This window comes from Kogia breviceps, chromosome 7 (genome assembly GCF_026419965.1).
Source record: "Kogia breviceps isolate mKogBre1 chromosome 7, mKogBre1 haplotype 1, whole genome shotgun sequence".
Lineage (NCBI taxonomy): Eukaryota > Metazoa > Chordata > Mammalia > Artiodactyla > Physeteridae > Kogia > Kogia breviceps.
Genome location: NC_081316.1, coordinates 57,602,255 through 57,728,890, shown reverse-complemented (window position 1 = coordinate 57,728,890; position 126,636 = coordinate 57,602,255). Strand labels below are relative to the sequence as shown.

General features: G+C 39.4%; 2 protein-coding genes and 1 long non-coding RNA gene across 14 annotated transcripts; 1 reads left to right on the top strand and 2 right to left on the bottom strand.

Moving 5' to 3' along the window:
• Window positions 1-8,113: 8,113 nt before the first annotated feature.
• LOC136794582 (uncharacterized) lies at window positions 8,114-10,043 on the bottom strand. Its single transcript, XR_010841566.1, has 3 exons — window positions 9,650-10,043; window positions 9,225-9,287; window positions 8,114-8,378 (listed from the first exon to the last, which is right to left on the bottom strand). It is a non-coding gene; the product is annotated as an uncharacterized lncRNA (long non-coding RNA).
• Window positions 10,044-10,145: 102 nt separating this feature from the next.
• On the top strand, window positions 10,146-96,697 carry ANKRD42 (ankyrin repeat domain 42). Of its 7 annotated transcripts, none has more exons than XM_067038395.1 (13): window positions 10,146-11,195; window positions 14,731-14,894; window positions 23,124-23,231; window positions 26,188-26,307; window positions 27,382-27,517; window positions 31,589-31,789; window positions 42,663-42,788; window positions 44,083-44,188; window positions 48,410-48,585; window positions 54,742-54,868; window positions 58,608-58,752; window positions 65,783-65,865; window positions 84,921-85,063. In XM_067038395.1, exons 1-13 carry the CDS (start codon window positions 11,138-11,140, stop codon window positions 84,970-84,972), a joined length of 1,602 nt encoding a protein of 533 aa, XP_066894496.1. In that variant the 5' UTR covers window positions 10,146-11,137; the 3' UTR covers window positions 84,973-85,063. The 7 variants fall into 7 exon arrangements, 3 of the variants coding, with proteins under 3 accessions (XP_066894496.1, XP_066894495.1, XP_066894494.1); XM_067038394.1 differs by lacking the exon at window positions 84,921-85,063 and adding an exon at window positions 95,997-96,697 and having other exon boundaries at window positions 10,168-11,195; window positions 14,728-14,894; XM_067038393.1 differs by lacking the exon at window positions 84,921-85,063 and adding an exon at window positions 88,109-88,710 and having other exon boundaries at window positions 10,182-11,195; window positions 14,728-14,894.
• CCDC90B (coiled-coil domain containing 90B) lies at window positions 73,911-123,131 on the bottom strand. 6 transcript variants are annotated; one of them, XM_059070598.2, is made up of 9 exons: window positions 122,611-123,131; window positions 95,412-95,531; window positions 92,891-92,994; window positions 88,707-88,808; window positions 87,416-87,457; window positions 87,248-87,319; window positions 87,099-87,152; window positions 85,135-85,249; window positions 73,911-74,587 (listed from the first exon to the last, which is right to left on the bottom strand). In XM_059070598.2, the coding sequence occupies exons 1-9, from the start codon at window positions 122,708-122,710 to the stop codon at window positions 74,532-74,534; spliced, it is 765 nt and encodes a 254-aa protein (XP_058926581.1). In that variant the 5' UTR covers window positions 122,711-123,131; the 3' UTR covers window positions 73,911-74,531. The 6 variants fall into 6 exon arrangements, with proteins under 6 accessions (XP_058926581.1, XP_066894502.1, XP_066894501.1 ...); XM_067038401.1 differs by having other exon boundaries at window positions 95,492-95,531; window positions 122,611-122,738; XM_067038399.1 differs by lacking the exon at window positions 73,911-74,587 and adding an exon at window positions 79,596-79,659 and having other exon boundaries at window positions 122,611-123,103.
• Window positions 123,132-126,636: the final 3,505 nt, after the last annotated feature.

Sequence of the window (126,636 nt, the reverse complement as noted above, 5' to 3'; positions counted from 1 at the left end):
TATTTCTATTTTAAGTTACAGGGGGATCTGTAAGAATGTTAATTTGAAACATGGTTAACCTTTTTTCCTTTGTTGGTTTTGACTGAATTAGATGGATGCCATGAGATGTTAATATCATACATGTAATAAATAGAATGATGAAGAAACTCCAGTTTGTATCTCTTTTATTTCTTAAGTGCCTTTAGAAAGTGACTTCTTTTTCCCTATGTCTTTCATCACTCTGTTCTTGAAAACATGAATGAGGCACCTGCTATGAGCCAGGCACTCTGAGATGCAAGATTAATCTTTTCTGCCATTTGTTGGAGGAGATAGGCATATAAAACAAATGTGTTGAGCACTTACTATATGGTAGGCATTGGCAAACTCTACATATATTTCATCTGATACTTACAAATAATTCTAAATGGTAGATGGTATCTCCAGTTTACAGATGAAATTGAATCATTCATTTATAAAATTGTAGAACAAGAATGAGAACCTGGCTTTGCTTCATTTCATTCCATAGTATTTCTGCAATTTACAAAAATACCCTAAGATAATAGGCACACCAAACTACCTGGAGGTTGGTTAAGGAAGACTTTATAGAGGTGGTGGTATTTGAGTCTTGGAGGATAAAGTGGAGTGGAGTCCACATTGGTAGGAGGCAAGGGTGTATCTATGAAGAATGAGCAGCAAAATTGAAGGCTCGAAAACACTTCATGTGTTTTTGTATGGTTAAAACCCAGTAATGTTGAATAGAATCAGTCGTCTTGGTCATGCTAAGGAGTGTGTATTATACTGATGACCACAGCAGCCACTAGAAATTTTAAATAGGTGATACCCTATATGCATCTAAGGTTGGCCTTTGTTTTTAAAGAATCAAGTGAATAAAAATTTAAAGAGATTAGCAGATGCTACAGAGAGGTCAAGTGAGAAAACGTGTCCACTGAATTTGAGAGAAACACATTATGTGATACCCCAACATATGAATATACATGAACAATATGGAAGAAATGCTGAGGTCTGAATCTAAAAATGTGGCAAAACTTCCTGTTGTGCCTTTTTTGGGGAAGACCATCCATAGCTTTTACTAGCTGCTTAAAAGTATGTCACAATCGAGAGGAAGGCAACATTGAAACCTAAAGTGTACCAAGGGTGTTTGGGAAACAAACATTTAAAGACTCATAGGTGGGGAGGTGAGAAATAAGCACAATTAAAGAAGTAAAAATAAAACCAGCAATGGGAAAAAATTTTTTTTTCAAATAGGTAGTCAACAAAGTTACGAAATACGGAAAAATTGAGACGTATCCCCTATTGACTGAAGAACAGTTGAGTGTGGGTGAGAGGTGACAAAATAATAAAAGCTGCTCATCTATGAAATTTAACTGGAGAGATTTAATTATAGTTGGACAAATAGAGATGTTAGCACTTACCGTTTAAAAGGAACTCGGAGAAACAGATTGAAGACAGAGATGACTGATAGGTCAGTCTCAGGAGATACTATCAATAGCACAAAAAGAGAGTGGTGGAGGGACAGTATTTCTCTGAGATGTTCATAGGTATTTGCAGTTGAAATTGAGAATTCCTAGTTTTCGTTTGATGTAGATGTTGGGTATTGATTTAGAAGTGTGCCCCCCAATTTGGCTGTGCATTAGAATCACGGTGAATGCTAAGAAGAGATTGCTTATCTCGAGTCTTATTTAGTAGAGTCTCATTCAGAGACACCTCTAATATTTAAGAAGCGCCATAGCTTTTTAAACACCAAAGCTAATGTTTTATGTCAATTATATCCCAATTTTAAAAAGCTCCATAGTTAATTCTATTATAATAAACAGCCAGATCTGACAACTGACCTAGAAATCATCAACACCTAATTTTAGCCCCCTAAAAAAACCGGAAAAGTAGTAAACACATACCATTAGGAACTAGAACCATTATTCTACACAAGAGAGTATAGCAAAGAAAGCTAAGGGAAGCCTCAGGGAAGCTGGAATATTGGTATTTTTAGCCGCACCGTGCAGCATGTGGATGTTAGTTCCCTGACCAGGGATCAAACTCATGTCCCCTGCAGTGGAAATACGGAGTCTTAACCACTGGATCGCCAGGGAAGTCCCTGGAATACTGTCTTTTGAAATAAGAGTTGAAGTTTGTGAGAAGAAATAAAAGGAATATTGTATTAAAACCTACAGGACTTCCCTGGTGGTCCAGTGGCTAAGACTCTGTGCTCCCAATGCAGGGGGCCCGGGTTCGATCCCTGGTTGGGGAACTAGATCCCACATGCCTCAACTAAGACCTGGCGCAGCCAAATAAATATTAAAAAAAACAATAAAAATAAATAAAATTACAAATTTCGTTCATACCCTCTTTACAATGTTCTCTGATTTCAACATAATTTACCTACTTTTAAACATCCAATTTTTAGGTTCCATTAAATACTACAAAGTAATTTGTTATTCAGCTCAAAATAAAATAAGCTTTGGGGAGAAAAATAAGGACCTAATTATTATATATATTAAAAATTTAATAAGTACTATATGATATCCCTATATGTGGAATCTAAAAAATAAACTAGTGGGCATTTCTCATCTTCTGAGATGGCCCACACTGTCTGCGGAGTGTGTTTCTCTCTAAATAAATCACTTCTTAACTATCAAAAAAAAATTAATTAAATAAATAAATAAAAAATAAACTAGTGAATATAACAAAAAAGAAAACGACTCATAAATATAGAGAACAAACTAGCAGTTACCAGAGAGTGAAGAGGGAGGGGCAAGATAGGAGTAGGGGATCAAGAGGTACAAACTACTATGTAGAAAATAAATAAGCTACAAGGATATATTGTACAGCACAGGGAATCTAGCCCATATTTTATAATAACTATAAATGGAATATAGCCCTTAAAAATTGTGAATCACTGTGGTACACCTGAGACATATATTTCACTATTTTAAAAAGAAAAAAAAGATTCTCACAGAATAGTTTAACCTAAAATAGACTATTTTAGATTCTAGTTATATTTTCCTGGTTGTCTTTCTTTACAGCCTATTCAACATCTAACGAATGCTTCGAGGGGTTTATACAAAACATTCAGGAAGATATAAGGAGGCATCTAAGCATGTCTACAAATGGAAAGATTTAGCTGACTTAAGAGGTAATCTGGTGGTAGAAATGGAAAATCAGACTAGTGTCAAGAAAGGCCTGAACTTCTGTAGGAGTAGGAAGTTTCCTCCTACTCCTATATGGGGTCAGCTCTCTGAAATAATGAACACTTTGTTGGGCAGGTGGGGAAGAGCAAGTTAAAGAATAAGAGCAAAAATGCACCCATGGGGTGCCCCAGTGAGGGATTAGAGGTGCGCACCAAAGGGAAAGAAAGAATGCTTGGGAAGCAAGAGGGTATATAGGCAGAAAAGAGTAGAGACGGTTACCAAAATCCACTTAATTCTTGTCCTGGAGTTGGTCCTACTCCCTCCTCTAGAACTAGATGGAAAGAGCTGGTTTACAACCTGACTTATCACCCCACTTTGGGAAAATTGAGGTAGACATGGAGGACTAGCCAATTTTACTCATTGTAACCATAAGTTTCCTACTTAAAAGGGTTTTGAGTCTCTGGAATGCTGAGATGCCCACTTCAGTGTGTTCTGAAACCTGTTTCACTTGAGAAACTTCCTTCATAGTCGGTCCCTCACTTACCTTGAAAGCCTGTGCAATCTGGTTTTTACATCTTGCCTATTTCATTAAAATTGCTCTCCTGAATATTATCAATGACTCCTTGCCAAAACCAGTGTGCTTTTCTTAGCCTCTTAATCGCTCTTGGCCCATATACTTCTACTTCTTCTTCTTTTTTCAATTGAATTTTCTTTTTTTTAAATTTTATTTATTTTTGGCTGCGTTGGGTCTTTGCTGCTCACGGGCTTTCTCTAGTTGCTGCGAGTGGGGGCTACTCTTCGTTGCGGTGCACGAGCTTCTCATTGTGGCTTCTCTCATTGCGGAGCATGGGCTCTAGGGCTTCAGTAGTTGTGGCACATGGGCTCAGTAGTTGTGGCTCACGGGCTCTAGAGCACAGGATCAGTAGTTGTGATGCACGGGCTTAGTTGCTCCGCGGCATGTGGTATCTTCGAGGACCAGGGCTCAAACCCGTGTCCCCTGCATTGGCACAAGGATTCTTAACAACTGCACCACCAGGGAAGCCCTATACTTCGTAAAGTTATCTTTTCTTGCTTTATGTGACAGTGCATGTTTTCCTGTGCTTTTATAGTTTTACTTAGGAATTTTTTAAAAATTAAAAAATACCAGAAGTATAGAAAATAGTCTCCTTTCATATCTTTCTTTTTCTATAAAGTAACCAGAGTTAACAATTTAGTATAGATCTTTACCAAATTTTGAAAAAAAATTCTTTTAAAACGTAGTTTTTTGAAATCAGATGACATCACATGTGTATTCTTCTGCCTCTTTTTTCATTTACTCTATCTTACAACTCTTTCCATTTTGATTAACGCATGTAGATCTGCATTTCTCCCCGTGTAATAGTTCATCATATGAATATAGCATAATTTATTTAGCTATTCTTTCCCTGTTGTATATTCAAGTTCCTAATTATTTACAAAGTGGTGCAATGACTATCCTAGTACATACAGCTGAGCAAGTTATTTTTGGATTTTACAACTGAATAGTTCCTGGTTGGAGGTTAATGTGTACTTAGAATTCTGACAGATACTGCCAAATTGTCCTTCATGGGTCACTCCAATTTAGCCTTTCACCAGCACGATCTTCAGAGTGCTTTGTTTAGGCAATCTCTTCCAAAACTCATTATCCATAATGAGTTTTGTGATGTTTTTATCATTGTGATGCACAAACAGCAGTCTCTCTCTATTGAGTGTGAATATCTTTTCTTTTGTAATATGCTCTTGGTATTTTTATGTTTCTTGCTCGTTAATTTTTCCATCGACTTACCCTTTTCAAAAAAAAGAAATTTATGGGCTTCCCTGGTGGCGCAGTGGTTGAGAGTCCGCCTGCCGATGCAGGGGACACAGGTTCGTGCCCCGGTCCGGGAGGATCCCACATGCCGCGGAGCGGCTGGGTTCGTGAGCCATGGTCGCTGAGCCTGTGCTCCGCAACGGGAGAGGCCACAGCGGTGAGAGGCCCGTGTACCACAAAAAAAAAAAAAAAAAAAAAAAAAGAAATTTATTTTTGGCTGCATTGGGTCTTCGTTGTTGCGCACGGGCTTTCTCTAATTGTGGTGAGTGGGGGCTACTCTTCGTTGAGGCGTGCAGGCTTCTCATCCTGGTGGCTTCTCTTGTTGCGGAGCATGGGCTCTAGGTGCATGGGCTTCAGTAGTTGTGGCACGCAGGCTCAGCAGTTGTGGCTCGCAGGCTCCAGAGCGCAGGCTCAGTAGTTGTGGCACACAGGTTTAGTTGCTCCGCAGCATGTGGGATCTTCCTGTATCAGGGCTCAAACCCACATCCCCTGCATTGGCAGGTGGATTCTTAACCACTGCACCACCAGGGAAGCCCCTATTGACTTACTCTCTATCATTGAGTTAAATTGTTAGAAGATAATAAACATTAAGCTTATCTCTGGTCTCAACTTTATGGTAATGTATCTTGTAGTGTAAACATTTAATTTTATATAGTAAACTTTTTTTCTGTGGGGCTTGTTTTGCTTAAGAAGGCCTTCCTATGATTTATAAAACAAATTTTCTATTTCCTTCTAACACTTTAATATCTTTAATTCTTCTAAAATTTTTGTATATGGAAATTCTGAAGAGCCCTCATTTCTCTATTTGAAATGCCACCTCTATAATAAACATAAACAGGGGGTTATTTCAGGATTTTTGTTTGTTCCACTAATCTATTTGTCCAGTCCTGTTCCAATACTATTGTGTTCTAAATACTCTAGCCTTACAGTTCTGATATGTATTTGGGTAAGTCCTCAGTAGTTCTTTTTCAAAAATGTTTTGGTTAATACTGAACATTTATTCTTCCAAATATATTTTAAAATCATCTTGCCAATCTCCACTAGAAATTACATTAGAATTTTAACTTGAAATGCATCAAATTTACATTTTGAAGAGAATCGTTATCTTTACAGTACTGAGTCTACTCATGTAGGGAACACAGGTTATCTTTCCATTTATTCGGATCTTCTGTAACATCCATAAATGAAGTTTTATGGTTTTTTTCACATAGGTTTTGTTCATTTTAAAAATAGATTTATTTATTTATTTTAAAAATATTTATTTGGCTGCTTCGGGTCTTTAGTTGCGGCATGTGGGATCTTTTGTCATGGTGCGCAGCCTTCTTTCTAGTTGTGGTGTGGGCTACAAAGTGCGCGGGCTCAGCAGCTGTGACACGTGGGCTCTCTAGTTGTGGTGCGCAGGCTCTAGGGTGCACAGGCTTAGTTGCCCCGTGGCATGTGGGATCTTAGTTCCCTGACCAGGGCTCAAACCCGCATCCCCTGCATCGGAAGATGGATTCTTAACCACTGGACCACCAGGGAAGTCCCCTTGTTCACTTCTTGATAGGTTAATTTCTAGGATATTTTACCATCATTGCTGTTATTGTGAACAAGATCTTCCTTTACATTTAAAATGTAATTATATCTAGTATACAGGTAATCTTAATTCTGTAGGTTGCTCTGATAGCTTATTTTAATAAACTCTTTATTCTAATATTTAATGGTATTTTACAGTTGTCTTAGATTTTCCAGGCATACAATTATCATTTGTCTTAATTTCTTCCTTTCCAATTTCATACTTTATCCTGCTTATTATACTGTGTCCAAAATTCTCAAACAATGCTGAATTATAGGAATGATAGCAGATAACCTGGACTATGACATTAGCATGCTGTTTATTTCTGGTTGCTACCTTTCATCCAGTTAAGCAAACTTCTCTTTATTACTTGCTTAATATGAATTTTATTTTCTTTTTGAATCAGTAATAGATGCTAATTTTTCAAGTGCTTTTTCAGTATCAATTAAGATCAGTTTTTCTTTTATCTATTAATGTAGGAAATTTTCATTACTATATTGTCTAATGTTGCCCCATCCTGTACTAGTAGGATAAACCCAGCTTGGTTATGACATTATTCTCTAAATGCACTGCTGGCTTCCTAGTTTCCTTAGGATTTTTGCATGTATATTCATAAGTGAGACTGAGGTGTAAGTTTTTATTCACTATCCTCGTTTAGATTGTTAGGTTTATGCTACCTTCAAAGCTGGAAAGTACTCCATTTTCCTCTATGCCTTGTTCCTAGTGACTTTTGTCTGGGATTCATAAGGCATTCTTATTTTTTTTACATTTTAAATTTATTTTATTTAATTTTTGGCTGTGTGTGTCTTTGTTGCTGTGTGCGGGCTTTCTCTAGTTGCAGTGAGTGGGGGCTACTCTTTGCTGCGGTGCATGAGCTTCTCATTGCAGTGGCTTCTCCTGTTGTGGAGCACGGGCTCTAAGGCATGCAGGCTTCAGTAGTTGTGGCGCATGGGCTTAGTTGCTCTGCTGCATGTGGGATCTTCCCGGACCAGGGCTTGAACCCGTGTCCCCTGCACTGGCACGCAGATTCTTAACCACTGCACCACCAGGGAAGCCCAGGCATTCTTTTATAATTATCAGTTTATTAACATTTTCTAACTCTTGAGACAATTTTTTAAAATTTATGTTTTCCTAAAAAAAATTGTCCAAGTCGGGCTTCCCTGGTGGCACAGTGGTTGAGAGTCCGCCTGCCGATGCAGGGGACACGGGCTCGTGCCCTGGTCCGGGAAGATCCCACATGCTGCAGAGCGGCTGGGCCCGTGAGCCATGGCCACTGAGCCTGCGCGTCCAGAGCCTGTGCTCCGCAACGGGAGAGGCCACAACAGTGAGAGGCCCGCATACCGCAAAAAAAAAAAAAAATTAAAAAAATTAAAAAAAAAAATTGTCCAAGTCAATTTTCAAGATTATAAGTTTACACTAAATAATTCACTTGTTTTCAAAGTCCCTCATATCTGTAATGTGTTCCCTTTGCTTCTGATATTGTTTTCTCTCCTCTTCTTCCTCAGATTTGCTGTCTATTTATTGTTCTTTTTGAACACCAGCTACTATTATGATCAATTTTATTTCTATTTCATTAACTGCTGCTTTTATTTTTAATTCCTTTCAAGTTTATTTTGGGAGATTTTACTTTTTCTGCTTCTCTATGTTTCCTTTTCTGATCCTTTCCACCAAGTGTGTATCCTTTAAGAGTGTGCTGCCTTATTCCCTCAGCCTCAGTGTGTTTATCCATACAACAGAGCAAAAAAGTAATGCCTTTACAATTATTATATAAGTGGCTACAAACACTGTATTAATTTGGAGTTCAGTCATAGTGGGTTCCAACTCCCCACCACCTAGTTATGGGATGTTGGCCAAATCTTGATTTCTTCACCTGTAAAAATAGAAATAATAATACAGATTAAGACTATTTGCAAATCATTTAGCATAAAAACTGGCTCATATTAATAACTCAATAGATGTCTGGTAAGACAATAGGCCTCAGTTGCCCCATTTCCAAAAATGAGGGGATTGGGTTGACTAATCCCAAATTCCTTTCCAATTTTACTTTTTTTTCTTACTTTTCTTTTGGCCATGCCAAGCAGCATGCAGCCATCTTAGTTTCCCGACCAGGGATCAAACCCATGCCCCCTGCAATGGAAGTAGAGTCTTAACCATTGGACCACCAGCAAAGTCCCTGAAAAATTTTACTTTCTATCTATCAGTTCATCCACCAGACAATCAACCAACCATCAACCCACTTACTCACCTACACAACAGTTAGTAAACCCTTTAACTAAGTATTCTAGATGTTAGGAATGCCATGATGAATAATGATACAGTTTCTACCTTCCAGAAGGTCAGAGTCACTGGGGGGGGTAGGAGTGAGCACCAACTGTTAAACAGGTAATTGTAATACAGTATGATAAGTGGTCTAATAAAGGCTGTGGGAATTCAGAGACTTCGAGGAGTATGCACAGAAAAATCAAAGATCTAGGTTGGAAACCTAATGCGGGTACTTAATACTTACTAGCTGTGTACCCTCAGGCAATTAACTTTGGTGCTATACTTCTCTAACTGTAGAAAGGAACAGTAATACTATCCTGGTAGGTTATGTTAAGGATTAAACAGAAAAACTAATATAAAGTCCTTAGTACAGTGCCAGACTCATCATAAGAACTCAACAAATGGAAGTTATTAATGTTACAAGAGGCCATGGAAGTTAAAGAAAGGCACTTACTATATTTCAAGAGAGAAAAGGTAGGGTCAGGTGAATTTGCCAGCTGTGTTCACTAAACAAAACCTGTGGCAAAAGGATGGGAAAAAACAGGGTAAGAGGAAAATCAAGGTGGGTGATGCACTTGGAGGGCAGAGAATTCTAATTTCTGTTTTCAGCTGCTAGCACAAGACCTGACCCATATATTTGCTATAAATATGAAAGGAAGAATACAGGTTATGCGGTATGGTTGCAGAAAAAGATCTGGGCCAAACTGTTGAAAGTAAACATTTTACAGTGAAAGGAACCTTGGAGTCAGGAGACCTGGTGCAATCTTTTGACTGATGACCTGTGTTTTTATACTGGCTTCACAACTTACCTGCTGTTGGATCTTAGCAAATTACTGATACCTTGAATCTCCTCACCTGTAAAATGCGGATAACACCTACCTTACAAAATTAGCGTGAGAATTAGTACCAAGCGATTATCAAAGAGCCTGGCAGTAGTAACACACAACAATGATAGCGCTGCAGCTGCTAACTCCTCCGTTAGGTCTTTTGTCCATACTTATGAAATGATAGGGTAAGAATATATTTTCTCCAATGCTCCAATCAGCACTTAAAAATGACACTCGGTTTGCCGAGGATAAAAGGCCCTGCCCGGCCCGAGGCACACACACGTCACCTACGCCGACACTGCAGTCCTGGAGTCTCCACGTGCGTCGCCGAGCCACGGCGGGCGCGACCTTTGCCAGGCCGTTATAGACGCGGGGCCTAGGCAGGCTGAATGTGAGACCGAGCGGAATTTCACCGAAAACCGGTCCATTCCACCATCTCTAGAGGAGAAGCCTTGGGGGAAGAAAAAAAAGAAAAAAAAAAAAAAAAAAAAAAAGGCAAAGCAGGGAAGCAGGAAGTGACGCACGACCGCGAGGAATCGGAAATGACCGCAGCACGCCGGAAATTTACTCATATCCAAGGTGACGGCTCTACCACGGCTGCAACCAGTTGGCTGGAGTCGGGACGCTGGAAAGCGACTCAGAGGAGAGGGTACTCGCCAACGGCGGCCGCCGCCACAGCGAATCGCGGGGAGTAGCAACCGAAGACGGCGGCCGCCGCACCAGCCATCGCGTGTGGAGGATAAACGGCCGGCACGGCCATCGCGGCGACCAATCCAGGGAAAGAGTTAGCAAAGGCCAGGGCTTTAGTCGTAGCGAAGACTGGGAAAGAATCCGTGAAGGCAGCGACCACCGCTGCAGGGTACCGACGGGAAGAGCAAGTGAAGACGTCGGCTTCTTCCGCAATGACTCGAGAAGGGTCAGTGAAGACCTGGGCCACCGTCGCAGTGTCTCTCAGGAGACAGTCAGGGGGGACGATTGCCACCGTCCCAGCAACTCTTGGGAGAGAGTAAGGGGAGACCGCAGCAGCGACGTGAGTTTAAGTGAAGTCGGAAGCCACCCCACTAGTGACTCCGTGGGAACGGTCAGAGAAGACCGAGGCCTCCGTCTCAGTGGGACTTGGGAGGTAGTCAGGGAGGTCCGGGGTCCCGGAACCAGTGACTCCGGGGAGAGAGGCAGTGACGACTACAGCCGCCGGCTCAGTGGCTCTTGGGAGGGCGGAAGTGTGGATGGCGGCCGCAGCCTCAGCAGTTCCTGGGAGGAGGGGGTGAGTGAAGACCGCGGCTACGTGGCCAGCGACTCCTCCGTGGTGAGCGTCAGCGAATACGCCAGGCGCCGCCGCTTCTGGGAGAGAGAAAGCGAAGACGAAGGTTCCCGCTGCTGGGGCTCCTGGGAGAGAACGACGGAGGACGGCGTCCCCGGGCCTAGCGACGACGAGGAAGACAGCCGCTGCTGCACTGGCTCGTGGGTGACAGCGAGCGAAGACCGCCGCAGCAGCAGGGGCCTGGACTCGACTCCTCTCCGGAGTCCGAGGGGTCGCACCATGCCCGGGGTGTCCGGTTCAGGCCCCTCCACCTTCTCCACGGAGACTGCGACCCCGTGTGAGTCAGATTACTTCGCTGGCCCTCGTCTCTCCCACACCCCTTTTCTCACTTCAGCTCACAGGAGCTTCGCCCCTTCTGGCAGTTCCCTTTCTCACCTGTCACTCCTCATTTCCCTTAATTGACCTTTCAGTAGGTCCCAAAGCTGCTCACCTGGCCCCCATCCTGCCTCATTTCAGCTTTACTTCCTTTTTTATTTTTCTATCTGCTCTCATTCCTGAGACTTCGTTCCCAGCTGACATCAACTCTTGTTAAAATGTATGGACCCTTTTAAGTTCTTACCGTCTCTGCAGCATTTGACTCTGGAGATATTATTAGACTTACCTCATTTTCTTCCTTCCACTCTACTGACTCTATCTATCTATCTACCTACCTACCTATCCTTCCACTCTACTGACTCTACCTACCTACCTACCTATCTACTTATCTCCCCTGAATTTTCTTCTATCCTCTTCTTAAAACGTTGCTTTTTTCCTTGGATAGTGCCATCATTAGTGCTTTTTTCTTTGTCATGTACTATGGCTTCAACCCTACCAACGACCCCGGAATCTGTTATTCATTCAGTCATCCAGTAAATATTTATTGAGTGCCTATTATGTGCTTTGTCTTAAGGATATGTAAGCAGAGAAGACAGGCACATTCCTTCCTTCTAGTGGGGAAAATGAATACTCAGCAAGTAATTACTGGTGTGATGAATGCTGTAAAGAAGAGTAGAGAGCCATTGGCTGCAGTGTAGGTTGAGGTTGGGGATCAGAAAAAGCTGCCTAATACTGAGACACAGCTAACACTGAGAACTCAACTCCAGACCTCTCACTGGAGCTGCAGACTCATATGTACAACTCCTTTCTGGAACTCTTCCATGGGCACCTCAAGATCAACACATTCAGAATATAATTTTGTATTCATATGCCCTCTCTGTCCTTTAGTGTTCACTGTCTCTGGCAGTACACCACTTATGTAATGAAGCCAGACACCTTGGAGTTGTCCTGTTACTTTTCCCTTATTTCACCCACTGTATCCATCCAAGTTCAATTCATCCTGTTTCCTTAATACATGTTGAATCTGTGTCCTTTTCTGTTTCTACTGCCATTCACTTGGTTGAGGGTGGCAACCTCTCTGGTGTAGACTAGTGTAGATATCTTCCTACATGGTGTCCCTGAGTCTCTACTCTTTCCCTTTGCTCAATGAATTCACCTCACTGCAGCCAGCCATATAAACTCAGCATTACAAATCTGATCATTCTGTTTTTCTGCTTAAAATCCCTCAATGACTCCCCACTCTCTGCTCAAGTTCAACAAGTTCCAGAAGAGCCTGCCTCTTGTCTAATTCTAACCTCTTTTCCTTCCACGTTATGCTTCAACAATAGGGTGGGTATTTTTATAGTTTCTTGACCTGTCCAGGATGCCTTTCCCCGCATCCTTTTCACCTGGCAAATTCCTGCTAATCCTTGAAGGTTCATCTTAGGTGTTACCTTCTCTAGGAATCTTTTTCTGCTCTCCTTCCCTCCTACCCTAACTGAGTGAGAAGTCTTCTGTGTTTTCATAACTTCTTATGAATATTTCTGTCATTGCTCTTACTACATTGTTTTGTAATTTGTGTTTGTATATCTCTGTTAGTTCCTTGAGGATAGAGACCATGTCTTCATCTTTTTATCCTTATGGTAGATACCAGATTAATGTTGAGTGGATGGATGAGTGGATGAATGAATAAATTGGAATGGAATGTGGTGAGAAAAAAGGCTGTCAAATTAGATGGAGCCAGATTATGGGAGGGCATAGACTGTCGTACTGAGGGCTTGGATTTGGTTCTCTAGACTAGCAGTGGATAACCAGAAGCAGTTCAGAGTGGAGGAATGAAGTGATCAGAATAGTGTCCTTGTATACGATGGATTAGAGCATCCCTGTATAAAATGTATTAGAGTGGGTAGAACTTCATTTGTAGATCTTGCAGTACTAGTTTAAAGGAGAATAATGGAAGTCCCTGGAGGTCCAGGTTAAGACTCTGTGCTTCCACTGCATGGGGCACGGGTTCGATCCCTGGTCGAGGAACTAAGAACCCACATGCCTTACGGCATGGCCAAAATATTTAAAAAAAACAAACATAAAGGAGAGTAATGAAGGTCTGACCTAGGGGATTAGCATCATTAAACATTTACCAAGTGGTCTGGTTTTCTCGGGGTGCTTCCTTACTCTCTTTCCCGAATGCATAGATCTTAATTGTTCTTCAAAGTCTTGCTTGAGTGTTTCCTTCTCCTCCTTTATTTTACCTGTAATCTCTTAGGATGTTACGGTCAGGTTTTCGATTTCATCGAATTTATCCCAATAGATTTTAAAGTGTCAGTGGAAAGAAAATGTCTTAAATCCATGTATATTCATTGTGTTATCGTAGTGCCTGGCATATGGTACATGGTCAAAGGACTTTTGAGTAAAATGCATAGCATTTTGCTAAGGGTTGGTATAAGATATGATTTCAACCGTCAAGAAATTAACATGCTAATTGTGGAGAGAGGACATATACATATAAAAATAGTAATACAAGGCTGCATAGATTATCTTCCAGAGGTGTTGGTGAGTTCTTTTCAAAACAATTTGAGGTCAGGAATTGTGCCTGTTTGTTTGGTTTAGGAAATGCTTTGATTGAACTATTTACTTCTTCCTTCTCCAATAACTGTCTGTTTGTGCTTAGATACTTGTGTTATTTCTGGTTCACAATGCACATTAAAATATTTCACGGTACAGTAAGGCTGACAATCCAGTCTTGATGTTTGGAACATTATATTATAAAATATAAGACACTAGAATGTATGAAGTAAAAATTGTGACCTGCCATTCCTTTCTTAGTGTAGGACATATGAGAAAGATATGAAAAATATTAGTAAAATATATCTGCCTATGTGAGATAAGGTTCTGGTAAAGTCTTTTTCACTGGAGAGTAGGCCTTTGTTACAGAGAATAGCTGGGCAGATTTCAAAATGGTTACCTCTCTCCTCCTTTACCAAAGACATGAGGTGATTTTTCTTGGTTTTTCACAGTGATAACCTAGTGGAGTTTGGAAGGTAAAATCTATGAAAATGAGGGGACCTCCTAAGACTGTGGCCCTGAGGAGTTTCTCACTGTTAGGCTACTACATACCCAGCCCCCAGCAATTTGTCAAAATTACTATTTAAGTGCTTTTAGAAGCTTATGGTTCTAGTGGCTTCTGCTTCAGGTAAGCTGAACTTGACCGTGTTTCTCTGTATTTGCCTGTCTCTCCAAATTCAGGGTGGCCGTTTGTCCTGAGACCTCAACTCTTTGATGAGTGCAAGAAAAGTTGTTGACTTTATTTGTTCTGCTTTTTTCCTGTATGGATGCAGGTGACAACGTCCGTGCTCTTTACATATTAGAGCTGAAATTGAAGTCAGATTAAGATGTTAAGCACAAACATCTTTGTAGTAAATTATTTGGAAAGCCAAAGTGATTTTGTACTTTCAGTTCAATCGTTGCTTTAGTCTGTTTTTAGTTTTGTAATATATTTTAAGCAATTTTGTTTTCAGTAGGTGCCAGGAAGAAAGTGCATTTTGGTAGCATACATGATGCAGTACGTGCTGGAGATGTAAAGCAGCTTTCAGAAATGGTAGAACGTGGTGCCAGCATTAATGAAGTTGACGTTCTCCATAAATTTACCCCTTTACATTGGGCAGCACATTCTGGCAGTTTGGAGGTAAGAAACTATAAAATTATTAAACTGAGGTGAGTTTAATGCTGTTGACAGTTTTGTAAATTTAGCAAACAGGACTGAGGCCTTATGCTAGGCACTGAAAATATTTTTCTTTTCTTTTTTAAAAAAAATTTATTTTATTGACGTATAGTTGATTTACAATGTGTTAATTTCTGCTGTACAGCAGAGTGATTCAGTTATACACTTATATACAAATATTTTTCTTTTCAGTTCAGTCTAACATTTGGGTGTTCTGGTTACCTTTGTAATAAGTTATCCTAAAACTTGGTGGTATAAAATAACCATTTATTTATGCTCAGGAGTGAACCAGGAATTTGGATTTCAGGGACAGCGTCTCTACTCCATGATGTTTGGGGCTCCACCTAGAAGATTTAAAAGCCAGGGCTGGAATCTTCTGAAGGCTTGTTCACGCAGACATCTGGTAGTAGATGCTGGCTGTAGGCTGGGCCCCTTGATCCCTCTCCATGGGGGTCTTTTTGTGAGGTACCCACACGTGGGTTAGTCTGTGCTTCTTCACAGGGTGGTGGCTGGGTTCCTAAGGCAAGCATAGAGGGTAACTTGCAGAGGATAATGTAATGCATACCTGGCTCTATCAAATCCTAATATTTTTGCTGTAGTTGCTTCAGATTTTTGGAAAAGAAATGGAATATCACAGATATATTTGAAGCCCCTGAGCACCCCTCCCAGGTGTCATTTCTCTCCTTCCAACTCCAGAGATAACTATTACCCTGAATTTGGTGTTTATTATTACCATATATGTTTTATGCTGTTCTTATATATGATTATATCACTGTTTTAAAGGACATCTTTTATTTTTTAAATTTTTTATTATTATTATTATTTTTGCGGTATGCGGGCCTCTCACCACTGTGGCCTCTCCCGTTGGCTCTGGAAGCGCAGGCCCAGCGGCCATGGCTCACGGGCCCAGCTGCTCCACGGCATGTGGGATCCTCCCGGACCGGGGCACGAACCCCTGTCCCCTGCATTGGCAGGCGGACTCTCAACCACTGCGCCACCAGGGAAGCCAGGACATGTTTTATACAAATGTCATCATATTATTTGTATTATTCTGCAGCTTGCTTTTTTTTTCAACAATGTGTTTTTGAATTTTAATGACGTGGTTACATATATGTACTCTAGTTTATTCCTTTCAGCCATGTTGTAATAGTCTATTCTTATATGAATATCAGAACTTATTGATTTTTTTGATTGATGGATATTTCATTGGTTTCAATTTTTCACTAGTACAAGCGGTGCTTAGTGAATATTTTTATGCACAACTTCTTTTTTTTTTTTTCGCGGTACGCGGGCCTCTCACTGTTGTGGCTTCTCCCGTTGCGGAGCACAGGCTCTGGACGCGCAGGCTCAGCGGCCATGGCTCACGGGCCCAGCCGCTCCGCGGCATGTGGGATCTTCCCAGACCGGGGCACGAACCCTTGTCCCCTGCTTCGGCAGACGGACTCTCAACCACTGCACCACCAGGGAAGCCCACAACTTCTTTTTTTATTTTATTTTTTAAATTTTTTAAAAAAATTAATTTATTTTATTGAAGTATAGTTGATTTACAGTGTTGTCTTAATTTCTGCTGGATGGCAAAGTGATTCAGTTATACATATGTATATACATTCTTTTTCATATTCTTTTCCATTATAGTGTATTACAGTATATTGAATATAGTTCCCTGTGCCGTACAGTAGGACCTTGTTAATTATCCATTCTGTATTTAATAGCTTGCATCTGCTAATCCCAAACTACCAATCCACCCTCTCCCACCCCCCTCCCCCTTGGCAACCACAAGTCTGTTCTCTATGTCTGTGAGTCTGTTTCTGTTTCATAGATAAGTTCATTTGTATGCACAACTTCTTATTTTTGGGCTGTGTGCAAAGCCAACTGGAATTTTTCTCATGATTCATGGTTGTGTGTGGGGAGCTTATTTTAGCTATTACATTTCTCCAGTCTGTAGGCTGCAGTGGTTCTATTCACTATACAACTCTCTTTTTTCGCTGCCACACAGAGTCTGCTTTCCATGAATATGGCTTCTCTGTGTGATTTCTTTGTTTGGGCTTTTCTGCTTTTTGGAACCAAATCTGGTCCAAAGACTCTCTCTCCACCAGTTTGTGTGACCCTTGAACTGTAGGGGTTTTTGCTTTGGCCTTTTAGTGGCTTCCTCTCACCTGGGAGAAATGTTCCTTGACAGGTCTTTCTGTGCTTGCAGCCCTGAGTGGGGATTTTCTCTGCTGTTGGCTCCCACATCCCTGTTTGATCTATTCTTGGGCAGCTTTCCCATCTGTTTTGTGGTTTCAGATATCTCCTAGCTTCACCAAAGATGGGGTTTTCTTGCTCTTTAAAAATTTTTTTAAATGATTTTGAAGAGAGGAGGAAATACTGATTTTACTTTGCTATATTTCAAATAGCATAGGACTTGTTGCTATACCATTTATTTCATCTCTTTCCTGGGATCTTTTCAGCTTCTCTGATTAACCTACCCTGCCTTCTCTAAAATTAGTGGTTTTCTTTATGCTCTTGCCAATGGGTGTCTCTCTTCAACTTTACACTCTGTCTCCAGGCCATTTTTAGATTTCCTTGGCTTAATCACTTCTACATAATAATTCATTGATTTGCTTTCTCTCCAGAATTTGAATTCTGGTTTCTGCATCCAGCGCTTATCAACAGCTCATGCATATCTGACTGGCATCTTAAACTTAGTTGGTCTAAAACTAAACTGTTATTCTTTTCCCTCCCTCTCTTAGTTTTCCAGGCTAATGTCATTTGCATCATATTGAGTTGTCTTGGGATTTTACAGAAGCAAAACACAGTATCAGCATTTGTCTAGGTCAAGCGCTTCATGATGCACATTGATGTAGTGAGAACTGATCCCTAAGTCAGTTGATTCTGTTCCGTCTTTGTCTCTCAAATTTGTCCTTTCCACCTTCATAGTCACTGCCTTAGAGCTACTTGATTTCATTCTTTCCTGTCTTGTCTACTTCTAGTTCATAACTGGCATACAAAATTATTGCTCTAAAACAAAAATCTGCTATTACTTAAAACCTTCCTTAAGTCCCTGTAGAGACTCTCTATACCCTGTAGGATAAAGTTTAAGCTATTTAATATGGTTGACTTACCTCTCCAACCTCATCTCCCATCAGACTTGTTTTATGATGCAGTACTGGTGACTACTGTCATTTCCCAAACTAGTCCACTGTTTCATATTATCATAGACTGTGTACATGCCATTACATCTGCCTGGTCTCACCTCTTTCCAGTGGTTAGCTTGTTGAAATCCAGGTCAGGTAGCACCCACTTGGCAGGGCCTTCTGTGTTTCCCCCCTCACTATCCTCCAACTAGCAACTTTTCCCTCAATTTTACACACATTAAAAAAATTGTATTTATCACATTAAATTGCATTCTCTGTTAGATATTTTTAAATATTCTTTTTAAAAAATATTTATTTATTTATTTGGCTGTGCTGGGTCTTAGTTGCAGCATGCGGGATATAGTTCCCTGACCAGGGATCGAACCCGGGCCCCCTGAATTGGGAGCACGGAGTCTTAACCACTGGACCACCAGGGAAGTCCCTCTCTGTTAGATTTTGAGCTCTTTGAAGGTACCATTTGGGTTTTATTTATCTTTTTTTCCACAGCATCTAGCATAGTGTCTGGCATATTGGAGTCACATTGAGGGTTCCCAATAAATGTTTGTTGTATTGATGAATTTGTTGAATTAAATTTATATTTTTACTGTCTAGCATAGTGCATAGCAGCTGTTCAAAAAATGTTTGTTAAATTTTAACAAAACTAAATCTAGATCAAAAGGTTTTGGCGCCTTTCTACTTTCTCATTTGAGGATCATCTCCTAATTCTCTACTTGAGTACTGCATTAATACCTTTACTTTTTTTTTTTTTTTTGGTACGCGGGCCTCTCGCTGTTGTGGCCTCTCCTGTTGCGGAGCACAGGCTCCAGATGCACAGGCTCAGTGGCCATGGCTCACGGGCCCAGCTGCTCCGCAGCACGTGTGATCTTCCCAGACTGGGGCACGAACCCATGTCCCCTGCATCGGCAGGCAGACTCTCAACCACTGCGCCACCAGGGAAGCCCAATACCTTTACATTTTGTTATCCTTTCTGAAATTTCTTAAGACTCATGGTACTTATGTTGGTAGTATAAAATGATCACTAAATTAACAGCTGGTGAAAACTGTGCTTTGTTAGACTTCATTTTTTTTCTCCTGTCAGATGAAATCAGCCTTTGAGCCCCTGTAGTAAACTTTTATTTCAGATATACTTTGCACCTTCAGAATTTTCTTTTAAAAAAAAAATTTCTGTCTCTTTATTTTCTATTTGATGAATCATTGTCATATTTTTGTTTAATTCATTAAAAATAAATTTTAGGGCTTCCCTAGCGGCACGGTGGTTGAGAGTCCGCCTGCCGATGCACGGATGCGGGTTCGTGCCCCGGTCCAGGAAGATCCCACGTGCCTCGGAGCGGCTGGGCCATGAGCCATGGCCGCTGAGCCTGTGCGTCTGGAGCCGGTGCTCCGCAACGGGAGAGGCCACAACAGTGAGAGGCCCGTATACCGCAAAAAAAAAAAAAAATTTTTTTTTAAATTAATTTATTTGGCTACATTGGGTCTTCATTGCTGCGTGTGGGCTTTCTCTAGTTGCAGCGAGCGGGAGCTACTCTTCGTTGTGGTGCACGGGCTTCTCATTGTAGTGGCTTCCCTTGTTGCGGAGCCCAGGCTCTAGGCGTGCAGGCTTCAGTAGTTGTGGCACATGGGCTCAGTAGTTGTGGTGCACAGGCTTAGTTGCTCTGGGAGTTTTTAACCACTGCTAATAGGGAAGTCCCAACATAAATTCTTTAAAAAATAATTTATTTTAGTTCTCTAAAGCTATATTTAGTAGCTGCTTTGCAGTATTTCTGAGTTGAGCATCTGGGCCCTCTCAGAGATCATTTCTTTTTTTTTCTTTTTTTTTGTCCACACCTCATGGCATGTGGGATCTTAGTTCCCTGACCAGGGATGGGACCTGTGCCCACTGCATTTGAAGTGGGGAGTCTTAACCACTGGACCGCCAGGGAAGTACCTCAGAGATGGTTTCTATCAATTCCTTTTTTTTTCCTGTGTATGTGTTATACATTCTTGTTTTCTTTGTATGTCTCACAGTTTTTTAGTTTGGGCATTTTGAAAACTGGACATTTTATTTTTATTTTTTGCAGTGCTTAGTATTTATTAGGTGCCTTGAGTTTTAGTATGTATTGACAAAGTGTATTGTCTATTCCTCACGATAACTTTGATATTAGCATCCTTTTTAAAAAAATTTTATTGAAGTATAGTTGATCTACAATGTTGTGTTAATTTGTGCTGTACAGCAAAGTGACTCAGTTATATATATATATATCCTTTTAATTTATTATTTATTTATTTATTCTAGGCTGCGTTGGGTCTTTGTTGCTGCTCACAGGCTTTCTCTAGTTGTGGCGAGTGGGGCTATTCTTTGTTGTTGTGTGCGGGCTTCTCATTGCGGTGGCTTCTCTTGTTGTGGAGCATGGGCTCTAGGCATGGAGGCTTCAGTAGTTGTGGCACACGGGCTTAGTTGCTCCACGGCATGTGGGATCTTCCCAGACCAGGAATCGAACCCTTGCCCCCTGCAGTGGGAGTGTGGCATCCTAACCACTGGACTGCCAGGGAATTCCCCTCTTGTTTTTATTTTTAAGCCTGGCTTCATAGGGGTCACCCCTGGGTCAGCATAGCTTAGTGATCAGCCAGTGATTAATCAGAGGTTGTGCCTAAATACCTTGAGCTAGTAAGGAGTCCATCTTTTGCTGATAGATCTGTTTGGGGTTTGGGGAATGTTTTCAAAGTTCAAGCAGTTTACAGGTCAGCCTGGCTTTTTTTTTTTCCCCTGTGTTTTCAAGGCCTTATGTCTAGCCAAGAATGTCTAGCCAACTTGGGACCTCTTCAGTCTTTCCTGAGTATAAGTGACTTTGTACATGTACACAGCTTTTTAGATCACAAGGGATAAGTGGAATCTTAGCAAGGCCCACTTTGGCTGTCTCATTTCTTGTATTTTTCTGTTAATTTTCTAGGTGGTTTTTAGTTTTGTTGTTTGCCCCAACAAGTGTCATGACTTCAGGCTAGCTCTGATGTTGGCTTTCCTAAATTGTTGACACTGAGGATTAGAATTGTTTTTGAAAATGTGCCTGGGCATGGACTTTTCAGTCCCTCCAGCAGGGCAGTGGAGCTGTCCACCTGGGTAGAACTTATGCATCATGACGCTGGGGGTAAGAATCCTTGTAGTCCCAGGCTTCTATGCCACGGGCTCTCCGTGTTCTGAGAATCAGTAGATTTTTCTTGAATAAATGCTTCTCATTTTGTTGTATGCCTTCCAGAGTCTTTAAATGGTTTTTTTTTGGCTGCACCACGTAGCATGTGTGATCTTAGTTCCCCAACCAGGGATCAAACCCGTGCCCCCTGCAGTGGAAGCTCAGAGGCCTAACCACTGGACTGCCAAGGAATTCCCTAAATGGTTGTTTTTGACAACTTTGTCTAGCTTTGTCATTGCTTCTTGGGGAGGATTTACTAAGCTCCTCACTTAGCCATTTCTGAAGTCCTGCTGATTGGTCAGTTGATTTTTGACAAAGATGCAAAGGCAATCTAATGGAGAACAGATAGTATTTTATTAAATGGTGCTGGCACAGTTGGACAGTCAATACATAAGAAAGTGAGCCTCAACTCATACTTGCTACCATATGTGAAAATGTACTGAAAGCAGATGATAAACAAATGTAAAACTTAACCTTATAAAACTTCTGGAAGAAAACATAGGAGAAAATCTTTGCAAATCATAAATATGACTAAGAACTTGTAGCCAGAATATATGAGACTCTCACAATTCAATAGTAAGAAAACAACCCAATTAAAAACGGGCAAGTGACTTCAGTAGACACTTCCTCAAAGAGGACATGTGGATGGTAATGAGCACATGAAAAAAGTGTTCAACATCATTAGCCATTAGGGAAGTGCAAATTAAAACCACAATTAGGTGTCACTACACACCGGTTAGTATGGCAAAACAAAAACAAAAGCATAACCTAGAGAAATGATAATACCAAATATTGACAAGAATATGGAGCAACTAGAACTCTCATACACTGCTGGTAGAAATGTAAAATGGTACAGTCACTTTGGAAGACAGTTTGGCAATTTCTTATAAAGTTAAACAACATATACTTACCTGTGTCCCAGAAATCTCACTTCTGCATATTTATCCTGGAGAGAGAAATAACTTGTACATGAATGTTTACAGTGGTTTTATTCTCTAGTACCTGTACAGTGTTAGCATATAGTTGGTTCTCCATAAATATTTGTTGAGTAAATGAATGACTTACTGTGATTATTAGTGAGGTTCAGCTCCACCCCCCCATATTTTATTGGCCATTAATCTCCATGACAGGCAAATGATACCTAAATGATTTGCCTTTTCAAAAAATGATATCGCAGTGATTGATGTGACAGTGTATCCCAATGATACAATCAATTCTTTTATAAAGAAAGAAAGTTCTTTAAGGTGGAATCTACAAACTTGAACATATAAAGAGAGTAACACTATATGTGGCACAGACCTCTAGTACTGAATTATATTGAGACTTAAGTTAATTTAAAAAAATCTTAAATGAAGATGTATTTTACTCCCTCACTTTGTTTAATATGCCACTTATTTTCTTAGAAAGTATCATCAGAATTACAGTGTCTTCTCTGATACAGAAGTTTCTGAATCCATTTAAAGATCTATGGCAGAGATTGTAAATTGGCAGCCATTGAGTGAATTTGACCACAGATGTGTTTTGTTTGGCTTGCAGAGTATTGGTCAAACGTAAGATTTGGACCAGCATTTCACTCATGGCAAAAACTGGCTGGGAATGAGTAGTATTTCAAGTAGTAGTATGGACAAGGAATATGGTCTCCAGTTTGCCACAGCTCCTACCACTCCATATGGTTTACCCAACAGTAAGGCCAAATGTGGGTTACCATTATCATTGTGCTTGTGCTTTTGTTTTTCTTATACCTGGCCCCCTCATTCATTTATGATGCTTCTCAGGCTGTAATATTTCATGATGATAGACTAACTTTAAAGATATAAAAATGTTAAAAAATATATATAAAAATGTTAAAAATATCTGCTAACATGGTTAACGTGGGTATTTTCTTAATGTAGTGTCTTCATTGGCTCCTCTGGCATGGAGCTGATCTCTCACAAGCAACCGTGAGAGGTTGGACAGCAGCTCACATAGCTGCCATCAGGGGACAGGATGCTTGCATGCAGGTAATAATAACTTTGGTTACTTTTTAAAAAAATTCAATAAGTTTAATTACTTTAGCATAGTTCTGTTGGGCTGTTGCCTTTATTCTAATAATTTGATCCCATAGACTTAGTAGTTCTATGTTCTAAACAAAAACTTACTGGATTCCAGGACTCAGATATTTTGGTACCAACTGTCACTCAAACAGATTGTATAAGATTGGAAATTATATTATTTCTAAAGCAGTTGGCTATCTGTTTGGGTTGTTTTAAGGGATGTCATAGTCATGCCCAGATTATATTCTTTATAGCTTGCCATGCCTAAAATTCCTCATTTAACGTATTTCCTGGCCAGAGTTATGTATTAATATGTGGCAGGATCTAGTTTATTAGAGTAAATAGATTTAATCAATGTCGTGAAATGGACTGGAACTTCGAGGAATACAAAATCATATGAGCAAACAACAGTCCCTGCCTATAAGAAGCCTGAGATTCTATTGGGAATGACAGTAGCTTTACTCAGTGAGTTACAAAACAGTACAAATCACAGTCTCTGAGTAAGGTTCTCATGAAAAGTATAGATGAGAAGAACTGTAGAACTTAAGAGAAGATAGGGGAATCATAAATGGAGGAAATGAAACTTCAGCTAATCCTAAAAGAATGGGTTGATCTTAAAAAGATAAGTAGAGAAGAAGCATTGTAGGTAGGGACCATGTCAGGTGCAAATAAAAATGATTTTTATTTATTGAACACTTTGTATGTGTCAATCACCGTCTCCCATGCATCACTTCATTTAATACAATAATCTTATGAGTTTCCCTTCATGTAGATTAGGAAACAGATTCAGAGTTAAGTTTGTTGCTTAAGTTAGTGACAAAGCCAGGGTTTGAACCTACACTTTGTCCCATTAACCTCTATGCTATAATTCTGTGTGAAATCTTTGAATTGGAAAAATGAGGTGTGTTCAAGGAATGTACCATTATATGAGTTTGACTGAGTGTAGATGATTTGTTCTGAACTAAGTTTAGATAAAGCCAGGTTTGTAAAATGTCTTAGGAGTAGAATAAAGATTCATTTGTATAGGAAAGAGAATTTTATATGTATACTATACACATGTATATATGTGTATATATATGTATATACACACACATACATACATACACACACATGCACATAGACATTAACAGGGGAATGTGGTAATGAAAACAGTATTTCAGGAAATTATTCTAGCAAGATGTATCCAGGGTTATGTAGGATGAAGAGAGAGTTTGGAAGCAAGATAATCAGAGACTTTTGGTATTATCACTAACCGTAGAGGGTGAGGTTAGTTGGTGGCAGCGGGAAACAAAGAAAATTATTTAAAACATCTTGCATAGCAGGCATTGGCAAAGTGTAGTGAGACTGTAAGGTTTTGAGTCAGAACGACATAATTATGGCACTATAGATAGGGACGTCCGAAAGGCAGGGGAGGTTTGGGAGGAAGGATGTTGAGTTCAACTTTGGCCCATGTTGAGTTTAAGGTGCCTATAGGTCATTCGGGTACAGAAGGACAGGGCAGTTGAAAAGGACACTGGTGACAAAGATTTCAGGAGTAATAAAGCTTAGAGAAGAGTACAGAGTACTGAGGATTGAATGTTGAAGAATGTTACTAGTAGCAATGGGAGGAAGCAGCAAAATGAGTAAGGAATTCAGAGGAGAAAGAGAGATGGAGAGCCAGGACCCATTAGTGCTGTGCAAGTGAAGGAAGAAGTTGAAGTCAGGCAGATTATCAATTACAGAATAAAATTAAGGGGATTAGCACTTAAGGAAATGCCATTGAACTAGAGAACTCTCTATAGGGGGAGGTTGGCTATATTTCTATGCATTGATAGGGACAGCACCCAATTTGCAGGTGGATTTGAAGTTGAGGCATTGAGGTATTTGAAAAGTAGCCAGTGAAAGGAAGGAGCAAATACAGTAGTAACTTAAGGGCATATCAGGGTCAAATGAAGCTTTACTTGATGCTTTCCTTCCTCTAAGTATTAGTTTAACCCACTCCCTCTCCCTTGATTGTCCTTCTGTTCCCCAAAGTGATCTCTTCATTCTTAGAGCTTTTTTGATGCTTTGGGGTACTATACTGTGTAGTTGTTACTTACCAAGGACTGCTTTGTATAGTTGATTGTCTTTGTCTCTACATGTGTCCTAATTCCCTAAGTTGATATCGCTTCATATTCTTTGTAGTGACATAGTAAGCACTCAATATGTGGTTTGTGATGATTATTGACTAGTTTGTTAATGGGAGTCAGGCAAAATCATGGATACTGTTCTTCCTAAAACTCTTGGTAGGAATTATGACTAAGTAAACTTTTGCTGAGATGCTGGTAAATATAGGCTGGTTAAAGGAAAAAAAGTCTGAGGGAGATAAAACTGAAAAATATTTGCTAATAATTTTTTAAACCAATTACTCTGTATATTATATAAATGGGTGTGTTGTGTATATGATATAACCCATATACAGAAACTGGGCCAATTGTAAATTCAGATGGAATCTCCTCAGATGCCGTTAGAATTTTGATTTGGAGCTTGGAACTAGTTACTTTGGTAATGAAATCCTTTTATTGTATTCAAAACCCAGTTAATAAAAGATTTTGAAATAGAGGAAGTTTAAATTTCAATTTTATTAGCTTAGCATTAAATTATTTAAGTTAGTGGTTGTTAATCTGTGTTCATGAAAAGTTTGTTTTATAAATTGTATGTACATGCTCAAATCAGAATGTGAAATCGGGTATACATGTCTCATAGGCAATGTTAAAAAGGATCTCAAGCATTTTCTTAGGACTAGCTAAGAATTTCTCACACTTTGTGTGTAACACACATGTAAGAACTTACATAATAGCTTAGCTATTGGTTAACAAATTCCTTGCCTTTAAATAATCTGCATCTGCATTTATGATTTAACATCTATATTCATATAAACTCATTCTTATTTCTCTACTTTCAGGCTCTTATAATTAATGGAGCCAATCTGGCAGCTCAAGATGATCGTGGATGCACTCCTTTACACCTTGCTACAACACACGGACATTCTTTCACTTTACAAATAATGCTCCGAAGTGGAGTGGTGAGGGATTCCTGTTAATAAGTGAGAATGTATAATGATATGGACTATAATCCATACAGTCCATATCATACGGACTAACATTTGGTAGTCTGGTTATCTCTTCCTGACTTCGTAAATCCCTTATGTGACTTTGAGGAAGTAATTTGATCTCTCTCTTTAGCTTTTCTATCTTTAAACATGGGAGCAGTAATTTAGATAAATCATCAACAACAACAAAAAGCTTAGTGGTACAAAATATTTCAGAGGCTATGGATTCTTCATGTCAGTTCAGAGTTTAACAGGGAAGATACTGAAGCTTCCAGACATATCTTAACCAGGGATTGTAAATATTTCTGAATTGCTGTGTTTACCTGTTTCTTTTGTAACTCTTATTTCATACACTAATTTAGAAAGTGATATATATCTGCAGAAATTTCATTTATTGTGATATTTATTTTTAATATTACCCAGTGGTTGTAAAAAATAACTTCTTATAAGAGTTAAATATTTTTTCATTAACTCTTTGGTTATGCTCCCAAGGATAAGATTTGATCATTTGTTTTTTGTTTTGTTTTGTTTTGCGGTACGCGGGCCTCTCACTGTTGTGGCCTCTTCTGTTGCGGAGCACAGGCTCCGGACGCGCAGGCTCAGCGGCTGTGACTCATGGGCCCAGCCGCTCTGCGGCATGTGGGATCTTCCCGGACCGGGGCACGAACCCATGTCCCCTGCATTGGGAGGCGGACTCTCAACCACTGCGCCACCAGGGAAGCCCAGATTTGATCATTTGAATCCATCTCTTTCATTTTACTGTTCAGGAACTTGTGACCAGTAAAATGACTAGTTAAGGTCCTTTTCAGAAACGATTTTTATGTGGCTAGTTATGTTCTTTTTTAAAAGAGTGTATAATTTCATTTGTATATTACTAGCTCATATGTTCAAATCAGTGGTTGCAGTAAATATTTCTATGATATTTAGTGTTTGCCTTATAGTTTTAAGAACAGCCTCCAATTCTCATTTGCAGAATTAAGCTGCTAGACTTAGTGTTTCCCCTACAAAACATAAAAAAAACAGAGTCCTTATGAATGTTCCCTTTAGGATCCCAGCGTGACTGATAAGAGAGAGTGGAAACCTGTGCATTATGCAGCTTTTCATGGGCGGCTTGGCTGTTTGCAACTTCTCATTAAATGGGGATGTAGCATAGAAGATGTGGACTACAATGGAAACCTTCCAGGTATTCGCAAAAGCAAATATTTTGTTTTTCTATTAATGAAAACTTTAACAATGTTTGATCATGTTTAAGAAATTTGAACTGTCTTCATTCTAATATTTCCTAACAAAACTAAAGTAGTAAATATGTTGACATGAACATTTTTTATCTTATGTCTATGTTATGTATCCATCATGTGACTGATTTTTTTTTTCTGGAACCATATTAGCAAAAGAGAAATATCCAAAATTAAACTTGGTTTTACACTTGGTTTTACACTTCCCACCAGCTGTTTCCCTCATCTACTCTCTAGTGTTATTGTTTTTTAACTTCATATGTCTCTTCCCCACAAACTACTTAAAAAAAATAATAGTACAGATGGTGGACACTAGCGTATTTGAGTTAATTTGCTAATTGCAGTTGTCTAGTTTGCAGTCAACTAGCCAGTTGAGACCTATGCTCTTAAGTACCCTGTCTTCTTCTAAGAGGTGCTGTAGAAGTTCAGAAGAGAATTAGACCACAGTGAGATTGGTTACTGAAACAATACTTGAACTATGTCTTAAAGGAATCTTAGGTAGCAAACAAATGAAGGGGAAATCCAGGCAAAATAATCACTTTGATTATTAAAAACTCCCTAGATCCCAGTGGATCTCTGATTCCTTAGCTTGGCATGCTGGGCCTTCATAATTTGGCTCTAACCTTCCTCCCTGCCTTCATCTTCCATCCCTTGACACTGCTATCTTGGATCATTTTGCTTCTTTCCGAAGGACATCCTTTAGTGTTCATTTAGTGAAGGTTTGTTGGTATGAACTCTCTCAATTTTTGTGTATCTGGAAGTAACTATTTTACTCAGTCTTTTTTTTTTTTTTTTTTTGCGGTAGGCGGGCCTCTCACTGTTGTGGCCTCTCCCATTGCGGAGCACAGGCTCCGGACACGCAGGCTCGGTGGCCATGGCTCACGGGCCCAGCCGCTCTGCGGCATGTGGGATCTTCCCAGACCAGGGCACAAACCCGCATGCATCCCCTGCATCGGCAGGCGGACTCTCAACCACTGCGCCACCAGGGAAGCCCACTCTCAGTCTTTTAAAAAAAATTTTTATATTTGACGTATAACATACATACAGAAAAACGCTCAATTCAAATGCACAGCTCACTAAATTATCACAAGTGAACACTTCTCTGTGACCATCAGCTAAATCAAGAAACAGGACAGTCTCCTTCGCGTCCTCTTTCTAGTTACTGCCAACTTCCAAAGTTAATCAGTACCTTGACTTCCAACATAAAAATTAGTATTGTTTTTTTTCTGAACTCCATGGAATAAAATAATACACTGGTGTCCTTTTGTGTGTGGCTTCTTTTGACTTTCCAAAGTGGTTGTTATCAATTTATACACCCACAAGCAGTGTTTAAGGCATTCAGTTACTCCACTTTCTCATCAGCACTTGACACTATCAGTTTTCGTAGTTTTAGTCATTCTTTTGAGTGTATAGTAATATCTCATTGTGGTTTTAATTTGAATTTTCCCTGATGACTAGAGGTGTAGAACATGATTAATGGCTGTTTAGTTATTTTTTTTCTGTGACATACCAGTTTGAAGCTTCTGCATTTTTTTTAATTGAATTGTCCCTCTTTTTTTCTAATTGAATTTTAGGGGTTCTTTATATATTCTAGCTACAAACTCTTTGTCACTTACATATATTGCAAATATCTTTTCCATTTAAGTGTCTTTTCCATTCTATTGTCTTGCCTTTTCATTCTTTTAAGATATCTTTTGATGAATAGAAGTTTTCATTTTACTGTAGTCCAGTTTAATAAGCTCTTCCTTTATGGTTAGTACTTTCTGAATCCTTTTAAAAAAAAGTAAGGAAAGACTTTTTTTAACAAGATTCAGAAAGTCTTCATTTCATGAAGACACTCTTTTATATTATCTTCTAGGAATTTTATTATTTTACTTTCACATTTCCACCTGGAATTGACTTTTCTTTAATACAGGTAGGGGGAATTTCATTTTTATTTAGTTCTTTATTGAATTTGCCTGATCACTTTGTTAGTCTCTTGTTGCCCGCTCATTGAAAAAAAATTCAACTTTTATTTCCTTAAACATGTATAATTATTTTATAACCATGTGTAGTATATTTTTAATAGTATAAGGTAGAGGTTAAGAATGTGGCCTCAGGACTAGACTGCTTATATTCAGATCTCTCTCTTAAAAACTATTAATTCAAAATTTATTAAGCATCTGTGTGTCAGTCCCTAGGTGCTGGGGATATCACTGCAAATAAAACAGACAAAAGTCTCTGCCTTTGTGTGTGGTGAGGGGGGAGACAGACAATAATAAAAATGAATGAACAGAATATATATTATATTAAATAGGGATATGTGTTTGGATTAAATGGCAAAGGGGAGTAGAGTGTTACAGGGGATGAAGTTTGAAATAGGGTAGTCAGGGAAGCCTTCACCGAAGAGGTGACAGTTGGGTGAAGACTTGGAGTTGAGGGAGCAAGTCTTGATATCCTGGGGGAAGAACATTTTAGGAAGATGTAACAGCAATGTGTAAAGCTACTGAGGCAGGGTTGTGCCTTGCGTATTTGAGTAACAGCAAGTCAGTGTGGTTGGAGCAGAAGTGAGGGGGTAATAGATGATGAGGTCAGAGAGGTAACAAGAGCCATTGAAGGATTTTGAGCTTGGGAGTGACATGATCTATGTTTAAAACCATCATTTTGGCTATTGTGTTTATAATACTAGATTGTAGTGAGGGTGTGGGCATGAGCCGTTAGGAGCTTGATGCAATAATTTAGGTTACTGTTTGGTTGGACTAGATAGTGAGAAGTAATTGGGGTCTGTGTATCTTTTACAGATAGAGCCAGTAAGATTTGTTAATTGATTAGATGTGGGGAATGACAGAAATGGGAGTCAAGGATGGCTCCAGGGTTTTTGCCCTGACCTTCATGGAAAGGAGAGCATTTCCATTAACTGAGATGGGGAAAGCTGTGTAAGGAATATGTATGCAAAAGGGTAAGGAGTTCAGTTTTTGACCTGTTACGTTCAAAATGCTTATGATACATTTCATGTATGTGATGAGTAAGCAGTTAGAGGAGTCTGAACTTTCAGGGGGAGTATTTTAGTGGAAGGTTCAGCTGAGAAAGTGTACAGTGGCATGTGCCAACTACTTATCTTGTGGACATTGTTACTTAATTGATTCTCCTGAGTTTTACTGGTCACTTGGGTACTGCCCTGCTTCTCCAGAGCCAAGATTTGTATACAAATTGGAGTCTTTCCCAAATAGTCACTTCTCAAGAGGTGTAAAGGCTCTCTTGTTCTTTGTAATCATTGCCTCTAAGCTTGTAATACCCCAGGACCATTCCTGTTTTTTGCAGCTTTTGGGTTATGGCTGTCCCTCAATCTGATTCATTATATTGATATTTTCTTTCAGGGATTCCTTAACATTTCTTGTCTGTTCATGATGTTCTTGTATGTTTTTCTTGTCCTTTATGGCTTTAAAAAATATCTTTCTATTATTTTCAAGAATTTAAGAGAAGAAATGGTGAGATAGTGTGTGTGCTTAGTCTGCAATTTTGATCTAGTCTTCTTGTTTATAATAAAAATAATGTTTATGAAAAAGTGACAAAATACATAATGATAAAAATAACATCACCCCTATTTGCATAGTGACTATTTTGGTTTATTTGTGCCACTTTTTTCCAAAATATTAAGATAAATTTATCTATCTAGCACCTATATTACATAGAAGGCATTTTTTTCATATAATTATAAGCTGCACAGTTGGGATTTCACTTTCCAAGAAAATTTTCTGAGACTTGCTCTTTGGTGACTCTCACTTGGCCTCCCTACATTCACAGTAAGTATAGCTATTCAACCATTTAATCTACTGCTGTGGCTTGACTAGAAGGCTGACTAAGGACATGTAAGCTGGAAAAATGGTCTGTTATCCTTGCATCCAGAGTACATCCCTGTTATATAGGATAGGTATAGTTGTCTCCCTAGGAGGATTAGAGTTAATGTGTTGTTTCTTTTTTCAAGATATTTTATTGTCAATTTAAAATTCAATTATTATTATTTTTTCTCTCACCTATAGTTCACTTAGCAGCCATGGAAGGCCACCTTCACTGTTTTAAATACCTACTCAGTAGAATGAGCAGTGCCTCCCAAGCTTTGAAAGCCTTCAATGATAATGGAGAAAATGTGTTGGACCTAGCCCAGAGGTTCTTTAAGCAGAACATTTTACAGTTTATCCAGGGGGCTGAGTATGAAGGAAATGATCCAAAAGATCAAGAAAGTAAGTAATAAACCTGAAGTGTTTTAGCATTTAATAAGTAGAATAAATGGAGGAGGAAAAGAAAGGAGTTATAAGACAAATGTTATATTAAAATGTTACGTATCATTGTCCACACATTCATCCAGATTCTCTTCTTTATATGAAATATTTTAAGCAGAAATATAGAGATTAATGTAATATAATGAACACTTCTTTTTTTTAACATCTTTATTGGAGTAAAATTGCTTTACAATGGTGTGTTAGTTTCTGCATTATAACAAATTGAATCAGCTATACATATACATATATCCCCATATCCCCTCCCTTTTGCGTCTCCCTCCCACCCTCTCTATCCCACCCCTCTAGGTGGTCACAGAGCACCCAGCTGATCTCCCTGTGCTATGTGGCTGATTCCCACTAGCTATCTGTTTTACATTTGGTAGTGTATATATGTCCATGCCACTCTCTCACTTTGTCCCAGCTTACCCTTACCCCTCCCCGTGTCCTCAAGGCCATTCTCTATGTCTGCATCTTTATTCCTGTACTGCCCCTAGATTCTTCAGAACCATTTTTTTTTTTTAGATTCCATATATATGTGTCAGCATACGTTATTTGTTTTTCTCTTTCTGACTTCACTCTGCATGACAGTCTCTAGGTCCATCCACCTCACTACAAATATCTCAATTTCGTTTCTTTTTATGGCTGAGTAATATTCCATTGTATATATGTGCCACATCTTCTTTATCCATTCATCTGTCAGTGGACACTTAGGTTGCTTCCATGTCCTGGCTATTGTAAATAGTGCTGCGATGAACATTGTGGTACATGACACTTTTTGAATTATGGTTTTCTCAAGGCATATGCCCAGTAGTGGGATTGCTGGGTTGTATGGTAGTTCTATTTGTAGTTTTTTAAGGAACCTCCATAGTGGCTGTATCAATTTACATTCCCACCAACAGTGCAAGAGTGTTCCCTTTTCTCCACACCCTCTCCAGCATTTATTGTTTGTAGATTTTGTTATGATGGCCATTCTGACTGGTGTGAGGTGATACCTCATTGTAGTTTTGATTTGCATTTCTCTAATGATTAGTGATGTTGAGCATCCTTTCATGTGTTTGTTGGCAATCTGTATATCTTTGGAGAAATGTCTATTTAGGTCTTCTGCCCATTTTTGGATTGAGTTGTTTGGGTTTTTGATATTGAACTGCATGAGCTGCTTGTAAATTTTGGAGATTAGTCCTTTGTCAGTTGCTTCATTTGCAAATATTTTCTCCCATTCTGAGGGTTGTCTTTTGTCTTGTTTATGGTTTCCTTTGCTGTGCAAAAGCTTTTAAGTTTCATTAGGTCCCATTTGTTTATTTTTGTTTTTATTTCTATTTCTCTAGGAGGTGGGTCAAAAAGGATCTTGCTATGATTTACGTCATAGAGTATTCTGCCTATGTTTTATTCTAAGAGTTTTATAGTGCCTGGACTTATATATAGGTCTTTAATCCATTTTGAGTTTATTTTTGTGTATGGTGTTAGGGAGTATTCTAATATCATTCTTTTGCATGTAGCTGTCGAGTTTTCCCAGCACCACTTATTGAAGAGGCTGTCTTTTCTCCACTGTATATTTTTGCCTCTTTTATCAAAGATAAGGTGACCATATGTGTGTGGATTTATCTCTGGGCTTTCTATCCTGTTCCACTGATATATATTTTTCTTTTTGTGCCAGTACCATGCTGTCTTGATTACTGTAGCTTTGTAGTATAGACTGAAGTCTGGGAGCCTGATTCCTCCAGCTCCATTTTTCTTTCTCAAGATTGCTTTGCTCTTCGGGGTCTTTTGTATTTCCATATAAATTGTGAAATTTTTTGTTCTAGTTGTGTGAAAAATGCCATTGATAGTTTGATAGGGATTACACTGAATCTGTAGATTGCTTTGGGTAGTATAGTCATTTTCACATTGTTGATTCTTCCAATCCAAGAACATGGTATATCTCTCCAACTGTTTGTATCATCTTTAATTTCTTTCATCGTCTTATAGTTTTCTGCATACAGGTCTTTTATCTCATTAGGTAGGTTTATTCCTAGGTATTTCATTCTTTTTGTTGTAGTGGTAAATGGGAGTGTTTCCTTAATTTCTCTTTCAGATTTTTTGTTGTTAGTGTGTAGGAATGCAAGAGATTTCTGTGCTTTAATTTTGTATCCTGCTACTTTACCAAATTCATTGATTAGCTCTAGTAGTTTTCTGGTAGCATCTTTAGGATTCTGTACATATAGTATCATGTCATCTGCAAACAGTGACAGTTTTACTTCTTTTCCGATTTGGATTCCTTTTATTTCTTTTCTTCTCTGATTGCTGTGGCTAAAAGTTCCAAAACTATGTTGAATAATAGTGGTGAGAGTGGGCAACCTTGTCTTGTTACTGATCTTAGAGGTAGTGGTTTCAGTTCTTCACCATTGAGAATGATGTTGACTGTGGATTTGTCATATATGGCCTTTATTATGTTGAGGTAGGTTCCCTCTATGCCTACTTTCTGGAGAGTTTTTATCATAAATGGGTATTGAATTTTGTCGAAAGCTTTTTCTGCATCTGTTGAGACTATGATATGGTTTTTCTCCTTCAATTTGTTAATATGGTGTATCACATTGATTGCTTTGCATGTACTGTAGAATCCTTGCATTCCTGGGATAAACCCCACTTGATCATGGTGTATGATCCTTTTAATGTGTTGTTGGATTCTGTTGGCTAGTATTTTGTTGAGAATTTTTGTATCTTATGTTCATCAGTGATATTGGCTTGTAGTTTTCTTTCTTTGTGACATCTTTGTCTGGTTTTGGTATCAGTGTGATGGTCTTGTAGAATGAGTTTGGGAGTGTTCCTCCCTCTGGTATATTTTGGAAGAGTTTGAGAAGGATAGGTGTTAGCTCTAAATGTTTGATAAAATTCTCCTGTGAAGTCATCTGGTCCTGGGCTTTAATCACAGTTTCAATTTTAGTACTTATGATTGGTCTGTTTATATTTTCTGCTTCTTCCTGGTTCAGTGTCAGAGGGTTGTGCTTTTCTAAGAATTTGTCCATTTCTTCCAGGTTGTCCATTTTATTGGCATAGAGTTGCTTGTAGTAATCTCTCATGGTCCTTTGTATTTCTGCAGTGTCAGTTGTTACTTCTCCTTTTTCATTTCTAATTCTATTGATTTGAATCTTCTCCCTTTTTTTCTTGATGAGTCTGGCTAATGGTTTATCAATTTTGTTTATCTTCTCAAAGAACCAGCTTTTAATTTTATTGATCTTTGTTATTGTTTCCTTCATTTCTTTTTCATTTATTTCTGATCTGATCTTTATGGTTTCTTTCCTTCTGCTAACTTTGCAGTTTTTTTGTTCTTCTTTCTCTAATTGCTTTAGGTGTAAGGAAGGTTAGGTTGTTTATTTGAGATGTTTCCTGTTTCTTGAGGTAGGATTGTATTGCATAAACTTCCCTCTTAGAACTGCTTTTGCTACATCCCATAGGTTTTGGGTCGTGGTGTTTTCATTGTCATTTGTTTCTAGGTATTTTTTGATTTCCTCTTTGATTTCTTCAGTGATCTCTTGGTTTTTAAGTAGTGTATTGTTTAGCCTCCATGTGTTTGTATTTTTTACTGACTTTTTCCTGTAATTGATATCTGGTCTCATAGCATTGTGGTCAAAAAAGATAGTTGTTACAATTTCAATTTTCTTAAATTTACCAAGGCTTAATTTGTGACCCAAGATATGACCTATCCTGGAGAATGTGCCATGAGCACTTGAGAAGAAAGTGTAATCTGTTATTTTTGGTTGAAATGTCCTGTAAATATCAATTAAGTCCATCTCGTTTAATGTATCATTTAAAGCTTGTGTTTCCTTATTTATTTTCATTTTGGATGATCTGTCCATTGGTGAAAGTGGGGTGTTAAAGTCCCCTATTATGATTATGTTACTGTCAATTTCCCCTGTTATGGCTGGTAGCATTTCTCTTATGTATTGAGGTGCTCCTATGTTGGGTGCATAAATATTCACAGTTGTTATATCTTCTTCTTGGATTGATTCCTTGATCATTATGAAGTGTCCTTCTTTGTCTCTTGTAATGGTCTTTATTTTAAAGTCTATTCTGTCTGATATGAGAATTGCTACTCCAGCTTTCTTTTGATTTCTATTTGCATGGAATATCTTTTTCCATCCCCTCACTTTCAGTCTGTATGTGTCCCTAGGTCTGAAGTGGGTCTCTTGTAGACACCATATATATGGGTCTTGTTTTTGTATCCATTCAGCCAGTCTGTGTCTTTTGGTTGGAGCATTTAATCCATTTACATTTATGGTAGTTATCGATATGTATGTTCCTGTTACCATTTTCTTAATTGTTTTGGGTTTGTTATTGTAAGTCTTTTCCTTCTCTTGTGTTTCCTGCCTAGAGAAGTTCCTTTAGCATTTGTTGTAAAGCTGGTTTGGTGGTAATGAATTCTCTTAGATTTTGCTTGTCTATAAAGGTTTTAATTTCTTTGTTGGATCTGAATGAGATTCTTGCTGGGAATTTTTCCCTTTCATCACTTCAGGTATGTCCTGCCACTCCCTTCTGGCTTGCAGAGTTTCTGCTGAAAGATCAGCTGTTAACCTTCTGGGGATTCCCTTGTAATTTGTTGCTTTTCCCTTGCTGCTTTTAATATTTTTTCTTTGTATTTAATTTCTGATAGTTTGATTAATATGTGTCTTAGCGATACGTGTCTTGGCATGTTCCTCCTTGGATTTATCCTGTATGGGACTCTGCGCTTCCTGGACTTCATTCACTATTTCCTTTCCCATATTAGGGAAGTTTTCAACTATACAACTATAATCTCCTCAAATATTTTCTCAGTCCTTTTTTTTTCTCTCCTTCTTCTGGGATGCCTGTAATTAGAATGTTGATGCATTTAATGTTGTTTCAGAGGTCTCTGAGACTGTCTTCAATTCTTTTCTTTCTTTTTTCTTTGTTCTGCTCTGCAGTAGTTATTTCCACTATTTTATCTTCCAGGTCACTTATCTGTTCTTCTGCCTCAGTTATTCTGCTATTGATTCCTTCTAGAGAATTTTAAATTTCATTTATTGTGTTCATCACTGTTTGTTTGCTCTTTAGTTCTTCTAGGTCCTTGTTAAACGTTTCTTATATTTTCTCCATTCTATTTCCAAGATTTTGGATCATCTTTACTATCATTACTCTGAATTCTTTTTCAGGTAGACTGCCTATTTCCTCTTCATTTGTTTGGTCTGGTGGGTTTTTACCTTGCTCCTTCATCTGCTGCATATTTCTCTGTCTTCTCATTTTGTTTAACTTACTGTGTTTGGGGTCTCCTTTTCACAGGCTGCAGGTTTGTAGTTCCTGTTGTTTTTGGTGTCTGCCCTCAGTGGGTGAGGTTGGTTCAGTGGGTTGTGTAGGCTTTCTGGTGGAGGGGACTCATACCTGTGTTCTGGTGTTTCAGACTGGGTCTTGTCTTTCTTGTGGATAGGACCGCTTCTGGTGGTGTGTTTTGGGGTGTCTGTGACCTTATTATGATTTTAGGCAGCCTCTCTGCTTATGGGTGGGGTTATGTTCCTGTCTTGCTAGTTTTTTGACATAAGGTGTCCACCGCTGTAGCTTGCTGGTTGTTGAATGGAGCTGGGTCTTAGTGTTCAGCTGGAGATCTCTGGGAGAGCTTTTGCTGTTTGATATAATTTGGGGCTGGGAGGTCTCTGGTGGACCAATGTCCTGAACTCGGCTCTCCCACCTCAGAGGCTCAGGCCTGACACCTGGCCGGAGCACCAAGACCCTGTCAGCCACACAGCTCAGAAGAAAAGGGAGAAAAAGAAAAAAAGCAAGGAAGAAAAGTAAATAAATAAATAAATTTATTAAAATACAATATAAAATATTATTAATAATAAAAAATTTAAGAATAAATAAAAAAGAAAGGAAGAAAGAAAGAAGAGAGCAACCAAACCAAAAAACAAATCCACCAATGATAAGAAGTGCTAAAAACTATACAAAATTTAAAAAAAAGGTACAGACAGAACCCTAGGACAAATGGCAGAAGCAAAGCTATACAGACAAAATCACATGAAGAAGCATACACACACACACTCACAAAAAGAGAAAAAGGAAAAATAAAAAAAAATATTAAAAAAAAGAAGAGAGCAACCAGATCAATAAACATATCTACCAATAATAATAAGCTCTAACTACTAAACTAAGATTAACATTAAACCAGAAAGAAATTAGTTGCAGAAAGCACACCCCAAGTCTACAGTTGCTCCCAAAGTCCACCGTCTCAATTTTGGGATAATTTGTTGTTTATTCAGGTGTTCCACAGATGCAGGGTACATGAAGTTGATTGTGGAGATTTAATCCTCTGCTCCTGAGGCTGCTGGGAGAAATTTCGCTTTCTCTTCTTTGTTGGCACAGCTCCTGGGGTTCAGCTTTGGATTTGGCCCTGCTTCTGTGTGGAGGTCGCCTGAGGCATTCCCCACCCAGACAGGAGGGGGTTAAAGGCGCCACTGATTACGGGGCTCTGACTCACTCAGGCCAGGGGGAGGGAGGGGAATGCAGGGCGAGCCTGCTGCGACAGAGGCCGGTGTGATGTTGCAGCAGCCTGAGGCGCGCCATGTGTTCTCCCAGGGAAGTTGGCCCTGGATCAGAGGACACTGTCAGTAGTGGGCTGCTCAGGCTCCCTGGAGGGGAGCTGTGGATAGTGACCTGTGCTTGCACACAGGCTTCTTGGTGGTGGCAGCAGCAGTGTTAGCGTTTCATGCCCATCTCTGGTGTCCGCTCTGATAGGCACGGCTTGTGCCCATCTCTGGAGCTCATTTTGGTGGTGCTCTGAATCCCGTCTCCTCACGCACCCCAAAACAGTGGTCTCTTGCCTCTTAGGCAGGTCCAGGCTTTTTCCTGGACTCCCTCCTGGCTAGCTGTGGCGCTTAGCCCCCCTCAGGCTGTGTTCATGCAGCCAACCCCAGTCCTCTCCCTAGGACCTGACCGAAGCCCAAGCCTCAGCTCCCAGCCCTGCCCGCCCCGGCGGGTGAGCAGACAAGCCTCTCGGGCTGGTGAGTGCTGGTCAGCACTGATCCTCTGTGCAGGAATCTCTCCGCTTTGCCCTCTGCATCCCTGTTGCTGTGCTCTCCTCTTTGCCCTCTGCATCCCTGTTGCTGTGCTCTCCTCTGTGGCTCTGAAGCTTCCCCTGCACCCCACCCACCCCTTGTCGCCACCAGTGAAGGGGCTTCCTAATGTGTGGAAACTTTTCCTCCTTTACAGCTCCCTCCCACTGGTGCAGGTCCCGTCCCTATTCTTCTGTCTCTGTTTTTTCCTTTTGCCCTACCCAGGTACGTGGGGAGTTTCTTGCCTTTTGGGAAGTCTGAGGTCTTCTGCCAGTGTTCAGTAGGTGTTCTGTAGGAGTTGTTCCACATGTAGATGTATTTTTGATGTATTTGTGGGGAGGAAGGTGATCTCCACATCTTACGCCTCTGCCATCTTGAGGGTCTTCAATGAACATTCTTTTTTTTTTTTTTTTTTTTTTTTTTTTTTTTTTTTTTTTGCGATACGTGGGCCTCTCACTGTTGTGGCCTCTCCCGTTGCAGAGCACAGGCTCCGGACATGCAGGCTCAGCGGCCATGGCTCATGGGCCCAGCCGCTCCGAGGCACGTGGGATCTTCCCGGACCGGGGCACGAACCCGTGTCCCCTGCATCGGCAGGCGGACTCTCAACCACTGCGCCACCAGGGAAGCCCCAATGAACACTCTTTATACCATGAGATTTAAGAGTAAAATATTATAGATAAGATACACTTGAAGCTTCCTGGTTCTCTCTCCTTAATACCATTCCCCTTTTCTCCCTCCTCAGAGGTAACCGTTATTTTGGATTTATAATTGCATTCTATGATTTTATATTTAGTATATATGTACTCACAAAAATATGCAGTATCATTTTGTGTATTTTTAGGTTAAGAGACTGTTATATCTCATAAGAAATCCTAAAATTCAGCAGCTTAAATTATATAGAAGTTTATTTCTTTTATATGATAGCCCTGGTTGGAGAGTGCATCTGTTCTATGTAGCCATTCAGGGACTTGTTATTTTCCTAACTAGCTCTCTCTAGTTGTTGCTAATCCAGCAGGAGGTAGGGAGAGAACAAGAGTATAAGCTAGGATTTTCAAAGTCTAATTTGCAGTCATCACTTTTGTTACCATTCTTTTGGCAAGAGTTTAGTCACATGGCCACACCCAGCTGCAAGGAAGCCTGGATAATTCAGTACCCAGCTGAGAGGCCTCAGCTCAAAGGCAACTCTCATTACTGTGGAAGGAAGGGGATTTTAGTGGACAACTAGAAGTCTTTGAAACTTCTTTTAAAACTTTATAAAAATGGCATGAAACAGTAATGTATCCTTCTCTCAAACTTTCTTTTTTCACAAAATGTTATGATTTTTGAGGTTTATTAGACAGATAGATGTATTCTAGTTTATTCTTTTAAATTGTTTGTGGTATTGCATCTAATAAAAAACACTGTTTATCCATTCTCCAATTTGACATTTAGATTGATTACAGTTTTCAGAATTACAGTCAAGGTGGTGATGGATATTCTCATATGTGTCCTTGTTTACATGCACAAGATGTTCTTTAGAGTAGTGCTTCCCTACCCTTTTCACACTTTGCCCACATAGAAAATGATATTTGTATGGCACACTGGTACTGTTGGATGAGGCTTCTTGAGGTATTGCCTATCTTCTCTGAAGATTGAGAGTTAAAAGTTCTGCCTTGGTAAATAGTTGGTAAACTCTACTTTAGGTTTTGCTTGGTGGGATATGGCCATTTTCAGTATAAATAGTTATAAATGCTGCATTCTTTATCAGAGTGGTTGTAGTAATTTACACTCTCATCAGCAATGTTGGGTGAGAATTTAGAGTAACAATATTCAGTATTGTCAGACGTAAAAATTTTTGCCACTTAGTTGGGTATGAAGAGGTTTAACCTGTGTTTTGATTTGCATTTTTTTGATTACTAATGAGGCTGAACATTGTTTAGTAAAGTTATTGGCTATTCTGGTTTTCTCTTCTATTGAATTGCCTGTAGAATTGTGTTCTTTGTCCTTTTCTAAATAATTTGAGCTCTTTTATATAGTTCTGATACCAATCATTTATTAATTTTATCTGATATAGATATTTTCTCTCGCACTGTGGCTTGTTTTTTCACAAATGATATCCTTATTTTAAAAATGCAACTTTATTAAAGTATGATTTACATAAAATAAACTGTATTTATTTAAAGTATGCAGTTCATCTCAAATGTTTTTTCATACCCTCTTGCAGTTCATCCCTCTTTTCACCCTGGCCGCACATAGCCACTGATTTGTTTTCTGTCACTATAGATTAATTTGGGTTTTCTAATGGAAATGGATTTCTAATGGGTTTCTCTAATCTTTTGAGATTCATTTGTGTTGTGTATATTAGTAGTTCGTTACTCTTTATTGCTGAATAGTATTCCATTGTATGGATGCATGTTTTGTTTATGCATTCTGTCTTATTGGTATGTCTGTTTATTTGCCAGTACTACAGAGTGGTTTTTGTTTTTTGAAAGAGAGGAAGCAAGCTCTCTTGTGTCTCTCTTTTTAAAAAAAAAAAAAAATTATTTATTTTATTTTTGGTTGCATTGGGTCTTCGTTGCTGCACGTGGGCTTTCTCTGGTTGTGGTGAGCGGGGGCTACTCTACTGTTCGTTGCTGTGCGCGGGCTTCTCATTGCAGTGGCTTCTCTTGTTGTGGAGCACAGGTTCTAGGTGCACAGGCTTCAGTAGTTGTGGTTCATGGGTTCTAGAGCACAAGCTCAGTAGTTGTGGCGCAGGAGCTTAGTTGCTCCGCGGAGTGTGGGATCTTCCCGGACCAGGGCTTGAACCCATGTCCCCTGCATTGGCAGGCGGATTCTTAACCACTATGCCACCAGGGAAGCCTAGTACTACACAGTATTTTTTTTAAAATTATGGTACGTGGGCCTCTCACTGTTGTGGCCTCTCCTGTCGCAGAGCACAGGCTCCAGACGCACAGGCTCAGCGGCCATGGCTCACAGGCCCAGCCGCTCTGCGGCATGTGGAATCTTCCCGGACTGGGGCACGAACCTGTGTCCCCTGCATCAGCAGGCGGATTCTCAACCACTGCGCCACCAGGGAAGCCCTACACAGTTTTGATTACTGTAGCTTTATAGTAAGACTTACAGTCAGGTATTATAAGTCTTCAACTTTGTTCTTGTTAAAATACTCCTTGGGTATTCTAGGCTGTTTCCTTTCCATATATAAAAATGAGAATAGCTACCTCACGGTCGTTGAGAGGGTTAAATGAGGCAATCCTTACAGGTGCTAACTACCATGCTTGGCATTCAGTAAGGGCTCAGTATATGTAGTTGTTATCATTAAAAACATTTTATTAAGTATTTACTATGTGCTAGGCACTAGGTCAGGTGCATTCACACCTATGTCTATGTTTATGTATAGATACACACATATACTTTATCTCCTTCCAGTTTCTTTTGCTTTCTTCACTTGTAAACAGGGAGGGAGTGGTCTGTGCAAATGTAGGACTTGAGACCAAGTATGTCTTTATACAAAGGGTTGAAAATGACCATCTCCTTGTGTTTTGTGGTGGCCTGAGAGAAACAGGGAAGATGGCAAGAATAGTTCTGGTACCATATATTCCTGGCATGTTTGAGATCCTGAGGGATGAAAAGGCTACACAATTAATAATAATCTTATTTTATGATTCTCTTTTTATTACTTGTCATTGCATCAACTGAACTAATTCCAATATAACATTCTCATATTTGAGTTAATACTGAAACCTGAAATGTGTGACTGATTAAGGCAGGGAAAAGGAATGAATTCCTGTGTTTTCCTGAAATGCTGAATTTTTTATTCATAGCTTTAGCATTTCCAGGTCATGTGGCTGCCTTTAAGGGTGATTTGGAAATGCTTAAGAAATTAATAGAAGATGGAGTAATCAATATTAATGAACGTGATAATAATGGATCAACTCTTATGCATAAAGGTAAGTTATGATTCCTGCTTCATCTCCAGTTCTGACACAATTGCTGTTGAGTTATTTAGCTTTTATTTTTTATTTTTTAAAAAATTCACAATGTATTTTTGGCTGTGTTGGGTCTTTGCTGCTGCGCACTGGCTTTCTCTAGTTGGGGCGAGCAGGAGCTACTCTTTGTTGTGGTGCGCGGGCTTCTCATTGCAGTGGCTTCTCTTGTTGCGGAGCACGGGCTCTAAGCACATGGGCTTCAGTAGTTGTGGCACATGGGCTCAGTAGTTATGGGTTGTGGGCTCTAGAGCGCAGGCTCAGTAGTTGTGGCACATGGGCTTAGTTGCTTCATGGCATGTGGGATATTCCTGGACCAGGGCTTGGACCCATGTCCCCTGCATTGGCAGGCGGATTCTTAACCACTGTGCCACCAGGGAAGTCCCCCCTCAGGTTTCTTGACTGAGGTTACACAGCTAGTTAGAGCAAAGCTGAGATTTCATTCATTTTTTCCATTCATTTATTCATCAACTCTATAGACATTTATTGAGTGTCTATATACGCCAGTCACTTGCTAAGTTTTGTCCTGTCCTCCAGTCTGTTGTTTAGTGGACCTAAACTCAGATCTTTTTAGACTGAGTTTCCCCCCAATAGTTTCCCTGCATTTTGAGATGGACCTAGAAGGAGGGGAGAAATTAGATGATCGTATGATTGAGTGATGGGCACTAGGTGAGAAGACACATAAGCAGAGTTGTGGAGGTGAAAATTAATATTGAGTGCGTGTGTTTTAAGGAAAGGTGGTGAACAGTTTAGGTAATCAGTGAGGGGCCCTGAACATTTTGAGTTATGAGGGCCAGAGGAATAAGCTATTTATACAAGATGGCAAAAGATTTTCAAAGTCTTTCACATTCACACAGATTGCACTAACATTTGGCCTGACACAAGATTGGTCAGGAGCTATGAATACAGTAGATGAGCACTGGATAAGGATTAGAAAAAACCTAGATTATAGTTTCAAATCCATTACTTACTGGCTGTGTGATGTTAAATAGCCTCTTTGAGCTTCAACATCTATATCTGTATGTAAAGCTCTCTGCATAGGGGCTGAGTACAGTAGATACTTGATTATTGATTAAATATTTGTCTAATGAATGAATAAATGAAATAGAGAAAATAACATCTGGCCAACCTACTTCTGTTGGTTATTGTAAGGATTAGTATTTACAAAAGTACTCTGCAGTGGTACTGTCCAAAATTTTAGAAAATTGTTCTAATAACAATAACTTTTTTGTGTGTACACTTTGTTTTGTTTTTACAGCTGCTGGGCAAGGCCACATAGAGTGTTTGCAGTGGCTAATTAAAATGGGAGCAGACAGTAATATTACCAACAAAGCAAGGGAGAAACCCAGTGATGTGGCTAAGAGGTATCCCTATCTGCTTTGCTTCTTTCTTTTGTTTTTAAAGTTTTGCATTTACTCTCCTATACTCAGAAATCTCTGAAGATTTCTGGATTATAGGACTCAGTCAAATGCTGATGGAATGATAATTTTCAAGTTGAATTGACATTTGACAGCATATCAGCTCTTCTCTCTAAAGCAGTGATTCTCAGCTGGGAGGTAGTAGTCCCCCTTCTCAGGGCGTGTGCATTTGGAAATGTGGGGAGGGGGTTGTCACAGTGCTGGAGACCCTCACTAATGTTTCATGAGGTCAGGTCCAGGAATGCCAGACATTCTACAGTGCTCAAAACAGTAGTGTACAACAAAGAATTGTCCCACCCAAATGCTGGTACCCATTGAGAAATGCTGTGTGATAAAAAGGAGTAATCAAAAGGAGTCACATGGATTTTGAAACAAATTTTAATATTTATATTTGAATTAAGTATAACACCTATTATTGAACACCTCCAGCCCATTCAGGTCAGGCCCTCACGGAATATTTAGTTCATCCATTTGTTCATTTGATTGTTTTTTCATTCAACTTCCTGTATACTTACCATGCTCCAAGTGCTATGGTTAGTATTAAGTTTACCAAGATGAAAAAAAATAGTCCTTGCCCTCAAGAAACTTACAGTCTCATGGACAGACAAATGTGCAAACATAACTTTTATTGATTATAATCAGTATGTCATATTACATGTCATGTATAAGGTTCAGTAAGAGCACAGAAGAAAAAGTGCCTAAGTATTCCTATTCTAAAGTTGTGGGGTAGAAATGTTAATACAGATGATGGTAAGAGTTATGAAGGCAACTGCGGGGAACAGAATTTATATAGAAGTCTGGGAAAACTTTTTTTTTGGAGAAAGCAACATTTATGCTGACACTCGAAGGAGGAAGAGTTGTAAGATAACACCTTGTGTGTCTGAGGAACGCATGTGGTTCAGAACTGCTTGAATCTAAAGTAGGAGTGTGGGCTAAAAGTTGCACATGAGGCTTGATGGGATGCAAGGGCCTACTTATTCATTAAATTGCCTTGCAGTTTTTGTTTATGAGTTAATGTTCCTTAAAATTTTGTCTGTGGGATCTCTTTGAAGCCATGGAATATGGTTTTGTTTTACCACATAGTAGCATCATTATCAACTCAGGCCTACTATTTTTTATTTTTTTAAATAGCTTTATCAAGGTATAATTGGCATATAGTAAAGTACACATATTTGTACAGCACAAACTGATGAATTCTGATCTATGTATACACCTGTGAAATCATCACCACAATCAAGATAGTGAACATATCCATCACCCCCTAAAATCTCCTTCTGCACCTTTGTAATCTCTCTCCCTCCTACTGCTTTCCACTGTCCCATCCCCAAGCAGACACTAATTTGCTTTCTGTCAATATAGATTAGTTTGCATTTGCTAGAATTTTATATAAATGGAATCATACAGTATGTACTCATATATCTGGCTTTTTTCACTCAGCATAATTATTTTGAAAATCATTCATGTGTATTAGTGGTTCATCTCTTATTGCTGAGTAGTATTCCATTGACTGTGGAATTCCTTAGTATTCCATAGTTTGCTTATCCCCTAACCTGTTGAAGGATATCTTGTTTGTATCTACTTTTTGGTGATTATGAATAAAGCTGCTATAAACATTCACATACAGTTTTCATGTGAACATAAGTTTTCAATTCACTTGAGTAATACTTAGGAGTAGGATTGCTGAATCAGATGCTAAGGGTGTGTTTATCTTTATTAGAAACTGCCACAGTGCCTTCCAAAGTGACCGTACCAATTTGCATTCCATCAGCAGTGGATGAGTGTTTCTGTTGCTTCTTATCTTGCCAGCATTTGATATTGTCAGATTTTTTGATTTTTGTAATTCCAGTAGGTGTGTAGTGATGTCTCATTGTGTTTTTTGTTTTTTCCTAATGGAAAGCGATTTGGGGTATCTTTTCATATACATATTTGCCATTTGTATGTTTTCCTTTGGTGAAGTGACTGTTCAGCTCTTTTATCCACTTTTAAAACTTGGGTGGTTTTCTTATTGTTGAGTTTTAAGAGCTCTTTCTATATTCTGGATACTAGTTCTTTCTCAAATTTTTGTTTTGTGAAGATTTTCTCCCAGTTGTGGTTTGTTTTTTCATTCTCTTAACAATGAAGAGCAAAAATTTTTTATCAGTTTGCTCTTTTATGTGTTATGCTTTTGGTATCATATCTAAGAAATCTTTGATTTACACCAAGTCACAAAGATTTTCTATGTTTTCTTTTAGCCATTGTTATAGATACAGTTTTAGGTTTTACATTAAGATCTATGATCAATTTTGAGTTAATTTTTGTATGTGGTATGAGGTATGTATCCAAGTTCTTTTTTTTGCATATGGATATCTAATTGTTCTAGCACCATTTGTTGAAAAAGCTGTCCTTTTTCTTCTTTTGCCTTTGTGTCTTTGTCCAAGTCAGATGTCCATGTATGCGTGGGCTTATTTCTGTAGTCCGTATTTTATCCATTGATCTATTTGTCTTTATATCAGTATCACATGGGTGATTTAGTACTGTATCTGAAGATATTCATAATTTCTGGCCCACATTTCTTTGTCATTCATGCACCAAAGTGCTAGTGTGAGTGTAGTGTTATAGAAATAACCTTGAATCTGGCATAAAGTAAATGATAGCTGTGAAGTGACAATCTAGTAATAGAGATAATGAATTCTATTAACCTTACAACTTCCTATGTTTATTACTATATTGTTAATGATTTGCAGTACCTGGTGAAAGGTAAAGATATATCTGTGCATGTGCACATGGTTATGGAAGTGTGTGAACAAAATAAAATTTGAGGTTTTTATATTTAGCGAGTAATTCTCCATGTCCTAAGAGAAAGCACTGAACATTTTTTAAAATTAATTAATTTATTTATGTTTGGTTAGGTTGGGTTTTTGTTGCTGCGTGTGGGCTTTCTCTAGTTGCAGTATGCGGGCTTCTCATTGCGGTGGCTTCTCTTGCTGCAGAGCATGGCCTCTAGGCGCATGGGCTTCAGCGGTTGTGGCACATGGGCTCAGTAGTTGTGGCTTGCGGGCTCTAGAGCGCAGGCTCAGTAGCTGTGGTGCATGGGTTTAGTTGCTCCGTGGCCTGTGGGATCTTCCCAGACCAGGGCTTGAACCCATGTCCCCTGCATTGGCAGGCGGACTCCCAACCACTGCACCACCAGGGAAGTCCCAGCATTGAATTTTTTTTTTTTTTTTTTTTGCGGTACGTGGGCCTCTCACTGTTGTGGCCTCTCCCGTTGTGGAGCACAGGCTCCAGACGCGCAGGCTCAGCAGCCATGGCTCACGGGCCTAGCCGCTCCGCGGCATGTGGGATCTTCCCGGACTGGGGCACGAACCCGTGTCCCCTGCATCGGCAGGCGGACTCTCAACCACTGCGCCACCAGGGAAGCCCGCATTTAACATTTTAATTAGCAAAACTGTGGGGAAAATATGCAGATTACATACAATCACAACAACAACTTGAAAACGAAGGGTATATTATTCGAAGCTTCATAGAGGTGTGGGAAAGATCAAAGAAAATAAGTAATGTGGATATCAAAGTCAATATTTTTCCATTAAATTTCAAAGCCATGCTGAGTGCTTTGAGGGTTGAGGAAGGATGAAGATTAAGGGGTCTAGAGTTATAGTTTTCCCTAAAACTGGAACCAGAACTAATTCTATGATCTAAATTAGGCCATCAGGAAAAGGTAGTAAATACACGTAAATCAAGTAGGGTGGTTCCGGGCTTTCTACTCTGTTGAGCAGCTCCGTTTGGGGGCACACCAAATATTCTTTTGATATTGGGTCACTTCTTTCAGTTGGATTTTTGCCACTAAAAAATGGAATCTGAGAATTCCCAGGCAGTCCAGTAGTTAGGACTCCTCACTTTCACTGCTGAGGGCCCGGGTTCAGTCCCTGGTCAGGCAGCTAAGATCCCACAAACCCCGTGGCGTGGCCAAAAAAAAAAATTCTGGAATCAGTCTTTAATATGACTGCTTGTCCTTCCCCACATTGCTGGATATGCATCAAATTGTCACTGACCTTCAGATACAGTTTTCGTTCTTCACTGGTGCGTGAGTTGGTGGGATAATGTAGAGTGTAATTCCCTAAATTAAATGCAAACTGCTATTTCAATTTGAAAAAGATTGTGGATCTTGTAATTACTGATTCTTTTCTACAGGTTTGCCCATTTAGCAGCAGTAAAGCTATTGGAAGGACTACAGAAATATGATATAGATGATGAGAGTGAAATTGATGAAAATGATATTAAGTTTTTCATAAGACATGGTGTTGAGGGAAGCACTGATGCCAAGGATGATATAGGTCTCAGTGAGTCAGATAAAACAGATGCCAGAGGTAAGTGTGCCAACTCTTCCATGATTTTTCCTTTAAAAAATACCACAGATTTGGGAATTATTTTAAAGACAACTACCATCTACAAAGTAAAATACTTTGATATTTTTTGGGGAACCAGAACTAGTACAAATTTTTGTACTAGGGGTTGTTGAACATATAAAGAATGTGAGACATGATCTTTGTCCCTCAAAGAGGAAAGGTATTTTCCTGCCATATAACCCAGATTTCACTTCTCATGATATTTGTCAGAGAGCCATGGTTCATATGAATGGATGAGAAGAACTGTTTCAATGGCACTCTTTCATAGAAGAAAGATGAGAAGGATCTTTTTGAATGGAGGCTAACCAAAGCAAAGGCAGCTGTAGTAAAGTGAGCAGAGCTTGGGCACTGGATTCAGACATCTGAGCTTCACCTCTTTCTAGCTGTGTTACTCTCTGAACCTCGGTTTCCTCATCTGTAAAAATGAGAATATTAACGTAATGTCATCCCACAGACTGCACTAGAGAATGGGAAGTGCCTAGAGGCTTAGTAAATGTCAGTTCCCTTCCTCATGATCTCTGGAAAGTATTTTCAGTTATTCTGGCAGGAAAATCTGGTTGTACCAAAACTGTATTGTCTGAGAAAAACTTCTAATTCATGTCTAAATATTAAAAAATAATTTTTTTTAAGAGCTCCCAGAACATTGTCAGGCAGAACCTCACTCTCCAGGTGATGGTAGAAGCCTCTTCCCTGGTGAATGCAACCTAAAAGATGCTGATATTAGGGGCTCCCAACAAGCAGCCCACCTGGATCACCCCACAGTGAGGCTCAGAGTCAATGATCCCTTCAGAATTTCCTGACAGCTTTATTTTAAATAGCTTCACTGAGATATAATTCACATACCATTCAATTTACCCATTTAAGGTGTACAGTGGTTTTTAGTATATTCAGATTTGTGCAACCATTATTACAATAAAATTTGTAACATTTCCATCACCCCCCAAAAGAAACCTCATACCCATTAGTAGTCAATCCCCCTAACCTCTACCTTCTTCTCCCTTCCCCTCAAACCACCCCCCAATTAGGCAACTACTAATCTACTGTCTGTCTCTATAGGTTTGCCTATTTGGGGCCTTTCATATGAATGGAATGATACCATATGTGGTGTTTTGTGACTGGCTTCTTTCACTTAGCACAATGTCTTCAGGGTTTATGCACATTGTAACGTGGATCATTACTTCATACTTTATTCCTTTTTATTGCCAAATAATATTTTTGTATGGATATACCACATTTTATTTTTAATTTTTATTTATTTATTTTTTCCTAAATTTATTTGGCTGCACTGGGTCTTAGTTGCGGCATTCAAGATCTTTGTTGCGGCATGCGAGCTCTTAGTTGCAGCATGTGGGATCTAGTTCCTTAACCAGAGATCACACCCGGCCCCGCTGCATTGGGAATGTGGAGTCTTAGCCACTGGACCACCAGGGAAGTCCCTATACCACATTTTATATATCTGTTTGTCAGTTGTTGGACATTTGAGTTGTTTCCACATTTTGGCTATTAAGAATAATGCTGCTGGGACTTCCCTGGTGGTCCAGTGGGTAAGACTCCATGATCCCAGTGCAGGCGGCCCGGGTTCGATCCCTGGTTGGGGAACTAGATCCTGCATGCCGCAACTGAGAAGTCCGCATGTTGCAACTAAAGATCCTGCATGCCACAATGAAGATCCTGCGTGCCACAACTAAGACAGCCTAAATAAATATTTAAAAAAAGAATAATGCTGCTATGAAAATTTGTATACATGCTCTTTTGAAAATGGAAATGTATTTTCATTTCTCTTGAGTATACACCTAGCAGTTGGAATTGCTGCATCATCTGGTAAAAATATGTCTAACATTTTGAGGAACTTTCAAACTGTTATGCAAAGTAGCTGCACCATTTTATATTCCCACCAACAATGCCTGAGGGTTCCAGTTTCTCCCCATCCTTGCCAATACTCGTGATTGTTTGTCTTGTTGATAACTAAAACTGTTTTAGTGAGTGTGTAGTGGTATCTCATTGTAGATTTGGTTGGTGTTTCCCTAATGAATAATGATGTTGAGTATCTTTTCATGTGCCCATTGATCATTTGTATATCTTTTGGGGAAATGTCTATTCAAATCCTTTGCCTATTTTTCAACTGAGTTATCTTTTTACTATTGAGTTGTAAGAGTACTTGCAGATATAAGTCCCTTATATCTGCAAGTATACGTATTTGCAGATACTTTCTCCTATTCTGTGGGTTATCTTTTAACTTTTTTTTTTAACATCTTTATTGGAGTATAATTGCTTTACAATGGTATGTTAGTTTCTGCTTTATAACAAAGTGAATCAGTTATACATATACGTATGTTCCCATATCTCTTCCCTCTTGCATCTCCCTCCCTCCCACACTCCCTATCCCACCCCTCTAGGTGGTCACAAACCACCGAGCTGATCTCCCTGTGCTATGCGGCTGCTTCCCACTAGCTAGCTATTTTATGTTTGGTAGTGTATATATGTCCATGCCACTCTCTCACTTTGTCACAGCTTACCCTTCCCCCTCCCCATATCCTCAAGTCCATTCTCTAGTAGGTCTGTGTCTTTATTCCCGTGTTACCCCTAGGTTCTTCATGACCTTGTTTTTTTTTTTTTCTTAGATTCTATATATATATGTTAGCATACGGTATTTGTTTTTCTCTTTTTGACTTACTTCACTCTGTATGACAGACTCTAGGTCCATCCACCTCACTACAAATATCTCAATTTCGTTTCTTTTTATGGCTGAGTAGTATTCCATTGTATGTATGTGCCACATATTCTTTATCCATTCATCTGATGATGGACACTTAGGTTGCTTCCATGTCCTGGCTATTGTAAATAGAGCTGCAATGAACATTTTGGTACATGACTCTTCTTGAATTATGGTTTTCTCAGGGTATATGCCCAGTAGTGGGATTGGTGGGTCTTATGGTAGTTCTATTTGTAGTTTTTTAAGGAACCTCCATACTGTTCTCCGTAGTGACTGTATCAATTTACATTCCCACCAACAGTGCAAGAAGGTTCCGTTTTCTCCACACCCTCTCCAGCATTTATTGTTTGTAGATTTTTTTATGATGGCCATTCTGACTGGTGTGAGGTGATACCTCACTGTAGTTTTGATTTGCATTTCTCTAATGATTAGTGATGTTGAGCATCCTTTCATGTGTTCGTTGGCAATCTGTATATCTTCTTTGGAGAAATGTCTATTTAGGTCTTCTGCCCATTTTTGGATTGGGTTGTTTGTTTTTTTGTTATTGAGCTACATGAGCTGCTTGTAAATCTTGGAGATTAATCCTTTGTCAGTTGCTTTGTTTGCAACTATTTTCTCCCATTCTGAGGGTTGTCTTTTGGTCTTTTTAATGGTTTCCCTTGCTGTGCAAAAGCTTTTAAGTTTCATTAGGTCCCATTTGTTTATTTTTGTTTTTATTTCCATATTTCTAGGAGGTGGGTCAAAAAGGATCTTGCTGTGATTTATGTCATAGAGTGTTCTGCCTATGTTTTCCTCAAAGAGTTTGATAGTGTCTGGCCTTACATTTAGGTCTTTAATCCATTTTGAGTTTATTTTTGTGTATGGTGTTAGGCAGTGTTCTAATTTCATACTTTTACATGTACCTGTCGAGTTTTCCCAGTACCACTTATTGAAGAGGCTGTCTTTTTTCCTAACTTTCTTAATGATATCCTTGCCAGTGCAAGTTTTTTGTATTGATGAAATTCATTTTATCTATTTTAAAATTTTGTTTGTGCTTAAATTTCTTTTTTGTTGATTGTACTGAGAATTAGCAAGGACTTATTGGAACTGCAGAAGATGAAGAGTTGATTTGTAGAATTTCAGTGTCTTCTGAAATTAGTTGAGTAGGAGATTTTTGTGAAGTGATCATTGTCAGTGAATCACAAAAATTTTAAAAGATGTTTCAGGAAAGACCAAGAACGAGGCTACAACAGTTTCCTTCTGTGGTGTGTTTGACACAAATGCACTCTTACACCCTTGCCGTATAGTGAGGCTCTGGCTGGTGCCCAGCTGAGGTGCTTGCAGCTAGTGAAGGTACTATATATGAAGTCATGTGCTATTTTCTTGTCCCTATTTAATTTTTTTCCAGGGCAAAATCCAAAGGACTGGCCAGTCTCTTCTTGGAGCACTAGGTTTTGCCAGAGTGCCTACAGGGGACTGATTGGATTTCTTGTCATCGCAAACTTCTTGGAACTGAGCCTCAATTCAGAGCATTCTTTAGTGAATTAGGTTTAGGGTCATGGCATCATAGAACCCCATTTGAGGTTTGACTCCTGGCTCAACATTCCTGTCACATGTCATCCAGCATCCAATCACTTTCAGTGACAAGGCCCCCACTATCACCCATGTGGCCCATTTCTACCTTTTGACAGGGGTAAATGTATAAGGCACTTAGCGTAGTGTCCTTCCCATCACAGGCACTCCACAAATACATGATAGCTCTGAACTATTTTTTTTTAACATCTTTATTGGAGTATAATTGCTTACAATGGTGTGTTAGTTTCTGCTTTATAACAAAGTGAATCAGTTATATGTATACATATGTTCCCATGTCTCTTCCCTCTTGCATCTCCCTCCCTCCCACCCTCTTAACTGTTTTTGTTGAAAAGTTTCGCCTTTGTTAAGATCTTTCTTCCTGGAACTAATCCCAATTAATCCTAGCTCTTACCTCTGATGATCCCATAGAACAGCTCTTTCAAAACATAGCCTTCAAATGTTAAAGAATTAAATAAACCATCACAATTCTTTCCATTTTATGTAACATTAAAAAAAAATCCCCTCTACTTGTTTGCTGTTAGTTATGGTGGATCCCAAACCTGTTTGCCCATCAGAATTGTCTGAGGAGCTTCTACTAACTACTGATACCTGAATTTGTAGAACTGCTATGGGGCTCAAATATATACATTTTTAAAAAGTACCCCAGTTGTTTCTGATGTATGTAGTTTGGAACCTGCAGCTCTAACCTATTGAGAGATAAATCAGAGTGGTGAGTGTCGGGGAGAAGAGGCTTTGATTTGCTAACCTGGTTGTAAAGCAGAGTTTCTCAGCTTCTGTGTTATTGACATTTTGGGCCAGATACTTATTTGTTGAGGGGGGCCCACCTGTGCATTTTAAGATATTTAGTAGCATCCTGAGCCTCTACATGCCAGTAGTCTGTTTCCCTTCATCCCCTGAAGTTTAACAAGTAAAAGGTCTCCAGATATTGCCAAGTGTTCCTTGGAGGAGAAAATCACCCCAGGTTGAGAACTTGTACCACAAAGGATAGAAAAAATCATGTTTGTTTTTTTGTTTTTTGTTTTTTGCAGTACGCGGGCCTCTCACTGTTGTGGCCTCTCCCGTTGTGGAGCACAGGCTCCGCACGCGCAGGCTCAGCGGCCATGGCTCAGCGGCCATGGCTCATGGGCCCAGCCGCTCGGTGGCATGTGGAATCTTCCCGGACCGGGGCACGAACCCGTGTTCGTGTTGAGAGTGGTCGTGTTGAGACCACTCAACACGAGTGGTTCGTGTTGAGAGTCAGGTGGACTCTCAACCACTGTGCCACCAGGGAAGCCCCAAATCATGGTTTTGATAGCTGGAGAATAGTTCAAGGTAGCTCTCAACACACTTCCTTCTCAATATCCTCTTGCCTAGATATTACAAGTGACTAATTATAAAATTTGGGGGCTGGATTAGTTCTGATTTATCACAAATACATCAAGCATATTTCAGTTTTTCTAATTTTCTGACATAAATAGATTGTGCATGGTCCTGTAATATACAACTAGTCCTAAAACACTGCTAGCCAGCCTCCCTCCTCTCCCCTCCCGTCCCCTCCCCTTCCTTTCCCTTCCCTGGTATTAATAGTCATAACAATGATATATTCTCCAACAGCAGGGACAGAATCCTCCATTTAGATATTTCACTGCTTGTTCACCCTGATGCTCTGCTACTGATATGTATCCTTCTATGTAGACACCACCGTCCCTCCATCTCCTTCACCGAACCACACAGACACTGACCATACAGACACTGGCTTTAGAGGAAGAGCGTGCTCCAGGACCAGCATCCTGTGAGCACATGAGCTGTTATCTGTCTAAACTAGGTTCCTGTTCAACTCTGTCTTGCAGTGAGAGCTTATAAGAAAACTGTAGAATTGAGACACCTCCTGGAAATTGCTGAGAGCAACTATAAACAGTTGGGAGGCATAACAGAAGAAGATCTAAAGCAGAAGAAAGAACAGCTTGAGTCTGAAAAGTAATGTCCTCAAAACTTTGATAGTTTGTTTTTACTTACCTTTCTAAATGCAGTGTAAGGGTTTGTTGATCAACAACTTACTTTTTCATCCCCACCAAAGGGTGTGAGTTTCCAACCTGTTTTCCTCCTAAGCCCCCAGATGGAGAAGGTGTTAAGATTTAAAAAAAATTGTGGTAAGGGACTTTCCTGGTGGCACAGTGGTTAAGAATTCATCTGCTAGTGCAGGGGACACGGGTTCGAGCCCTGGGACGGGAAGATCCCACATGCCGCGGAGCAACTAAGCCCATGTGCCACAACTGCTGAAGCCCGTGTGCCTAGAGCCTGTGCTCTGCAACAAGAGAAGCCACCGCAGTGAGAAGCCTGTGCACCGCAACAAAGAGTAGCCCCCGCTCGCTGCAACTAGACAAAGCCTGCGCGCAGCAACAAAGACCCAACACAGGTCTTAGTTGTGGTGCAAAATTGTGCACTAATTTAAAAAAAAATTGTGGTAAAATATACATAGCATAAAGTATATTTTAACCACTTTTAAGGCAGAATTCAGTAGTGTTAAGTACATTCCACATTTTTGTACAACCATCCTTCAGAACTTCTTGTCTCGCAAAACTAAAACGCTAAGAAGAGTTCCTGTTTTTTGTTTTCGTTTTTTTGAGACCACAACTACTTTGAGCTTTTCAACCAATACAGTCTCTAGACATCCCTATCGAATTGGACTTGCTCACAAGTCACCAACCTAGTCCTATGTTCACAGACAGTGGCATCCCTCAGAACACTTGCATATTCCCTCACCTTTCACTTCCTGCACCTGAAATTGGCATATGGTACCTCTCTAGTTAATTAATGGCTGCTGGGATAGAGGATGCCAAGTGCTTATTTCCTCCCACTGCCTCTTTGCTTGTCTCTCTGCTTTCCACAGTGGACAGGGAACACAGGGAGACAGGAGGGGAGACTTCTAGTTTAATCAAAACACGGGTCTGTAAAGAGCAGTGCACATGGATTCTCCGCTTCCCCTGCCCTTTCCTTTGGTTGAGTCTCTTTCCCTCATATTCTTAGAACCTCCTGTTTCTCTTGCATTCACCCTCTTCTGAATTTAATCTCAGTAAGAGGTCTGGTAAATGTATTTAGAGTAACATCTAAATCTTTGATAAGATGGGTACTTGGGAGTTTGAACAGAAGACAAAATCTTAAGCCAAAATATTCTGTCTCTTAATGGGATTTTGGGCACTAGGAAGTTGTGGTAGACCAAAAAGAAATTTTCTTTTTTTTAATCGGGGCCTTCTTGGTATCTCATAAATCACATCACATAAGTAGCTGTCCACTGCCTCTCTCTCTCTCTCTCTCTCTCTCTCTCTCTCTCTCTCTATATATATATATATATATATATATATATATATATATATATATATATATATATATATATATATGTATGTAGGTATGTATATTTCGGCTGCATCGCACAGCATGCAGGATCTTAGTTCCTTGATCAGGGATTGAACCCATGCCCACTGCAATGGAAGCATGGAGTCCTAACCACTGGACCGCCAGGGAATTCCTGACTGCCTCTGTATTGATTAAAGTGTTTGAGATGTAGAATATTTTTAGTATTGGCCTCTGCCTAAGAACCTAGCCGAAAGTTCTTAGCTCCCTTGTAGTCTAGAAAAGTACTTCACAGTAGAGCAATTATTTCCTAGATAATGAGCTTTAAATTTTGTTCCCTTTACTTCTGTTCCAAGGCATATTACTGTACTACTGCTAGGGATGCTTGTAGTACTTCTGAGCGCTACTGTATGGTAGGCACTATATAAGCCTCTTGTATATATTGTTTCATGCAATCTTCATAGCTCCATTAGCTATTATCTCACTACGTGGATTAGGAAACCAAGACTGAACTTACAAGTTAAGTAACTCTCATGAAGTCACAAAGGGAGGACTAAGGGTGGGGGGTGGAGCCAGGATTTGTGTCTGAGTCTATATGACTCCAAACCTGTTATCGAAGGTCATTACAATTTTAATAATAGTCTTTAATGGAACTTTTAATTCTAATGTTCACATTTCAGTGTGAAATGGTTATGTAAGTCATTTGAGCAGGATTTTTTAAATATAAAGATTGCTTTAGCCTTTGTGCCAGATTGTAGTTTCTTATTAGCTGACACTGCAATGTTTCCTCTGAGTAAGCTTTACTTCTCTCGTATATGTTTCTCACTTTGTGTTGAGTACATCTGAAGACATTTATTCTTTGGGTACAAACTCCTGATCTTATATCTAATTGTAAAGGAAACCTGCATAAGTATTAGTTTGAGGGATGTCCTTTTGCCTTTGTTGTTATTGATTGGTTAGATGAAACTCAGAATACAGCAAAACGTGGTTGTGTTATTCTGTCCTGGGGCTGATTTTCTTTTCTCATTTGCTGAATTCTAGGTTTCCACAGTTAATGTTCTTTCCTATCTCCAACCTCAACCCCACTCACTTCCATACCAGAGCTACTACCTGTATACTCTTAGATTGCCCTCCTTCAGACCTGACATCCAACTCAACATGCCTTGGGAGTTCTGGTGCCCTCACTATCCAGCAATAAGGCAGAAAGAAACCCTGGTTCCAGTCCTAGCATCACTTGTCTGGGTACATTTTAACATCTTCCTGATATGTGTCTGCCAACCTCCTGTCCCTGCTCCCTCACCCCCCACCCGCATCCCTTGCAGTCTGTCCATCATGTTAAAACCTAAGTCAGATAAATCTCACATATTGCTGACTGAAAGAAGCCAGGCACACAAATGAATATAATGTACAATTTCATTTACAAGCAGAGACAAAACTAATCTAACACGATAGGTATTCAGAAGTGTGGTTATTACCTCTGCGAAGTGAGGGTTGCCTGGGAAGGGCATGAGGGAACTTTCTGAGATGATGGAAGTATTTTGTATCTTGGTAGTCATGGTGGATGCATTAGTGGAAACTCATTGAATTGTTTACTTGATATTTGTGTAATTCACTCAAAGTAAATTTTACATCATTAAAAAAAACAAAGCTAAACAAAGCAAAAGACATTTAAGTTAGAGCATGCCGTTTCTCTGTTGAGATCCTCTAATGGCTTCCCATTTCATTCAGAGTAAAAGCCGAGTCCTTGATGCAACTTAACAGGCCCTACTTGTTCTGGCTCCCTTTTACCTCTCTGACTCTACTCCAGCCACATTGGCTTCTTTCTTCGAGTTCACCAGGTGTTCTTCTGCCTTAGGGCCTTTGCACTTGCTATTCTCTCTGTCTGGGATGCTTGTCCCCCAGATGTCTACTTGATTATCTCTTATTTCCTTTGGGACTTTGCTCACAAGCCCCCTTCTCAGTAAGGCCTTCCCTGGTCATTGTGTATGAGGTATTAACCCCCTCCTCAACAACATTTCTATTACTTTCTTGCTTTATTTTTTTCTCCCTTAGCATTTATCACATTCCAACATACTTATATTTACTTACTTATATTTACTTATTTATTTTCTTTACTGTCTTCCACCACTGCTGCCAAGGTAGGCCCCACAAGGGCAGATTTGGCCTGTTTTGTTCACTACTTTTATCTCCAGTATGTATAGATCAGTGCTGGCTCATAGTACACTCTCAATATATATTTGTTGAAAAAATGCTTTCTTTATTTGCCTTAAATATAATGTATATAATGTATGGATACTTCTCACTATTACCAAAAATAATTGCTAGTTGATATTGGAGATTGATTGAAACCAAATTTTCTTGACAGAACTATCAAAGAGCTGCAGGGCCACCTGGAGTATGAACGACTATGCAGAGAAAAATTAGAATGTCAGCTGGATGAGTATCGAGCAGAGATGGATCAACTCAGGGAGATGCTGGAAAAAACTCAGGTTCCCAACTTTGCTGCTGTGGTTGGTATCCTTCTTAACACATTTATCTTTCTCAAGAAGTAGTATACAAGAGTAGCTAAGAGTACCAGCTTTGGAGGGGGCTATTTGGGTTTGAATCCTGGCTGCAGCCCTTTTTGGTTTGGACAAGTCATTTAACCTCTCTTTGCTTTATTTGTCAATTGGAGGTAATAACATATTTTCTAAAGTGTTGTAAGGAGTAAAGGAATATACATATACACATACATATATATATACACACACACATTACTCTATAAAACTATATATACATACACATACATATGTGTCTGTCTATCTACCTGTCAGTTGGAATAGCAACCTGGTTGATATGTGTGCAGTAAGTTTTATTCTTATTATTGTATCATGTAAGGAAAAATATTTTATAAGCAGAGTAATCAATAAGAATTCTGAGACAGCTATGGAGTATTTATGTTTTTAATTCTAAATATCCAAAAGAAACTACTATAAAAAGAAACTGACATGAGAAACAGATAACAAAGAACAAATGAAGAAATGCAGGTGAAAAGTGATAGCAAGAAACCCCCAGCGGTGCTTGTATTTCAGGCCATCTAGTCTCAGTAGAGCAGGCAGAAACCTCACCAGGGAAACTTTGACCCTCACTCTCCTCTGCTCTGAAGATGTGGCCTTTGTGGACAGTTCATGTGACATAGTGTAGGGATTCAGGTACGTTTCATAGTTTCCTTCCATAGGGAATTTTTTTCTTCAGTCCTCGTGGGTAAGTTAATTTTGTTCCAGATCTACATCACCTCAAATATGATATATAATAAAAACTTCCTGGCTTCTTTTTATTTTGTACAAATGAATCATTAGTCTCTTTAATAACCACTTAAAAAATATTAATATATTTGCTTGTTGTAAAATGTTAAAAACAGGGCAGACGCTCCTCCCCATACCAAGTTCCACTATCCAGAGGAAGCCGCTGTTAATGGTTTGGTCTCATATTAGACAATATTCTGTTCATCTGCAAATGTGTGTATTTCTGTATACAAATTCACTTTCTCTGGGTTTTGGTATCTCACCAGTGCTTAATTTTCCAAGGGATAGAAATAATCATCATAATTAATCCATTATCTTCATTTTTGCAGTGACCATCTTATACCACTTTTAGCCTCTGGGGACACTTTAGTATGGAGACACTGGCTGGGGCAGTCATGTGGTGTTGGCTAGCGGACACGCACCTTTTATAAACTACCACTTAAACTCCAGATCCGCTCCCTCTCCACCTTGTGGCAGGAACTCTGCCTATTCTAGTCTCCTCAGAGACAAGAACATACATTGTTCTTCGCTGGCTAGCTGCCTAGATCTTTTGGAGATCACCCAAGCTGCACACCTTTTGAGTCAGTCCAGATTGATAGTCTACATAGAAAATTTTGGGTTTTTAGCTATTTAAAATTATTCTTTTCTTGCCCAGAAATGTCTGTTCCCAGGGTGGTCTGATGTCACACACTAATAGAGCACATCCTTCCTAAGACCTTGCTCTCTACCAACAATGTGTAGCTTTCAGGAGCACTGACTTGAGGTCCCTGTACTCTGGGCCCATCGTTTTTTGCGGTCCTGCTGTAGGTTACACGAGTGTTTGTAAATGAGCACATGTCAGTGACCTCTCATGGCAGCTGCTTACTTTCTGTTCTGCAAAAGCTTCTGGGTCTCAATTTCCTCATCTTTAAAATGAGGATAACACCTACCTCATGGGATGGTATTGATGTTAGATGAAATACTGTGTAGAACTCCTGAGGTATTTTCTGTCTACTAGTATTCATGGTATTATATTCTCCCTTCCTCATATCCTTTTCTCTTTTTTCCTTTCTTTCAATTTTCTACATTTGAGTTGTATAAACAGTCAGTGGATAAATGTGTGTAGCCCTATGCATCTGAAAGGAGGAGGAATTAGTTTATTGTGGAGTCTAAATATGTGAAGTATAAATAAAGTGAACTTTTGATTCAGTGCTCATTTATATAGAGGCTTCAAGAAGCTCTGACTAAATCTCTCCTGCCACCTTCTGGTAAGGACCTATGATTGCATATGACTTTTTCCCCTGTAAAAGAATCTGCAAGAGCATAATTTTTAGCCAGAAAAAAAATTCCTAGGATAGTCTGACATAATGCACTTAAATAGGTTTTTTATAATAATAATAACTGGTTTTGATAATAATAAATTTTTATAGTGCTTTCTCACATATTGTCTCAGCCTGCATTAACCCACCTCACCAGCCTTATTGTTTTCTATTCTCCTACACGTCACCTGCCTTTTCTGAACTTGCCCCACACTTTCCCACCCCCAAGCCTTTGCTCGTTTTGTCCATATACCTTGAAGCCTTTCTGTCAACTCTGCCTCTCAAAATCCCCTTTAGGAACCATCTTGTTCGTCAACCTTGTCCTAACCCCCCGACCACAAATGATCTCTCCTCCTTTCAGCAAGCACTTTGTACTGTTCTGAGGGCACTTCATCACTTGTATTATAGTTTAATTGGCTCCTTTACACACAGCACTGAAAATTTGAGTTCTGTGAGATCATCTAACTTGCCTTGATTAATAGCATCATCATCATCAACAGTTACTGAGTACTTGCTATGTGCTGCGCTCAGTGCCAGGAACTTTGTATCTGGCAGATGTTATTATCTTCATCTTACAAATAAGAAACCAAATCTCGGAGAAAATAAGGAATTCGTGTAAAGTCACACAGCAGCCATGATTTGAACCTAACTGCCTAACCCCCTTTTAATGACACTTGTTACTGCCAGTATAGCCCCCTTGCCCTTCCAGCTCACTCACTGTGCTTATGAGAAAATTTAGTTTGCAAAATTGGTCTTTAAAATTTTTGATGTTAGGTCTTCAAATAAGTGAATTTATTTATGAAAATTTAAATATAAAATTTATAGTAATTTGATAAAATGTTACTTATACTGGAATTATACACGGTAATTCAAACATCTATTTCAAGATATGTCTTAAATACAAAGTTGAGGCGATGAAGCTTCCAAAAGATAACACAGTGGGATATCTTTGTGACCTTGGGGTAGAAAAAAAGTTGATAGATTCAACTTTATTAAAGTAAGACTTCACTTTATCAAGCACAACATTAATAGATTGAAAAGGCAAGCCAAAGAGTAGGAAAATATATCTCCTTCCTTCTTGTTTTCCTTCCTTGTATCCAAAAGCACAAAGGACTTACACAAACCAGTATGAAAAAGACAGACAACCCAGTAAAAAACGGGGCAAGACATGATCAGGCACTTCACAAAAGAAGATATCCAAGTGGCCAATAAGCATGAAAATGTACTCAGAAGTGTTACCAGAATTATTAGTTATCACAAATATAAATTAACACCCAACAAGATGTCAATATACCACCAAAATGGCTAAAATTAAAACAATACAAAACAGACATTACCAAGTATTGATGGGGATGTGGAGGAAGTGGAACTCTTATACACCACTGGTGGAGTGTAAATTGATTTTAATCACTTTGGACAATTGTTTGGCCATATTGAGTAAAGCTGAACATATAGACATCTGTGACTCAGTTCCCAGTGCAATGAATACATGTCTCTTGATGTACACAGATGGGCACCAAAAGACACGAACAAGAATATTCATATTAGCATTATTATAAATATCCCCCAAACTAGATAAAAAATTCCATCAACAGTAAATAAATACATTTTGGTATAATCATACAATGGAATATTATAAAGCAATGAAAATGTATGAATTACTGCTCTATACATCACTGTGGGTCAGTTTCACAAACATAATGCTGAGCAAAAGAAAACTACAGTATGATGCCATGCAGTCCCAAAATATGTAAAATAAATCAAGTTAATAGTGCCCGGGAGGAGGCAAACGGATGCTTCTGGGATACAGGTAATGTTCAGTTTCTTGTTCAATTTCTTGATTTCAGTTGTGGTCACATTGGGTGTTTTCACTTTGTAAAAATTCATCACACTGTACACTTTTTGGGGTGCTCTTTGATATGTGTATTGTACTTAAATTAAAATGTTTACTTAAAAAATTTAAACTAGATGGGAACTATAATAGCTTTGGTAGAGATGTCTGTCTACAGATTGATGCAGCACTGAACTCAAAGCTTCCATCTCCAAAACCAATATCATTCGAGAAGTCGTTGGTCTAAAGCTTTGGGCCATGCTTGCTAATCAAGAACGGCCAACCCGGAACTGGCAATATTCTATGAATACTTCTGTGTTTAACTTACCCTTGTTTTCTGCCTACAAGGATGTGGAACTGGGTTGGGCTTTGATATGGTCTCTGCTGGGCTTCTCCCTGTCCTCTGACATCCTAGCCTGTGAGCCTAAGGGTCCTTGGAGCAATCTGAGGGCTTAAGTGAGTTTATCCAAGCTGAGCTGTTAGTCTAAGGAAGTTCTAGAAGTTTGTGATTTCTCTCTCTCTTTATTGGTTATACTGTTTTGACACTGATAAGAGACTGTTCTGGTAATCAAAGTGGGATTTATCTCCTTTTAGTTGTGTATGCCTCCCAAAACTTATCAGATTGCATGAAATTGTTTTAAAAACAAGAATTCCATATACCGAGGCAATAATTTGTAGACACATAACCTGTCAACAGTTTCACGCAGTATTATTAATCTCTTCAACAAACCTGTAAATTCTTTCAGATGGAAACTGGTTAATATTTAAAATATATACATTTTCACACAGGGGTGGTTATTTAATTTACACTTAGAATTGCTTTAGGTGCCTAAGCACCATGATTCATGTGTTTAATATCTCAGTATTGCAGTTCTCTTTTCCTGAGTTTGGGAGAAAACACATATTAGGGAGAAATACGTTTCTGGCTATAATTTATGACGAGGAAATGAGTAATCTTGGTGAAGAATGTTCCCCAAATGCGGAAACTTCTGGAATTTGAAAGTTTGGAACTTTAAACGAACACTTACTGGAGGCCTGTTGAGTGCCAAGCACGTATTTTCTTTTGAACTAGTTTACAGTAAGGCTTGCTTGGTTTGATAGAACAACTTACATATTTGATGTTAGTAGATGCTTTGGTATTTGACCACTATTTCTAGAGTATTTGGGATTGTTTAAACTCCTTTAGGAGTTAGCATATATGAAAAGTAAAGGAAAATAAATATTAACTGTTTCTGAAAGTCTGGTAACTCTATTAAGCACTAGAAAATTGGCTACCTCTGACAAGTAGCTTCCTCTCCTTTCCTACATTTTCTATATTCTTTTTCTAATTCCATCTAGTTGGATGAGGTTAAACTCCTGCCCTACCTGTGCTTTTTTCTTTCATTGACATTTCTGCATTCATCCCCTAATGATCTTGAGGACCTCTTGAAAGCTGGGGAGTGAACTGAGCACCTCTTTTTAAAAAAAAATTTATTTATTTTTGGTTGCGTTGGGTCTTCATAGCTGCGCGTGGGCTTTCTCTAGTTGCGGTGAGCGGGGGCTACTCTTCGTTGCAGTGCATGGGCTTCTCATTGCGATGGCTTCTGTTGTTGCAGAGCTCTAGGCATGCGGGCTTCAGTAGTCGTGGCACATGGGCTTCATTAGTTGTGGCTCACGGGCTCTAGAGCGCAGGCTCAGTAGTTGTGGCACACGGGCTTAGTTGCTCCGTGGCATGTGGGATCTTCCCGGACCAGGGCTCGAACCCGTGTCCCCTGCATTGGCAGGTGGATTCTTAACCACTGCACCACCAGGGAAGCCCAAGCACCTCTTTTATATCTGCTATTCCACCACAGACTCCTGAGTGGGTACCAGATCTCATTCCTTTTTGTATACCTGTAGCACAGTATACACAGTATACAGTGCCGTTTTAGGAACTGAATGAGCAAATTTTTTGCTGGAAGACAGGATGGAGGAATGGTTACAACATGAACTTCAGTGTTGGACAAAATTTGGATTTGAATCCTGCCATTTAGTTTTGTGACTTTGAGAAAAGTTGATTAGCCTCTTTGACTTCTGTCCTTGTATCTGTAAAATGTTGGTAATACAACCTACTTCACCTTGTTATATATGTAAAGTATGAAATACAGTGGGTACCATATGCTAAGCCCCAGTAAAAAGTTTGTTGTTACTGGTCTTCAGACTGGTTGGCAAGCTTTTTCAAGAGAAGGGACCATCATATTGCCCTATGCCCACCAGTGCCTGGCCCCTATAAGGGAGGGCCAGCAGATTCCCCATCTATTCCCCTCTCAAGGGGGAGGGAACATGTGTGGTTCTGTTTTCCTGGGTGGTGTTGGAAAAACAGCAGTTTGCTTCTATGTTTACACACCTACTATGAGTTAAGCTGACTGACCTCATTAGCAAAGGTGTAGGTGGGAACACCTTGGGGAATCCTACCTCCAGCCGAGGGCTCTCCTGGTGGACACCTGGCCTTGTGATGTTCCTGAAACTCCTGCATTCAGATCTGTCCTGCCCAACTGGGTGCAGAGCACTTTTCTGACTAGAAGAATTATTCAAAGATGACTGACATCTAGTGAGTATCCACTGTGTTTCTAGTCCTCTCTTACTCCTTCCCAGAGCATTTATTAAGAATCTTCTGTGCTAGGAGAGTACCACAACGGATGAGATATATTCAGAAACAGTGTGTGGCAGGGCAAAGTGGAAGAGACGAGCAGTTGAGGGATGTTTTGTGAACAGAGAAGGAAATACAGGATCCAGGAAATGTGATTCCTAACAGAATGGGGCTTGCAAAGAATCCAGAGGATGCCATGCTAATGCTTTGTGTTATTTTGTTTAGTAATATGTTGTAAAATGTTGGTCTAAAATAGAAGCAGAAACAAGGTGTTCTGTGTGGGGGATGTATGAGGTAAAGGTAGGACTGGATGACTTCCCAAGGTGCCTCCCAGTCTGATGAATCAGCACAATATGAACTGGTGCTTCCGATGTAAGTATTTACACAAAATTCTAAAAGAAATGTAAACCAGAGTTGAAAATATTGTCATGGTTAAATTTTTTCTTTTGGAACAGTAACGTAGAAACACAAAAATGTGTCTAGCATAGAAATCTTATTTGGCTCTCTTTTCCTTTGCAGGAAGACGACCCTTCCTGTGAGTCAAGCAAAGAGAAGAGGCAAATGAAGAAAAAGGTGTCTTCTGGAGGAGTTTTTGTGAAAAGGTACTAATCAGTGAAATAACTTTAAATAAACTTGCTTGATTTTTCTTTTATTTTTAAATTGATATAAATGTAAATCTATAAATTCTTCTCAGAATTACTGACATGCTGTTATTCAAATTCTGAAGGCAGAAATGTATAATGTCAAAGGGATTAAAATTACACGGACTCAGTTGTTTTCCCCCTCTCAATATACTTTTTATATATTTATGTAGGCAAGTCAAAACTCTAGATTTGAGTAATTTTGCAAGTATTGACATAAACTTTAAAATATAAGATAACAGTAATCAAAAGGTCTAGTTATAAAGATTAGAAGTTCTATGATGGCTTCATAATAGAATTATATTTTTTACTTTCTCTAGAGAGTATCATTTTACTAGTGTAGGTATAGCTTTTCTCCCAACTTTTCAAATGACTTGATTTTTTTTAAAAAGTTTTATTTTATTGAAGTATAGATATCTAATGTTAATTTCTGCTGTACAGCAAAGTGATTCAGCTATACACACACACACATTCTTTTCCATTATGGTTTATCACAGGATATTGAAAATAGTTCCCTGTGCTATACACTAGTATCTTGTTTCTCCATTCTATATATAATAGTTTGCATCTGCTAATCCCAAACTCCCAATCCATCCCTCCTCCACTTCTCTTCTCCCTTGGCAACCACAAGTTTGTTCTGTGTTAGTGAGTCTGTATCTGCTTGGGAGATAAGTTCATTTGTGTCATATTTTAGATTCCACATATAAGTGGTATCATATATGTCTTTCTCTAATTTACTTCATTTAGTATGAAGTAAATGTTGCTGTGAATGGCATTATTTCATTCTTTTTTATGGCCAAGTAGTATTCCATTGTGTATCTATACCACATCTTCTTTATCCATTCAGTTCTTGATGGACCCTTAGGTTGTTTCCATGTCTTGGCTATTGTGAATAGTGCTATGAACATAGGGGTACATGTATCTTTTTGAATTATAGTTTTGTCTGGGAATATGCCCAGGAGTGGAACTGCTGGATCATATGGTAGTTCTATTTGTAGTTTTTTTTTTTTTTTTTTTTTTTTGGTGTTACACAGACCTCTCACTGTTGTGGCCTCTCCTGTTGCGGAGCACAGGCTCCAGATGCGCAGCCTCAGCGGCCATGGCTCATGGGCCCAGCTGCTCCACGGCATGTGGGACCTTCTCGGACTGGGCCACGAACCCGTGTCCCCTGCATTGGCAGGTGGATTCTCAACCACTGTGCCACCAGGGTAGCCCCTGTAGTTTTTTGAAGGCACCTCCATACTGTTTTCCACAGTGGCTGCACCAATTTACGTTCCAACTAACAGTATAGGACAGTTCACTTTTCTCCAGACCCTCTCCAGCATTTGTTATTCGTAGATTTTTTTTATTGTGTTTACATTTTTTTAACATCTTTATTGGAGTGTAATTGCTTTACAGTGTTGTGTTAGTTTCTGCTGTATAACAAAGTGAATCAGCTATACATATACATCCATTCCCATATCTCCTCCCTCTTGGGTCTCCTTCCCACCCTCCCTATCCCACCCCTCTAGGTGGTCACAAAGCACCAAGCTGATCTCCCTGTGCTATGTGGCTGCTTCCCACTAGCTATCTATTTTATGTTTGGTAGTGTTTATATGTCCATGCCACTCTCTCACTTTGTCACAGCTTACCCTTCCTCCTCCCTGTGTCCTCAAGTCCATTCTCTAGTAGGTCTGCATCTTTATTCCTGTCCTGCCTCTGGGTTCTTCATGACCATTTTTTTTTTTTTTAGATTCCATATATATGTGTTAGCATTGGTTATTTGTTTTTTCTCTTTCTGACTGACTTTACTCTGTGACAGTCTCTAGGTCCATCCACCTCACTACAAATGTTGCCATTCTGACTAGTGTGAGGTGGTACCTCATTGCAGTGTTGATTTGCATTTCTCTAATGATTAGCAATGTTGAGCATCTTTTCATGTGCCTATTGGCCATGTGTATGTCAAATGACTTGAGTTTTAAGAAGCATCTGAACTTAGGAGAAAACGACAAGTTTTAGAAAAGGACAACTTTTACAATAACAACCAAATATCTCCAGGGAAGTTTACATAAAACGGAAATCAGCTCTTGTAAAAAGAAAAAAAACCATAACGCACGTTTACCAAAAATATACATTTAAATAATCTGCTTTAGAATTCAACCACTGTTTTGTCTTGCAAGCCTTATAAGAAAGGAATAACAGAGACAAGGTTGACTGGACAGGATGAAAAATATGTGGCTTTATTATTCTTTCTTCTCTTTTCCCTTGACTTTGCTGACCAAAAAACCACCATGGCATTTCATTTCAGTTCTGACTCAATTCCCTCACTTTTCCTACCCCACCCTTTTCTTCCTTGAGCTAGCAAAGATGTGTGACTCTCTTGGGGCACTTGTCTAGTTTCTGCCTCCCTCTGAAGATCTGATTGCTGGCTTTGAGCTTGCTTCACTAGCATCAGCCTTCCCACCATACCCCAGACTGCCCACCTCTTAGGCCCTGGCAAGTACCTTACATGGATGGGCCATTTTGGCCCAGTATCATCAGGACCAGTTTGCCCTGACACGAGTACATTTGATTGCTAAGACCAGTTTAGGCTGGTCAAAGGCCTGTAAGCAAGTGTTCAAAAATGGCTTACCTATCCTTTTCATAACCTTTATAGTCATTATTGTTGGTTTCTCTGTGGTTTCCAAAAGGCTTTCAATCTGTAGTAAAAACAGTTGTCAACATTTATTGGGCACTTACTATGTGTGTGATCTGTACCAAGTCCTTTACATGTATTACCGCTTAATTCTCACCACAGCTGTATGAAGAGAGGTACAGCATTTCATACATAGAGATTAAGAAGTCACCCAGAGTCACACAGCAATGTGGAGCTGGGATTTTAACCTTAGGAGGGGAATTTCAGAGTCTGCATTCTGGAATCCCCAAAGCCAACATTTCTCTCACCTTCTGGGACTACACACAGCCTTACTTTTTCCTTCTAGCCTGATGACTCTAAAGTAATCCCAACCCTGGAAATAGTTTGTTACACTTCCTCCTGTTTTCTCAAGGGGGCCACATCTCTAGTCTCTGTACAAGTGAGGTAGCAAATACCAGAAGAGTGTTGTAATAGAAGCATGCACCCTTGTGGCAGAGGTTCCCTGGATGTCTCCCAATACCTCTTCTCCCCTTTTTCTATAGTATTAGGATTTACCTGGGCTTGTGGCTGCTCAGGATAAGGACTTCCCAGTCTTCTTTGCAGCTAAGATACCAAGTGTGGCCAATAGTGTGTGAAAATGGTGTGTAAAACCTTAGGGGTCATGTCCCTAAAGGGAAAGGGCTTTCCCACACCTTCCCCTTTCTTATTCTAGAATGTGGGGTGGTAGTGAGTCACTGAACTTTGCAAATGAGAGCACTACAGGGGTGATGGAGCATAAGACAAAAAGGAGCCAGGACACATGGAAAGAAGAGCCTGGACAGCATTGCTAAGTATTAGCAAAATGCAAATCACAACTACAGTTGAGTTCTCAGTTACTCTTACTATTGAGTAAGAGCATAAAATTTTGAGTTAAAGTCTTATGACTTATCTGCTGTGTGATCTTGGCAACTTCAACTGTGTGAAGTTACAACTGTGTGACCTTCACTTAGCTGGTTTGCTTAGCTGTAAAATGAGGATAATACTACCTACCTAAGAGGACGGTGATGAAAAATAGGTGAGTTGATATATATAATTTAGTATATTCACTGTTATATAGTCAATGTAGCTATTCTACAAAATGACAATCACTAATTTTAGTGTTGGTGATGATCATAGTGTTTTCCACTGCTTCATTTTTTTCCCCTTTCTAAGTAGAGAGATGTGGAGCTCACCTCCTCCCACAATACATCAAAAAATCCATCCACATATGGAATAGTTCTCACAGAACACCCACTGAATGCTTTTAGATCTCATACAACCAAAGCTTCAAGAAAGATCCCCATGTAACTGGGTAGGATGAAGGGAAAAGGAAGAAGAGGAGGAATTGGGATGGGACCTGCACCCCTGGGAGGGAGCTGTGAAGGAAGAATGCTAACCTCACCCTGGGAACCTCCTTCACCAGCTGGGAGGTATGCCAGGACAGATAGATAGGGAGCTTCAGAGGCTGGAGAGGAGGATATGGGAGTTGGCCTGAGGCACTTCAGGGTACGGAGAGACCAACACAGAAGGTCCTGACCACGTCACCACACTTCCCAGCCCACGATGTGTGCCTGCTGGTGTGCACGGCGACTGGGTGCTGAAACTCAGGCTTCAGCAGACAGACCCGAGGAGAGGACTCGGTTTGGTTGCATGGAGACAGACAAAGGGTCTGGAGCATGGTCTGGACCATAACTGGGGGGGTGTGCATGTGGAGGTGGGGCTGAAAGCTGAACTGATAGCTGGGATGGTTGCTGGGATGCAGCTTTGGCAGGTTCCTGCTCTGGCAGACTTTTCACTGGAACCATGCACGTGTGCCTGAGGGTGCCCTGGGTCAACTGTCTGTGGGTTCAGGGGATGCAGCTCCAGTGGGTTTATGCACTGGTGGCTTGGTGAGCGCGTATGCTCTGAACTTATTACCAGGGCCCCCAAGAGGAGGTGGGCCCAAAGGGCAGTGCCAGCAACACTGACCTTTGTGGGTGCACACACCGGGTGGCAGGTGGCATCACAGAATCCCACGTCCTGGCAGGCAGCTCCTGGGAAGGAACATGCAGTGGCTCCTCTCCCAGAGGGAGCGCTCCAGTCCCGCCTACTTCACACCACAGCTTAGAACCAGATCTGGGGATTTGCACTACAACTGGGGAGCAGACCCTGCCCCTGACAGGGCTGTGACACCCACAGAGCAAAGAGGAGGCCCTGCCCAACATCCAGTGTGGGCTCTGGTCACCATGACACTAATCACACTCCCCTATCAAGGGGATAATGGCCAGCACACACATGAAATATGTGGAAAGCATCAATACCAAAAAGCCCTTGCACCAAAGATATTGGACTAAAGCAGGCTACACTGGGATGCTCCCACATAAAAACAGCCCTTCCAGACCACAGTAGATACCTGCTTCTCCTAAATTCGTAGTCAGAGAAATATAAGAAAAAAGAAGCAAAGGAATTACTCCCAATTAAAAGAACAAGAGGAATCCCCTGAAAGGACAAACAGTGAAACAAACGTCTACAGTCTACCAGACCCTGAGTTCAAAAAGGAGGTAAGGAGGTAATAAAAATGCTGAAGGAATTAAATGCTATTGATAGAAATGTAGATCACTGTACAAGGAACTAGAAACTGTAAAGAGGAGCCAATCAAAATTAGACAACTCAATTGCCGAGATGAAAACCAAAGCTAAAGGCAATAAACAGCAAAGTAAATAATACAGAAGAACAAATAAGTGATCTGCAAGAGAGAATAATGGAGATCACCCAGTCAAAACAGCAGACAGAACATACACTATCTATGGGATAATATAAAGCACACCAATCTACTACGTCTAATAGGATTCCCAGAAGAAGAAGAAAGAGAAAAGGGGATTGAAAATGTATTCAAATAAATTATGGCTGAAAAGTTCCCAAACCTAAAGAAGATATTAGATATCCAGGTCCAGGAAGCACAGAGGGTCCCAAACAAGATGAATTCAAACAGATCTACTCCAAGATGTATCATAATTAAAATGGTAAAAGTTAAAGAGAAGATTCTGAAGGAGCAAGAGAAAAACAGTTATAAGGGAACCCCCATAAGGCTATCAGCTGATTTCTCTACAGAAACTTTGCTGGCCAGGAGGAAATGGCAAGATATATCCAAAGTCCTAAAAGGGAAAAACCTGCAACCTAGGCTATTCTACCCAGCAAGATTATCATTTAGAATAGGAGACAAAAAGAATTTCTCAGACAAGCAAAAACTAAGAGTAAACAGCAATACTAAACCTATCTTAGGAGAAATATTGAAAGCTCTTCTTTAAATTGAAAAGAAGCAATAATCTATAGGAAAGGGAAAATCACAACAGAAAAGGTAAATATATAAAAGGATTGAAGATCATTTAAATAAGACAGTACAGTTAAAAAACAATCCAAAAAGTTCTGTGAAAATGATCGAACAGAAAAGGATAAACATGAAGATGTGAAATAGGACATGAAAATCACAAAATGTAGGGAAGGGGAGTACGAAATGCAGATCTTTTAGAATGTGTTTGAGCTCATTTGACTACCGGTCTAAAGCAAGTAGATACAGTGCCAGTTTAACATAGTTGAAAACCAGGGTAACCACAAATCAAAAAAACAAACAGTAGATTCCCAAAAGAAAGGTACTCAGGCATAATACAAAAGAAAACTAACAAACCACAAAAGGAAACACAAAAAGAAGAAAGGAACAAAGAAGAAATACAAAATCAACTGGAAAACAAGGTTTAAAATGGCAATAAATATATACTTATCAATAATTACTTTAAATGTCAATGCATTAAATGCTCTGATCAAAAGACACAGAATGGCAGATTGGATAATAAAACAAGAACCTACAATATACTGCCCTACAGGAGACCCACTTTAGGGTGAAGGACACACATTGATTGAAAATCAGGGTATGGAAAAAGATATTTCATGCAAATGGCAATGACAAGTGGGGGTAGCAATACTCATATAAGACAAACTTTAAAAAACAAAGGCCATAAAGAAAGATAAAGAAGGACACTGTATAATGATAAAAGAATCAATACAAGAAGAGGGTAGTACACTCATTAACATATGAATTCAATATAGGAGCACCTAAATACATAAAACAAATGCTACCAAACATAAAGGGAGAAATTGACAGGAATATGATAAGAGTAGGAGACTTTAACACTGCACGGTCATCAATGGACAGATCTTCCAGACAGAAAATCAATAAGGCAACAGAGATCCTAAATGGCACAATAGAACAGTTAGACTTAATTGATATTTTCAGGACATAACACCCTCAAAAACCAGTATACACATTCTTTGCAAGTGCACATGGGGCATTCTCTAGGATAGACCACATACTAGGACACAAAACAAGCCTCAATAAATTTCAGAGGATAGAAATTATTTCAAGCATCTTTTCTGACCACAACCCATGACATTTTTCACAGAACTAGAACAAATAATCCTAAAATGTATATGGAACCACAAAAAACCCAGAATTGCCAAAGCAATTCTGAGGAAAAAGAACAAAGCTAGAGACATAACCCTCCCAGACTTCAGACAATACTACAAAACTACAGTAACCAATACAGTGTTGTATTAGCACAAAAACAGACATCTGGATCAATGGGACAGAATAGAGACCTGAGAAACTCACACCTACGGCCAATTAATCTTTGGCAAAGGAGGCAAGAATATACCATGGAGAAAAGACAATCTCTTCAATAAGTGGTGCTGGGAAAACTGGACAGCTACATGTAAAAGAATGAAATGAGAACATTCTCTAACCCCATATACAAAAATAAACTCAAAAAAATGAACTGATATAAGGACCTAAATAATACATTTATTTACTGATCAAACTGATACTGGAGAATGTGGTTAATATCTTCAGTCCAGTAAACTTAACACTGACCCCCGAATCGGAAAGACTTACCTTGTCCCAAGTATCACTGTACTAGAGCAGGCCTCACCCTGCAGAGGTGAACTTGATCCTACAGGAGCAGAACAGAATGAATGCTCTCTGTAGACAGGCTGGTCCCAAACAGGAATGGGGAGAAGTGGCTGGGCTACGTGGGCCTTGTTTCTCCTTTCACCTTACTTAATCACCTAGCACAGGGTGGCTGAAGGAAGAGTGATTACAATGTTATGCTATTGGAACTTCCTTCACATGGAGGAAAGAAATACTCTCTCAGTATTTTAGCACATTTTAAATTGTAACAAATGAATAATTTACCTTTTACTGTTTACTGTCTGTCTTCTCCAACTAAGATTGTCAGTTCCATGATAAGGAAGCCATGTTCAGCTCTGTGCACATGTGTACCAGCATGTAGTCTGGCCCATACCAGGCATTCTTATTTACTGAGTGAGCAAATGTACTGTAGAGTTTATTACAATAGAACCTACATGGTCTTTATTTATTAATCCAACACAAATTTATCTACAGTGTGCCAAGAATTTTCTTAGGCAAGAGGATTCTGAGATATTTTGAATCAAATTACAGAAAGTTTTGTTTTGAAAACAACCCAGCTGGTTAGCTCTTTGAAAAAAACTTAGTTGGAGAGCCTCTGATTCTCACTCACTGGACCATACAAGTTCAGTCTTTTGACTGCTCTATACTTTAGATTCCCTATTTATAACTAAAAAAATCTGCAACACATACCAGAGAAATCCTGTATGATTTACAGTTGTTCAAGCAAACAAGAAAACTCTGGTTCAGTTTCTATGAGCTATCAAAAGGATAAAGACAAAAGGCCTGTCTATCTCAAATCAATCAGGTTTTGAATGGCATCTTTTCAACATAATGAAATAAAGACATATAAAAAACAAAGACAAAATATACCTTCCCATTCTAAAACATTTCCTTTAGTCCATATGTACTTTAAATAATCTTGTATTAAGTTTCTACTGCAACTTTCAATGTTCAGAGTAAATCCATCCTGGCACAGTGTTTGTTCTAAGAAGTCAACAGCAGCAGGAGTAAGAGCATAATATAGTAGTTTCACTGTTATTTCCAGAGTCTATAAAATCCCAATGCTATTGCCAGGCAAGTAAACACTGAGGCTGTGAAAAGAAGAAAACATGTTGTAGGTCATGCATTTGTGATTATCTTGCAGAGACAAAGAGAATAATGTCATCTTCAATTTAAATTGAAAGCAAAATCAGGTAATCCAACCAGTTTTCTTTTTTTTTCTTTGCCTGCATTGCACAGCATGTGGGATCTTAGTTTCCCAAAGAGGGATCAAACCCATGCCTCCTGCATTGGAAGCATGGAGTCTTAACCACTGGACCACCAAGGAATTCCCAGTCCAACCAATTTTCTATTTTAGGTTTTCCATTTCCTATAAAATTAAGTTAATGATAAAGGATATCCATTACGGCTGGATTAATACCAATTCTTCTTAAAAGCTTCCTGTATTTTAAACCAGAATAAGGATTTAAAAGTGTAGATTATGTCAGAATCTATAAAGTGTTTAAAGTCATTATTAACATTAGCATTATTAATAATGACTACTTTAAATAATTACAAACTCTCATTTTATTTTATTTTATTTTTATTTTTTTTTTTTTGCGGTATGCGGGCCTCTCACTGCTGTGGCCTCTCCTGTTGCGGAGCACAGGCTCCGGACGCGCAGGCCTAGCGGCCATGGCTCACGGGCTTACTTGCTCCACGGCATGTGGGATCTTCCCGGACCAGGGCACGAACCCGTGTCCCCTGCATCGGCAGGTGGATTCTTAACCACTGCGCCACCAGGGAAGCCCGACAAACTCTCATTTTAGAAATAATTTATAAGTGAAAAACCACCTTTCTTATATGTACTAAAAAATTACGTAGTTAAGCCAGTAAAATAGACATCCATATCATCCATAAGAAAATTTTAATTGCCTTTTCAGTACATTTCAAAATGATTTCATGCCTGCTGAGCTCCCAGGCTAGTCCCCTGCCCTCCAAGGCTCCCCCTCCCCCCACCACCCAGCTGCATTGGTACTGGGGGCATAGGAGGGAGGCTGGGGAGATCAGGAGTGGCAGGCAGGAGGGGCCCTCCCAGACCCCAAACTGGAGGAGCAGGAGAGGAGAGGAGGGCACTTGCCCTGCCCACTCGAGCCCAGGAAGCCTGCTGGGCTCCAAGGTGAGGTCCCCTGCCCTCTGATACGAGGGGTAGGGGGCACACCTGGGTCCCTTCTGTTCCTTTAGCCTAAGCCCCAACCCCCAGAGCCCCCAGGGCCTTTTCCAGCCCTGTGGGTCCTGAGCATTGGCCCTGCCCACCGCCCAAACCTCACCCTTGCTTAGGTCCCACTCTCCACAGCCAACGCTCCCATCTTTTTTTTTTTTTTTCCCCTCCTTCTCTTTTTTACTATTGTGGTGCTGATGTCCCTTCCGGTTGTTGATTCATCTATATTTTTATTTTTACATTATTTCTAACATATCTGTTAGTTTCCTAGTCTAATTTTAATTTTTACTTTGTTATCGTTCTTTTTTTTTTGCCACCCCATGCAGCTTGCAGGATCTTGATTTGTGAGCCCAGGGTTAGGAGGAAGCTCCTGTGGTGGGAGCTCCGAGTCCAAACCACTGGACTAACAGAGAACCTCAGACCTCAGGGAATATTAATCGGAGTGAGGTCTCACAGAGTTTCTCATCTCAGCACCAAGCCTCAGCTCTACCCAATAGCCTACAAACTCGTGTTGGAAGCCTCAGGCCAAACAACCAGTAAAACAGGAACACAATCCCACTCATAAAAGAAAAAAAAAAAATGAGATGGCAAAAAAATATGTCACAGATGAAGGAGCAAGGTAAAAACCTACAGGACCAAATAAACGAAGAGTAAATAAGCAATCAACCTGAAAAAGAATTCAGAGTAAAGATGATCCAGAATCTCAGAAACAGAATGGACACACAGATTGAGAAAATACAAGAAATGTTTAACAAAGATCTAGAAGAACTAAAAAACAAACAAACAGAGATGAACAACACAATAACTGAAATGAAAAATACACTAGAAGGAATCAATAACAGAATAATGGAAGCAGAAGAACAAATAAGTGAGCTGGAAGACAGAATGGTGGAAATAACTGCTGAGGAGCAGAATGAAGAAAAAAGAATGAAAAGAATTGAAGACAATCTCAGAGATCTCTGGGACAATACTAAATGCACCAACATTTGAATTACAGGGGTCCCAGAAGAAGAAGAGAAAAAGAAAGGGTCTGAGAAAATTAATGTGAAGAGATTATAGTGGAAAACTTCCTTAATGTGGGAAAGGAAATAGTCATCCAAGTCCAGGAAGCACAGAGAGTCCCATACAGGATAAACCCTAGGAAAAACACACCAAGACACATATTAATCAAACTAACAAAAAATAAATTCAAAGGAAAAATATTAAAAGCAGCAACGGAAAACAAAAAATAACATACAAAGGAATCCCCATAAGGTTATCAGCTGATTTTTCAGTGGAAACTCTGCAGGCCAGAAGGCAGTGGCAGGATATACTTAAAAGTGATGAAAGAGAAAAACCTACAACCAAGATTACTGTACCGGGCTTCCCTGGTGGCGCAGTGGTTGAGGATCTGCCTGCCGATGCAGGGGACGTGGGTTTGTGCCCTGGTCCGGGAGGATCCCACGTGCCGCGGAGCAGCTGGGCCCGTGAGCCATGGCCGCTGAGCCTGTGCGTCCGGAGCCTGTGCTCCACAATGGGAGAGGCCACAACAGTGAGAGGTCCGTGTACCAAAATAAAAATTACTGTACCCAGCAAGGATCTCATTCAGATTCGATGGAGAAGTCAAAAGCTTTTCAGACAAACAAAAGCTAAGAGAATTCAGTAACACCAGATGCTAAAGAAACTTCTCTAAGTGGGAAACACAAGAGGAGAAAAAGACCCACAGAAACAAACCCCAAACAATTAAGAAAATGGTAATAGGAACATACATATCAATAATAACCTTGAATGTAAATGGATTAAATGCTCCAATCAAAAGACACAGACTGGCTGAATGGATACAAAAACAGGACCCATATATATATATGCTCTCTACAGGAGACCCACTTCAGATCTAGGAACACATACAGACTGAAAGTGAAGGGGTGGAAAAAGATAGTCCATGCAAAAGGAAATCAAAAGAAAGCTGGAGTACCAATACTTAGATAAAACAGACTTTAAAATAAAGACTGTTACAAGAGATAAGGAGGGACACTACATAATGATCAAAGGATCAGTCCAAGAAGAAGATATAACAATTATAAATCTTTATGCACCCAACATAGGAGTACCTCAATACATAAGGCAAATGCTAACAACCAAGAAAGGAGAAATCAACAGTAACAGTAGGGTACTTTAACACCCCACTTACACCAAAGGACAGATAATCCAAACAGAAAATAAAGAAATGCAAGCTTTAAATGACACAATAGACTAGATAGATCTAATTGATATTTACAGAACATTCCACCCCAAAGTGGCAGAATACACTTTCTCCTCAGGTTCACATGGAACATTCTCCAGAATAGATCACAACTTGGGTTGCAAATCAAGCCTCAGAAAATTTAAGAAAACTGAAATCATATCAAGCATCTTTTCTGACCACAGTGCTGTGAGATTGGAAATCAATTAGAGGAAAAAAAACTGTGAAAAACACAAATACATGGAGGCTAAACTGTGCACTACTAAATAACCAAGAGATCACTGAAGAAATCAAAGAAGAAATAAAAAAATACACAGAAACAAATGACAACGAAAACATGATGACCCAAAACCTATGGGACACAGCAAAAGCAGTTCTAAGAGGGACGTTTACAGCAATTCAATCTCACGTCAAGAAACAAGAAAAATCTCAAACAATCTAACCCTAAACTTAAAACAACTAGAGAAAGATGAACAAAGAAAATCCAAATTCATTAGAAGGAAAGAAATCATAAAGATCAAAGCAGAAATAAATGAAATAGAAATGAAGAAAACAATAGCAAGGATCAATAAAACTAAAAGCTGGTTCTTTGAGAAGATAAACAAAATTGATAAACTCTTAGCCAGACTCATCAAGATAAAGAGGGAAAGGATGCAAATCAATAAAATTAGAAATGAAAAAGGAGAAATCACAACGGATACTGCAGAAATACAAAGGATTATAAGAGACAAACAACAATATGCCAATAAAATGGACAACCATGAAGAAATGGACAAAGTCTTGGAAAGGTACAATTTTACAAGACTGAACCAGGAAGAATTAGAAAATATAAACAGACGTATCACAAGTAATGAAATTGATACCATAATTAAAAATCTTCCAACAAAAAGAAGTCCAGGACCAGATAGCTTCTCAGGCGAATTCTATCAAACATTTAGAGAAGAGCTAAAACCAATCCTTCTCAAACTCTTCCAAAAAGCTGCAGAGGGAGAAACACTCCCAAATTCATTCTATGAAACCACCATTACCCTGATACCAAAACTAGAAAAAGATATCACAAAAAAAGAAAATTGCAGACCAATATCACTGTTGAACATACATGCAAAAATCCTGAACAAAATACTAGCAAACAGAATCCAACAGCACATTAAAAGGATCATACACCATGATCAAGTGAGATTTATCCTGGGGATGCAAGGATTCTTCAATATACGCAAATCAATCAATGTGATATATACCACATTAACAAATTAAGGAATGAAAACCATATGAGCATCTCAATAGATGCAGAAAAAGCTTTTGACAAAATTCAACACCCATTTTTTTTGTGGTTTTTTTTTTTTTTTTTTTTGCGTTACGTGGCCCTCTCACTGTTGCGGCCTCTCCCGTTGCGGAGCACAGGCTCCGGACGCGCAGGCTCAGCGGCCACGGCTCACGGGCCCAGCCGCTTCGCAGCACGTGGGATCTTCCCGGACCGGGGCGCGAACCCGTGTCCCCTGCATCGGCAGGCGGACTCTCAACCACTGCGCCACCAGGGAAGCCCTCAACACCCATTTATGATAAAAACTCTCCAGAAAATGGGCATAGAGGGAACCTACCTCAACATAATAAAGGCCATATATGACAAACCCACAGCAAGCATCATATTCAATGCTGAAAAACTGAAAGCATTTCCTCTAAGATCAGGAACAAGACAAGGATGTCCACTCTCGCCACTCTTATTCAACGCAGTTTTGGAAGTCCTAGCCACAGCAATCAGAGAAGAAAAAGAAATAAAAGGAATATAAATTGGAAAAGAAGAAGTAAAACTGTCACTATTTGCCAATGACATGATACTATACATAGAAAATCCTAAAGATGCCACCAGAAAACTACTAGAACTTATCCATGAATTTGGTAAGGTCGCAGAATACAAAATGCACAGACATCTCTGGCATTCCTATACACCAACAACAAAAAATCAGAAAGAGAAATTAAGGAAACACTCCCATTTACCATTGCAACAAAAAGAATAAAATGCCTAGGAATAAATCTGCCTAAGGGGGTGAAAAACTTATACTGAAAAAACTATAAAACGCTGATGAAAGAAATTAAAGATGACATAAACAGATGGGGAAATATACCATGTTCTCTGATTGGAAGAATCTATATTGTGAAAATGACTATACTACCCAAAGCAATCTACAGATTCAGTACAATCCCTATCAAACTACCAATGACATTCTTAACAAAATTAGAACAAAAAAATCTTACAATTTGTATGGAAACACAAAAGACCCCGAATAGCCAAAGCTATCTTGAGAAAGAAAAACAGAGTTGGAGGAATCAGGCTCCCTGACTTCAAACTATTCACAAAGCTACAGTAATCAAGACAGTACAGATGGCCAAGAGGCACATGAAAAGATGCTCAACATCACTAATTATTAGAGAAATGAAAATTAAAACTACAGTGAGGTATATCACCTCATGCCAGTCAGAATGGCCAGTATCAAAAAAGTTAGAAAAAATTAATGCTGGAAAGGGTGTGGTGAAAAGGGAACCCTCCTACACTGTTGGTGGGAATGTAAATTGATACAACCACTACGGAAAACAGTATGGAGTTTCCTTAGAAAACTAAAAATAGAACTACCATACGACCCAGCAATCCCACTACTGGGCATACACCCTGAGGAGACAATAATTCAAAAAGAGACAAGCACCACAAAGTTCACTGCAGCACTAATTACAATAGCCAGGACATGGAACCAACCTAAATGCCCATCAACAGATGAATGGATAAAGATGATGTGGCACATATATACAATGGAATATTACTCAGCCATAAAAAGAAATGAAACTGAGTTATTTGTAGTGAGGTGGATGGACCTAGAGTCTGTCATACAGAGTGAAGTAAGTCAGCAAGAGAAAAACAAATACCGTTATGCTAACGCATATATATGGAATCTTAATAAAAAATGGTACTGATGAACCTAGTTGCAGGGCAGGAATAAAGAGGTAGGCATAGAGAATGGATTTGAGGACATGGGATGGGAGGGCAAAGCTGGGACGAAGTGAGTAGCATCGACATATATACACTACTGAATGTAAAATAGTTGGCTGGTGGGAAGCAGCAGCATAGTACAGGGAGATTGGCTTGGTGCTTTGTGATGACCTAGAGGGGTGGGATAGGGAGGATGGAAGGAAGGCTCAAGAGGGAGGGGATATGGGGACATGTGTATGCATATGGCTGATTCACTTTGTTGTGCAACAGAAACTAACACAGTATGGTGAAGCAATTATTAAAAAAAAAATAATGGAAAAAAGAAAAAATGATTTCATAATTATTAAAAATTTATAAATAAAAAATGAAATTTTAGGGCTTCCCTGGTGGCTCAGTAGTTGAGAGTCCGCCTGCCGATGCAGGGAACACAGGTTCGTGCCCCAGTCCAGGAAGATCCCACATGCCGCGGAGCGGCTGGGCCCGTGAGCCATGGCCACTGGGCCTGCACGTCCGGAGGCTGTGCTCCGCAATGGGAAAGGACACAACAGTGAGAGGCCCGCGTACCACAAAAAAAAAAAAAAAAAAAAAAAAAAAAAAAAAAAAAAAAAAAAAAAGAAATTTTAATGGAAACCCTTTAAAAACACTCAATGAGGTAGAAGAAAAGGCAGAGAAAACATCAGGCTTTTTATTTTTTTAAATTAATTTATTTATTAATTTATTTGTGTTTGGCTGTATTGGGTCTTCATTGCTGCCTGTGGGCTTTCTCTGGTTGTGGCAAGCGGGGGGCTACTCTTTGTTGTGGTGCATGGGATTCTCACTGTGGTGGCTTCTCATTGCAGAGCATGGGCTCTAGGAGCACAGGCTTCACTAGTTGTGGCACGTGGGCTCAGTAGTTGTGGCTCGCGGGCTTAGTTGCTCCGTGGCATGTGGTATCTTCCCGGACCAGGGCTAGAACCTGTGTCTCCCGCATTGGCAGGTGGATTCTTAACCACTGTGCCACCAGGGAAGGCCTGCACCAGGCTTTTTCAACAGTTAATATACCACCGGCTCTCTATGTTACATCATTCTGGATAGAAAACCTTTCTGTTCTCCTTAAGAAGGTGAATTTGGGTGAGGCTTTTAGGGACTCCCTAGATTCTAGTCTGTTTAAACAGCCATGATTTTAAAATAGAGACTCTGAGATGAAGAGCAAATTTCTATGATTAAAGATACAAGAGGTACTTCCCTAGTGGCACAGTGGTTAAGAATCTGCCTGCCAATGCAGGGGACACGGGTTTGAGCCCTGGTCCGGCAAGATCCCACATGCCGTGGAGCAACTAAGCCCATGAGCCACAACTACTGAGCCTGTGCTCTAGAGCCCCCGTGCCACAACTACTGAGCCCGTGCTCTAGAGCCCCCGTGCCACAACTACTGAGCCCGTGCACCTAGAGCCCGTGCTCTGCAACAAGACAAGCTACTGCAATGAGGAGCCTGCGCACTGCAACGATGAGTAGCCCCCACTCGCCGCAACTGAGAAAGCCCACACACAGCCAAACAATTAAAAAAAAAGACATGAGAAACAAACAGCCTTTCATAGTTAAGGCTATCCTATTTTTAATGTGTAAATCTAATTATACATTATCCCATTTGATCACACTACTTACTGAAACTTGATTAATGACAAGATCATTTCCTTAATTTTAAGAAATGGGATTAGGTCTCTCTGAGACACCTGGGGAAGCTGGACAATTGAGGAGAAAGAATAACACTTAAACAGTTTCCTGTCTTGTTGCCACTGGTCAATTATACATTCTCTCATTTGATCCTGCTACTACTTACCATGTTCCAGATAGTGTGCTAAAGAATTTCATGTATCACCTTATTTATCCATAATCAAAACCCTATGAGGTTGGTGATACTATTCCCATCATACAGATGAGGCAACAAGCCCGAAGTTTTACTGCTAGCAAGTGGTGGAAGCAGGACTCAACACTATGTGTTACCTGTCTCCAAGGTAGTTGCTGTTACTCTTAAAAATAAAGGGTGGTGGGCTTCCCTGGTGGCGCAGTGGTTGAGAATCCGCCTGCCGATGCAGGAAACACGGGTTCGTGCCCTGGTCTGGGAAGATCCCACATGCCGCGGAGCAACTAAGCCCGTGAGCCATGGCCGCTAGGCTTGCGCGTCCGGAGCCTGTGCTCCGCAACGGGAGAGGCCACAACAGTGAGAGGCCCGCATAACGCAAAAAAAAAAAAAAAAAAAGGGTGGTGCCTTCAGAACAGTTAGTTGTAAATCCTCAGTGAAAAAAAGGAAAGGAAGATAACTCCTTAGGTAAATACACTAGAAGAAGCTGAGTGGAATACAAAGCTCTTCCTAACCTGGGGTGCTTTGAGGTCTATTTTGAAAGTGGCAATAAACACTGCAAACTGCGCTGATTTGGCATTTCCCATTAGCATTCCTATTGGACAGAAGATCTCTGGTTCCAGAGACTTTGCTAGAATAGGGGTTTTCAAAACTTGTTTTAGTCTTAGAACCCTTTCTTCAAATGGATCTTAGAAGCTAAGTCATTCAAGCTGAAGAGAGGAAGGGGAAGTCGGGCTGTGCATCAGCTGAGGGCTAGGGGCTCCGTCTCTCCTCCTGCTGCCGCTTCAACATAATTAGTGCCTACCCAGAAAATCACTGATGGTATAAAGCAGCAATTTTATTTTGGACAATTCAATAACATAAAATTTTTAAATGTGCCTATCTTTTTGACCCCAATTTTTAGATGTGCATAAGCAATTTATTATATAGAAATACTAGCATGAGGGCATAAAGGTGTGTGTGTGTATTTACTCACACATATATATGGCTATTCGGTCCAATACGTTTTTTAAATAAATTTATTTATTTTATTTATTTTTGGCTGCATTGGGTCTTCGTTGCTGCACGTGGGCTTCCTCTAGTTGTGGCCAGCAGGGGCTTCTCTTGTTGTGGAGCACGGGCTCTAGGCAAACGGGCTTCAGTAGTTGTAGCACGGGTTCTGGAGTGCAGGATCAGTAGTTATGGCGCACGGGCTTCATTGCTCCGCGGCATGTGGGATCTTCCTGGACCAGGGCTCAAACCCGTGTCCCCCGCATTGGCAGGTGGATTCTTAACCACTGGCACCAACAGGGAAGCCCGCAATATTGTTTTTAATAAAAACAGTTGGGAGCAGAATGTCTGTTAATAGAGGTTTGGATAAATAAATTATGGTATTTTCATACAATGGAATAGTATGTTTTCTAGGGGAAAAAAAGTCTATATGTATTCATGTGGAAAGATAATCAAGACATTTGGTTAAATTTTTAGAAGTTGTACTCTGTACAGTATCATCTAATTACTATTTTAAAAATATGGGCTTCCCTGGTGGTGCAGTGGTTGAGAGTCCGCCTGCCGATGCAGGGGACACGGGTCTGTGCCCTGGTCCAGGAAAATCCCACATGCCATGGAGCGGCTGGACCTGTGAGCTATGGCCGCTGAGCCTGCGCATCCGGAGCCTGTGCTCCGCAACAGGAGAGGCCACAACAGTGAGAGGCCTGCATACCGCAAAAAAAAAAAAATCTGCAATGTTCACATAATAGAAGGAAAAGCCTAGAAAGATATATACTACTAATAGTAAATACATATGGGGAGGGAGAAGGCTTTCACTTTTACTTTATTGCTTTCGAATTATATGAACAATTTAGGATGAAAATATATTACTTTTTTATACAAAGAAAAATGTACTACTCGACTAGGGCATTATTTCTAACTCCTTGAGGCTCTGTAAATTGGTCAGGTCACATGGTACTTGAGGAACTCAGTATGTGACAAATAATCTAATTTTGGGTAGTATCCCTGCTCTGTCAGTTGGATTCAAGATAGGAGGTAGTTTTTGCCCCTTTGTTTGCTGTGGTCTATATCAATAATGGTCTATATCAATATCTATTTTGGTGATCTTTATCTAAAAATACCCAGTGTATCGTTGCATCATTTTGTACTTGTGTTTATGTTTATCTTTGACATCCATATGCTTTTTCCTATTAGGAGGATGCAGAGTTTCCCATTAAACTTATATCCTAAATTTATTGCCTATTAAACTTACATTTTCCAAGTACTCCAGGGAACCAAACAATAAAGGAGATCTGTTACAGCTCCTCCATTTTTTCTTCTGTGCCCCATGGCTACCTTGGGAGGTAGGAGCTAATAAGTCCGAAAATCAAATGACATTAATTCCTTTCTCTGAGAAACACAGCCTTACCTGCAAGGTAACGAATTGTCTCAAGCTTGTTAGACTCCATTAGGGTTTTTAAAGAAGCAATTTCAGTGTCAATTTTGTTACCGGTCTCTGAAATAATACCTCTGGTTTTGGTATCCTGTAGTAATTAAGAATAAGACAATTAAATTTTGTCCCTGTGTATCATGGAGAAAAATGTTTACTTAGAAATCCTCACTTATGGGCTAATTTTGTGTAACAAAAGTTTTAAGTGGGGAAACACAGTAAAAAAGCACAGTGATATTAAAAAGAAAAAATAACACTACATGAATATTACAAATTGACAAAAAGTATTCCTTCTACTTTGATATTTGGAGACTATTTCTTAGGATTATCACATTCTGGGCACATTCTACTAAAAACCTCACAGGAAGATACAGGCATACCTCATTTTATTGTGCTTTGAAGATGCTGCATGTTTTTTTTAAACAAATTGAAGCTTTGTGGCAACCCTGAGTCAAACAAGTGTATCAGTGCCACTTTTCCATGAGCATTTGCTCACTTCATGTGTCACATTTTGGTGATTCTTGCAATACTTCCAAACTTTTTCATTATTACTATATTTATTATGGTGATCTGTGATCAGTGACCTCTGATGTTACTATTGCAAAAGATTACCACACACTGACAGCTCAGAAGATGGTTAGCATCTTTGTAGCAGTTCTTATTTTTAAATTAAGGTATGGATATTGTTTATTTAGACATAGTGCTACTGCACACTTAATAAACTACAGTATATTGTAAACATAACTTTTATATGCACTGGGAAACCAAAAAATTTGTGTGACTCACTTTATTTCAGTATTTGCTTTATTGCTGTTGTCTGGAAATGGACCTGCAATACCTCTGAGGTATGCCTGTATTTGAGACCTAAATATATGAGGATAAACTAAGAAGCAAAAATGTTAGTCACAGAACTATCACCTTATGTGTATAAAGTCCTTAGGATATCATAGTAAAACTTTAAATATATTTTGCAAAAGGAAAAACCAACTGGGTTTATAATATGAACTGGCACCAGTATTAAAGGAGATGGCAGAAATGCTTGTTGGGTAACACTGAATGGCAGAAATGCTTGTTGGGTAATAGTGAATGCTATATGCATAGGGACTAAGGGGTAGAAAGAGAAATAAGATATTTAGAGCTCAGAAATTAGCTGGGAGAGAATTTGTTATTTCCTTGTTTATCTCCTTTATCTGGCCAAGAAGTTAGAGAAGGGAATATAGGCTGCTTAGAACGGCAAATGGGACCTTTGCGTCTACTGAATTATAATCAAGAGTGATGTCTCTTATGTTAGACTGTAGACCGAGTGACTTTTAACTTTTAAGAAAAGGACTAGGCTGAGTAAGAAAGCTAGGTTTTACTCAGCCACAGAGATTGAATAATGATTACAATTTAGGATTACTGAGAGGTAAACAGTAGTTACGAGTATGGAGTTTAGAATCCAGGTTGACATCTGGCTCTACCACTTTTTAGTTGTGTGACCTTAACTTCCTTCTGCCTCACTTTCCAAATTGGTAGAATGGGAATAGAGTGCCTACCTCACACAGAGGCTGATATGAGGATTAAATAAATTAATAGACAAAAAAGGTAAGTAAAACAGTATCTAACTAAAATTTTTTTATTTGACTGAACCTAGGCATTCATTGAAATATTAATTGTGAATCCTTGTCTTTTTAAAAAAATAGTTCTCTTCCATATAAAAATAATTTAGTTAAAGTATGCTACCTGGAAAGCTTGATTCTGACTCAGAAGTCACAGCTCAGGTACTACCAACCACCTGGTAGCAGCTTCCCCCAAAGTACTGGTTAAGTATAATAGCTATGAGGAAATCATGGACTCTATAGGGCTAGCTTGTTGAAGTCCAAACTTATAAAATGATATACATAAAGGCAGTTACATAAGGCATGAGAGCTATACAGAAGAGAAACTTTTACATAGCAGCTTACATTTTTGGTAAATTCTGTGGTTGCCTCCATAAGTTTCTTTTCTTGATCTGTAAACTAAACGATATGGTTTATCAAGAGGTTAAAAAAAGGAAGACTAAAAGGAATTAAAAAGAAGTAAGCACAAAAAAGTACATTTAAAAGCACATTACCATATCTGTTACTCTGCTCCTTTCTAGGTTGATGTCCAGTTTATTATCTGCTCTGATTCGACTGGTTTCATTCTTTAAAGAAAATAAAAATATTAAAGTGATCTTGTAATGAGTATTTGTTCTGAAATTAATGAACTATTCTGAAGTGTGGAAAAAAGTTTCACTTACTATCAGTTGTTGCTTAACTTGTTCTAATTCAATTTTCATTTTCTAGGTATAAAGAAAGATCACACACAATTGGTGTTAAACCAAAAGTCCATATTCTGATTTATTTAAAAAAATCTGAAACCCTGCATAAGCAAAAATTGGACATTCTGTGGATTTCTGATACATTATCTGATTAAGAATAAAGACAAAAAAAGAACTAATAGTTCACCGTATTCAGAAAATAATTATGAACATAACATTAGACAATGTATTTATGTTTCAATATAGTAGTCCCCCCTGATCCACTGGGGATATGTTCCAAGAACCCAAGTGGATGAAACCTCGAATAGTACTGAACACTATACGTACTATGTTTTTTCTTATACTAATGGGTAGGTAGCATATACAGTGTGGATACACTGGACAAAGAGATGATTCATGTCCTGGGGGGAATAGAGTGGGATGGTGAAACATTTCATCATGCTACTCAGAACAGTGTGACATAAACATATGAATTATTTATTTCTGGAATTTTCCACTTAATATTTTCAGACTGCAGTTGACCACAAGTAACTAAAACTGTGGAAAGCGAAAATGCAGATAAGGGGGGACCTACTGTATTCTACTTAAAAAAAAAAACGATTGATATTCTTTTTTTTTTTTTTTTTTTTGCGGGCCTCTCACTATTGTGGCCTCTCCCGTTGCGGAGCACAGGCTCCGGACACGCAGGCTCAGCGGCCATGGCTCATGGGCCTAGCCGCTCCGCGGCATGTGGGATCTTCCCAGACCAGGGCACGAACCCATGTCCCCTGCATCGGCAGGCGGACTCTCAACCACTGCACCACCAGGGAAGCCCAAGATTGATATTATAAATTTTAAAATATTTTAAGCTAGTGGGTAACAACAAAGTTCTGACTGAATTACAGAAACATTTTTCTCTTAAGTGACAAAATAATTATTACAGAACCAAAAAAATGGAAAATGCCACATTACTGTCAGTTCTGAGAACATTATTCTGAACTACAGAATAAAATAAAATAAAATATATGTAGCTCAAAGATTTAATAAAATATATGTAGCTCAAAGATTTCCTCTTTTATGTGACCTGTATAAGATACAACTGTTGTTCTTCAGTATGCAAGAAACTATGATGTATACATAGATTAGGTATGGTTAAACATGTATACTTTTATCTAAAAACTTGCTAATAATTATTTAATAACCACATGAAACTGTTTTGGGATCCTATTCTTCACCAAGTAGGATACTTATGAAATCAGTTATTTTATTAATAAATTGAGACTCATATCACCTGGTTCTCTGCTCGCAGATTTGCAAATTCACTTTTCTCTAGGATGACCATGTCTTTCCTGATGGAGTCCAAATGAGCCATTAACTGTTGTACTGTTATTTCCTAAAATGCAAAATTAAAATAACCGAGTGATGCCATCCCCTTGCATGGAATTGTTCAGGAAACTTTAAAAAAATTATTGTCTTGCTACAAGGTATAATGTTGCTTGGCTAAAGTAAAAAACAAAACAAAACATATGAAACCTATGTATCTACTTAACCTCCAAGAGTTCCTCAGCAAATACTCTTTTTGTTTATTTATTTCAAATTTTATTTATTTATTTATTTATTTTTGGCTGCGTTGGGTCTTCGTTGCTGTGCACAGGCTTTCTCTAGTTGCATCAAGCTGGGGCTACTCTTAATTGTGGCATGTGGGCTTCTCATTGTGGTGGCTTCTCTTGTTGCGGAGCACGGGCTGCAGGCGTGTGGGCTTCAGTAGTTGCAGCATGTGGGCTCAGCAGTTGTGGCTCACAGGCTCCAGAGCACAGGCTCAGTAGTTGTGGCACACGGGCTTAGGTGCTCTGCGGCATGTGGGATCTTCCCAGACCAGGGCTCGAACCTGTGTCCCCTGCCTTGGCAGGTGGACTCTTAACAACCACTGTGCCACCAGGGAAGCCCTGTTTATTTATTTTTAAAATATCTACATGGGAAAGTTTTTATCTTTCATTGTTTTTTTTTTTTAATTTTTATTTTTTGCTGCACGACATGTGGGATCTTGGTTCCTGACCAGGGATCGAACCTGCACCCCAGGCAGCGGAAGCACAGAGTCTTAGCCACTGGACTGCCAGGGAAGTTGATTTTGAAAGATCTACCATCAGCAATTTCTAGGATACTGAATAAAACTTAGAAGTCAGGTAATAAAATAGAAGTATGGTTTAAATAATTGTCAGTATAACATAGTTTGGTTTAAATTCCTGAGTATCTTTCCTATGTTTGGCACTACAAAGAATTTGTGAAAGAGAAGGTGGCCCCTGATAGATGGTTTTTCTTTTAAGTTTTTAGTTAACACCTCCGTCACCACACAAGTTCTTTCTTCTTTTTTTAAAATTTATTTTATTTATTTATTTTTGGCTGTGTTGGGTCTTCATTGCTGTGTGTGGGCTTTCTCTAGTTGCAGTGAGCGGGGGCTACTCTTTGTTGTGGTGCACGGGCTTCTCATTGCAGTGGCTTCTCTTGTTGTGGAGCACGGGCTCTAGGTGCGTAGGCTTCAGGAGTCGTGGTGAGCGGGTTTCAGGAGTTAGTGGGCTCTAGAGCACAGGCTCAGTAGCTGTGGTGCACGGGCTTAGTTGCTCTGTGGCATGTGGGATCTTCCCAGACTAGGGATTGAACCTGGTCCCATGCATTGGCAGGTGGATTCTTAACCACTGCACCAGCAGGGAAGCCCTATCTGATAGACTTAAAAACTTTTACTTTGCTAGGGAGGGACATTTTTGTAGAAATGATTTAAAGCAGTCTTACAAGGCAAATATAACTTTCACTACTAAACTTCTCAAAATCATGTAGCTTGCCGACTCATCTTTTATCCCTTTTTAATCAAAAGAAAAAGTAGATGAAGGTGTAACCTTGAAAAAGACCCTCTATAACAGGGTTTATAAACAAAACAGAAAAACCCAAACAAGAACAGAATGACTAGTGGAACTCCCATTTTGTCATAGTTTGTGGCTAGGAGTGCATTGTTGGCGTTACAGTCCTCCACTGACCACAATATGGGTGAGAAAGGCTATTTCAAAACTGCCTTGACGTCTAGAAAACAGAGGCTACAGTAGTTCCAGATGCATGGCTATGGAATGACTCAGTCTTCAAAGGGTCTGGAATGCACATATCTTCTCCAAAAACAGCTCTCAGATGGCACAGCCACATCGACTGGAGGTTAATAATGTGAGTTCTGGAGTCAGGCTGCCTGGGTTTGAATCCAAACGCTGCCATTTACTATGACCCTTTGGGCACGTTATTTAGCTTCTTTGATCTCCTCTTTGCTGAAATGGGAATAATAACTACCTATACCTTATAGAGTTGTTTTGAGGATTAAATGATATAATGCATGTAAAATGCTTACAGTAATACTTGGTGCACAGTTAGCATTCGATGAATGTGATGAGACAGGTGTCTAATGGCTGAAGCAGGACAGTGTGACTCCAGTGTTCTGATGTGGAGGGAGTTTTGCTTTAAATATTCTTCCTATCATAAAATTAAAAAGTATTTTTTACTGTGTACAATAGACATCCCTGACTCTAATGCCTTCCCTAACCCTCATCTATATTATTGGGGAGGAGGTTCATTTTCTTTTATGCAGTTCTGCTTGATATATTCATGAGAATTACCTCAGAAGTCATACAGAAGTGGCCTCTAGGGGTTGTCGGTCTTGTTCCCGCCAAATATCATTATGAAGGAGTTCTAAGACATTAACTATAATATTATTTTTGTTTAAGTCTTTAATGTTATTTTATTACCAGAACTACATAGAGAAGAGTAGAAAATGTAACTACATACTTCTTATAGACTCTGAACTTGAGAATAAGGAATTACTGTACTGTGACTCTAAACTCTATCTCCCTTTCCACCTTTAAATAGTTTGGGACTCAAAAAGCCTATAAGATAGCACGTATGTCCATCTTCAAAAACTTTAAGTGGAAAAATATAATCCAGTCAAATCTATTAAAAGTGTGATCATTGTAACTACTGTGGAGCCACCAGAGAATATGAATGTTATTCAGACTATAAGCAAATTCAGAATATAACTGAATTCTCAGACTGAGCACACTTGACTTAGCATGGCTCTTTCTGAATTGATCAAGTATGAAGCTTGTTTGCCTCATGGCCTATGGCTCAAGGATGGAATGGGATTTTGATTTCATACACCAGTAATAAAAAACCCAAAAGTTCAGTAGTAGTGTTCCTACATCCAACCTTACATTTTAAGATTAAATGGCCCTGGCAGCATAAAAATTCCTCAAACAACAGTTTTAATTCACTGATTATATTACAGAGAAACTTAAAAATCTGATTTAAGAGTACCATTAGCTCTTTCAGGATAGCTCAGGTTTGGGGGGATTAAATGAGTGGCTTTTTCTTTGGTGGATTTAATGGTCTGTTATGATCCTGAATAAATTTAGCTAAAATAATACACATACAAGTTTAAAGTTAAGTTAAATCTAGGGGCTGAATGCTTTTAATTCTAAATACATAATTAATTGGATATTACAGTAAAAATCTTTTAAAAATTTCACTCTTTCATGACCTTTAAAGTAATTACATTTTATACAAGAGCTCCTAATTTTATGTAAGAAAGAAATCCTAATATTGCTCTGCTGTGAAATATTTATCTGAAGAAGAAAGCCTAAATTTAAAAAATTAAAATTAAAAAAATATAACCAGAGAAAGAAAACAGATTCTTAAACACAGTAATTAATTCATGATTGACAGATTATGAATTATTCTACAGTTAAGTTCATATAGCTTATTCTATTCTTCATATAAAATTATTGCTTTTTGTCCATAGCACCACAATGACAACTCTTGCAAATTACTGAACCTCTCTGATCCTTTCTTCAGTGGTAAAACAGAATAATTCTACCTACTTTTCAAGGTTGTTAGAGAGATTAAATAAGATCATATATGAGCAGTTCCCAGCACTGCCTCTCACTTCTTAAGTTCTTAGTAAATGGTATTACTTGGCGTTTAAGGATCCAGGTATCTGGTCAGATTAAAGCATCTTAGCCGGGTGATTTATGGACTCCTTCCCAGCCATGTAAGTCCCTTCCAGGTTTCCAACTTTGTGAAAATTAACCAGAACATACACATGACTGCAGTAAAGTGGTCAGCTCTTCTACTGTGGTGGGCTTTCTATGTGGAAAAAGTTGTTTCACTAACAACCTACCACCATCCCATGACTCAAATAATATAATTATCTTACACAATGAAAGATCTGACAAAATTTTACTCTGTGTTACCATAATTTTGTGATGATCATTCTAACTCCTCAGTCTCTCTGGATACTGACTTTGCTACACGTTTTTTGTTTTTGGTTCCTTTAGAGAGAATAATAAGATTCAGGTGTGTTTAGAAGCTGGGTGGGTAAACAGAGATGCAGTTATGAAAAAGATTGTCTAATGAAACTGTCAGAAGTGATAAAAATGAAAACATTACCTGTTGAGCTTGAGTGACCATCTCCTTATAGATAGTATCGAGGCTGACATTTGATAAAATGGTTACTGCTGATACAATTGTTTCTGCTTGTGCTTTGTCAAATCCTACAAGCGGCAAATAGGTATTTATATTTTTTAAAAAGTGCACATCCTTCTCAAAATAGACAGCTAGAATAACTTCTATCATTTAAATTTTCATGCAGTTGACTCTTGAACACACGGATTTGAATGGAGTGGGTCCACTTAGATGCAGATTTTTCTCAAGAGTAAATACTACCATACCGGTAACACAATCTGTGGTTGGTTGAAGCTGTGGATGTGGAATTGTGGATACAGAGGGCCACTATAAAGTTACATGCAGATTTTTGACTACACAGGTGGTCGGTGCCCCAACCCATGTTGTTCAAGGGTCAACTGCAGTCTTTTAAAAAAATGGTTATAATTAAAAATCGACAGATTATGCTAAATTGCTCTCTAAAAAGCACTCTCCAATTTTAATTCCACTGATCCATTTCCCCACATTTACATCAACATGGGTATTACTAGTCTCTTTTGAGTGTATAATTGGCATTAAAATGGTATTGCATTATTATTTTTAATTTATACTTAAAATTTGCATTTCCTTGATTAAGCATCTTTACATATATTTATTGGTAATTTATTTTTCTATGAGCTGTTTATGGCCTTTGTCCATTTTTCTATAAAACTGCTTAACTTTTCTTACTGATTCATATGAATTCTTTGTATATTAAAGCAATAGGCTCATTGTCATATGTGTTGCTAACATTTTTAACCTTACAGATCATATCCTTTGATACACAGATTTAAATAAATATTTCTGTAGTCACACCTGTCAGTCTTTACTTTTACTTTCATTGCTTTTGAGTTTTATGTCTTGCTTCCTTACTCTAAAAGTCAAAAAATATTTCTATATTATAAAATTTTTGTAGTCTTTCTTTTTTTACATTTAGCTTTTAATCAATCTGGAATTCATTTTTCAGTAAGGGAATCTAATCTATTGTTTTCTAATGGCTAGTCATTTATCATAGCTCATTTATTAAACAGTCCTTCCTTTCCCTAATTTGTAATGCCTTCTTTATTGCTTTCTAAGACATAAGTTTCTGAATGTCATTCTATTCCATTAAATCAACTCTATTCCTATAGTTTCACATACCTTAAATAACTGTTTTGACATCTGGTAATTTTTTGTGACTGTTCTTTGATTTTCTTTTTTTCTATTCTTAAACATTGTGCTTGTACATCCACATAAACTTTAGTATCAGCCTAGAAACTACAGTTGTTTTTTTACGTAATTGGAATCATTCTGCACATGTATCTTGAGCATTTCTCACATCAGTAAATATTCTTCAAGCTATACCATTTTCATGACTAAAATATTCTATTTTATGGATGGCTCATATTTAAATAGTGAGACTTTTAAAAACATTTTTATTGGAGTATAATTGCTTTAAAATGGTGTGTTAGTTTCTGCTTTATAACAAAGTGAATCAGTTATACATACATCCCCATATCTCTTCCCTCTTGCACCTCCCTCCCTCCCACCCTCCCTATCCCAGCCCTCTAGGTGGTCACAAAGCACAGAGCTGATCTCCTTGTGCTATGCGGCTGCTTCCCACTAGCTATCGGTTTTACATTTGGTAGTGTATATACGTCCATGCCACTCTCTCACTTTGCCCCAGCTTCCCCTTCCCCTTCCCCATGTCCTCAAGTCCATTCTCTAGTAGGTCTGCGTCTTTATCCCGTCTTGCCCCTAGGTTCTTCATGACCATTTTTTTTTAAGATTCCATATATATGTGTTAGCATATGGTATTTGTTTTTCTCTTTCTGACTTACTTCACTCTGTATGACAGACTCTAGGTCCATCCATCTCACTACAAATAACTCAATTTCGTTTATTTTTATGGTTGAGTAATATTCCATTGTATATATGTGCCACATCTTTATCCATTCATGCAGCTCAAAATCAAAAAAACAAACAACCCAATCCAAAAATGGGCAGAAGACCTAAACAGACATCTCCAAAGAAGATATACAGATTGCCACCAAACACATGAAAGAATGCTCAACATCATTAATCATTAGAGAAATGCAAATCAAAACTACAATGAGATATCATCTCACACTGGTCAGAATGCCCATCATCAAAAAATCTAGAAACAAATGCTGGAGAGGGTGTGGAGAAAAGGGAACCCTCTTGCACTGTTGGTGGGAGTGTAAATTGATACAGCCACTATGGAGAACAGTATGGAGGTTCCTTAAAAAACTAAAAACAGAACTACCATACAACCCAGCAATCCCACTACTGGGCATATACCCTGAGAAAACCATAATTCAAAGAGTCATATACCACAATGTTCACTGCAGCTCTGTTTACAATAGCCAGGACATGGAAGCAACCTAAACAGTGAATCTTAATTGTTCATAATGGTGATGTCTTGATTAGGTAATCTGTTATGAGTACTGTTGATATTCTCCTTTCAAAAGGGACCCATGTTTCTCACCATGAGTTTCCAAGTCCTGAACCAATGCATGGGTATCAAACGTTAATTTCCTTTGCTCTAAAGGAGTTATGTCCACTCGCCTCATATCATATCCTTCCTTGGTTGCGGTAGTGAAGAAATCTGAAAAGAGAAGGCAGTTTTTAACCGTTTTTTTTTTTTAACATCTTTATTGGAGTATAATTGCTTTACAATGGTGTGTTTCTGCTTTACAACAAAGTGAATCAATTATACATATGTTCCCTAGAAGGCAGTTTTTTTTATAGTAACTAATAGAAGCATCACATTTTAGCTTCTAAAGCATCTCCCCCCATCTATTTGTAATACAGTTCCAGCTCTTCTCCATGGGAATTCTGTAATTTCAAGCAAGATAAAGGACTTATCTGAGCCCTTGTTTCTTTTTTTTGGCCATGCCTTGCAGCATGCAGGATCTTAATTCCCCAACTAGGGATCAAACCCATACCCGCTGCACTGGGAGTGCAGTCTTAACCACTGGACTGCCAGGGAAGTCCCTGAACCCGATTCTTTTTTTTTTTTTTTTTTTTGCGGTATGCGGGCCTCTCACTGTTGTGGCCTCTCCTGTTGCAGAGCACAGGCTCCGGACGCGCAGGCTCAGTGGCCTTGGCTCAAGGGCCCAGCCACTCCGCGGCATGTGGGATCTTCCCGGACTGGGGCACAAACCCGTGCCCCCTGCATCGGCAGGTGGACCCCCAACCACTGCGCCACCAGGGAAGCCCAGCACTTACTTTTAAGTCAATTAAATAGAGCTCTTTATAAATTTAATTTTGATAATATTTCCCAGAGATAGAGATATTTCATACATATGATGTCTACACAGACACATAAACAGACAAGTTTAGAGATCTCATAGCTTCACCTTAAAAAGTTAATTATGATTCATGTACTACAATGCAAATTTACTAGTTATTTATAACAGTTGGAGTAAGTTAAATTTCTTTGCTCAGATGACAAAGGCTTTACTATTTGTGGAAAAGACTTTTAATATTTGTATTTGTCCTTGATAAACCCTTAAGGAGGCTATGAATTAGATTTTGGCTGAGGGAGCCTTTCCAGTGGTTTGAGTTTAAAAAGGCCACTTTTTTCCTTTTTCTCCTCGTTGGTTTCAGGTTCTGAAACCTGACTGAGCTAATTAGGTTCAGTCTCAGATCACTGTGGGCTGTATTTACATTTCTGATTTATAGAGATTTGCAAGACAAAGATGTTGCTTTTAATTCCACAAAGAATGGGTCTGTCACCTAAATGATATTAAAAGATTAATTTGCCCAACTATATTTTCTTTAATTTTCTTTTTTATATCAGTGAGAAGATTTCCAACTAAACTGCAATTCAGGAGTTCTGTGTTCTAGGATTTCAGGGCTTAATTTATTACGCCTTCAAAAGCTTGCATAAGGCATTCAACAAAGGCCCTCTTTCTCAGTTTTACTTTATACTGTATGGGCTCAGGTAATGCTACTGGTTTGCTTTAGCATGTTTAATTAATATTTCCTGAGGGGCAAATTCATATGCCCTGCCTTATAATACCAAGCAGGGGAAGCATTCGCCCGTGAAACATGTCTATTCCACAATATAATTAAGCAAAAGAGATGTAACCATCTTATATAAAGCCCACTTAAAATGGGTACATTTTTATAAATTTTCATCTCAATTCTATCAACTTTTATTCTTTTAACTTTAGTTTCCATTAGGACCCAATCAACAAGTGTAGGTCTTACAAGGAGTCCTAGAAGCCTTTCTTTTTCTCCTGACCATTATATCTATTTTGTATAAAACGCTCTGGGATCCCCAGTGGGGGGTTGAGCCAAGGGTTTCAAGCCCTTTTCTCAATCTTTTAACTTTATTGGCCTGTTGCCCCAAGTAAATGTTGGTCAGGTATCTGAGTGTAATTTTCTTCCAGCATTTTAAATATATAAATACATAAATATAAACAAATAAATAAAACACTGAGGTAAACAGTGGACTTGTCTGGGGCCCTGTAATGTTGGGGACAGCAAGGGATCCCTTTGGCCCATCCAACCTCAGGTAGTGCTGTATCATACCCTTGATTTAATCCCATTAATTTCCGTTTTATTTACTCCATTTAAAAATAACCATCTAAAGATTTCTTTATTAATTTGGGACACGTCCCTTTAAAATTTCCACCTGGTTGGGAAAAAGTCTCTAGAATTTCCCTTCAGTTTTTTTTCCCCCTGTTAATCAACCTAGTTAACATGAATTATTCTAATGTTTTTAGTAGCATTTGTAAGACCCACTGAGGGGAAGTGGAGACCACAAACAAGGCTTCCCAAACCATTTGTATTTTTGGTTTGTTTTAAACTAAGGGAGTTTTCAGGTTAACCATTGCCAACTAAAAACTGGTATTTGCCATCTGCCTCTCTAAGGATTAAGTCACTAGCCACTGAAGTCACTGACCTTCAACACACCCTGAAAGGAGTTCAGGGTCGAGATCAGGAATGAGGCACTCTGTGCTTTGGGAAAAATTGGCAGAACAGGCCTTCAAATAGTTAGATATTTTCGGGAGAAGATTTTATGAGCCCAAATTCTTGTATCTTTTCATATTTAGAAAAGCACTAAAATCATCAAGGGAGACATCTGCTTCTCATGACCAGCAGTAACCTTCTGCAAAAATGTGTGCCTCACGGCACATATCCCCCTTCACTAAAATCATATACATACTGACCTTTCCCTCTACCTCTTTGGAGCAGTTCCTCAGAGCTATCTGAGAGGCTGTCTCCTATGCTATAGTCCTCATTATGCCCCCAATAAAACTTAATTCACAACTCTCATGTTCTGCATGTTTTTTTCAGTCAACACCATTATATGTATTTCCCACCTTTTGTTTTCCCCCCCATAGGTACCAATAAAACAGCTGTTTATAATGAGCTCTATAAAAATTTACCACTTGAAGTTTCTCAAATTTGAAGGATCCATCATCTAGCCATTAATGTGATATATCTTAATAGTGACTCAAACCAGTAAGATGCAAGAGGCTTCCCTGCAAGAGTGCAAAAGATGGCTCCTAAACAAGATCCATAAAGTTTACTCCCCAAAACAGTTAAGAAAGTAAAAGACTTCATTGTACAGGTTGACTCAACAAAGGTTAAGATGGCAAAAAGCCCCTGAGAGTTGGTACAGTCACACAAAAGACTGCTCAGAATCCCAGTCTATTTGATAGGTTGCCAAATGTATACCATATGTGCACCTTTTGGATGGCAGAGACCAAGTTCTACACACACACACACACACACACACACACACACACACACACACACACACACACACACGAAGATCAGGTAGTACATTTACATTTCAAAGACACAGGAAGAGAAATGCAAGTTCCCCCTAGAAGGGCTTTTATTTAAGGTCAGAATTCTGAAAAGACATTTATATCAAGCTGGCTTTTTCTAACTTAACTGTGTACACAAAAAAAGAGCTCCATCTTGGGAGACAGCAGCCAAGATGGTGGAGTAGAAAGACCCTGAGCTCATCTCTTCTCACGAGCATAGCAAAATCACAACTATCTGCAGAGCAACCATTGATGAAAAAGACTGGAACCTACCAGAAAAGATCCTCTACAACTAAAGTCATAAAGAAGGAACCACAACAAGATGGAGAGAAGGGGTAAACACATGATATAATCAAATCCCATCTCCACAAACTGGAGAATAATTGTATTGCAGAGGTAATCTCACAGGAGTGAGATTTCTGAGCCCCACGTCAGGCTCTCCAGCCCAGGGGTCTGACACCTGTAAGATGAGCCCCCAGAGTGTTTGACTTTGAGGACTAATGGGGCTTAACTACAGGAGCCCCATAGGACTTGGGGGAATAAGAGACTTCACTCTTAAAGACCCACACAAAAATCTCACGCACAGCAGGACACAGGGCAAAGCAGTCTCTCGATAGGCGCATGGGCCAGACCTACCTGCTGGTCTTGGGAGAGTCTGCTGGAGAGGTGATGAGGCGGGTGGCTGCAGCTCACCCTGGGAACATAGACACAGGTGGCAGAAACTGGGGAACATTCAGCTGTGTGAGCACTGCTGCTGCTGGCAGCTGCTATCTTGGCTCATTAGCCAAGACCTAGTACCACCCAACAGCCTGCAGGCACCAGTGCCTCAGGATAAACAACTAACTGGGCAGGGACACGGCTCCACCGATAAGCACTGAAGCTGCCTAAAGACTAAAAAGCCCACAGCCACCTCTGGACACACCCTTAGACAAAGCCCAGCCAACAGGAGGGCCAACTCCCAAATCCAACCACCAGTGGGCAGGCACTGGTCCCTCCTGCCAAGAAGCCTGCACAAGCCCTTAGACCAGTCTCACACACCAGGAGGCAGACACTAGAAGCAACAAACCTATGGCCCTGCAGTGTAGGCCAGACCCTACCCTGGGGCCAGCTGGGTCCTGGCCCTACCCACTAGCAGGCCAATGCAAACTTTGGAACACCCTGGACCCCAGATCCAACAGTGTCAGGAACTGGCCCCACATCAACAATCTGAAATGAACTCTGGGATCCCTGGGCCCTGCAGCCAGACTCCAGAACCAGCTCTCCCTGACAGCAGCCTGGCACTAACACCAGGATCTGGCTTCACTTGACAGTGGGTGGGCAACAGCTCAGGAGACTTTGGGACCCTGACTCCACCTACCAGTGAGTGAGCGCTAGCCTTGGGACCCCTTAGGATTCCGTGACCATCCACGTCGTGACCAGGCCCCACTAAATAGCAGGTAGCAATATCCACACAAGGCAGGCTGTGGCAACTAACTAGATTAGGGGCCAACCAAACCTACCAGACTGCCCACACAGCCCTCTTAGGGGGAACCCCTAGAGCATATAGCTTGGGTGACAAGAGAGGAGTGCACCACTGGGATGCACAGGATGCCTCCTACAGAGGGCCATTTCTCCAAGGTAACTAACATGCCACATACATAAAAATACAAATAGCAAGTCAGACAAAGTGAGATAGCAGAGGAATACATGCCTGAGGAAGGAACAAGATAAAATCACAGGAAAAGTAACTGATGTGGAAATAGGCAATCTACACAAGAAAGAGTTCAGGGTAGTAATTGTAAAGGTAATCAAAGAACTTGGGAGGAGAATGGATAAACACAGAAGTTAGAAGTTTTTCATGAAGAGGTAGAATATACAAAGGACAACCAAGCATAGATGAAGAATACAATAAGTGAAATGAAAATTACACTAGAATGAATTAATAGTAGACTAAATGATTCAGAAGAATAGATCAGTCAGCTAGAATACAGTGTAAATCACTATAGCTGAACAGAAAAAAGAATGAAAAGAAATGAGGACAGTTTAAGAGACCTCTGGGAAAACATCAGCACAATAATATTGCATTATAGGGGTCCCAGAAGGAGGAGACAGAGAGGGCCTGAGAAAATATTTGAAGAGACAGTAGCTGAAAACCTCCTTAACCTGGGAAAGGAAACAGTCATCCAAGCTCAGGAAGTGCAGAGATTCCCATAGAGTATTAACCCAAAGAAGAACACACCAAGACCTTGTAATCATAATGACAAAGTTAAAGATAAAGAGAGAATACTAAAAGCAACAAGGGAAAATCAACAAAAAACATACAAGGGAACTCCCATAAGGCTATCAGCTGATTTTTCAGCAGACCTTTGCAGGCCAGAAGGGAGTGGCACAATATATTTAAAGTGATGAAAGGGGAAAACTTACAACCAAGAATACTCTACCCAGCAAGGCTCTCATTCAGACTCGATGGAAAAATCAAAAGCTTTATAGACAAGCAAAAGCTAAAAGAACTGAGTACCACCAAACCAGCTTTACAACAAATGATAAAGGAATTTCTCTAGATGGTAAAGAAAAGACCACCTAGAAGCTAGAAACAAGAAAACAACTAAAAACAAGAAAATTACAAAATGAAAAAGCTCACCAGTAAAGGCAAACATACAGTAAAGGTAGGAGATCATCCACACACAAAGCCAGTAGGGAGTTTAAAAGACGAAAGTGGTAAAATCATGTGTATCCACAACAAGCAGTTAAGGGATACACAAAACAATTAAATGTAAAATATGATATCAAAAACAGTAATTGTGGGGACTTACCTGGCAGTCTAGCAGTTAAGATTCTGCGCTCCCAATGCAGGGGGTATGGGGTCGATCCCTGGTCAAGGAACTAAGATCCCGCATGCCACGCAGTGAGGCCAAAAAAACCCAAAAGCAAAACCAAAAACAAACGAAAAAACTCCCAGTAACTGTGAGGGGAAGAGAGTACAAATGAAGGGTATTTAAAATGCATTTGAAATTAAGAGAGCAGCAACTTAAAACAATCATCTATATACATAGACTGCTATACAAAAACCTCACGGTATCCGCCAACCAAAAACTTATAATGGATCTACACACAAGAAAGAAAAAGGGGACTTCCCTAGTGGAGCAGTGGTTAAAAATCCACCTGCCAATGTAGGGGACATAGGTTCCAGCCCTGGTCTGGAAAGATCCCACATGCTGTGGAGCAACTAAACCCGTGCGCCACAATTACTGAGCTTGCACTCTAGAGCCCACAAGCCACAACTACTGAAGCCCATGTGCCTAGAGCCCGTGCTCCGCAACAAGAGAAGCCACCGCAATGAGAAGCCCACACACCAAGACTAAGAGCAGCCCCCACTAGAGAAAGGCCGCACACAGCAACGAAGATCCAACGCAGCCAAAAATAAATAAATAAATTTATTTTTTAAAAAAAGAAAAAAAGGAATCCAAACACAACACTAAATATAGTCATCAAATCACAAGAGAAGTGAACAAAAGAAGGGGGAAATAAAAGACTTACAAAAATCGAGAACAGTTAACAAAATGGCAATAAGAACATATATATAGCTAATTACCTTAAGTGTAAATGGACTAAATGCTCCAACCAAAAGACACAGACTGGCTGAATGGATACAAAAACAAGACCCCCATGTATGCTAACTACAAGAGACTCACTTTAGATCTAGAGAAACATACAAACTGAAAGTGATGGAAAAGGTATTCCATGCAAATGGTAATCAAAAGAAAGCCAGAGTAGCAATACTTATATCAGACAAAATAGACTTTAAAATAATGACTGTCACAAGAGAAAAAGAAAGACACTACAAAGTGATCAAAGGATCAATCCAAGAGGAAGATATAAAAACTGAAAATATATATACACTCAACATAGGAGCACCTCAAAATATAAGACAAATATTAACAGACAAAGGAGGAATTGACAGTAACACAATAGTAACAGGGGGACTTTAACTTACATGTTACATCAATGGACAGGTCATACAGACAGAAACACAGGCCTTAAATAACACACTGGATGAAATGGGCTTAATTGATATTTATTGAGCATTTCACCTGAAAGAAGTAGAATAAACATCCTTTTCTCATGCACATGGAACATTCTCCAGGACAGATCACATGCTAGGCCACAAAACAAGCCTTGATAAATTTTAAAAATTGAAATCATATCAAGCATTTTTTTCTTATCACAACCCTATAAGACTAGAAATCAACTACAAGAAAAAAACTGCAAAACACACAAATACGTCAAGGCTAAACAATACGCTACTAAACAAATACCTGAAAAAAAGGAAAATGACATGATTATCCAAAACCTATGGATGCAGCAAAAGCAATTCTAAGCGATACAAGCTTACCTCAGGAAACAAGAAAAATCTCAAATAACTTTACATCTAAAGCAACTAGAGAAAGAATAAACAAAACCCAAAGTTAGTAGGAGGAAAGAAATCATAAAGATCACAGCAGGAATAAATGAAATAGAAATGAAGAAAACAATAGAAAAGATCAATGAAACTAAAACCGGGTTCTTTGAAAAAATAAGCAAAATTGATAAACCTTTAGCCAAACTCATCAAGAAAAAAAAGGGAGAGGGCCCAAATCAATAAAATCAGAAATGAATTAGGAGAAGTTACAACCAACACCACAGAGATACAGAGGACCATAAGAGACTACTACAGGGAATTACATGCCAATAAAGTGGACAACCTGAAAGAAATGGACAAATTCTTAGAAAGGTACACTCTCCCAAGACTAAACCAGGAATAGAAAATATGAACAGACCAAGTACAAGTACTGAAAATAATTAATTAAAAAACTCCCCCCAAATAAAAGTCCAGGACCAGATGGCTTTACAAGTGAAATCTACCAAACATTTGGAGGAGAGTTAACATCTACCCTTCTGAAACTATTTCAAAAAATTGCAGGGGTTTCCCTGGTGGCGAAGTGACATGGGTTCGAGCCCTGGTTTGGGAAGATCCCACATGCCGTGGAGCAACTAGGCCTGTGAGCCACAACTACTGAGCCTGTGCGTCTGGAGCCTGTGCTCCTCAACAAGAGAGGCCACGACAGTGAGAGGCCTGCACACGGCGATGAAGAGTGACCCCCGCTTGCCGCAACTAGAGAAAGCCCTCACACAGAAACGAAGACCCAACACACCCAAAAATCAATCAATCAATTAATTAATTTTAAAAAATATTTTTAAAAAATTGCAGAGGAAGGAACGCTTCTGACCTCCTTCTCTGAGGCCACCATCACCCTGATACCAAAATCGGACAAAGTTATCACAAAGACGAAAACCATATTCACAGAAAGATAAACAAGATGAAAAGGCAGAAGGCTATGTACCAGATGAAGGCACAAGATAAAACCCCAGAAAAACAACTAAATGAAGTGGAGATAGGCAACCTTCCAGAAAAAGAATTCAGAATAATGACAGTGAAGATGATCCAGGACCTCAGAAAAAGAATGGAGGCAAAGATCAAGAAGATGCAAGAAATGTTTAACAAAGGCCTAGAAGAATTAAAGAACAAACAAACAGAGATGAACAATACAATAACTGAAATGAAAAATACACTAGAAGGAATCAATAGCAGAATAACTGAGGCAGAAGAACAGATAAGTGACCTGGAAGACACAATGGTGGAATTCACTGCTGCAGAAAAGAATAAAGAAAAGAGAATGAAAAGAAATGAAGACAGTCTGAGAGACCTCTGGGACATTAAATGCAACAATATTCACAATATAGGGGTCCCAGAAGGAGAAGAGAGAGACAAAGGACCAAGAAAATATTTGAAGAGATTATAGTCGAAAACTTCCCTAACATGGGAAAGGAAATAGCCACCCAAGTCCAGGAAGCACAGAGAGTCCCATACAGGATAAACCCAAGGAGAAACATGCCAAAACACATAGTAATCAAATGGAGAAAAATTAAAGACAAGGAAAAAATTACTGAAAGCAGCAAGGGAAAAATGACAAATAACATACACGAGAACTCCCATAAGCTTAACAGCTGATTTCTCAGCAGAAACTCTACAAGCCAGAAGGGAGTGGCATGCTATACTTAAAGTGATGAAAAGAAAAAACCTACAACCAAGATTACTCTACCCAGCAAGGATCTCATTCAGATTCGATGGAGAAATCAAAAGCTTTACAGACAAGCAAAAGCTAAGAGAATTCAGCACCACCAACCAGCTCTACAACAAATGCCAAAGGAACTTCTCTAAGTGGGAAACACAAGAGAAGAAAAGGACCTACAAAAACAAACCCAAAACAATAAAGAAAATGGTCATAGTAACATACATATTGATAATTACCTGAAACGTGAATGGATTAAATGCTCCAACCAAAAGAAACAGGCTTGCTTAATGGATACAAAAACAAGACCCATATATATACTGTCTACAAGAGACCCACTTCAGACCTAGGGACATATACAGACTGAAAGTGAGGGGATGGAAAAAGATATTCCATGCAAATGGAAATCAAAAGAAGGCTGGAGTAGCAATACTCATATCAGATAAAATAGACTTTAAAATAAAGAATGTTACAAGAGACAAGGAAGGACACTACATAATGATCAAGGGATCAATCCAAGAAAAAGTTATAACAATTATAAATATATATGTACCCAACATAGGAGCACCTCAATACATAAGGCAACTGCTAACAGCTATAAAAGAGGAAATCGACAGTGACACAATAACAGTGGGGGACTTTAACATCTCACTTACACCAATGGACAGATCACCCAAACAGAAAATTAATAAGGAAACGCAAGCTTTAAGTGACACAATAGACCAAATAGATTTATTTGAAATTTATAGGACATTCCATCCAAAAACAGCAGATTACACTTTCTTCTCAAGTGTGCACGGAACACTCTCCAGGATAGATCACATCTTGGGTCACAAATCAAGCCTCAGTAAATTTAAGAAAACTGAAATCATATCAAGCATCTTTTCTGACCACAACGCTATGAGATTAGAAATCAATTACAGAGAAAAAAACATAAAAAAATACAAACACATGGAGGCTAAACAATATGTTACTAAATAACCAAGCAATCACTGAAGAAATAAAGAGGAAATCAAAAAATACCTAGAGACAAATGACAATGAAAACACGACGATCCAAAACCTATGGGATGCAGCAAAAGCAATTCTAAGAGAGAAGTTTATAGCTATACAAGCCTACCTCAAGAAACAAGAAATATCTCAAATAAACAATCTAAACTTACACCTAATGGAACTACAGAAAGAAGAAAAAACAAAACCCAAAGTTAGCAGAAGGAAAGAAATCATAAAGATCAGCAGAAATAAATAAAATAAAAACAAAGAAAACAATAGCAAAGATTAATAAAACTAAAAGCTGGTTCTTTGAGAAGATAAACAAAATTGATAAACTACTGGCCAGACTCATCAAGAAAAAGAGGGAGAGGACGCAAATCAATAAAATTAGAAATGAAAAAGGAGAAGTTACCACAGACACCGCAGAAATACAAAGCATCCTAAGAGACTACTATAAGCAACTCTATGCCAATAAAATGGACATCCTGGAAGAAATGGACAAATTCTTAGAAAGGTATAACCTCCCAAGACTGAACCAGGAAGAAATAGAAAATATGAACAGACCAATCACAAGAAATGAAATTGAAACTGTGATTTAAAATCTTCCAACAAACAAAAGTCCAGGACCAGATGGCTTCAAAGGTGAATTCTATCAAAAATTTAGAGAAGAGCTAAAACATATCCTTCTCAAATTCTTCCAAAAAATTGCAGAGGAAGGAACACTCCCAAACTCATTCTATGAGGCCACCATCACCCTGACACCAAAACCAGACAAAGATACTATAAAAAAAGAAAATTACAGACCAATATCATTGATGAATATCGATGCAAAAATCCTGAACAAAATACTAGCAAACAGAATCGAACAACACATTAAAAGGATCATACACCATGATCAAGTGGGATTTATCCCAGGGATGCAAGGATTCTTCAATATACACAAATCAATCAATGTAATACACCATAATAACAAATTGAAGAATAAAAACCATATGAGCATCTCAACAGATGCAAAAAAAGCTTTTGACAAAATTCAACACCCATTTATGATAAAAAGTCTCCAGAAAATGGGCATAGAGGGAACCTACCTCAACACAATAAAGGCCATATATGACAAACCCACAGCCAACATCATTCTCAATGGTGAAAAACTGAAAGCATTTCCTCTAAGACCAGGAACAAGACAAGGATGTCCACTCTCACCACTATTATTCAACATAGTTTTGGAATTCCTAGACACGGCAATCAGAGAAGAAAAAGAAATAAAAGGAATACAAATTGGAAAAGAAGTAAAACTATCACTGTTTGCAGATGACATGATGCTATACATAAAGAATCCTAAAGATGCCACCAGAAAACTACTAATCAATGAATTTGGTAAAGTTGCAGGATACAAAATTAATGCACAGAAATCTCTTGCATTCCTATACACTAATGATGAAAAATCTGAAAGAGAAATTAAGGAAACACTCCCATTTACCATTGCAACAAAAAGAATAAAATACCTAGGAGTAAACCTACCTAGGGAGACAAAAGACCTGTATGGAGAAAACTATAAGACACTGATGAAAGAAATTAAAGATGATACCAACAGATGGAGAGATATACCATGCTCTTGGATTGGAAGAATCAATACTGTGAAAATTACTATACTACTCAAAGCAATCTACAGATTCAATGCAATCCCTATCAAATTACCAATGACATTTTTTACGGAACTAGAACAAAAAATCTTAAAATTTGTATGGAGATACAAAAGACCCCGAATAGCCAAAGTAGTCTTGAGGGAAAAAAATAGAGCTGGAGGAATCAGACTCCCTGACTTCAGACAATACTACAAAGCTACAGTAATCAAGGCAATATGGTACTGGCACAAAAACAGAAATATAGATCAGTGGAACAGGATAGAAAGCCCAGAGATAAACCCATGCACCTATGGTCAACTAATCTAGGACAAAGGAGGCAAGGATATACAATGGAGAAAAGACAGTCTCTTCAATAAGTGGTGCTGGGAAAACTCGACAGCTACATGTAAAGAAATGAAATTAGAACACTCCCTGACACCATACACAAAAATAAACTCAAAATGGATTAGAGACCTAAATGTAAGACTGGACAGTATAAAACTCTTAGAGGTAAACATAGGAAGAACACTCTTTGACATAAATCACAGCAAGATATTTTTTGATCCACCTCCTAGAGTAATGGAAATAAAAAGAAAAATAAACAAATGGAACCTAATGAAACGTAAAAGCTTTTGCACAGCAAAGGAAACCATAAACAAGACGAAAAGACAACCCTCAAAATGGGAGAAAATATTTGCAAACGAATCAACGAACAAAGGATTAATCTCCAAAATATATAAACAGCTCATGCAGCTCAATATTAAAGAAACAAACAACCCAATCCAAAAATGGGCAGAAGACCTAAAGTGACATTTCTCCAAAGAAGACATACTGATGGACAAGAAGCACATGAAAAGCTGCTCAACACCACTAATTATTAGAGAAATGCAAATCAAAACTACAATGAGGTATCACCTCACACCAGTCAGAATGGGCATCATCAGAAAATCTACAAGCAACAAATGCTGGATAGGGTGCGGAGAAAAGGGAATAGTTTTGCACTGTTGGTGGGAATGTAAATTGATACAAGCACTATGGAAAACAGTATGGAGATTCCTTAAAAAACGAAAAACAGAATTACCATATGACCCAGAAATCCCACTACTGGGCATATACCCAGAGAAAAACATAATTCAAAAAGACACATGCGGGCTTCCCTGGTGGCGCAGTGGTTGAGAATCTGCCTGCCGATGCAGGAGACACGGGTTCGTGCCCTGGTCCGGGAAGATCCCACATGCCGTGGAGCAACTAAGCCCGTGAGCCATGGCCGCTGAGCCTGCGCGTCCGGAGCCTGTGCTCCGCAACGGGAGAGGCCACAACAGTGAGAGGCCCGCATACCGCAAAAAAAAACAAAAAAAAAAAACAAAAAGACACATGCACCCCAATGTTCATTGCAGCACTATTTACAATCACCAGGTCATGGAAGCAACCTAAATGCCCATTGACAGATGAATGGATAAAGAAGTTGTGGTACATATACACAATGGAATATTACTCAGCCATAAAAAGGAATGAAATTGGGTCATCTGTAGAGACGTGGATGGATTTAGAGACTGTCATACAGATACAGAGTGAAGTAAGTCAGAAAGAGAAAAACAAATGTCATATATTAACTCATATATGTGGAACCTAGAAAAATGGTACAGATGAACTGGTGTGCAGGATAGAAACTGAGAAACAGAAGTAGAAAACAAACATGATACTGTACTATACATAGAAAATCCTAAAGACGCCACCAGGAAACTATTAGAGCTCATCAATGAATATGGTAAAGCTGCAGGATACAATATTAATATACAGAAATCTGTTGTAATTCTACACAATACAACGAAAATCAGAAAGAGAAATTTAAGAAACAATCCCATTTACCATCGCATCCAAAAGAATAAAATACCTAGGAATAAACCTAAGGAAGCAAGAAGACCTGTATGCTGAAAATCATAAGACACTGATGAAAGAAACTGAGGACGACACAATAGCCAAAAACAATCTTGAGAAAAAAGAGAGCTGGAGGAATCATGCTCCCTGACTTCAGACTGTACTACACAGCTATAACCATCAAAACAGTATGGTACTGGCACAAAAACAAACACATCGATCAATGAAACAGGATACAAAGCCCAGAAATAAACCCATGCACTTACGATCAATTAATCTATGACAAAGAAGGCAAGAATATACAATGGAGAAGGGACAGTCTCTTCAATAAGTGGTACTGGGAAAACTGGACAGCTACACGTAAAAGAATTAAATTAGAACATTCTCTAACACCATACACAAAAATAAACTCAAATGGATTAAAGACCTAAATGTGAGAGCAGATACTATACAACTCCTAGAGGAAAACATAGAACACTCTTTGACATAAATCACAGCGATATCTTTTTGGATCTGTCTCCTAGAATAATGCAAATAAAAACAAAAATAAACAAATGAGACCTAATTAAACGTAAAAGCTTTTGCACAGCAAAGGCAACCATAAACAAAAACAAAAAGACAAACTATGGAATGGGAGAAAATATCTTCAAAGGATGCAACTGACAAGGGATTAATTTCCAAAATATACAGTTTATATAGCTAAATATCAAAAAATAGTACAATCAAAATTTGGGCAGAAGACCTAAATCAATTCTTGGCTTGACAGCTTTTTATCTTTTAGTAATTTATAGATGGTGCCTCAATGTTTTCTCAATTGCATTTTTTTCAAGAAGAAATCTGATGTCAGTCTTATCTTTGTTGCTCTGTATTTAGTATGCCTATTTCATTTTCTTTCCTGGATGTTTTTATTATTTTTTGATCTTTGCTTTAAACAAATTTTATAATGATGTGCCTTGGTTTAGTTTTCTTCATGTTCCTTGTACTTGACTGTTGAGCCTCGTCATTTTATATTTTCCCTCAAATTTGAAAACTTTCACCCATCATTTCTTCAAAATTTTTTTGCCACCTTCTATTTTTGGGCCTCAAGTTACACATATATTAGGCCAACTGAAGATGTCTCCAAGCTCACTGGAACCTTTTTTCTACCTCATCCTCCCATATTCTTTTACACTTTGGATAGTTTTTATTGCTATATTTTCAAATTTTCCAATCTTCTCTTCTGCAAGACTAATTTTTTTTTTCCTGAGGTCAGCAGAATTTTATTTACTTTAAAAAAATTTCTTCATAGGGAAGAAACATTATTTTGTGCCAACATCAAGACTACCAAACTCAGGAACAACCAGATGGAAGAGACTCATAGGACAAATTATATTGCAAGACAAATTTGTTGGGAATTCTATCTAATGCAGTTTTCATAAAAAACCTTCTAGTTTTGATATCTAGAAACTCAACTTGATAGATTTCTTACCTTTTCCATATCTTCTAAGTTTTTAAACATGTTCATGTCTGATAATTCTTACATCTGTCAGTTCTAGCTTGGTTTCAAATTATTGATTTTTTTCCCTTCATTATGGGTTGTGTGTTCCTGATTTTTTCATGCTTGGTGATTTTTGATTGGATGCTAAATAATAAGTTTGTTACCTTGTTTAGTGATGGATATATTTATAATAAGTATTCTTGAGCTTCATTCTGGAATGTATTGAAATTACTCAGAAAGTTTGATTTTTTTAGGTCTGGATTTTAATATACATTATTCAGGCCCAGGGTAGTGCTCAGTCTAGGGTTATTTATCCCCAACTAATGAGTTAAAACCCTTAAATATATCCTACCCAATGTCCCATGAATCATGAGTTTTTTCCCATCTGGCTGATGGAAACAGACATTGTTCCTGGTCCTGTAGGTGTGTGGAGTACTGTTCTCATTAAATACATGTAACTATACATATATGTGCGTGTGTGTACATACATAGTATATATATGGTACATATATATACATATGGGGTGGTTCTTTCTCTAGTCTCAGGCAGTCTTCTCATACGTACACACTGTTCACTACCCATTAAGTACTCTAAGTGGATCCTTTGCTAATCTCTGAAGTTCTCTCTCTGTGCACATTCTCCTCTAATGGTATCTGTTCTGTGAACTCAAGTCATTTTAGTCTCCCATACTGTCAGTTCCATCTCTCCAACTCTAAGAATGTGCCAGGTATAGTAACCAATCATCTTACTTGGCCTGGAACTAAGGGATGGATAGTCCAGGGCAAATCAGACTATATTTGTCACCCTATCACTAGGTTTTCTCTGAGTTCCCCTTCCCTGAACCACAGCCAGAAACTGAAGGTAACAAGCAAGGGTAATAATAGTTTCCTTAGAAGGTAAATATCGTGCCTGAAAATCCGTCTGAAAAGGAAGCCAAAAACTAGGTAGGCCTTCCTTATACAGATATTTTTTCAGCACTCTTCACAGTACCCAACTCTTAACAAGGATATTTATGCATCATACCTTTAAAATTAATCAATAAAAATCACTTCATGAGTTGTAAAACAGTTGGATTTGCGATTTTAGCAATAGGTTGGGGATTTCTGTAAATTCATGGGGTCTCAAACAAGATTTATTCTGAATGAGTAACACTGGAAATGGAGAAGATGAGGGAAATGTAAACCTGCTGCATGAAAAAAAAAAAGTTCATATAACGTATATCCTGGTTGGACTTCCTAAAGAGAAGCAGAATAAAACAACCAGGCTAGTTTTTATACCGTGTCCCAAAAAAGTTCATATAACGTATATCCTGGTTGGACTTCCTAAAGAGAAGCAGAATAAAACAACCAGGCTAGTTTTTATACCGTGTCCCAAAAGAAGAAATACAAGTCAGATTCTGCTAAAAATAAACAAACAAACAAACAAATGAAACATTCAGGAAGTTTAAAAAAAAAATCTGGTGTCTGGAGAATGACAAGTTCTATAATACTGCTACAAAGGTAGGAGAGTAGATACAGGAATAGGGAGAATGGACTAGAAAGACAGACTGGCCCAGACTGTGAAGATCATGGCTTGCAATGCAATAGTATTTAAAGTTTATCCTGTAGGCCAGTGGTTCTCAACCCTATCTGTATATCAGACTCAACCGTTAAGGATTTCGAAGACTAAATATACCTAAACATAACTTTTAGAGTTATTTGTGTAGTAGTTCTGAGGAACAGTCCAAGCCTATAATGCTTTAAAATGTTAACAGGTAGCCCTGATGCACGGTCAGATTTCTAAGTCAAAGCAGCCACTATAGGTCAAAGTTCTATGAAAACAATAATGATGATAAATATATTCTTCAACATTTGTACTCTGTACCTTTTTTAGCTCATCAAAGAATCAAAGTTGAGAAAAAATGTAAAACTGAAGCAAACTGTAGAGTCCACACATAGCTGCTGCTCTTCATCCCTCACCTCCCTCACTCTGACAGTAGTCTGCTTTCTTTCCTGAGTAGGAAAACTGCAGAGGCAGCTGGTAATACTTTGTGTAGGCATGTGAGTTATATCTAAATCACATGCACAGGAACTAAGAATCATTTCTCAGATGGCCCAAGTGAAGAATATTTGTCTCAGGGGAGAGATCAAGATGGCAAAATAGAAGGGCGTGGATCTCACCTCTTCCCACAAATACATAAAAAATCCATCTACATGTGGAACAATTCTCACAGAATACCCACTGAACACTGGCAGATCTGATACAGTCTAAGCTTCAAGAAAGATCACCATGTAACACAGTAGGACTAAAGAAAAAATAAAAGAATTGGGACAGGACCTATGCCCCTGGGAGGAAGCTGTGAAAGAAAAAAGCTTCTCTCACTCTGGGAACCCTCTTCACTGGATGGGAGATCAGCTGGAATAGATAGGGCGCTTCAGAGACTTAGGGAATAGTGTAGCAACTGGCTTGCAGCATGCAGAACAGAGACCAGCATAGCCAGTACTGGCCACCTCACTGCACTCCCCATCCTGAGGTGCACATCTGCTAGTGCACCTGGGGGCTGGGGGCTGAAACTCGAGCTTCAGCAGACAGACCTGGGGAGAGGACTGATGTTGTCTGAGAAGAGATAGCACAAAGCAGCTGGAGTGTGGTCCGGGCTGCAACTGGGAGTGTGTGCAGGATGGAGCCTGGGTCTGCCACAGAAGCCCTACTGTTAATGCATGTGTGAAGGGAGAGGCGATATCCCACCATAGCACCCTGATTCTCAGCATGCTCACAGCTGGTATGGCTCTGACTCTACTAGCTCTGGGAACATGCAAGTGCCAGTGGGTTGCCCATACCCAGAGGTGGGGCTGAAACCTGAGTCATGTCTCCCAGGATGTGAGAGTTTGGCAGATTTATGACGCTGGTGCCTTTGTAAGATCAGTGCCTGTGGGTCATTCGAGCTGATTACTGGTGTTCCCATGGCTGGGGCAGGTCGGGCATTAGCATGCACACAGAGGTGGGGCTGGGGTCTGGGCTAATTCTGTAGCTCCCACAGCAGTATTGGTGCCTGTGTGATTGCAACGGAAATGCACGAGGGACCTGCGCTGGTGGCTTTGTAAGCATAGCACTTGAGGGACATTTGGGCTGATTGCTGCATTCTGACAGCTGAGGTAGGGCCAAGCGCAGTGCCAACAACAGTGTACTCTGTGAGCACACACGGATGACAGGCAACATGACAGAGTGCACTTCCTGGTGGACAGCTCCCGTGCAGGCATGTTCAGTGGCTCCTCTACCAGAAGAAGTGCTCCAGTCCTGCCTACCTTACACCACAGCCCAGACATGGATCTAGGGGCTTCTACTCCAACAAGTGGGGAGCAAACAAACCCTGCCCCTGACAGGGCTGTGACAACCAGACCAAAGGTGAGACCATGCTCAACATCCAGTGCAGGCTCTGGTTACCACAACACCAATCACACCCCCCTATCAAGGGGATAATGACCAGAACACACTGAGGAGATATGTGGCAGGCATCCATACTAAAAAGTGTCCTCACAACCAAAATATTAGACTCATGGAGGCTATGCAGGGACACACCAACATAAAAACAGCCCTTCAAGACCACAGTAGATAACTGTTTCTCAATTCAGTCAGAGAAATATAAGTAAAATTAAGCAGCAGAAGAACCACCCCAAATTAGAGGATCAAGAGAACTAGCTTGAAAGAAGAAACAATGAAACAGACCTGTACAGCCTACTAAACGCTGAGTTCAAAAAGGAGGTAATAAAAATACTGAAGGAATTAATTGATAGAAATACAGATCACTGTAACAAGGAACTAGAAACTATAAAAAGGAGCTAATTAAACTAGAAAACTCATTTGCTGAGATGAAAACCACACTAAAGGCAATAAAGAGGAAACTAAATAATGCAAAAGAATAAAGAAGTGATCTGGAAGACAGAGTAAAGGAAATCACGCAATCAGAACAGCAGACAGAAAGACAAATGAAAACAAAGATGAAAGCAACATAAAAGACCTATGGGATAATATAAAGTGTGCCAATCTATGTGTAATAGGGATCCCAGAAGGAGAAGAAACAGAAAAGGGGATTGAAAATGTATTTGAAAAAATTATGGTTGAAAACTTCCCAAGCCTAAAGAAGGAAACAGATATCCAGGTACAGGAAGCAAGAGGGTCCCAAACAAGATAAACCCAAACAGACCTACACCAAGATATTTTATAGTTAAAATGGCAAAAGTTAAAAAGAAAGGATTCTAAAGGCAGCAAGAGAAAAATAAAGAATTAGTTACAAGGGAACCCCCATAAGGCTATCAGCTGATCTCTCTACAGAAATGTTACAGGCCTGGAGTGGCAAGATATATTCTAAGTAAGGGAAAACCCTACAACCTAGGATAGTCTACCCAGCAATATTACCATTTAGAATAGAAGGAAAGATAAAAAATTTCTCAGACAAGCAAAAACTAAAAGAATACAGTAATACTAGACCTATTCTAAAAGAAATATTGAAAAGTGTTCTCTAAATAGAGAAGCAAGAATCTATAGGAAAGAGAAAATCACAATAGGAAAGTAAATCACTTAAATAAGCCACTACAGAGATTGAGAAAAAAAATTTATGAAAGCGATTATAACTACAATGCACAGAAAAGGATAAACATGAAGATGTAAAATAGGACATCAAAATCAAAAAATGTGGGCAAAGGGAGTACGAAAATGTTGATCTTTTAGACTGCGTTTGAGCTTATATAACTACCAGTCTAAAGCAAGTAGACAGAGTAATGGGTTAACATATTTGGAAACTGGGTAACCACAAATCAAAAACATACAATAAATTCACAGACACCAAAAAGATAGGTACTCAAGCATAATACAAAAGAAAACCATCAAGCCACAAAAAGAAATACAAAAAGCAAAAGAAACAAAGAAGAAATACAAAATCAACTGGAAAACAAGGTTTAAAATGGCAATAAATACATATTTATTGATTCAATAATTACCTTAAATGTCAATGAACTAAATGCTCCAATCACGAGTGGCAGACTGGGTAATAAAACAAGAACCTACATTATGCTGCCTACAAGAAACCCACTTTAGGGCAAAGACACACATAGACTATAAGTGAGGGGAAAAAGACACTTCATACAAATGGAAATGAAAAGACAGCCGGGGTAGCAATACTCATACCAGACAATATAGACTGTAAAACAAAGCTCATAAAGGAAAATAAAGAAGGACACTGTATAATGATAAAAGGATCAATACAAGAAAAGGATATTATACTCATTAGCATATACACACCCAATATAGGAGCACCTAAATACATAAAACAAATACTAACAGTCATAAAGGGAGAAACTGATGGAAATACAATAATAGTGGGAGACTTTAACACTGCACTGACATCGATGGACAGATCATCCAGACAGAAGATCAGTGAGGCAACAGAGATCCTAAAGGACACAATAGAACAATTAGACTTAACTGATATCTTTAGGACATTACATAAAAAAAAAAAACCCAGAATACACATTCTTTCCAAGCACACATGGAATATACTCTAGGACAGACCATATACTAGGACACAAAACAAACCTTCAAAAATTTAAGAGGATAGAAATTATTTCAAGCATCTTTTTTTTTTTTTTTTTTGCCGTATGCGGGCCTCTCATTGTTGTGGCCTCTCCCATTGCAGAACACAGGCTCCGGACACGCAGGCTCAGCGGCCATTGCTCACGGGCCCAGCCGCTCTGCAGCATGTGTGATCTTCCCAACGGGGGCACGAACCCGTGTCCCCTACGTTGGCAGGCAGACTCTCAACCACTGCGCCACCAGGGAAGCCCTCAAGCATCTTTTTTGACTACAATGGCAAGAAATTAGAAATCAGCCACAGAAAAAGAAACATTACATGGTGGGTAAACAATGTGCTACTAAAAAACCAGTGGGTCAATGACAAAATCAAAGAGGAAATTTTAAAATATCTTGAGACAAATGACAATGAAAACACAACCATAAAAAATCTATAGATACAGCAAAAGCAGTTCTAACAGGGAAGTTAATAGCGATACAGGCCTTCCTCAAAAAAACAAGAAAAATCTCAAATAACCTAACCTACCACCTAAAAGAATTAGAAAAAGAACAAAACCTGAAGTCAGCAGAGGAAGCAAATAATAAAGATTAGAGACAAAATAAGGAGTTCCCTGGTGGTGCAGTGGTTAGGACTTGACACTTTCACTGCCTTGGCCTGGGTTCAATCACTGGTCAGGGAACTAAGATCCCACAAGTCACAGCATGGCCAAAATAAATAAGTAAACAAAATAAAGAATTAATTTTTTTTAAAAAGGGATTCCCTGTTGATCCTTAGGACTCCGTGCTTTCACTGCCGAGGGCCTGGGTTTGATCCCCAGTTGGAGAACTAAGATCCCGCAAGCCATGTGGCATGGTGCAAAAAAAAAAAAAAAGAGGGAGAAAGAGAGAGAAAATAAACAGATTGAAAGAAAGTAGGGGGCTTTCCTGGTGGTGCAGTGGTTGAGAATCCGCCTGCCGATGCAGGGGACACGGGTTTGTGCCCTGGTCTGGGAGGATCCCACGTGCCGCGGAGCAGCTGGGCCCGTGAGCCATGGCCGCTGAGCCTGCGTGTCCAGAGCCTGTGCTCCGCAACGGGAGAGACCACAACAGTGAGAGGCCCGCATACCACAAATAAATAAATAAATAAATAAATAAAAGAAAGTAGGAAAAAAATCAATAAAACCAAGAGCTGAGGAATTCCCTGATGGTCCAATAGTTAGGGCTCCGTGTTTCCACTGCAGAGGGCAAGGGTTTGATCCCTGGTCGGGGAACTAAGATCTTGCAAGCTGTGTGGTATGGCCAAAACAAAACAAAAAGAATAATCTTAAAAACAAACAAACAAAAAACCAAGAGCTAGTTTTTTGAAAGGATAAACAATATTTACAAATCTGGCCAGGCTCACCAAGAAGAAAAGGGAGAGGACCCAGGTAAACAAAATAAGAAATGAAAGAGGAGAAATAACAACTGAAACTGCAGAAATACAAAAAACTGTAAGAGAATACTATGAATAATTATATGCCAATAAATTCATCAACCTAGAAGAAATGGACAAGTTTCTAGAAACACAGAGCCCGCCAAAACTGAATCAAGGAGAGAGAATACGAACAAACCAATTGCTAGAAGTGAATTCAAATGTATAATTTTAAAACTCCCTGCAAACAAAAGTCCTGGACTGGGATGGCTTCACTGGAAAATTCTACCAAACATACAAAGAAGAACTTATACTCATCCTTCTCAAACTCTTCCAAAAGACTGAAGAGAAGGGAACACTTCCAAAGTCATCCTCTGAAGCCACCATCATCCTGATACCAAAACAACACAAAGACACTACCAAAAAAGAAAATTATAGGCCAAATATCTTTGATGAATATAGATGAAAAAATTCTCAACAAAATAATAGCAAACCGAATCCAACAACACATAAAAAGGATCATACACCATGATCAAGTTGGATTCATCCCAGGATCATAAAGATGGTTCAACATATGCATATTAATCAATGTGATAAACCACACCAACAAAAGACAATACAAAAAAACCCACATGATTGTCTCAACAGATGCAGAAAATGCACTTGAAAAAATTCAACATCCATTCATGATAAAAACTCTTGCCACAGTGAGTATAAAGGGAACATATCTCAATATAATAAAAGTTATTTATGACAATCCCACAACTGACATAACTCAATGGTGAAAAGCTAAAAGCCTTCCCGCTAAAATCTGGAATAAGACAAGGATGCCCACTTTCACCACTACTATTCAACATAGTATTGCAAGTCCCAGCCACAGCAAGCAGACGAGAAAAAGAAAAGGTATCCAAATTAGAAGAAATAAAGTTGTCATTATATGCAAATGACATGACACTATATACATAAAACCCTAAAGACTCCACACAATAACTACCAGAACTGATAAACGAATTCAGCAAGGTAGCAGGATACAAGATTAACATACAGAAATTGGTTGCACTTCTTTACACTAACAATGAAATATCAGAAAGGGAAAGTAAGACAACAACCCCTTTTAAAACTGCATCAAAACAAAACAAAACAAAAACTTAGAAAGAAACCTGACCAAGGAGGTGAAAGACTTATATGCTAAGAACTATAAAACACTGATAAAGGAAACTGAAGGTGATTCAAAGAAATGGAAAGATATCCCATGCTCTTGGATCAGAAGAATTAATATTGTTAAAATGGCCATGCTACCCAAAGCAATCTACAGATTTAATGTGATCCCTATCAAATTACCCATGATATTTTTCACAGAACTAGAACAAATAATCCTAAAATTTATATGGAACCACAGAAAAAACACACCCACAACTGCCAAAGTAAACCTGAGGAAAAAGAACAAAGCTGGAGGCATAACCCTCCAAGACTTCAGACAATATTATAAAGCTTACAGTAATCCTAACAGCATGGTACTGCACAAAAAGAGACATATGGATCAATGGAGCAGAACAGAGAGCCCAGAAATAAACTCACACACCTATGATGAATTAATCTTTGACAACTGAGGCAAGAATACACAACGGAGAAAAGAGAGTCTCTTTATTTAGCAAGTGGTGCTGGGAAAGCTGGACAGATGCAGGTAAATCAATGAAGTTAATACACTCCCAGGACTTCCCTGGTGGTCCAGTGGTTAAGACTCTGTGCTTCCACTGCAGGGGGCATGGGTTCCATCCCTGGTTGGGGAACTAAGGACCCTGCATGTCAGGTGGTGCAACCAAAAAAAAAAAAAAACCCCACTCCTTCCATCATACACAAAAATAAACTTAAAATGGCTTAAAGACTTAAATGTAAGACGTCACACCATAAAAATCCTAGAAGAGAACATAGACAAAACATTCTCTGCCATAAATCATATCAATGTTTTCTTTGGTCAGTCTCCCAAGGTAATAGAAGTAAAAGCAAAGATAAACAAGTGGAACCTAATTAAACTTAAAAGCTCTGCACAGCAAAGGAAACCATAAACAAAACGAAGACCACCCTTAAAATGGGAGAAAATATTTGTAAATGAAGTGAGTGACAAGGGATTTATCTCCAAAATATACAAACAGCTCATGCAGCTCAATAACAAAAAAACAAACAATCCAATCAAAAAATGGGCAGAAGATCTAAATAGACATTTCTCCAAAGAAGACATTCAGAAGGCCAAGAGCACATGAAAAGATGCTCAACATTACTAATTATTAGAGAAATGCAAATCAAAACTACAATGAGGTATCACCTCACACTGGTCAGAATGGCCATCATCAAAAAATCTACACAAAATAAATGCTGGAGAGGGTGTGGAGAGAAGGGAACCTTCCTATACTGTTGGTGGGAATATCAATTGGTACAGCCACTGTGGACAACAGTATGAAGGTTCCTTAAAAAAATAAAAACAGAGCTACTACATGATCCATCAATCCTACTCCTGAGCATATACCCAGAGGAAGCCATAATTCGAAAAGATACATGCACCCCAATGTTCATTGCAGCACTATTTACAATAGCCAGGACATGGAAGCAACATAAATGTCCACTGATGGATGAATGGATAAAGAAGATGTGGTGCAACGGAATATTACTCAGCCATAAAAAAGAACGAAATAATGCTGTTTGCGGCAACATGGATGGACCTAGAGACTATTATACTAAATGAAGTCAGAGAGAGAATGACAAGTATCATATGATATCACTTACATGTGGCATCTAATATAATACAAATTAACTTATTTATAAAACAGAAACAGGCTCACAGACATAGAAAACAAACTTATGGTTACCAAAGGGGAAAGGGAGGGAGGAGGGATCAATTAGGGGTTTGGGATTAGCAAACTAAACCCAAACCAGATACAAACTACTACAAACCAGATACAAACTACTATATATATCAATAAAATAGATTAAAAAAACAAGGTCCTACTATACAGCACAGGGAACTATATTTAATATCTTGTAATAAAGTATAATGGATATACTCAATACCTTGTAATAACCTATAATGGAAGATAATGTAAAAAAAGAATATATATAACTGAATCACTCTCCTATACATTTGGAACTAATACAACATTGTAAATCAACTATTTTCTTTTTTTTTTAAAATCAACTATATTTCAATAAAAATTTTTTAAAAAGAAAATAAAGTATAATGGAAAAGAATCTGAAAAAGAATATATATGTGTATATATATATATATACATATATATATATATAACTGAGTCACTCTGCTGAAATTAACACAACATTGTAAATCAACTATACTTAAATAAAGAATTTTAAAAATTTACTGCTAACTTCAGAGCTGCAATACTTCAGTGACATGGGTGATCATTAATATATATTTTTACATGCTGGTCTGTAGACGTATGCTTCGCTAGATGCATTACAATTATCAGGATTAATATATTAAATAATAAACTACACAGAGATCTATGGGCTCCACCTCTCCAGAATGACTCTGTAGTTCTGCGGGAGGGCCAAAAAAATCTGTGCTTTTGAAAGCACCCCCAGTGTTTTTGATGTTCTGCTAAGTTAGGGAAGTAGTAATGAACTAGGAATCCAGCGCTATTGGTCACAAAACTTAGACAAACCTTCCTGTGCCTTCCTTTATCTTTAAATAGAGAATGGGGCTAGATGGTAGTTAACTAAGACCCTTCCCTTGGTCAGAGGTCAAGGTTTTCAAATTCCTTGACTACTGACATGAGGCAAGCTTAAACTACTTGTACCCAGTAAACATTCAATAAATATTTGTTTAGTGACGAGGGACATAAATCATATAAGCTCTAAAAGTTTACACAGGATTGAGGCTGCGGTGATTTTCCAGGGTTCAAAAAAATGCTACGTCCATTTTGTACAGCCCATCATAATGTGTATACACATAATTTAGTATACACATAATGTGTATACTAAACACCTAAATATGTACAAATACCTTGCCAAGGACGCTGGGAACTAAACAGCGGTCTTATACATGGGGGATCTACAACTGCAGTCTTGTTGGGTGAGTAAAACGAAAACAATGAGCAAAACAGCACAAAGTAGTGGTACTGGGCAGCTCAGTTCACCTGGCCCTGAAGATTTAAGGTGAATAGACTATGGTTATTACGAAGTGCCTACTCTGCGGACAACCTTAAAGAGTTTTAAAATTAGGGGAAAAAAGATTCTGGAAACGTCTCTCAATAAAGTCAGACGTCCAGGACACACTGCTAACAGCTGTGCCTCCCAGTCAACCCTTGTAGTTACGGCATTCCCGTTTTCTTTTCCTTCCTTTTTTGTTTTTTGAAAGGCTACTAGGTGATTACAGAGTACTGAAATCAGCGAAAATAAAGCGGACCTGACCTGAAATGTACGCTGTAGTTTACCAGAGACCTGGGTTCGAGGACTACACCTAAGCAACACAGTCTAAGTCTGAACAGGTCGCGAAAGATAGACGGCCTCTCCGAACAGATTCCCTTACGGTTGCTCCCGACACACCTACGAGAGGGCGGGGATAATCAGCCCCATTTGATAATAATGAGAAGGGTTCAGAAAAACGCCTGGCAGGGTTCTAGTGGCGGAGCCAGGCGGGAAGCCAGGCCTTCACAGGAAAGCCCTCCGAAGAGGAAGGCGGTCCTCTTCTCCGTCCTCGACCCTCCCGCCTCAATCTCTCGGGGCGAGGCCCGAGAGCAGGGTCGCCAGGACCCGGAGTGGGCTGGAAGGCGTGGCACCCTCGCCTCACGCTCGCCCGAGCAGGCACGAACCACAGGCACCGTCTTTCTACAGAGCACGCAGGTATCGGTGATGCGGTGCCTTTTCTCACCTCTCCTCAGGGCCGGGGAAAAACGCCCGCGGGGAGTTGAAACCCGGCGGCCTCCGCTGCCTTCAGAACGCAGCAGCCGCCCAAACCAGCGACCCCACATGTCTTCGGCTTTCCAGCTGGTGGGGAAGGGCGAAAGGCTGGATGAATCGCGCTCAGGCTTTGGGGTAAGGTAGTTCTGGTACCGCGAGGATGCTGGGAAATGTAGTTTTCGGCCTATCACACGAGCGTCTCTCCGCGCAGGCTCGCACCGCTGTCCCGCAAAGCTGGGCCTCTTCACAGACGGACCCACAGTTCCCTAGCATGGTTCAGAGCGGCTCCGCTTTTCCCACCGCCCCTCCCCAACCCGTGCACGACGTTACCGCCCTAAGAAAGCGGAATCTTGTTTGAGAACCTTCCGGCTCCCGTTTCCAGGCAATGAGATGGATGAGTTGGCTCAACAGCCGACTCCCACCAGAGAGCCAGTACCCATTTCCAGTTTGGCTCAGTACGAGACGGAGTCACGTCTAGCCGCACGGCAACCTGGGAAGTGCAGTCCTCGGCCGCTGAGCGGGAATCCCGGGGGATCGCGCAGAGACCTTCTGGGAAGTGTAGTCCCGCGGGCCCCTCATTCTTGATGCTTCACATCCTGCTGCTTCGCCCTCTCGTGTACAGGAGGGACGAAATGTATTTGGTTTAGTCGCTTTCTTCAGGGAAGCTGAATTCCTTCGTTTCTGCGGTAGACCAGATTTTAAACCTTTATCCCTCTCAGACCTCAGTACTCCAGACTTTTCCCCACATGTTAAAATGTTTAAAATAACAACACACAGTAGTTGTGGGGTTCAAATGTGCCAAAATATTCTGTGTAAATTGTAAAATGGTAAACAATGGTTAGGTTTTAGTGGCTTAATTATTCTGACAAGGATGTAAAACAGTTACCACTGGGTTGGCCAATCTATGAGTTTGTTTTTAAAGCTTTGTGAGCGTCAGCTTTTTGACAAGCACTGTTCTAAGCACTGAGGCACATTAAAAGAACGTTTGATTCCTGCCAGGGCTTTAACAGAAAATAAATGGAGAGGAAATATAAATGGCTAAAAAAAATAAAAAAATAAAGTTTAATCTCACCAGTTAAAAAAAGAAGTAAAACCTAAAGATAGACCATTCTTACCTGTTAAAGATTTTCTGAAAAATAATAATCAATTCTACCAAATAAGCCATCAGATAGGGTCACTCAAGCTGCTGGCAGGAATTTATGTTAGTACAACATATTTGGAAAACAATTTTAATAATATATAAAACTCGAAAAATTGAATATATATATGTATATCCCCCATATGACTATAATTCTGTTAAATGATATGAGTAAAGTCAACAGGCGTTATTAATAAAAATAACTCCAGCTGCTCACAGCCTGGGAGATACAGCAGTAAGTGGGAACACAAATTACCTTAAATTCAATAATGATTATGAAAAAAAGTGTACCTCTTATTATTTATATTACTGTAAAATTCTCTCCCCAGCACAAATACAACGTGTTGATGATGGGCCAATCATATTCTTTGGAATTGAATATGGAATTGGCAATTGGATTCAGGGATTCTTAATCATCTTCTGAAGTTCGCTGGAACTACAGCAAGTGAATTTGGGAGCTGGCACAGTCACATTTTTGCCAGAGAAGTACAGAAAGGCAGAAGCAGAGATAGTAGATGGAGTGAGAGTCCAGGTGGTATTCAGCTAATAGATTTAGCCACTTCCTGAGACCTTCCTAAGGCTCCTGTGTTTTCAAATTCTCCATTGTTGCTATTATTTGTATGCTGAAAGTCTTTATTGATAAAAATATTTTCCCATAAATGTGTTACTATTTTCTCGTGTGTTGAGAGGAATAAAGGAGCTGATGCATATAAAATACTCAGCTCAGGGCTTCTCTGGTGGCACGGTGATTGAGAATCTGCCTGCTAGTGCAGGGGACGCGGGTTCGAGCCCTGGTCTGGGAGGATCCCACGTGCCGCGGAGCAACTGGGCCCGTGGGCCACAGCTGCTGAGCCTGCGCGTCTGGAGCCTGTGCTCCACAAGAGAGGCCGCGATAGTGAGAGGCCCGTGCACCGCGATGAAGAGTGGTCCCCGCTTGCCACAACTAGAGAAAGCCCTCACACAGAAACGAAGACCCAACACAGCAAAAATAAATAAATTAATTAATAAACTCCTACCCTCAACATCTTCTTTAAAAAAAAAAACAAAAAAACTCAGCTTGGTACATGGCACATATGAACACCTAACAAGCAGTGGCTATTTTTATTACTAATGCCTGTTGACTTTGCCCAATGTTCAGAAGTAATTCTCCATGGGTCTTTCATGCTTCTGCATGGCTCGTTAGCAGAGACCCTCTCTGCCTTTTGTTATGGACTCTATTTTTAAGGAAGTTTGTATAATGAACAGCCTTGGGAAGTACAGTGTCTCCCGCTGGAGCCAATGGAGCCTCATGCTTACTGCCTATTATAAAAAATTTGGTTTTTTCTAGCTCAGGGTTCCTCTCTGTAATGCAATCCACTGCACACTCACTCAGGCACACACCTGGGCCTATCTGCATCACAACATGGGACTCAGGGGAAGGGGAACTGATGCAAATATGCTGATGCTCAGGCGGTTTGCTGTGCTGTAATTACATCCTTTGTCTCTGGCCCAGGAGCCTCATGTCTTCTGCCAACATCCAGGCACCTGTGGCAGGCTAACTTGTTATCTTGCAAATAGGTAAGATCTCAGACCCTTCACAGTTCTTAACAATCATTGCCCTTCATTGGACTTTAAAACATTTTTCATTCTTTTAATTTCACTCACAGAAATATCTGCATGCCAGCTAGTTAGTTTAAGGCTAGATGTGTGAGGAATGTAAAGAAATATAACTCAGTCCAACAACTATTTGGGTCCTACTATATGCAAAGACTTCTGCTCTCCCAGAACTTGTTATATAACTGGGAGAATAGAACAAGTGTGCTAATAGCTTCCACACAAGGCAGTAATGGATTGGTGTCATTTAAATGTTACAGAAAAAAAAATCCTTTGGTTCAGTTGAGGATGATACTTTTCGGTCATGGTTAGCAAGAGAATATAAGATTTGAGGGTTTTTAAAGTTTTTTTGTGGACAGAGATTGTAGGGACAAGGTCTAGGAGAGAGGATTGGAGTAAACAAAGACATTTAATTCATTAATTAATTAAATTAATCTCCATGCTCCTTCCCACTTCGGGGCCTCTGTGCATGGTGTTCCCTCAAGTTGGAGCCCTTTCTCCTCCTCTTTACCTGGTTCATTCCTTCCTATCCTTCAGATCTTAGTTTAAGTCACACCCGTTTGGGGAGGTCACTCCTCTCCCCACATGTAGATTTCATCTACAGGTTGCTACTCCTGTAGCAACCGAACTTTCCCATGTCACGGCACTTCTTATTTGTATCCTGCACGATGGTAGAAGCACGTCTGTCACTGTTTTTGCCAACACCTAGCATAAAGCCTGGCCCATAATGAGCCTTTGGTAAACATGTGTTGAATGAATGAATAAACGTTCAAAATATAGTTTGGTGAGAAAACCTGACAGATTGGGGCATAGGAGTTATTTGGAAGATTGGGTGGAATTTGGGGAGATAAAACTGAAAAAAGAGGAAGAAGAAAGACTAAATAATTTGGGTAGAGGGCTTCCCTGGTGGCACAGTGGTTGAGAGTCCGCCTGCCAATGCAGGGGACATGGGTTCGTGCCCCGCTCCGGGAAGATCCCATGTGCTGCGGAGCACCTGGGCCCCGTGAGCCATGGCCGCTGAGCCTGTGTGTCTGGAGCCTGTGCTCCGCAACGTGAGAGACCACAACAGTGAGAGGCCTGCGTACCGAGAAAAAAAAAAAAAAAAAAAAAAAAGGGTAGAATTTTGAGTAGGCTCTCGGGAGATTTCAAAAGTTTTTGAGCCCAAACTGATAAAAGCCAGTGTGAGCACCTTTCCAGAAAACACTATATGCCATTCACTAGTGCAGGCTGAAGAATCTTTGCTACTCCCAATGTCTGATGAGGGGA

Bases quoted from the DNA above. Each gene is read 5' to 3' on its own strand.
- ANKRD42 (XM_067038394.1), top strand. From the start codon at position 11,138: ATGCCCGGGGTGTCCGGTTCAGGCCCCTCCACCTTCTCCACGGAGACT. The intron at 27,518-31,588 runs GTATTCGCAAAA...TCTCACCTATAG, and splicing joins CTACAATGGAAACCTTCCAG to TTCACTTAGCAGCCATGGAA. The intron at 54,869-58,607 runs GTAATGTCCTCA...TTTTCTTGACAG, and splicing joins GAACAGCTTGAGTCTGAAAA to AACTATCAAAGAGCTGCAGG.
- CCDC90B (XM_067038397.1), bottom strand. From the start codon at position 122,710: ATGTGGGGTCGCTGGTTTGGGCGGCTGCTGCGTTCTGAAGGCAGCGGA. The intron at 88,809-92,890 runs GTAATGTTTTCA...TTTGCATTTTAG, and splicing joins TGGTCACTCAAGCTCAACAG to GAAATAACAGTACAACAGTT. The intron at 85,250-87,098 runs GTAAGCTGCTAT...TAATTACTACAG, and splicing joins CCACAGAATTTACCAAAAAT to GATACCAAAACCAGAGGTAT.